General features: G+C 41.0%; 8 protein-coding genes across 12 annotated transcripts; 3 read left to right on the top strand and 5 right to left on the bottom strand.

Moving 5' to 3' along the window:
- Positions 1 to 5,005: 5,005 nt before the first annotated feature.
- LOC115053034 (olfactory receptor 10R2-like) lies at positions 5,006 to 7,366 on the bottom strand. The gene is made up of 2 exons (XM_029517592.1): positions 7,357 to 7,366; positions 5,006 to 5,940 (listed from the first exon to the last, which is right to left on the bottom strand). Exons 1-2 carry the CDS (start codon positions 7,364 to 7,366, stop codon positions 5,006 to 5,008), a joined length of 945 nt encoding a protein of 314 aa, XP_029373452.1.
- Positions 7,367 to 11,546: 4,180 nt separating this feature from the next.
- LOC115053315 (olfactory receptor 10J5-like) lies at positions 11,547 to 12,482 on the top strand. Its single transcript, XM_029517926.1, has one exon. The coding sequence runs from the start codon at positions 11,556 to 11,558 to the stop codon at positions 12,480 to 12,482; it is 927 nt and encodes a 308-aa protein (XP_029373786.1). The 5' UTR covers positions 11,547 to 11,555.
- Positions 12,483 to 20,892: 8,410 nt separating this feature from the next.
- On the bottom strand, positions 20,893 to 21,843 carry LOC115053032 (olfactory receptor 10A6-like). The gene has a single exon (XM_029517587.1). The coding sequence runs from the start codon at positions 21,841 to 21,843 to the stop codon at positions 20,893 to 20,895; it is 951 nt and encodes a 316-aa protein (XP_029373447.1).
- Positions 21,844 to 41,991: 20,148 nt separating this feature from the next.
- Positions 41,992 to 54,495, bottom strand: abcg1 (ATP-binding cassette, sub-family G (WHITE), member 1). The gene is made up of 14 exons (XM_029517908.1): positions 54,258 to 54,495; positions 48,625 to 48,742; positions 48,264 to 48,396; positions 47,767 to 47,817; positions 47,528 to 47,673; positions 46,443 to 46,566; positions 44,584 to 44,698; positions 44,365 to 44,510; positions 43,680 to 43,781; positions 43,429 to 43,597; positions 43,253 to 43,353; positions 42,581 to 42,739; positions 42,370 to 42,488; positions 41,992 to 42,220 (listed from the first exon to the last, which is right to left on the bottom strand). The coding sequence occupies exons 1-14, from the start codon at positions 54,478 to 54,480 to the stop codon at positions 41,992 to 41,994; spliced, it is 1,935 nt and encodes a 644-aa protein (XP_029373768.1). The 5' UTR covers positions 54,481 to 54,495.
- A 19,099-nt stretch (positions 54,496 to 73,594) lies between these two features.
- Positions 73,595 to 77,388, bottom strand: spcs2 (signal peptidase complex subunit 2). The gene is made up of 5 exons (XM_029517925.1): positions 77,288 to 77,388; positions 76,013 to 76,096; positions 75,594 to 75,754; positions 74,960 to 75,094; positions 73,595 to 74,386 (listed from the first exon to the last, which is right to left on the bottom strand). Exons 1-5 carry the CDS (start codon positions 77,327 to 77,329, stop codon positions 74,200 to 74,202), a joined length of 609 nt encoding a protein of 202 aa, XP_029373785.1. The 5' UTR covers positions 77,330 to 77,388; the 3' UTR covers positions 73,595 to 74,199.
- A 790-nt stretch (positions 77,389 to 78,178) lies between these two features.
- rnf169 (ring finger protein 169) lies at positions 78,179 to 84,457 on the bottom strand. 2 transcript variants are annotated; one of them, XM_029517909.1, is made up of 6 exons: positions 84,083 to 84,457; positions 83,184 to 83,254; positions 82,633 to 82,719; positions 82,423 to 82,523; positions 82,045 to 82,135; positions 78,179 to 81,735 (listed from the first exon to the last, which is right to left on the bottom strand). In XM_029517909.1, the coding sequence occupies exons 1-6, from the start codon at positions 84,399 to 84,401 to the stop codon at positions 80,608 to 80,610; spliced, it is 1,797 nt and encodes a 598-aa protein (XP_029373769.1). In that variant the 5' UTR covers positions 84,402 to 84,457; the 3' UTR covers positions 78,179 to 80,607. The 2 variants fall into 2 exon arrangements, with proteins under 2 accessions (XP_029373769.1, XP_029373770.1); XM_029517910.1 differs by lacking the exon at positions 82,633 to 82,719.
- A 513-nt stretch (positions 84,458 to 84,970) lies between these two features.
- lipt2 (lipoyl(octanoyl) transferase 2) lies at positions 84,971 to 88,165 on the top strand. Of its 2 annotated transcripts, none has more exons than XM_029517923.1 (4): positions 84,971 to 85,035; positions 85,868 to 86,206; positions 86,286 to 86,412; positions 87,685 to 88,165. In XM_029517923.1, the coding sequence occupies exons 2-4, from the start codon at positions 85,898 to 85,900 to the stop codon at positions 87,942 to 87,944; spliced, it is 696 nt and encodes a 231-aa protein (XP_029373783.1). In that variant the 5' UTR covers positions 84,971 to 85,035; positions 85,868 to 85,897; the 3' UTR covers positions 87,945 to 88,165. The 2 variants fall into 2 exon arrangements, with proteins under 2 accessions (XP_029373783.1, XP_029373784.1); XM_029517924.1 differs by having other exon boundaries at positions 84,985 to 85,035; positions 85,892 to 86,206.
- A 3,698-nt stretch (positions 88,166 to 91,863) lies between these two features.
- On the top strand, positions 91,864 to 120,433 carry pgm2l1 (phosphoglucomutase 2-like 1). Of its 3 annotated transcripts, none has more exons than XM_029517903.1 (14): positions 91,864 to 92,097; positions 100,611 to 100,778; positions 111,319 to 111,425; positions 111,540 to 111,621; positions 111,705 to 111,788; positions 112,291 to 112,487; positions 112,587 to 112,776; positions 114,235 to 114,332; positions 114,406 to 114,586; positions 114,670 to 114,763; positions 117,372 to 117,501; positions 117,908 to 118,097; positions 118,182 to 118,315; positions 119,137 to 120,433. In XM_029517903.1, exons 1-14 carry the CDS (start codon positions 91,987 to 91,989, stop codon positions 119,237 to 119,239), a joined length of 1,869 nt encoding a protein of 622 aa, XP_029373763.1. In that variant the 5' UTR covers positions 91,864 to 91,986; the 3' UTR covers positions 119,240 to 120,433. The 3 variants fall into 3 exon arrangements, with proteins under 3 accessions (XP_029373763.1, XP_029373762.1, XP_029373764.1); XM_029517902.1 differs by having other exon boundaries at positions 111,540 to 111,624; XM_029517904.1 differs by lacking the exon at positions 100,611 to 100,778 and having other exon boundaries at positions 111,540 to 111,624.
- The last annotated feature ends 23,746 nt before the right edge of the window (positions 120,434 to 144,179 follow it).

Genomic DNA, 144,179 nt, shown 5'->3' with positions numbered 1-144,179 from the left:
CATGTACAGCTGCATGTCATCATTTAACGGCTGGCTGTCGAGGTGTTGTCCCGAAAACAACATGGGCTCCATAGCTAATTGGAAGTCTTTCTGGGGGAGACCTGGTCTAATTAGGAGAGATGGTGTCCATCCCATCTCATTTCTAGGAATATGGCCGATTTTATTAGAAATCCAAAAACCTGACAATCCCGAGACCAAGAGGCAGAGCCGCAGTTTAACACGCTCCTCTGCGCCTCATTCAGAGCGGTCACCTGCTGAGAATAGAATAGAGTCTCTGTCTATGTTTAGGTCTATAGAAACTGTGTCTGTCCCCCGACCACCTAAATTTAGAAAAGTTAATAAGCCCAAATTCCACAAATTCGGTCTCAAATAACACTGCAATTAAATGTGAACTGTTGAATCTTCGATCACTATCATCAAAATCTCTACTAGTTAAAAATCTCATAGCTGATCATCGTATTGATTTATTTTGCATTGCAGAAACCTGGCTGCAGCAGGATGAGTATGTTAGTCTTAATGAAGCTACACCCCCCACTCATGTTAGCTTTCATATCCCTGCTGTATACCGTCCACCTGGTCCGTACTCAGAATTCTGGGTTAGTACTCATTACAGATAAAATCATTATACTGGGAGATTTCAAGATACATGTAGATGTAGAAAGCGACAGGCTTAGTTCTGGGTTTCTTTCCCAGCATGTGGATGAACCCACTCACTGCTTCAATCATATCCTTGATTTTGTTCTAACATATGGCATTAAAATTGACAAGTTAACAATCTTTTCATCAAAACTCTCTTCTGACCGACCATTACCTCATTACATTTGTTTACTTTAATTGACTGCACAGCATCAAGGAATAAATTCAGCTATAGAAGATGTTTATGTGAAGATGCTGTGACTAAAGAGAGCATTCGGACATCATCTCCAACAATGCCATATCTAAATTCAAATGAGGATTTCTCATACACAGGTTGATGTGACCTTGTGACTAGCACTATGGCCACACTGTGTTCAAATCTTGATGCCCCCTCTCAAAAAGTAAGCAATCAAACAGAGGAGGCTGACTCCCTGGTATACTTCCCAAATTTGTGCCTTAAAGCAGACGTCAAGGAAATTAGAAAGAAATTGGCGTTCCAGTAAGTCAGAAAAGTTCGTATAGAGCATGCTGCACAGGAGGTGTTCTTATTCTAAAGGAGAAGGAGTCTTCAGACCTGAGTCAGTTCTGTATGATCTCTCTCCTGAATGTAGAGGGGAAGATTTTCTTTAGTGTAGCTGCACAGAGATTAGCAAGTTATTTGGAAAGGAATGGCTTAATAGATACTTCAGTACAGAAGGCAGGGATACCAGGTTTCACACTCCTGGGTTTGGGAGGTGTTTGATTATTTTAGAGTGCCTGGAGTAGTTGTCAATTTAGTAAGAACATATTTCCAGGATATCAGACAATGCTTAAGTACAGCAGGCTTTACAGCAGGTTGGCAGAGGCTAGAAATAGATATTATGGCAGGGTGTACAATTTCTCCATTAGCATTCTCAATGGCAATGGAGGTAATTATTATAGCTTCTAGGTGGGTTGTAGGTGAAGAGAGGCGGCAGTAGGCTGGGATGCGCCTTACACCAATTAGGACCTACATGGATGATATGACATTGATAACTACAACAGTGCCATGTATGAAAGAGTACTTGAGAGACTTACTAAAAACTTAAAGTGGGCTAGTATGAAAATCAAGCCTAGTAAGTCTAGAAGTATCTCAATAAGTAGAGGAAGATTAAGTGATAGAAAGTCTGTAACAGATGAGGAGGAAATTCCAATAATTAGGGAAAAACCAGTAAAGAGCCAAGGTAGGTGGTACAAGGCAGATTTTCATAACGGAGAGAACAGGTAGTGCAGTTTTGGAAGGATGTTGCTGAGGGACTGGATAGAATAGATAAATCAGGACTTCCAGGAAAGTTGAAGCTGTGGTGTTTGCAGTTTGGATTATTTCCCAGGTTGATGTGGTCACTGTCTGTATATGAGATTCCAATATCTGCTGCAGAGAAACTGGAAAGACTAGTAAGGTTTTACATTAGGAAGTGGCTAGGTGTTTATCGATGTTTAAGCACTGTAGCACTGTATGGGAAAGGCATACTTCATACTTTGGAGGAGTTTAAATTTACTAAGGTTAGGACAGAGCTTCTGTTATCTGGGAGTAAAGATGTGGTAGTTAATAAGGTGGCTCCAAACCCAACCAAGGGGAGAAAGGCCGGGGAGGCTTGGGGCTTGGTCCAGGCAAACCGGTGTGGAGTAGAGCAGGTCCCAAAGAGAAGAGGAAGCTGGTTGTAGAGCAGGTTCGTAGACAGGAGGACATATTAAGGAGTGTGAGGGCAGTGGCTCAGGCTAAGCAGGGACAGTGGTTGAACTGGGAAGGTGTAGAGAAGAAAGAGTTTAGTCGGAAAGAGCTGTGGAGTATGGAGGAAAGTAGTATCAGATTTTTGATGATTTTTGATTTATGATGTATTGCCAACTCCCCAGAACCTAAAACTCTGGGTAAATGGAGACCCACTATGTTTGTTGTGTTCAAGTACTGCAACTCTAAAGCACATCTTGTCAGGTTGTAAGGTTAGTCTGTCACAAGGACGGTATACGTGGCAACATAACCAAGTTTTAAAAAGCTTAGCTGCAGGCATTGAAAATATACAGAGGCAGGCAAATTTAGGAGGTCTAAGACAAAGAGAGTGGCAATTCAGTTTTTTCAAGAAGGAGGGAAAGTTAATAACATAACAAGGAGGCAAGGCAGCTTAGAGGATGCTAATGACTGGGAGATGCAGGTGGATTGGGAGGAAACCTTGTTGTTCCCCAGGAAATAGCCTGTACAAAGCTAAGGCCTGATATCATTTTGTGGTCTAGGAGTATATTCCATATTTCATAGAGCTGATTTTTATTTTTTCAAACTGAGTTGTTGTTTTTTTTTTACTTTCAAATTCTTTTTTTTTTCAAACTCAGTTAATGGTCTCAGTCTCTAGTTTCACATCTTCTACAATATAACATTATGTTCATAATTTAAATGATATCCCCATTTATTGGAAAATATTACATGAAGCTGGATTCAGGTCCGTGACTGACTGTACCCACATCTCATATTTACATTCTTTTATATTTTGATCATTTTTATCGACTTTTGATATTACATTTTCAGTCATTTTTGTTGTAGCCTTGTGCCATGGTGATGTTTTCTATCTCTGGCAGTGTTTGTGGCTGGGAGCCTAACTGGCTGGGCTGGGACTCACCTGGCACTCATTTAATTGCTGCCTGGTTGAGAGACAAAACTCCTGTGTCAGATTATCCCATTGTTTGTTTTCTCTTGTTCAACCAGTTGTCTATGGGTGCATTGATATATTTTTGATGCTGAATTCTCCCTGTGTGTCCTACCTCTGTACTTCATTGCCTCCATAGCTCTCCAGTTCAGCTTGCTTCCTCCATCTGCCACACAAGTCAGTCCCTGCTAATTCCATCAACTTCCTTCTGACAATAAACTTCAAACTGTCTGTACCTCTCCCTCTTCTTTTGGGGTCCAAACACAAAAATCTCCATAAGAACTTGTTTATAAGAAACAGCACTCATAGATTTTTCTGCACAGGCTTCAGGTAACACAAGGAAATATAGTAATAGTTATCAATAAAAATAAATATATTCCATAGATAATATACACCAGTGTTCAATAAGGGTAGTTTTAGCAAATAGTTTCCTGGTCTTAATTTTTCTGTGTCTAGATATTGTTTTAGTTAAGTGCAGCTATTAACATAAAAATAAAATGTGCTTTTTGAGGGGAAATTCAAATCATGTCAAAAAATGCGAGGAAAATCGTGAGAAACAGTTGAAGTGGGAGGATCAGAAAATGTTCTCCAAAACTGAAATGAAAGATATGATTTATTTTATTTGCAGTATATACATGACAATATTTTCAGCCATGTACATGCTATGTACATGATGGGGACATTTTAAAATGATGTACTGTAGTAATGTAGAAAAACTGGGATATCATGAAATACAAGACCTAAAGTTTGCAGTGTCTTAATAAGCAGCAAGCATGAAATATGAAACCTGTGATAGTTGTGAGTTTATGTTGAACTACAAAAGAGCTTTTTGGTGACACATACGGTTTGGTCAAATCCAGCCACTTCTAAAGCAAGTGAATAACTCTAAGATACTGTGGTGTCACACAGTGACAATGCACATGTGTAGTATAGTTCCATAAACCTGAACTCTGAACCAGTTGTCTCAGTGAAGGGATAGCTCGATGTCATTTTCCCTTTAGTTTTTACAGACCTATTGACCAGTCTGATTTATTTAAATTGCTGCTAATGCTGCCAATAAAATATTTCATTCTCTTTTATTATTTGAGTGGAAATAATGATCATTATCTACGAATATATATTGATACATTGTTGATATTGATGACAGGACTGAGGGGTTTTCCAACAGTGAGGGTGAGATGGTGACTAAAAGGTCTATGGCTGGATAAGCTGTGATATGAGCCTCTGTCTGATGAAATCTCTCTAACCCTGACCATATGAAATGTTTAATTTTTGTCAAGGCAGCTGGTCTGTAATTATTGTTTAGGGTTGATACTCAAATTCAAATTCTGTAACTGACAGAAATTATATTCATATTCAATATGAACTATTTACTTTATAAAAGCCTCATCCAAACACATGATGTGTACTGTGAAGAAACTGATATATCGGCCTCCTTTTATAGTATGATTTGATGTTATATACATTGAGCAATTAAATAGGAATAAGTGCTTACATTCATATAAAATACATTCAGCCCATTTCTAGGTTTGATAGAAAATGCCCTAACCCTTATTTCCCAGTAGTTTCTCTAAAAATTAAAATCTTGATCATCAGTACTGATGACATTATGTCTCTAGATTTACTCAAACAGGTTGAATAGTTCTGTTAATTTCTTTAGAATACTTTAAGGTCTGCTCAAATGAAAGTCCATGAAGAAATCAATTAAATTAACATTAAGAACTTCTATTTGACATCATATTTTTACCTGTGAGGCGGATTTTGGACAGATTGAGTCCATACATCACAGGATTGAAGAGCGGCTGGCAGATGAGCCAGTACAAAGACAAGAAGATGCGTAGCATATTGGGGATACTCTTCATATTAAACCTGCTCTGTATTAATTCAAAGCTGGCACCCACAGAAAAGTTCAATAGAGAGGCCAAATGAGGTGTGCAGGTACTGATGGCTTTCTGTCTGGTCTGAGTAGAACCAGAAAAACACCCAAGAAGAATTTTCAGGTAAGTGAACAAGATAAAAATTAAAGCCCCAAAGATTGTACCAAAAGATGCAACAAGGCCATAAATATTTGTCACGTGAGCATTTGAGCATGCAAGCTTAACAACAGAGTGGCTATCACAGTAAACTTTGTATATGGTGTTTCCACAGAGCTGTAATTGGGAATTCAAATATATGATGACAGTGCATGCAAGCAAAGGGTATAACCATGTTACAGCAATTAGCGTGGCAATCTTATTAAATGTCATCTGTGTATGATATTGTAGAGGATGACAAATAGCCAGATATCTGTCATAAGACATGATGGCCAAGGTTAAATATTCTACAGCTCCATATGTGTGTACACAGAAACTCTGCAAGAAACAAAACGACAGAGAAACAGTGTGAATGTCAGAGAGGATCTGAAGCAGCAGGAATGGAAACAACCCTGTACTACCATACAGTTCATTTACAAACAGGCTGCACAGAAACAGGTACATGGGTTCATGTAAGCTCCTGTTCACACAGATAACCACAATCAGCAACACATTAGCACAGATAATGAATATATATAAAAAAAAGATAATCATTAAATTCATGTATTTCAAAGTCCCAGTGTCAAAATAAGCAACAAGTGCAAAATATGAAACCTGTGAAAAGTTCATCATGATCACTGTTCGATGAGTTTGCACTGGATTCTTTGTAGATTAGAAGAAATAAAACTTCATTAAATTTTAAATGTACACTTTTTGGACCACCCTGCACTGACCCAACAGAATCAGTGGACTAAGAAAACAGTAATGGGTCCTCAGACTAACAGATGCGAAATTCACCAAACTCACCATCCCCTTACTGAGGCTGTGTCATGTTTAGATGAAACATATGGTTTGAACTCTTAACATGAATATGATATCCTGAAAATAGTGTTATGTTGAACAATTCATCATCAAATAGCTATTAAAAATATTCTTGATTGAAATGTCACTGTAGTGTTTTGGTCGCAAGTGTATGCTGTTTCAATTTGAGCCTCACCTAATATCCTGCTGTAATTGGACCTCAGTTCCTCCTAAATGAACTGAAACTCTGCCTTTAACTTTTAAAGACACAGGACGCCCACGACACAAGTATGACGTCATCATATTTATTATGCTGCAAGATAGAAAAACTTTGGTGCCTTTTGTTTCCAAAGACTAGCCCTAGCCCCAAACACACTAGAAATAAATTGGTTTCCATCGATCTGCATTCTTTCCATTAATCAATTTATCAAAATCTATTTATTCTTACACATTTATTTTAGACTACTCTTTCACAAGAGTAACATGCAGTGTGCTGACAAAGGACATGTGGAAATCAGGTATAGGTAGTTTAAAGTTATCATTTACCAATAATACAGTGCTGTGAAAAAAATATTTGCCCCCTCACTGATTTCGTACTTTTTTTGTACCTTTGTCACTCTTAGCCATTTCAGATCAAGCAAACTTAAATATAAGTTTAAGATAACTCACAAGTAAACACAAAAGTCCACTCCAAGAGCCTTTATGTTATTTTTAGTCAGCAGTGGCTTTCGCCTTGGAACTCTGCCATGCATGCCATTTTTGCCTAGTGTCTTTCTTATGGTTGAGTATTGAACACTGACTTTTACTGAGGCAAGTGAGGCCTGCAGGTGTTTAGATGTTGTTGTGGGCTCCTTTGTGACCTCTTGGATCAGTCATTGCTGTGCTCTTGGGGTAATTTTTGTAGGCCAGCCACTCCTGGGAAGGTTCACCACTGTACCATGCTTTCTCCATTTGTGGATAATGGCTCTCACCGTGGGTCACTGGTGTCCCAAAGATTTAGAAATGGCTTTGTAACCTTTTCCAGACTGAGACATGTCAATTACTTTTCTTTTTATCTGCTCCTGAATTTCTTTGGATCGCGGTATGATGTCTTGGGTTCAATATGGCAGACAGGTTCTATTTAAGTGATCTCTTGATTTGAAAGGTCTGGCAGCAATCAGGCCTGGGTGCGGAAATTGAACCTGGCTTTCCACAGTAATATGATTAATCACAGTTACCTCATCATTTAATAAGGGGGGCAATTACTTTTTCACACATGATCATGTAGGTTTGGATAGTATTTTTCTGTTAACAAATAATTTCATCACAGAAAAACTGCATTTTAATGTTACTTGGGTTATCTTTGTTTAATATTTAAATTCGTTTGATGATCTGAAACAGTTGAGTGTGACACACATGCAAAAAAGTAAGAAATCAGGAAGTGGGCAAATACTTTTTCACAGCACTGTATATGTCCTAATCAGTAGATGTGGGGAACACTCATGGTTGAATAACTGTGGAGATACTGGTACACTTAGTCCTGAAAAATTTTGTTACCACTGATCTTGTGCAGCATTTGGGGCCCAAAAATGTATTCAGCTCAATGTTTAACCAGGGTGTCACAAATCCATACACTTAGTGAGGAAGGTAAAGAAGCTGGAGCTGATGTTCAACCAACACATCAAAATCCTCTTCTTATATAAGCACAAGGTGTAATAGTGAAAAGTATCAAATCACACACAAACAAAGCGAGAAGCCATTCAGTGTCCAGAAGCAGCGAAGCATGAAGGGGCATGAGACTCCACTTATTATGGATGGGAAGGAAAAGGTCAAAGGGGCTCAAGGGCAAAGTCCTCAATAACTTAGAAGATAGGGATAAACAATTTTTGAAGGTGGAGAATAGGAACCACTGGTTTGGTTCCTGTGGTGACTAAATTGTCCATAGGTCTGATTGTGGGTGTGAGTGGTTGTTTGTCTCTGTCTGTCTCTGTGTGTTGGCCCTGTGATGGACTGGCAACCTGTCCAGGGTGTACCCTTCCCTCGCCCAGAGTGAGCTGGGATTAGCTTCATCACCACCCACAACCCGGAAACAGAGATAAGCGGGAGAAGATGGATGGATGAATAAGAATAGGAACCTCAAGGTTTGTACAAGCCAGATGAAGTTCTAGGTGAAGGATACGTATTCATAATGAGAACTGCCTGTTAAGGAACGTTTCCTCAACTACTCCAGACAGAAAGCTCAGGAGATCGGATGCTTACAATAAGGAGGAGCAGCCTGTCACTTGCGTAACACCAGTTTCCTTTGGTTTATCAAGCACCAAAAATTTCAAGAAACTTCTTCTGAAATTAACTCTAACTTGCAAGACTGTCACCATCCTTGTGTAAGACTTTGTGACGCTGTCACATCAGCATCACATGACAAAAAACACTATCAATAAGTTTAGGGCAGTTTTTTTTAGACTTCAAATTTAGATTTTCAGATGTCATTTTACTCTACATTTGCATATAATTGAGAATAAAATAAATCAAATCAGATTTATGTGTATAGCGTCAAATCATTACAAAATGACATCAAGGCACTTTACATATAGAGCAGGTCTAGACCAAACTCTTTATAAAGTGATTTAAAGAGACCCAACAGATCCCCTGATGAGCAAGCACTTGGTGACAGTGGCAAGGAAAAACTTCCTTTAAGAGGCAGAAACCTCGAGCAGAACCAGGCTCGAGGGGGGGGGGGGGCATCTGCCACGACCGGTTGGGTTGAGAGTGGGAGAGAGAGAGAGAAAGAGTGAGATAGGCATTGGGGGGGTGTAATGTTCCTCCCTTACTGACAATGTACATAAACTAAGGAAAACAATAAACACAACATATAGAATAAAGACACATCATATATCTATACACATTAGACACTGTATTGGCAAGGAAAGCACTGTAAATACAATCTTGTAGAAGTTAAATATGTTCACTGTATATTTTGAAAAATAAGAATAGCAGCATGTACTGTTTATACAACATATATATATGTTATATATATATATATCAACTGTATAGTATAGGAAAAGCGCCAGGTGCAGCATGAAAAGGATTGCACTGGTGGAGAGAGATAATGATTCATTAGTGAGTGAGTGTTCATGATCCTAAAAACCTGGGGGATAAAGCAGTTAACAAGCCAGATAGTTCTGTTGCAGATGTTTCTATACCTCCTCCCTGATGTCTGGAGGGAAAATCAGGTCTACTTTGGATTCTTGGTGATGCTGGAAATCCTGCTGAACCAGCAGTGATGGAAGATGAAAGCTATGTTAAAGTCGGTGCAGTATCTTCAAAGGATTACTCCAGACGCACATTGTCTCATCATAGGTGATTTCAATCACTGCAGGCCCGGGAAGGCTCTTGGTAACTTGGTAACCACCGATATGTGACTTGTGCTACTCATCAGGATAAATGTTTGGATTTGTGTTACGGTACTATTAAGGAGGCTTATAAATATCTTATCAGAGCTCCTCTGAGCACGTCTGACCATAACACTGTTTATTTGGTTCCTCACTATAAACCAGTCCTGATTGATTGAGATCTTTACTGTCCACTGCTTGTGGAAACTCATCTTTGGCCCCACAAAAACATATACAAGAAACACAAAGTAGAACGTTGCTTAGTTCTGGACTGGTCAGATGGAAATTTGCAGGGTCTTCAGGACTGTCTCCAATGCACTAATTGGGACATTTTTAAAGATACTTGTGATGGAAATATTGATGAATTGACAGAGACTGTTTATGCTTTTATCACATTTTGTATAGATTCAGCAAGTCCCAAGAAAGTCACTAATTTCTATCCTAACAACAAACTATGGGTAAATGAATGTATGAAAGAAGTCATTACCCAGCAGAACATTGTTTTTAATCAAGGTGACATGCTCCATTGCTGGGAACTACAGAAGCAAGTGAACTGTGAAACCAAACTTGCCAAATTGTCATGCCCTCTGCTTCCTTGTCCTACCCTTACCTCCTCTCTCTGTGTGTACTGTAGGTTCTGATTACAGATGGGAAACTGCTTTGCTGGAGTTGGGGCCTGACCCATCCACCTTCCATTCATCACTCTCTGCCTACATAAGCTCCTGTCTCCAGTCAGTTAGCGCTGGATTGCAGACTCTACTTAGGATCAGCTTGTTCTTTGCTGCGACTCCAGCTAGCCAAGCTCTTGCAACCCAACTGTCAGCCTTGCTCTGGCCACCTCACCCCCTATTCGGATCTGCTCACCTGTCTGCCACAGGCTCTAGCCTTCACCTGCACATCCTTTCAAATCTTTCAATAAAACCCTGTAACTTGCCATCTGCCTTCCATCTCTGCCTTCTGAGTCCACCTACCTGGTTGTAACACAAATACAGATATAAGGATAAGGTGGAGAACCTCATGAGTGTTGGGAATTCACATCATTCTTGGGATGGGGTTAAGTATATGATGGGAATGCAGTCTAGGAGCTGCCCAATTTCCTTCCTTGGCAAACCTGACCTTGTCCTGGCCAGTGAACTAAATTCCTTCATTAACTGGTTTGATACATTTGATTTTAAGGAGGAATTGTCAGTTTTTAGAGCTGAGGTTTTCACAGATTCACACACCCATAAATTTGTAGCTGCTTACTCTTTCCGCCTCCTCACCATTAATGCTCAGTCCTGGGTGGATTGTCCTCCTTTTCCTGAAATCGAAGATCATTTCCTTTGTCTTCTTTGTGTTTAGGATCACATCATTCTCTTTGCATCTGTACACACTTCTTGTCTGTAGGCCCCTTCATCCCTGTTGTTGGTGTCGTGAGTGACATTGCAGTAAAGAGGGAGTAGAGAGGAGGGATGAGCACACAACCTTAAGGGGTGCCTGTGCTGAGTGTCATAGTGGAGGAAGTGAGAGATTCAATGCTAACATGCTGGTCTGTTTGCTATTGGGTCCCTGATCCACAGCCACAGGGGCGCTTCCAGTCCCTGTATCACTAGTTTCTCCACAAGCTTGTTAGTTTTGATGGAGTTAAAAGCCATGCTGCAATCCAAAAACAGCATCCTCATGTAGAGTGAGATAAACCGTTCAATAGATAATTTGAGTCTGATGTAATGGAAAGAAAATGAAAGAGAGAGTAGGTGTTGTCTTCTGATATATACATTTCCATTAGGATGAGCTCAGACTGACAACACCCCCTTACTGAAGGCGCTAAAAAGAGGCAGAGTCAAGAGATAATGATGGTCTGACTATATGTTAGACTTCACACAGCATCAAAATCTGTGTTCTGACTAGATTCTTTAGGTTCTGACCTTTACACTGACTAGGTGAGAGAATGGTGATTTTGGAGAGTTTCTCAAATCAGTTTTATCAGCTTTTCTTTTCAGTATTGTTCTGTGTTAATACAGTGGATTTAAAAATCTTTTAACATTTGTAATACATTATAAAAGTGATATTTGTTGTTGTTTTTTGTTTTTCTTTTACCAAACACCATGATGAACTCCTCGCAATTTTCATATTTCACTTTTGCTGCCTACATTGACACTGGACTTTTTAAATACTTGTTTTTCATGATTGTTATGTGTTATTATCTCTTCATTATCTGTACTAATGTGTTGCTGATTGTGGTTATCTGTGTGAACAGGAGCTTACATGAACCCATGTACCTGTTTCTGTGCAGCCTGTTTGTAAATGAACTGTATGGTAGTACAGGGTTGTTTCCATTCCTGCTGCTTCAGATCCTCTCTGACATTCACACTGTTTCTCTGTCGTTTTGTTTCCTGCAGATCTTCTGTTTGTACACATATGCTAATGTACAATTTTATAATTTAGCAGTTATGGCTTATGACAGATACCTGGCCATATGTCATCCTCTGCAGTATAACACACACATGACCTCTAACAAGGTTGCTCTGCTGATCACTCTGACATGGTTATTGCCTCTTGGAGCAATAATTGTCATGATTTCATTGAATGCTTCTCTCAAGCTTTGTGGGGATATCATTGATAGAATATATTGTGACAACTACTCTGTTGTGAAATTGTCCTGCTCCAGCACAACAGCCAGTAATGTCTATGGACTTGTTTACAGTTTTACTGTATTGACTGGGTTGACGGTACTGATCCTCTTCACCTACATGAGGATCCTGAAAGTGTGCTTTTCTGGCTCTAAGGAGACCAGACAGAAAGCTGTCAGTACCTGCACACCTCACCTGGCTTCACTCATAAACTTCTCATGTGGATGTTTCTTTGAGGTGCTGCAGAGCAGGTTTGATATGAGCTATATTCCTATTGGGCTGCGTGTTTTTTTGTCTTTATATTTTATCACCTGTCAGCCGCTCTTCAACCCATTGCTGTACGGACTCAATCTGACCAAAATCCGTGTCATACATAAAAGCTTTTTGTTTGCTAAAATGTAACATACAGAGATTGGAACTCATGTTGTTTGTGCCCTCCGTTTCAGATACATGTTTTAGTAATACATAAAAAATGTGAAACAAATTCTGTTTTAAATCTCAGAAATTTTGAGTGAACACATTGCATCTTGCTGTGGATGGTTCCAGTTACTGTAACATAATAAATATAACATAACATAACATAACACAAGATTATCATTTGAGCGGCAGCACAGCATATTGGTTAACGCTTTTAAGAAGGTTGGGGGTTTGGCTCCCAGCCTGGGTCCTTTCTGTGTTTGCAGGGAGTTTGCATGTTCTCCCCATGTCTGTGTGGGTTTCCTCCAGGTACTCCAGTTTCCTCCCACCATCCAAAAACATGAATGTTTAGGTTAATTGGTGACTCTAAATTGCCTGCAGGTCTGAGTTTTAGTGTGATGTGTTGTTTGTCTGTGTATGTTGGCCTCGCACAGGACTGGCAACCTGACCAGGGTGGCCCTGCCCTCACCCAATGTTAGCTGGGCTTGGCTCCAGTATCCACCACAACCCAGAAACGATGATTTAGAAGATGAATGAATGAATGTATTATCATTTAAGCAGTCATGTTATAGAATCTGGGTCAGAATTTTTGGCCAATTTATTGCCACTTGATTTCATTTCATTTTTATTTATTCCGCATCATGGAAACAATATTTCAGTACTGGAACACAATTGTATTACATTTCTTCCATTCCATGATCGAAAAAGGGAAGGAAGAAGAAAATCTTATCTTGCCAGCCCCTTTCTTAAACAAATAAAGCAATAAAATAACTAGATGGTCTATCCATCAGTCATTTAGCAGTCACGACTTAAAGAAAATACAAAAAAAAAAAAGTCAAATAAAAACCATACACAACAACTTACCATCAACAACAAGTCAAACAATAACAGATCTTTTATCTAGCAATTTCATATTTTCAGATTTTTTTTCTTTATACATTTTCTTGAACTGATAAATATTGGCGCAAGCTTTAAAATCCTTTTTTAAAGAATTCCATAGTATGACACCACATACTGAAATCCAAATTTTTTCATGGTAGTACGTGCATGGGGATGTTTAAAATCAAATTTCCTTCTATGATCATAATTCTCTGATATAAAAACAAAATATTTTTATATATTTGCTGGTAATGTTCTACGTTTTGCCTTAAACATAACTAATAAAGTCTGTAACTCAACATCAATAAATTAAATTAATCCTGACTTGATAAATAATCCATTTGTGTCGTCTTTTCCTTCCACATTATGGATAATTCGCGTAGCTCTTTTCTGTAAAATAACCAGCAGCTTGATATTAGTTGTGTACGCCCCTGTTGTTTATTTAAATTTTGATCAGTCTGATGAGTCCATTAAATCAGCATAAAATGTATGACAGTAAAAGAGTCACACTAAATTGTGAGAAAGGCTCCTCGTGGCACATTATATTTATTTCTTGGCCACAATTTTGTATTTGTGGGAATTAATTAGTATTTCAAGGGAACGAATTAGTATTTTGTGCTCACGTTATCTTTTTTAACCCCATGTTATGTCTCAAGCTCCGTACTTCGTTCTCTAAATAACTGTTCAACCATTGTAAAACTACATCTCTCATCCCATACATTTGTAATCTTGAAATTAATATGTTATGATCTATTGTATCAAATGCTTTTTTTAAATCAATGAATATCCCTATTGTGTATTTCTTTACATTAAATTGCTGTTGTGATTTCTTCCACTATTTTCATTAATGCCAAAGATGTTGAACAATTTGTTCGAAAATAATACTCTATTCTCACTCAGCAGTTTTGTTTTGTTTTTTTTGTTCTTTTTTCACAAACATTTTTTTCAAGGGCCTTTGAAAGCAGAGACACTGGCCTTGAGTGGGAATGAGGACCCAAATAGGTTGAGGTGAGCAAATGAATGTTTAGTGACCAAACCAAAAAAAAAAACAAACAAACAAAAAACTACTACAAAACAATTGAGGCTGAGGACAGGTTGAGACGACAGACTACAAACGACAACAGAGAGACACAGAGCAGACGACCAGGATCTGACAAGGAAAAAACTGAAACCAGGACTTAAATACACAGTCAACTTAAGAACACACAGGTGAAGCACATGAGGTCAGGGAACACAATAAAGAGGCGATCACAATCAGGAAGTAACACAACAGAACCAAGACTTCAAAATAAAACAGGAAGTGGACGTCAAAACATAGCAAACTCAAACCATGCTAAAACTCAAACCACGACAACAGAACTCAAATCATGACAGGCCTATAGTTAAGATGTGTTTATCCCCAGTTTTAAAGAGTGGAATAACCTTTGCTGTTTTCATTCTGTCAGGAAAAATATCTGTACGAAAAGAAAGATTGAAAATATAACTTAGAGGTTTGAGTATACAGTTAATAGTTTGTTTGTTTGTTTGTTTTTTTCACAATAATCATGTCTAATCTATCACTATCAATTGATATCTTATTTTTGAGTTTACTTTTTCCCAAGAACATGGACTGTACCACTTTACTTTACTAATGAGCAGTCAGGTAGAAATCCTGCAGGTAGAGAAGGAGAGGTGAAATGATTTAAGCCAGGTAAGCAGGTGGCCTCTTTCTTTGTGAGCTGCATGAGACTGTTGCTGCAAGGAGGAGTGCATGAGAGCTCAATGCCCAGTTGACTACAGAGATGCTGCTGGTTGGTTACTTTTGTTTAATCAACATTATTTGGGTAATTTACGTAGTGTTAGTGGTTGTAGTGTTGTGGCACCTGGGTTTGATGTGTAAATTTAGGAGTTTCTTAGTCTAATCTCAGTTTATTTATTGCATGTGGTTGGTTTAGTTTAAACTTGTGCAATTATTGATTTGAAATCACCATAAGACGAATTAATTAGATTAATTAAATATAGTATTTAAATACATATAGTAAATAGTATATATATATATATATATATATATATATATATATATAGTATTTTATGATCGAGTTTGTTAAAAAATTGAAAGTAAGAAATAAAAGATCTGAAATAAAAGTTAAATATCAGACATTTGAGAATGAAATCTTATTATAAAAGTAGATGATTGGTATTTCTTAAGTTAAGTTAAAACCTGAGTAAATTCATTTTATTGTATTAAATTCAGAATAAATATATTTAAGAACATTAAAATCTGAGTAAAAATTAAAGGTAGTAAATAGTATTACATTTGAAGGCTTGAAATTATAATTGAGTTAAAATGGTTTTGTTGACTGAATTTTGTTTATTCTATTTTTTAAAGGTTTTCAACCTTTAATGGCCCATAATGTTTGAAAGCAATAAAGACATTGATCTACGTCCTCTTTTATCTGTGTCTACCCAAGTTTAGGCAAGCATTGAAACTAAAACAAACATAACTTGGCAATAATAATCTTTCTTGACTGGTCTCATTATCCTTGCCAGTTTATTTTTATACACCTTGTATTGTCTCTCGGCAGTTTTTGTTTTATATCTAATGAAATCTTTGTAAAATTTATTCTTTTTCCATGCATTTTATAAGCCCTTTGTTATCCAAAGCTTTTCATCGTTCCATCATTTTCATTAGTGTTTATATTTGCATTGTGTTATTGGACAAGATGAATCATAGCATGGCAAATAGATGTTTAAAAAAGCTTCATAAGCATCATTCATCTCTTCCACATGAACCCCTCTCCATTTATGACTCCATCAGCTCTTATTCTTACATATCTACACACACTTGAACCTGCCGGGTTGAAAGTAACCCAAAGTGGGTGATATTGCTAACCCAGTGCTGAGTGCAAAAGGGACCGAGCCAGCGCTGGGTTATTTATACCCAGCATGCTGGGTTAATGTTTTTACTCAGCAATGGGTAGAAACTACCCATGTTGGTGAGAAAGAAACCCAAGAAATTTGGGTAGAGAAGGGAGAGAATGAGAGCAGGCGGAGGGGATATAAAACAGGTGTAGGCAGGAACATATGATGCTGCATAAAGTTCACAGAAATTATGCTGTATGGAGTTCATGAAGAGCAGCAGGCGTTGCAGGAACATGGGGTGGCAGTGATTTGCCACCTGAAGAATGAGGACAGGGAGATAGAGGGGAGGAACTGGGAGAGACAGAGACTTCAAGGAAATATGGTTAGTAAATGCAGTACACATGCTTAAAGGGTTTTTTCAGAGGAGCATGGTTATTGGTATGTCGGTAAATGCAAGGGGGAGGACAGGGAGGGAGAGGAAGAGGGGGAGAGAGAGAGAGGTGCTCAGTCCTTCCCCCAGCAGCCTCGGCCTATAGCAGAAAAGCTAAAGAGTAGATGGACTTTTAACTATAAGCTCTGTCATACAGAAAAGTTTTAATCCTGGTCTTGAAAATTGCTAAGGAGTCTGGCCCCCGAGATCGATACTGGAATTGGTTCCATAGAAGAGGAGCCTTATAACTGAAAGATCTGCCTCCAGATTTACTCTTGGAGACTCTAGGAACCACAAGTAAACCTCCATCTAGAGAGCGGAGTTGCCTGCTAGGACTGTAAGGAACCATGAGCTCTCTGAGATATGATGGAGCTTGACCATTAAGAGCTTTATATAGCAGAAAGATTTTAAATTCTACTCCGGATTTTACCGGCAGCCAATGAAGAGCAGCTAACACAAGACAGATGTGATCTTGTTTACTCGTTCCTGCTAATATTCATGCAACAGAATTCTGAATCATCCGAAGGCCCTTCAGAGATTTGTTTGGACATCTGTTTCTCCCAGTTCTAAGCATATGTACTGCATTTACAAACCATGTTTTCTTGAAGTCTCTGTCTCTCCCAGTTCCTCTTCTGTCTGCCCTTGTCCTCAGTATGCAGGTGGTGACTCAGTGCCATCCTATGTTTCTGCAACACCTGCTGCTCCCTTATCCTCATGAATTCTATGAATTCTACAGCATCATCTCCATGAACTTCATGCAGCGTCAAATTCCTGCCTACACCTGTTTTGAATATCCCCTTCTTTTGTTCTCATTCTCACCTTACATTACAACCCCTCTCCGCGTGCCTATCTCCCTCTCTCCCATTCTCAACCCAACCGGTCGAGGCAGATGGCCGCCCCCCGAGCCTGGTTCTGCTTGAGGTTTCTGCCTCTTAAAGGAAGAAAGCTGCCCTACTGACTTGTTTTATGTGAGGGACAAAGGACATGTCCTGGTCAAATGTTACTTCAAAGTTTCCTACAGGGGAGATGGAAGCCAGAGTAATGTCATCCAGACTGATTAAATGATTAGACAGTGTTAGGCTGTGTGCAATAACTTCAGTTTTGTCAGAGTTAAGGAGTAAAAAAAAAGGGTCATCCAGACTGCAGTCTGCAGTCTGAATGACTTAATTTGGCTTCATTGATAAATATAGCTGAGTGTCATCTCTCAGTGTATGTTATATGTCCCTCTCAAAAAGAAAGCATTCAAACTGAGGAGGATGGCTCCCTGGTATAGTTACCAAATCCGTGCCTTGAAGCAGACATCAAGGAAATTAGAAAGAAACTGCCGTTCCAGTAAGTCAGAAGAGTCTCACAGAGCCTGGAAAGACAGCCTAAAAACATATAAAAAAGTTCATATTACTCAGCACTCATAGAAGAAAACAAGAACAACCCCAGGTTTCTCTTCAGCACTGTAGCCAGGCTGACAGAGAGCTATAGCTCAGTTGAACCAGTGATCCCCTTAACTCTAAGCTGTGACGATTTTATTAACTTTTTTACAGATAAAATTCTCATAATCACGCCTACGTTAGATAAGAATCTCCTAATGAATACAACAACTCCTGAATCAGCTGCAATGCAACTTTTACATCATTCTGCGGGACTCCATAACTGACTACAGCACATGAGGAGGAGCTGTTGTCAACATGAACAAACTGATGTCTATCTGATAAATAGGATTTGAACCACCTTAGTGCAGTTCCTTTAATTCCAATTTCATGTTCCAGTCTCTGTAGTAAAATATTATGATCTATGGTGTTGAATGCAGCACTGAGATCTAAGAGAAGTATGGAGGCTGATCCATTGTCTGAAGCCATTGGAATATCATTGGAGACTTTAACCAGCGCTGTTTCTGTGCTATGATGGGCTCTAAATCCTGACTGAAACTCTTCAAACAAACCGTTTCCATCCAGATTTGATGGAAACGGGTCATCCAGATGGTCAATGATTTTAGAAATAAAGGTTCGATATGGGTCTATAGTTGCCCAAAACATCTGGATCAAGATTCGACTTTTTAAGCTGGGGTTTGATGACTGTGGTCTGAGGTGCATAACCCAAAGATAAGGTCAAATTAATCAGATCCAGAATGAACGGCTCAATTAAGTAAAAAATCTCTTTAAAGAGGCTAGTTGGTACTGGGTCTAATAGACAGGTTGATGATCTGGATGATGAGACTATAGAAGCTAGCTCTGAGAGATTCAGAGATTAGAATGATTCCAGATGTATAATAGGCGTTGCAATTGATTCAGGAGTTGCTGTATTCATTAGGAGATTATTGTCTAATGTAGGTAAGAGCTGATTCTTTCTCTGATTGTGAGAATTTTATCTGTAAAAACTGTACTTGTCTTCTTCTATGAGTGCTGAGTAATATGAACTTCGAGAACTGCAGAGAGCTTTTTTATATGTTTTTAAGCTATCTTTCCAGGCTCTGTGAGACTCTTTCAAGTAACTAGAATGCCAACTTCGTTCTAATTTCCTTGAAGTCTGCTTTAAGGCACAAATTTGAGAATCATACCATGGATTCATCCTCCTTTGTTTAATTACTTTCTTTTTGAGAGGGGCAGCATCATCAAGATTTGAACACAGTGTGGCCAACAAGGCTATCAATTTAGATGAATTTAGATGAATTTAGATATGGTATTTTTGGAGATAATGTCCAAATGTTCTCTTTAAATTTAGCCACAGTATCTTCAGATAAATATCTTCTATAGCTAAATTTATTTCTCAATGCTGTGCAATCGATTAAAGTAAACTCAAATGTAATAAGATAATGGTTGGTCAAGAGAGAGTTTTGAGGAAAGATTGCTAACTTGTCAATTTTAATGCCATATGTTAGAATTAGATCAAGGTATAATTGAAGCAGTGAGTGGGCTCATCCACATGCTGGGAAAAGCCAGTTGATATATATATATATATATATATCAAAACTAATGTCCTTGCTAACTTTGACCCAAAGTAGTACTAAATACTAATGACTTACTAATGACTAATTCTTATGGTCAAGAAAATCTGGAATTTCTGTTTTTTTAGAATTAAAAACAAATAGTAAATAACAAATACAAATACAACTATGAAGAGAAGAATGTACTGGTCATTTTTGACTGCAAAAACGATGTTTAACATGTAATGGACACAGCATTAATGTTCAGTAAATTGTTAATAATTTTTGGAGTACTGTAAAAATAAGCACTAAGTGAACAGTTTTTGTCAATTTGCCCTCAAGTAATTAGGCTGTTTCATCTTCATAATAAAATGAACTAAAAAATTATCTTCTTAACATAAAAAATGTCATCCTAAGAAGGGATTAGTGTGTCAGGCAAATGTTTTTATGTCATTTTGATATTTGTGAAAATTTGTGTGGATTTAATGATGCACAAAACCTAAATATTGAATACTGCAATAAAAAATTGGTAATGGAAACACCAAAATTTAAAAAAATCCTCTCAAATATTGCAAAAAAATGCATTCTGAACCGTGGGGGGTGATCCGTTGCATCAATTGTAGAGGGTCGCATGAGCAGTTCACTGCAAACAAGTGCTCCAAAACCACGGATACACAAAACACTTTCATTGATTTTCCTCAGAGTGGAGTCTTTTAGGGACAAGATGTCATGAAAACTGCAATGAATTGAATTGCACATATGAAAAATGTTGCATGGGAGCCCAGGGACTTAGCTTAGTGGTTGAGCCCATGCTTTGGATACAGAGGCCATGGGTTCAAATCCCAGCAACAACACAAACAAATGACAGGCTTATGCCAGTCCCAATCCCAAATAAATGGGGAGGGCTATGACAGGAAGAGCATCCAGTGCTGACTTGCTGCAATCTCAAATAGGACAAAGCTGAAAGAGAAAGAATGACAAAAAAAAAACAGATACTGCAAGGCTAGACTTTATGAAAATTGCGGTTCATCTGCAATTCACAATTGTACTTAGTGAAAACATCACTTGCTCAATAACTAATACAGGTTCTTTAAAAACAAATGCAGCATTTAATGAGCTATCATCAAAATCCCTCAGGACATGTGAGATGTTGTTTGGGAGATGAGGTGAAATCTGGACCAAATACAAGAGAGAGAATGAAGCAGTTGAGCCCAGACTTTCTGCAGTCTTCATTTTATTCAGTTAAACATGAATGAATATAAAAAAAATATCTGCATTTTAGAGCAAGATATTCATGAAGAAATAGCAAATAAAGGTTGTTGTCAAACTTACACAGTCTCACTGCTAGTCAACATTTTATTACAGAAAAGATGTTTGTATGTTTGTCTTATTTTGGACATTTGGAGTCCATACATTATTGGAGTCAGAAGAGGCTGTATGATGAGAAAGTACAGGGACAGGATGATGCGCAGCAACCTGGGAACACTGGTCATATCAAATCTACTCTGAAGGATCTCAAAGCAGCAGCCAAAAAAAAAGTTGAGCAGAGACACCAGATGAGGTGTGCAGGTACTGATAGCTTTCTGTCTTGTTCGTTTGCAGCAAGAAAAACACACTTTCAGGATCTTCAGGTAAGAGAAGAGGATTGGAAGCATAGGGACTAAGGTGGTGAAAACAACACCAAACAATCCATAGATGTTGTTGAGCTCAGTGTCAGAACAGGCCAACTTCACTACAAGGTAATTATGACAGTACAAACTGTTGATGATAGCTCCACACAGTGTCAAACGAATGGTTAAGGATAAAGTGATTAAGAAGTTAACAAACGAATAAAACCATATGACAACAATAAAGACAACTGCGTGGTTAGACGTCATACGTGTGTTATACTGCAGAGGATAACAGATGGCCAGGTATCTGTCATAGGACATGATGGCCAAGTTGCAAAACTCTACCTTTGCATATGTGTACAAAGTGAAGATCTGCAGGAAACAAAACGACAGAGAAACAGTGTGAATGTCAGAGAGGATCTGAAGCAGCAGGAATGGAAACAACCCTGTACTACCATACAGTTCATTTACAAACAGGCTGCACAGAAACAGGTACATGGGTTCATGTAAGCTCCTGTTCACACAGATAACCACAATCAGAGAGGAGTTGGCAACAATGATAACCAAGTAAAGCAGAGCAAGTAACACAAAGTACAAGTATCTTAAGTTTCCAACAGGCAAATAGGCTCCAAGGATGAAATACCATAGGGTTGTCGAATTCTGCATCATTGTGAGTCATGTCAGAGTAGAATTATTTGTTTATTCTCACAAAAGATTGTGAGGTTTCCTGAAAGACACAATTTTGCAATGTTGACAGCTTTGTGCAAATTTCAACTGGAAAAAATACTCACGCAACATGAACTCACCCACTGGAAAGCCCCAACCTGTCTGGCTGTTAATGGACTTGTAACCTGAGCTGTTGGCTCCTCTAACCTTCACTGCTGCTGCTGCTCCTTTATACCCAGTCAGAGCAGAAAGAGCTTGACAACATCGCTGTCTTCACCATGACAACCCTGATATCACTTCACTCTCTGCTTTAACGTATTACTTCATACTAAAACACCATGTGAATATGACTCTGCATATTCTCATTCATCCAGGTCATAGTCATATCCGGCTAACAATTTAATCGAACGCAACTGGACTTAGGTTTGTCAAAGACATTTCACCTCTTATCCAAAGGGCTTCATTAGTTCGTCACGCATCGGTCTGACTTGTCTTCATTAGTCTGACAAAACAGTGAAGTGCCAAACACACACATATAAATACATATATATAAATATACAGAGGCTTAGAACTGCTAAGCCCCTCCACCTACCTAGACTTACAAAATACTGATTGAATAAATAATCTTCCATTTTACACAATTTGATTGATAGTTTACCCTGTGGGCCCGCCACCTGCGGGGATAACCAATGGGGTCAGGTGCACTGCCAGTTGGGTGGCAGTGAAGGCGGGCGGCCTCGATGACCCAGACCTGGGCAACAGAGGCTGGCTCTGGGGACATGGAATGTCACCTCACTGGGGTGTAAGGAGCCGGAGCGCCTGGATCTGGTGGGGCTTAATTCGATGCACAGCCTTGGTTCTGGATCCCTACTCCTGGAGAGGGGTTGTACTCTATTCTTCTCTGGAGTTGCTCATGGGGTGAGGCGCCAGGTGGGTGTGGGGATACTGACAAGCCCCCGGCTTCGCGCCACTATGTTGGAGTTTTCCTTGGTGGATTAGAGGGTCGCCTCCCTATGTCTCAGGGTTGTGGGGAGGGGGCCTTTGACTGTTGTTTGTGTGTATGCACTAAACAGCAGTTCGGAGTATTCTGCCTTTTTGGAGACCCTGAATATGGTCCTGTATGGGGCTCTGGTAGGGGGACTCCATAGTCCTATTGGGAGGAACAGCCTTCCTAATCTGAACCCAAGTGGTGGTTTGGTGTTGGACTTCTGTGCTAGCCATGGACTGTCCATAAGGAACACCATGTTCAAGCATAACGATGCTCATGAGTGTACTTGGTACCGGAGCATCCTAGGCCGAAGGTCAATGTTCGATTTTGTGATTGTGTCATCTGAGCTGAGGCCGTATGTGTTGTACACTCAGGTGACGAGGGGGGCGGAAATGTCAACTGATCACCACCTGGTGGTGAGTTGGGTTAGGTGGCAGGGGAAGACTCAGGACAGCCCTGGCAGGCCCAAAAGTGTAGTGCAGGTGAACTGGGAACGTCTCGAGGAGGCCTCTGTCCAACAGACCTTCAACTCCCACCTCTGGCGGAGCTTTGCTAGCATCCCTGTGGAGGTTGGGGACATTGAACCTGAGTGGTCGATGTTTAAAACTTCTATTGCCGAAGCTGCTGCAGGGAGCTGTGGCCTCAAGGTTTTAGGTGCCTCAAGGGGCGGACACCGGTGGTCAGTTAAGCCGTCCAACTGAAGAAGGAGGCCTTCCGTGATATGTTAGCCTGGGGGACTCCTAAGGCTGCAAGATACCAACAGGCCCAAAGTGCTGCAGCCTCAGCAGTGAGGGAGGAAAAGCAGCGGGTGTGGGAGGAGTTTGGAGAATGCATGGAGAAGGATTTTCGGGAGGCACCAAGGTGTTTCAGGAGGGGAAAGAGGGGTAACATCCAAGCCATCTATGGCAAGGATGGTTCACTGTTGACCGCAACTGAGGAGGTAGTTGAAAGGTCGAAAGAGCACTTTGAGGAACTCCTGAATCCATCTTGCTTGTCCTCTGGGGTGGAGGCAGAGCTGGAGGATGATGGAGGATCAGTGTCAATCTCCCAGGAGGAGGTCACTGAGGTAGTTGAACAACTCCACAGTGGCAAAGCTCCGGGGATTGATGAGATCCGTCCGGAAATGTTGAAGGCTCTGGGTGTTGAGGGGCTGTCGTGGTTGACACGCCTTTTCAATATTGCATGGAAGTCTGGAACAGTACCAAAGGAGTGGCTGACCAGGGTGGTTGTTTCCTTGTTTAAAAAGGGGTACCAGCGGATGTGTGCCAATTACTGGAGCATCACACTCCTGAGCCTCCCTGGGAAACTCTACTCCAAGGTGTTGGAAAGGAGAGTCTGGCTGATTGTCGAACCTCAGATTGAAGAGGAACAATGCGAACCCTATGACCGGGTTCCCCTGGATATGTTGTGGGAGGTGCTGCGAGAATATAGGGTGAGGGGGTCTCTGCTGAGGGCCATCCATTCTCTGTATTCCCAAAGAGGGAGCTTGTCCGTGCGTGTCCGCGTTCTCAGCAATAAGTCAGACTTGTTTCAGGTGGGGGTTGGCCTCTGACAGGATTGTGCTTTGTCACCAATCCTGTTTGTGATTTTCATGGACAGGATAATCGAGGCATAGTCGTGGGGGAGGAGGGCTGCAGTTCCGGGAGCTGAGGGTTACATCCCTGCTTTTTGCGGATGATGTGGTCCTATTGGCTCCATCGGTCTGTGACCTCCAGTGCTCACTGGATACGTTCGCATCCGAGTGTGAAGCGGCTGAGATGAGGATCAGCACCTCTAAATCAGAGGCCATGGTTCTTAGCAGGAAACAGGTGGCATGCGTACTCTGGGTAGGAAGTGAGCCTTTACCCCAAAAAGGAGTTTAAGTATCTCGGGGTCTTGTTCACGAGTCAGGGTAAGATGGAGCATGAGATTGGCCAGAGAATCGGAGTAGCAGGGGCGGTGTTGCGCTTGCTCTACAGCACTGTTATAATGAAGAGGGAGCTGAACCAGAAGGCAAAGCTCTCTATTTACTGGTCAGTCTTTGTTCCTACCCTCACCTATGGTCATGAGCAATGGGTCATGACTGAAAGAATGAGATCGTACAAGTGGCCAAAATGTATTTCCTCAAAAGGGTGGCTGGAGTCTTCCTTAGATAGGTTGAGAAGTTCAGCCATCCAGGAAGGACTCGGAGTAGAGCCGCTGCTCCTTCACATGGAAAGGAGCCAGTTGAGGTGGTTTGGGCATCTGATAAGGATGCCACCACGACACCTCCCAAGGGAGGTGTTCCTGGCATGTCCAGCTGGGAGGAGGCCAGGTTGGGAGATTATATCTCCACACTGGCGTGGGAGCACCTTGGGATCCACCAGTCAGAGCTGGCCAATGTGGCCAGGGAAAAGGAAGTTTGGAGTCATCTGCTGGAGCTGCTACCCCCGTGCCCCGGATAAGTAGATGAAGATGATGATGATGATGAATGATAGTTTATACATTCAATAAAAATATAACACCTCTCAGTCAAATACCTTGATCGGCTGTGGTTCTCCTGGTGGAAAGCGTGTTACATTTCCAACCACAAGTGCAGCTAGCTGCCCCCCTGTAGCCAGTGCAGACACAACCTGGTTCAAAGGCCGTATCAAAAAGGAGGAAGCACATGGGTTTAAAAGGTTTACAAATGAAATATTCAATTTATTTAAATAATCCTCAAATGAAAAGAGTGTGCAACAAGAGAATAAATGTGAGGTTTGGCAGTCAGTTGTCAGTTGAGTGGAAAATGTGCTGCAGGGGTATTGTATGATGCGAAGCATAAGCACAAAGGAGTAACGCCAACAACCAAAATATGCTGCTGTCCTCAGGGAGCCAGAGACTTAATGAGAGAGAGACTGGGATTTAATCACCACCCCACAGGACACTGGCCAGGTGTACTGAGTTACACTAATCAAGAGCCCCATGCTCCAATCAGCTCAGGATCTGAGGAGAAAGAGGCGGTTCAGTGACCATCTGAGACAAGAGGCATAGTCGTAGGCAGCAGCCCCCAGTTCACATTTCCAACAGGTTTTCCTTAGCGATACACCTGCTGAAAAGCCATCTCTAGTGAAGTTGATTCTATTCTGGAACAAGAAGTTAGCGACACTGGCAGCCATAGTTAAGTGTATCCCGGGGGCCAAAAGAGGTGACATCTATTTAAAGATTTTTTTTCATTACAATAAAAGTTTATCTTCAGGTTATGCACCACAGAGTCTACAATGATATTCTAATGGCTTCATACAATGGATCAGCCTCCATACTTCTCCTCTTAGATCTCAGTGCTGCATTTGACACCATTGATCATAATGTTTTATTACAAAGACTGAAACATGAAATTGGCATTAAAGGAACTGCACTAAGGTGGTTCAAATCCTATTTATCAGACAGATACTTTCACTTTATTCATGTTCACTTCAGTAAATCATGGAGTAAATCGTGGATTCTGTCCTTGGACATGCTTCCCTCAGGCAATATTATACAGAAGCACAAATTTTATGCAGATGATACTCAGTTATACTTGTCAACAAAGCCAACTGAAACTAATCAGCTAGTCAGACATCAGGCATATAGTCCTGGATGACCTGAAACTTTTTACATCTGAACCCATACAAAACTAAAGTTATCGTACTAGGCACCAAGCACCTAGGAGAAGTATTATTTGATCATGTAAACACTCTGGATGACATTACGTTGGCCTCCAGTTCCATTGATATTTGATCAGGACATGTTCTTTGCCCCTCAATTCAAGTCTCTGGGACAGCCTTCTCTCACCTGCAAAATGTTGCAAAGATCAGAAACATCCTAAAAACTAAAAACTAGTCCATGGATTCGTTACTTCTAGGCTGGAATACTGTAATTCATTATCAGGATGTCCTAACGGTTCTCTGAAGGGCCTTCAGATGATTCAGAATGCTGCTTCATGAATTTTAACAGGAACTAGAAAAAGGAATCACATTTAAACCTGTGCTAGCTGCTCTTCATTGGCTCTCAGTAATATTCAGAAAAGAATTTTAAATCCTACTCCTTACTTACACCATCATATCTCTGAGAGATCATAGTTCCTTATTGTCTGAGTAGGCCACTTCGCTCACTGGATGTAGGTTTACTTGTGGTTCCTAACGTCTCCAAGAATAAATCCAATCTTCACCCCTTTAGCTTTTAGGCTCCTCTTCTATGGAACTCAGGTTGGTTCCATAGAAGAGGAACCAACTAAGTTTGGTTCCATAGAAGGGGGCGGTCTCTGTCACAGTTTTCAAGATCAGGCCTAAAACCTGCCTTTATGGCATATTCTACAGTTTAAAAATTCAAGGTTTAATTACTTTTTTTGTGCAGTTTCATATATCTAACTTTGTTTCTTCCCATAGAATGTGTTTTGTCCCTCCTGTCCTCTCTCTTCCTGTCCCCTGAATCATCTCTTCTCTCTGTTCCCACTCAGTACCTGCTGCTGCAAGAGCTACCTTTATTTACACTACAACTCACTTCTTCTTCTTCTCCCCTACTGCTAATATTTACTAGTGCTCATTTAGAACTACCAGGCTGCAATCACTGTATGTTTTCTGTATGTTCTGTTTGTATTTTCCAGGGCAGCTTCTCTTCTCTGGTTCTTGTTCTCTCTCCATCCCTTGACCGAGTCCCCCCGCTCTCTTTTATGCTCGCTTCCATTGTGTCTCCTTCGCTACTTCTCTCTCAATCCAGCCATTCGAGGCAGATGGCTGCCCTCCCTGAGGCCAGTTCTGCTTCTTTAAGTAAGTCTTTCCTTGCCACTGTTTTTGCTCTTGGAGAGATATGTTGGGTCTCTTGAAATCATTTTCTAAAGAGTTTGGTCTAGACTTGCTCTGTGTAAAGTGCTTTGATGTAACTTTGTTATGATTTGGTGCTATATAAATAAATTTGATTTGATTTGATACCTTAAGCAAAACTTTAAATTTGACAAAGTCTGGCAAGTCTTTGTCACCACATGTCCAATTGTGCACATTAGAACTGCCTATAGTAAAATATCTTACCTTCTGGAATGAATATAGTCGAAACTATTGTGAATAACCAAGCAAAGGCTGGTTTCTACCTGACAGAAACAATGTCATAACAAACAGCAGAAAAATCTGTCTGAACATCACAGCACAAAAGCTGAATAGCAAACTTTGGGCTAGTCTCCCTTTGCTTTCTGGCAATCAACAGGAGGGAACTAGACAGGACGAGGAAAGAGACAAGAACTTCAAAATAAAACAGGAAGTGAGGAACAAAGTAAAAACTGAGTCACAATGGAAACTCATAACTCATGGAAACCAAAACAAAGAACATGACTGACCCTGACAAACACTTTGTGAGGCTAGAGAAAACCCACATGTTGATCATTGTGAGGTTCTGACGGGACATCATTTCTAGCCCCTGGGGGCCAGTGGAACAAATGCTCAGGCCTGTTAGGCTAACTGCTCTCACTGTTGAAAAGCCCAGTAATTAGCTTCAGAGGGAATTCGTGGAAACTCTGTGTGATGCAAAGAGGCCTGAGAGATAAACATGTTGATGCATTGAGATGCCATTTGATCTGAAGGACTTTGTTAATGATCTCATTTCCCCAGTGTCAAAGAAGTCCGCTGAGGGTCACAGCATTTTCAAAAAATTCTGTGACCATTGTTCAGCCTCTTGTGGCTTTCACAGCAGAGTGTATCCTCCTCATGCTTCAAGATTAGTAGAAGGTATGATATGTATGTGTTGCACCTTCAAAATGAACCATCAAAAACACATCCATCTTCATTTGGTAACTTTTATTAATGAAAAATGCCTCAGTTCAGGACAAGCACATGTCCTTTTCAGCAGGCATATCACATGTCTCTGTGACTCTCCTTCTTAAGGTGACAGTGCTCCTTTCTAAAGGATAAGTACCACAATTTTTATGCCTTCACAACAGGTACAAGTAACAAGTAATGTTTTTAACCACTGTAAGCATGAAAATATGAATTACACATATTCATAACAAATTACTTACTTTAAAGAAAATGTTTTTAACATGACACACTGATATAAAACCAGCAAGAGAAGCAAATTAAATAACTGAAATATGTTTCAGGGCACTACAGCCTCCCCCACTAAAAGAATAAAATGTTGGCAAAATACACAGCAATCAACATTAGTTTAACACCTCTGAACATCATTAGAAGAGTGCAGACTCATATGCAGTTACTTTATCATACATATATCTCTCAATGTTCCTCCCTGACGCTGATACAGGACCAAATCAAATCAAATCAAATCAGATTTATTTGTATAGCGCCAAATCATAACAAAGTTACATCAAGGCACTTTACATATAGAGCAGGTCTAGACCAAACTCTTTATAAATTTATTTAAAGAGACCCAACAGATCCCCCGATGAGCAAGCACTTGGCAACAGTGGCAAGGAAAAACTTCCTTTAAGAGGCAGAAACCTCGAGCAGAACCAGGCTCAGGGGGGGCGGCCATCTGCCTCGACCGGTTGGGTTGAGAGTGGGAGAGAGAGAGAGAGAGAGAGGGGCATTGGGGGGGGGGGTGTAGGCAGGAACATGTTGTTGCATGAAGTTCATGGAGTTGAGCTGTAATACAGAATTCATGCTATATGGGACCAGCAGGTGTTGCAGGAACATGGGATGGAGATGAGTCACCACCTGCAGGATGAGGACAGGGAGAGAGAGGAGAGGAACTGGGAGAGACAGAGACTTTGGCAGAACATGGTTAGTAAATGCAGTATAAATGCTTAGAACTGGGTGAAACTGTTTTGTTTTTTTGTTTTTTTTTTTTTGTTTTTTTTTTTAAGAAGGATGGTTTTTATCAGCGCATGCAAGGAGGGAGTTAGAGAGAAAGAGGGAGAGAGGGTGACAGGGAGAGACAGAGAGCGAGAGAGAGAGAGAGAGCGAGAGAGAGAGAGAGAGAAGCTCAGTCCTTCCCCCAGCAGCCTAGGCCTATAGCAGCATACCTAAAGAGTAGAGGACTTTTTAACTGTACGCTCTGTCATACAGGAAAGTTTTAAGCCTGGTCTTGAAAGTTACTAAAGAGTCCGCCCCCCGGACCGATGCTGGGAGTTGGTTCCATAGAAGAGGAGCCTGATAACTGAACGATCTGCCTCCAGATTTACTCTTGGAGACTCTAGGGACCACAAGTAAACCTCCATCTAGAGAGCGGAGTGGCCTGCTAGGACAGTAAGGAACTATGAGCTCTCTGAGATATGATGGAGCTTGGCCATTAAGAGCTTTATACGTTAAAAGAAGGATTTTGAATTCTACTCTATATTTTACTGGCAGCCAATGAAGAGCAGCTAACACGGGAGAGATGTGATCTCTTTTCCTAGTTCCTGTTAATATTCGTGCAGCAGCGTTCTGAATTAACTGAAGGCCTTTTAGAGATTTGTTTGGACATGCAGATAGTAATGAGTTACAGTAGTCCAGCCTAGAAGTTACAAATGCATGGATTAGTTTTTCTGCATCATCCTGAGAAAGGATGTTTCTGATTTTCCTAATGTTTCTCAGGTGGAAGAAAGCTGCCCGACTAACTTGTTTTATGTGAGGGACAAAGGACATGTCCTGGTCAAAAATTACTCCAAGGTTTCTTACAGTGGAGCTGGAGGCCAAAGTAATGCCGTCCAAACTGATGAGATGATTAGATAGTATTTTTCTGAGGTGCTTAGGACCGAGTACAATAACTTCTGTTTTGTCAGAGTTGAGAAGTAAAAAATTTCCAGTCATCCAGACTTTAATGTCTTCAAGACATGCCTGCAGTCTGACTATCTGACTGACTTCATTTGGCTTCAATGATAGGTACAGCTGAGTATCGTCTGCGTAGCAGTGGAAATTGATGCTGTGTTTCCTGATAATGTTGCCTAGAGGAAGCAGATAAAGCGTAAAGAGGATTGGTCCAAGTACCGAACCCTGCGGGACTCCATGACTGACTACAGTACATGAGGAGGAGCTGTTGTTAACATGAACAAACTGATGTCTATCTGATAAGTAGGATTTGAACCACCTTAGTGCAGTTCCTTTAATTCCAATTTCATGTTCCAGTCTCTGTAGTAAAATATTATGATCTATGGTGTCGAATGCAGCACTAAGATCTAGAAGGAGAAGTATGGAGGCTGATCCATTGTCTGAGGCCATTAGAATGTCATTGGAGACTTTAACCAGCGCTGTTTCTATGCTATGATGGGCTCTAAATCCTGACTGAAACTCTTCAAACAAACTGTTCCCATCCAGATGCTCATGTAGTTGTTTTGCTACAGCTTTCTCAATGATTTTAGAAATAAATGGAAGGTTCGATATGGGTCTATAGTTTGCCAAAACATCTGGATCAAGATTAGGCTTTTTAAGCTGGGGTTTGATGACTGCAGTCTTAAGTGCCTGAGGTACTTAACCCAGAAATAAAGTCAGATTAACCAAATCTAGAATAAACGGCTCAATTACATAAAAGATCTCTTTAAAGAGGCTAGTTGGTACTGGGTCTAATAGACAGGTTGACGGTCTGGATGATGAAACTATAGAAGCTAGCTCTGAGAGATTTAGAGGTGAGAATGATTCCAGATGTAAAAGAGGCGCCGCAGCTGATTCAGCAGTTGCCGTCTTCAGAAGGGGATTTTTATCTAACGTAGGCAAGAGCTGATAAATTCTTTCTCTGATCGTGAGAATTTTGTCTGAAAAAAAAAAAACTAATAAAATCATTACTGCTTAGAGCTAAGGGGATCACTGGTTCAACTGAGCTATGGCTCTCTGTCAGCCTGGCTACAGTGCTGAAGAGAAACCTGGGGTTGTTCTTGTTTTCTTCTATGAGTGCTGAGTAATATGAACTTCTAGCACTGCGGAGAGCTTTTTTATACGTTTTTAGGCTGTCTTTCCAGGCTCTGTGAGACTCTTCTGACTTACTGGAACGCCAGTTTCTTTCTAATTTCCTTGATGTCTGCTTCAAGGTACGGATTTGGTAACTATACCAGGGAGCCATCCTCCTCAGATTGAATACTTTCTGTTTGAGAGGGGCAGCATTATCAAGATTCGAACGCAGTGTGGCCATAGTGCTAGTCACAAGGTCATCAACCTGCGTATGGGAGAAATCCTCATTTAAATTTAGATTTAGATATGGCATTGTTGGGAATGATGACCAAATGTTGTCTTTAAATTTAGCCACAGCAGCTTCAGATAAACATCTTCTATAGCTGAATTTATTCCTCAATGCTGTGGAGCCCATTAAAGTAAACTCAAATGTAATAAGGTAATGGTCAGACAGGAGAGAATTTTGGGGAAGAATTGTTAGCTTGTCAATTTCAATGCCATAAGTTAGAACAAGATCAAGGATATGATTGTAAAAGTGAGTGGGTTCATTCACATGCTGGGAAAAGCCAATTGAGTCTAGTAGGGAAAGAAACCCAGAACTAAGGCTGTCGCTTTCTACATCAACATGTATATTGAAATCTCCCAGAATAATGATTTTATCTGTACTAAGTACTAACTCTGATATAAACTCAGAAAACTCTGATAGGAATTCTGAGTACGGACCAGGTGGACGGTATACTGTAACTAACAGAACTGGTTTTTCACCTTTCCAGTCCGAGTGGGAGAGACTAAGAGTGAGGCTTTCAAAAGACCTGCAGCCAGATTTTGGTCTGGGGTTGATTAATAGGCTTGACTGAAATATTGCAGCCACCCCACCTCCTCGACCTGTGGTACGAGGGATATGAAAGTTAACGTGAGTTGGGGGTGTAGCTTCATTAATGCTAACATACTCATCCTGCTGCAGCCACGTTTCAGTTATACAAAATAAATCAATATGATGATCAGCTATGAGATCGTTAACTAGTAGAGATTTTGATGATAATGATCGGATGTTCAACAGTCCACATTTGATCGCAGTGTTATTTGAGACTAAGTTTGTGGCTGTTTTAATTACAGTTAGGTTTTTGTTTTTAGCTCCTCTTTTGTTTAATTTGAGTTTATTAACTTTTCTAAATTTAGGTCGTCGGGGGACAGACACAGTTTCTATAGACCTAAACATAGACAGAGACTCTATTCTATTCTCGGCAGATGACCGCTCTGACTGAGGCGCAGAGGAGCGTGTTAAACTGCGGCTCTGCCTCCTGGTCTTGACCTGGGATTGTCAGGGTTTTGGATTTCTAATAAAATCGGCCATATTTCTAGAAATGAGAGCGGCCCCGTCCACGGTGGGATGGACACCATCTCTCCTAATTAGACCAGGTCTCCCCCAGAAAGACTTCCAGTTATCTATGTAGCCCACGTTGTTTTCGGGACACCACCTCGACAGCCAGCGGTTAAATGACGACATGCGGCTGTACATGTCATCACTGGTCCGATTGGGGCCCAAGACCTTCCTCAGATGCATCAACATGTAGTACTTCTCAAGATCAGGGTATGCCATTACTGGTGGAGCTAACATTGTGTCAACCAGTCTATCCAACACTTGCTAATATAGTGCTGTCCAATCCACTGGCTGTGATGGAGGCAGATGAGCAGAATGACAAACTCAACCCTTTCTTGTCTGTGTTTTCTCTTCCTTTGGGTGGGGCAGCAGCTCATAAAGGGGCTTAGCAATCCTGGAAAAATCTGTGATGAAAGAGATATAGTAGCCTAAGAAGCTAACCAGGGATCTCACATCTCTGACAGTTTTTGGTTTTCTTTTTTTCAGAGCTTGAACAGCCTCTGCCTCTGTTGGGTTCATCTGATATCCCTCCTTCGAAATGACACGTCCCATGTAGCAAACCTCTCTCTTAAAGAAGTCAAATTTTTTTGGTCTGAGTTTGATTCCACAGTTCTTTTGCCTTTGCAGTACCTTCCTCACATTCTCGACATGGAGGTCAAAGTGTTTGCTTAAACACCAAGACGTCTTCAAGGTGAGGCACATATACCTCATCTCTCAGGTCTCCAAAGCATCCCTCCATGTGCCGCTGGAAAGCAGCCAGAGCATTTGTAAGTCCAAAGTGGATCCTGAGCCATTCATATAGTCCCCAGGGCGTGATGAAGGCGGTGCATGAACAGCTCTCTTCACTGACAAAGCCCTGATGGTAGGCTTTACCTTGATCGAGCACTGTGAACCATGAGTTTCCGCCAAGATTCTCCAAGATTTCCTGGATTCTTGGGATGGGGTGTCAATCAGGGTGTGTCTTCTCATTTAGCTGCCGATAGTCTACACAGAGTCTAATAGAAGAGTCCTTTTTCCTCACAATCACGATAGGTGATGAATAGGAAGAGGTTGACTCCTGGATCCATCCTCTACTGAGTAGGTCTTGTATGTGTCTTTTCACTTCCTCATACAGGTGACAATCACATTGCATGTGATTGTCATCCTTCAGACATATTTTCATCTGCAGATCAGGAATGCATCCAGTGTCCCAATCGTCCTTAGCCAAGACCTCACTCTCTTCCCTCAGCAGTTAAGTGGGAGAGATCAACAAGTGGGTCCCAGAGTTGTTTTTCAGGTTTACTTTCATTGCAATCATCCAATTGTTGTCTCCTGTCATAGTGTCACTTACATTTTCACTCAAATCTCCATTTTCATTTTGTGGCTTAGATGTGTTTTTTTCTTCAACATCCTTTACAGCATCTACAGCATATAACCAGTCAAGTACAGTTCCGTTCTGCAGTCTGATGTCTTCATCTGTGTTGTTTTCAACCACAACTAAAACGTTGGCTTTATCTTTACTAACTGCTGCTTTCATCCAGTCCAGTGGGCCATGATGTGTCTTCATTTGGTTCCAGTATTCCATACTGCTCCTTTAATATGCTTTTGTTGAGTTTCGCACAGACCACTTTTACAATCTTTTGTTTTGGGATAATAACGCCTTCCCAGTCTTGCAATCTGACTCTCTGAGATACTTTTGCACTTTTTCAGGATCCTTTATCCCATAACATTGTAGTTGGAACCCTTCCCATGTTACACTGGACATCTTTTCTTTTCCTGCAGCCTATAGCCCAAGGCTACAGTGCTGCCGCACTTGTAACAGCGTGTACATATTCCCTCTGCAGGTTTATCTTCCTCTCATTTTGTATTTGCTTGGCTGAGACTAGCAACATGTGTAGTGAGGTTCTGGAGGGAAGATTACTTTAATACCAGCATCCAGCTCGTCAAGTGCAGGGTTGGGCTTAGGTGTGTGGCTTTTATAGTTCCTTGCACTATTAAGCTGTTCAACGTCACTGCTCTCCTCTTCTTGAACCTTGGCTACTTTCACTCCTTTTGGTTTGGTAACAGAAGAAAGTTTACTTTTCATTTCCAGTTACACTCTGGGCAACACTCATTTTATCGAGTAAGAGTTCATCCTGTACAGAGGGATCCTGGAGGTAAGGCTTGATATCTGCACGTATAGCATCATCTTGTAGTCCTGTCAACAGTGTTTGCAAGAACTGGGTCTGTATGAGTTCAGGGTTATACTTTAGCCCTACCTTGGCTCTCTCTGATGCAAACAGAACTTTCTGTCCATGGTGCGGATTAGAAACTGCACAGGGGTTTCTTTTGGCTCTTGGACAGCACGTGTCAGTGAGTGATGAAGCTCTGTGGCATCTTTCTCTATGAAGTGAGTCCTTAAGGCTTGTCTTAAAGAGCTCAGTGATAGTTTTTTCTGCTCTCCAAGTAGCTCTTTCATTTAAATTCGGGTGCAATGCCCTGGATTACTGCTTCTAAAATCTCACCCTCATCGTAACCTTTTTTCAGTCCACGTTCAATCTGTCTTTCAAGGCTGGAGAAATTCATTTTGTCTTTTTGTCCCACTTCACCAATTTGGTCAATAATCCTGAAATCTTTCCTGTATATGGGATGCAGATTCACCTGGCCTCTGGTTTGTGCTGAATCTTTTTCTGAGTCTGTTGTGCAGCTTGGCCTCTGTGGTGACAAAGGTGGTCGAGGTGTGATGCCATATTCCGTCGACAGGGGTCGCTCCACAACAGTCTCTGGCTACTCACTGGTCTGCCCTTTGCGTACTGACACGCTATCTACTCCAGCATCATCCGTCTCCTTTCTAAAATTGTCAATAAAGTCATTTGTGGCTAAAAGCACTGACAATCCTGTATCCTCTAAACCAGCCAGTATATATTCCATTGACTCCCTTCTCTACTCAACTTTGCCCCCCCGTGTGTGTGTGGGTGTCTCTCTCTACCTCTCCCAGCCCAACCGATCGAGGCAGATGACCCTACCCCACCGAGCCTGGTTCTGCCCAAGCTTTCTGCCTGTTAGAGGAAGTTTTTTTCTTGCCACTGTTGCCAAGTGCTTGCTCATCAGGGGATCTGTTGGGTCTCTTCAAATAATTTTATAAAGAGTTTGGTCTAGACCTGCTCTGTATGCAAGGATGTAACTTTGGGTCTACCATTGGGGTGTTAAACTCATTGCCTGTTTATTTATTTATTGAATCATGGTCGAATGGTAACAGTCCGGTTTAAATGACAAGTGAAGTCAAAGCAGAATTTAAGAGAAAACATTAAGATATTTCCTAAAGCTTGCCAAGATTCATGAGATGAAGTTGCGCTACACTTCTCTCCCCCTCCTCTGTTAATGTAAGCCGCTGCATGCTCCCCAGCCGCCCTGCTGCAGCAGGACTGGTACGTAACGTCACATGGAGCAGCGTTGTCATGGTTACCGCTTCAGACCATAGTAGAAACTCTGCTGCATTTAAATATGCCTGAGGAAATGTAGCTTCTGTGTAGGCTATCTCGTTATTTGGTCAATAAAATAGCGTCACTACTGAAAAGATATTTGATGTGGAAAAGAGCAATGTTACGACCACGCTGAGAAATGTAGGTAAACCAGTAACATCACTACGCAACACTATGCATTGGAGCAAAGTCAGCAAAACTGACATTCGGTCCTACACAGTACATCTCTGACAGCCTCTGGCTTTACCTCACAGGACACTGCAATCTAACAACTAGCCTGCCAACTCCAGTGACAAATCTGGACAAAACTTAAAGATACAAATACGTTACCTCCTTTTGGTCAGAATTTTTCTTTTTTTATTAGGGGTTGGTGTCGACCAACAATGAAAAATTGTTGTCTGTCTGCTTTTTCATGGTCTTTTCATGCTTCCGCTGTCTCTATCCAAGCCAAACATTAAGCGAATAGTGATTATTCGGCAGAAAAAGTGGGTTGGGTAATACCAAGTATTCAGCGAAGGGAAGGGGGGTACATTACCGAATGATTAAACGTGCTACTGTTTTGCTGGCAAATTGTATTGTAAATTGTAAAATCAACAGGATATTCATGCAAGATAATGCATATTTTTATCAAATCAGAATGATGTGATTATATGGGGGTGGTTATATTGGCTGGATCTAAGCTTTGGGGGCGTCATGACCTCCATATCCCCCGTGCAAATTATGCCCATGTCTGTATGTGAAGTGCCTTGATGTAACTTTGTTATGATTTGGCACTATATAAATAAATCTAATTTGATCCCTGGACTGTCTGTTGAAGCTTTTGCTCATATTATTTTCATTACTAACATGCAATGAGGGGTCCCCAGTCCATTGCAAGGCCAACACACAGAGACAGACAGAGACCAACAACCACTCACACTCAGACCAATGGATAATTTAGAGTCACCAATTAACCCAAACATGATGTCTTTGGACGGTGTAAGGAAACCACAGTACCTGGAAGTAACCCACGCGAGCTCGGGGAGAACATGTAAATTCTGCACAGAAAGGCATCAGGCCAAGAACTGAACCCACAACTGTTTTATTGTGGGGCATCAGAGCTAACCACTATGCCACCGTGCTGCCCATGTAGCGCAGATTTCTTTTAATAAAAAACCTTTTGTGAAAATAGACATTTATTTATTTCATAACTCAGTCTCACCTCAGTGGGGGGGGTGGGATTGTCTCCAGCACACCCCACAACTCTTATGAATAAGTGGTAGAAAATTAGTAAAAGAGTGAGTGTTAAATCTATAGGAATCCAATACAGTGCTCAGCATAAATGAGTACATCCCCTTCGAAAAGTAACATTTTAAACAATATCTCAATGAACACAAAAACTATTTCTAAAATGTTGACAAGAATAAGTTTAATATAACATCTGTTTACCTTATAACATGAAAGTAAGGTCAGGCTGATGGCCTCCATGATTTTTAATGACAGCACCAAGCCTTCTGGGCATGGAATGAACAAGTTGGCGACATTTTGCAACATCAGTCTTTTTCCATTCTGCATGGAGAGTGATACTCAACTTGTCTCTTGAGAATTCCCCTTAGGTGTTGGATATGGTTCAGATCAGGAGATCTTAGCCAACAAATCACTTTCACTCTGTTCTTCTTCAGAAATCCAGTGGTCAGTGACCACTAAGTGGTCTTAGATGTGTGTTTAGGATCATTGTCATGTTGGAAAAGTGCAACACAACCAAGGGCATGGTTGCATCTTCTCTTTCAGAACAGAGCAATAAATCTGTAAATTCATGATGCCATCAATGAAATGCAGCTCCCCAACACCAGCAGCACTCATGCAACCGATGTCACTGTGGGGAAATGTGGTGTTGACATGAATGTTTTTACTCTCAGGCCTTTAGAAATGAATAATGTATTTTGTTCAAATTGAATTTGCAATAAAAATGAATAAATAAAAATTAAATGCTATTGACTATGACTTTTAATTATCATTAAAAAACGAAAATTCAAATGACAGATAAAAATAGATTAGATTTTTTTACTTGTCAGTCAGAATGACGGACAATGAAAAAGTCTAGCCCAACCTGTGGTGTGTACGTCTTTGTATGTCTGTATGCATGTTTCTGTATGTATGTATGTGGTTATGTATAGGGCTGTCTGTCTGTATACATGTTTGTCTTTGTATGAGTCTGGCTGTGTTTTTGTGTGCTCGTCTGTCTATATGTGTCCCTGTGTAAACTATGTGCCCGTGAGAGTGATTTACAAATAATTTTTTTGATAATCATCAGCTCACCGACACACCATGGAGAAGATTAAGTAGTGCTGAAGCCTGTGGCACTAAATAATAAACGCGCAGGATAACGATAGTTACTCTTATAGCTTTGGGCTATAGATACAATAGTCTTAGGATAACAATAGTGACTCTGGGCAGAGCCTGAATCACTAATAAATGTGCAGGATAACAATACTCAAAGGGTATAAGAGGCAATAGTGACTCTGTGTGGAGCCCGAGTCACTAATAAAAATAAGTAAGAATAATAAATTGCTCTTGATGCCAGCTTCTGGAACCAATTCTGCCAAAACATTTACCTCATGACAAAAAATGCAAATCTACAACTAATACATTACAAAATATTCCATAAAATGCACTTCACTGGACAATTTTTTTTTTAAATGGGATTCACACCTGAAATTTGTACTACCTGCACTCAAAACAATCCAGACAATTACATACATGCCATCTTGCACTGCACACCTATTCAACAATTCTGGTCTAAAGTCATTATTATTATTACTGCTATTATCAATGCTTTGCTCCGGGTTTTTATTTTTTTTATTTTATTTTTTTTTGTGGTTCTACCAATATATAACATACAAATGTTATGGTTAGTACTATTGTTACTATTACTGCTACTGTCATTATTAAGGTCAGAGAGTAATATGAACACCTTCTCGTCAAACTTGACAGTTCCTTTGATCTTAGTTGACCTTTTGACCCGCACCAGTCGACCAATGAGAGCGTTCCCCTGCCCCTTAACCATTCCTCTATCGTGTCCACACCCCTAGTGATGAGGTCACAACCAATCATATCGTTCGAGGGCGGGTATTTGAAGAATTTACAGGTTGACTGGAGAAGAGGTAGGACGTAATCCTCTGCTGTCGTGAAAGGAGAGGAAAGTCTTCTTTTTAAAATGATATTCACAATACGAGGTAGCGTTAAATAATGTGAAAGTTGTGTTTCTCTCTATTAAGCTTACAAAGAACTAGTCAGAATGAAATGACCCGTGAGTCTGTCTTCTCATTGCAAGAAAGGACAAGACCCTGACTCTGGCGTGTTTATTACACTTGGTGAAAAGTTTTGTTTATCTATGAAGGGTAAAAAAACTGTCAGGGTGAGTCTGGAGAGATAAGATCTCTGACTCTAATGTGTTTACCAGAAACACATTGGCACATTGACTGTGACAAGATGGGGTTTAAAACCAGCACAACCCTGTGTATTGACAAACGATCGTCAAGTTGTGATCAGCTAACCGCACTCAGACCCTGAAGTAAGTAAGTAATTCTAAGAACGCACTGAATTGAATATTTCTGAAAATGTTTTTGCGATGCATATATATTTTTAAAAGACTTATTTTTACAGACGGTCTTGTAGAGGGTGACTTTGAGTTTCTCAAGTTTGATGATTTTCCTGAAGGTGAGTGTTGCGTCTTTATCTCCAGATCTATATTCACCACCACAATATTTTTTCACGTTATTTCTTATCGTTTTTTTTTTGCTCGCAGGAGCTGGACGAAATTGAGAGAGTTAGGGTTCTCACACAGCTGAGGCCGTACCGGAGACAGAAGTCTTCCAGAAACCCGTGGCAAAAGAAACGGGTAAACAATTATTTCAGGACCTCGAGGTTTCAAGACCGGAGGAGCGTCAATAAGAAACTAGAAAAGAAGTCAGGAGAAGATCCCACAAATCTTCAAGCAGCTCTTCAGTCAATTCTTCCTCTTCCACCAAGAGAAGCACCAGCAACAGAATTTGTTTTCCTAGTCACAAATATTTTGTGAACTTTGGCTGTTTTCAACTCTAAAACACATCAGCCATTACTTCAAACTGTGTACCCGCATTAACCGCCCAGGTGAAACAGAGTGAAGCTGACGTCATATCTGTCGTTGCTTCAGCCGTGTATAGCTCCGAGGGAAATAAAATAAAAATTAAATAAAATTAATTTTTTTCAGACTATAGGAAGGAGAAGAGGAGGAATTTGCGCTACAGAAGAGGCAGATCAGTGTCCAAAAGACCCAGCTCGCCCTACAGACCCATATCACGGTCCAGAAGAAGCAGATCGCCCTACAGAACCTGGGCACCCTACAGAGGAGCCAGATTGTGCTATAGAAGGAAGGAACGAATAGCTAGATTGCACTCCCACTGGAGGATTCCGTGCAGAAAGTGAACAGACCTTGATAGATTCTTTGACAGGTTGTACACACTGGCGTGTGAGGGTTCTTTTCTTTCTTTAAAAAAAAAAAAGGTGTGACATGGACAACGTCTGGTTGAATTACATGAATGTAGAAGAAATACTATTTCAGAGGACCCCTTTAAAACTTTATAAAAGTTTTGGTCGTTTCCTTGTTCTTACCATCTGACCACCACTGGCGACTGTGAGCTCAGGTTCCGGTCACATGAATTTCTCTCATTCTGACTTCATCACATGGACTTGTCTACTACATTTACTGATCACAACCAGGGCTGGATTTATGCTTATATTACCATATTTCAATAAAAACAACAAAAAACCATAATGAAATAAAAGTGTTGTCTCAGACAATAGATCATCAGAAGCCAACACCTACAAGTTACCACAGACAGTGAGTCCGGTGCAGCAAACTAAGGTTTGCTTCTGGTTTTCTGGGTCACACACCAATTTTTCATGTATAATCAGCTGATTTTGTGTCAAACCTCATGGTAATTTCTGATAATTATAATTAAACACAAAGGTGTGAACAAACTGAATAGTCTTGATATGGGTGACAGATATCTGACGTCTTTATTCATAAATGGTATGCGATACAGATGGTCTTGGTCTGACCCAGACCCAAACCAGTTTTAAATGTGGTCATCCAGAGCCTGAGCATTATCTGTCCAGGTCTTGTCAATTTGACTGAAGCATGCATATTACTCTACTGGAGCTTAGGTCTTGTTCAGTCCTGTGAAGCAATATGTCGTTGTCCTTCAGGTTGTGGCACTGTGAAACCGTCAGGTATTAGGAGACCAGCTCCTATTCATGCAGGACCTGAGTCTCCTCACTGTGTCCTGAGTGACTGAGACCTTGGACAAAATTTATTCTATCTGCAGACCCATGATGTCCCCTCAGGCTAGACTGTGCTGGACTGAACTCTTCAGCTCCTTTGTGCCACCTCACATTGTCTCGTGTTCATTTGTTTACAGCAAGCCAAAGTAGATTCAGTGTTTACATGCAGACAAACCACAGCTACACACTAACATTGGCCTAAACGCAGGACATTCAGATCTTCATCATTGTCCTCCTCCTAGTCCCTTTCCCAGTCTACCTTTCAGCACTGATCTTGTATCGCAGGATGAAGTAAGCAATGAGCCTCAGAGACAAGAAAAAGATGGCAAGCACAATGAAGTCCAGGTAGAGTTTGGCATCCAGCATGTCCAGCTCCTTCAGGATGGCCTCAGACTTCTGGAAGTGACAGGTGTCGTCTTGGTCACAGTAGAGATCATCTCGATCCAGAGCATAGATGGACAAGATCACACCCTCAAAACCATATCTGAAACAAAACCAGGAAGCAACAAGTCGGAATGAAAAACAGGGAACCAGTTAAGGATGTGTCCATTCATCAGCTAATCCATGATGATGACATCATCACCAATGGTTAAATTAATTTTGTCTGAGAGTGAGCAAGACCAGCACAACCACCTGACATAAGAGATGTAGGACATCCACTGCAAGTACCAGGGGATAGTATCGAAACTAACGAAGAACCCGGAAAACAGCAGTACTGGGATTGCAGTTACTGGACCGACAAATGTTGCCACCTGCAGGAAACAAATACACCTGACTGAAGTCAACATCTAAACGTTGCCATCTGTGATGTTCCACAGGTGAATTAACACAAAGGTAAGGTGACCTGCAGTGAGGTGGAGGCAGCTCCGATCAGTAGACCCAGACTCTGAGCAACTAGAGATGTCAGGACCCCCAGAGACAAAAAGAGGAAGAAGCGCCCGGCATCAGGAGGCTGAGCTGTCATCCAGTACACAATACTGCAGTAGACCACAGGGAAGACCACCTGCAATCAAGAGGACACAGAACACTTCTGAACCTGAAGAAAGAGCTGCCTTTAAACCAAAACCCTCAGGTCACAGTTCTCAGATTCACTTTTCACTTTTCTTTCAAAGCCTTAAAGGTTTGAGGTGATTCAGGATTATTACTGGTAGTTGTGCTTCCATGTCCATTTTTGTTTGTCGCTTCATCAGCCATTTTAAAAAAAGTTCTAATAAACCTGTTTTCTATGTAACACGAGTTCAATGGCGAGCACGGTGGACAGTCCTTGTGTCTGACGTAAAACCTGTGCAGATTCAGTGATAAGTGACTCATGCTTGTTCACTGTGATGTTTCCTCTTCCTCCTCTGCTGAGAACAAAAAGGAGGCCAGATTTACTGTAAGCATAAGAGTCAGTTTCATAAAAATAAGACATTTTCAGCCTGAAATCTGAATCCACGGTCAGAACCTGCTCTAAGACTGAGCCTTGCCTGCCAGGAAGAGGAAGTACACCATGGAGCAGCTGATTTCTAAGAATCACCTGAAAAGGAATGTCGGCCATGGTTTTGGCCAGATAATAGGCCTTCAAGCTGTACCAGTAGTTAAGGTGTTCTCTCAGGAAAACGCCCATTTCCAGAGGAACTGAAACACAGATGGCATGAGGGTGAGTGTCAACAGCTGCACCAGTTTGTGAATCAGAGAATTTTCATGACTCACATGTGAGCACTGTGGGCATCAGAGCTGCAAACATGAGGAACAACATGGAGAAGAAGAGAAACCCTGAGTTGCTCAGAACCTTCTTGGCCTCATTCCCAATTCCCAGGTACAACAGACCAATCAGGATGCCAATCCCGATGTGAGACAAGATCCTCAGGTGGGTCAGCACCTGCTTGGTCAATGACAGCTTTTCTCAATGCTGGTGTTTTTGCTGTGGGTGTAAATGACCAGGTGTTAGTGCGTTTTCTCACCGAGTCTCTGAGGATACTGAGGAAGGTTCTCCTGAACAAAATGGAGAACTGAGTCATGCAGCTCGCTGAGAAACTGTGACAACCTTCAGACGACAAAGACTCCTGAGAGAGAGAAAGACGCATCTTCAAATGAAGACGAGATGGAAAAGATGCAGTCACATGATTGAGCAGACTCATCAATGGAAAAGTGCAAAAAGGCCTTTGAACTGAAATTTTTATGGACCCACCTGTCACTCAAATAGACTACCACCTCATTTCTACAGATCTTCTAAATAAATACTAAATCAGGTGAGTATTTATAAGAAATCCTCCCTCATACAATCATTACTTCCATGTTCATGTCTGAGCTCTAGACAGTCACCCATTACATGGCGTAGCACCCCCACACAAACCATCCTCACCTCAGTTTCAGCCTCACCCTCATCCTCACCCTCACCTCATCCTCATCCCCATCCTTATCCTCATTCTCATCCTCAGCCTCATGTCCCCCCCCATCCTCAACCTCGCCCTCATCCTCTCCTCAGCTTCAACTTCACCCTCACCTCACCCTCATTCTCACCTTCTTCCTTATTATCACCCTCAACCATCATTTACAGCTGATTTCATCACATTAAAAATTACAAAGTCACAATTTGGTTGTGACAACTGTAAATAGCCATTGTGACTGCTGTGGTGTGTTTTTTACCTCCTGTGTGCGCTGCCATAGGAACGGGTGGTGGTTTTTGTCTCCATTCAGCTCAGTCTGATAGTCCATCTCCAACTTTCTCTCTTGAACGGCCTTCACCAGTCGGACTGTCTGATCCCCATACTCTCCAGATGCCACCTCCATCACTGTGTAGCAGAGGAACCACAGTGAGTCAGAGAGTTGGGGAGAACCAGTGTTGGTGAATCAAGCAGCTCTTACCAAAGTCAGCAGGGTTGTGGTAGGTGGGGCAGTTGAGTCGCAGGGCTCTCAGGTAGGGAACCAGACCGGAGACCTTCCCCCTGTAGATACACTGACCCTGACTCAGGACATACAGCTGAAACAGAAACACATCCAGCTCATGTTTTACATGTTTTACTAGCAGGATAATGCACCGTGCCACATAAGGCAAATCGTTCTGGAATGGTTTGAGGAACACATAACAAATTTGAGGGGTTGACTTGGCCTCCCAATTACCCAGATCACAATCCAATCAAGCTTCTGGGGAATGTGCTGATCCCTGGAGGCCCAACCTCACACCTGACAGAATTTAAATGATCTGCATCCATCTGCAGATACCACAGTACACCTTAGGGGCCTGGTGGAGTCCATAGCTCCCTGGGTCAGGGCTGTTCTGGTAGCAAAAGGTGGATGAACACAACAGGCAGGCGGCCGTACCGTTGTGCCAGATCAGTATACAGTGCTGTGAAAAAGTATTTGCCCCCTTCCTGATTTCTTACTTTGTTGCATGTGTGTCACACTCAACTGTTTCAGATCATCAAACAAATTTAAATATTAAACAAAGATAACCCAAGTAACATTAAAATGCAGTTTTTCTGTGATGATTTTATTTGTTAACAAAAAAATAGTATCCAAACCTACCTAATCCAAAGAAATTCAGGAACAGATAAGAAAAAAAGTAATTGACATGTCTCGCTCTGGAAAAGGTTACAAAGCCATTTCTAAATCTTTGGGACTCCAGTGACCCACGGTAAGAGCCATTATACACAAATGGAGAAAGCATGGTACAGTGGTGAATTTTCCCTGGAGAGGCCGGCCTACAAAAATTACCCCAAGAGCACAACAACGACTGATCCAAGAGGTCACAAAGGAACCCAGAACAACATCTAAACACCTGCAGGCCTCACTTGCCTCAGTAAAGGTCAGTGTTCATGATTCAACCATAAGAAAGAGACTAAGCAAAAATGGCATGCATGGCAGAGTTCCAAGGCGAAAGCCACTACTGACAAGAAGAACATAAAGGCTTGTCTCACTTTTGCCAAAAACATCTCGATGATCCCCAAAACGTTTGGGAAAATATTCTGTGGACTGATGAAACAAAAGTTAAACTTTTTGGAAGGAGTGCATCCCGTTACATCTGGTGTAAAATGAACACAGCATTTGATAAAATTAACATCACACCAACAGTGAAACATGGGGGTGGTAGTGTCATGGTTTGGGGCTGCTTTGCTGCTTCAGGACCTGGATGACTTGTTGTGATTGAAGGAACCATGAACTCTGCTCTCTACCAACAAATCCTTAAGGAGAATGTCCAGCCATCAGTTTGTGACCTCAAGCTAAAGTGCACTTGGGTTCTGCAGCAGGACAATACTAGTGGCCTAGTAAATGTTCAGACCTGAACCCAATTGAGATGCTGTGGCATGACCTTAAAAAGACGGTTCATGCTTGCAAACCCTCCAATGTGGCTGATTTAAACAATTCTGCAAAGAAGAGTGGGCCAAAATTCCTCCACAGCGATGTGAAAGACTCATTGCCAGTTATCGTAAATGCTTGTAAATGGTTGCTGCTAAGGGTGGTTCAACCAGTCATTAGGTTTAGGGGGCAGTTTCTTTTGTACATGGGCCATGTAGGTTCAGATGGCTTTTTTTTCCCTTAATAAATAAAATCGGCACTGAAAACTGCATTTTGTGTTTACTTGTGAGTTTTCTTATAAACTTGTATTTAAGTTTGCATGAACTGAAATGGCTAAGAGTGATAAAGGTGCAAAAAAGTAATAAATCTGTAAGGGTGCAAATATTTTTTCACAGCACTGTATGCGTGTTGTGTTTGTAACTTATCACCTTGTCGAACAATTCGAAAAGTTTGGCACTTGGCTGGTGGATGGTGCAGATGACAGTTCTTCCTCCCTGCGCCAGAGCCTTCAACAGAGACACCACCTGGAAACAGGATGAACTGTCCAAACCGCTGAGACACAGGAGAGGGAGAGAATGAAGATACAAAGAAACAGAGATACATGAACCAGAGAGATGGAGAGGCAGAGAAACCAGGCGACACAGAGACAATGCTCCTTGAGTAGTCAACATGGTCAATAATAACGTTCTTGGTCTCATATTAACTGATGTTTAGCACATAATGCAGCACTACAGACAGAGCCAGATTGGGGGTCAGGATCAACATAGACCTGGATTATTCATTAATTCATTCGTCTTCTACCAATGTTTCCAGGTCACATTGGGTGTGGGCAGGGTACTCAGGTGGCCAGTCCATCACAGAGACAGAGAGCAACAACCACTTACTCTCAGGCCTAAGGACACTTTAGAGTCACCAAAGAACTCAAATGTGATGTCTTTGGACAGTGTGACGCTACAGCAGTGCTTCTCAATTATTTTCTGTTACCCCCTCCTCTTGGAAGAAGAAAATATTTCACACACACCACCCTCCCCCTCTCTCTGCCACGACTATACATAGTATCATTTGTCTATAAAATTGTGTGTGCACATGCTCGGTGCATAAAAACCCGACTAATACTCCCTGTGCACAATCTGACAGTCAGGGCTTTACTGCCATCTACTGTAGTGGAGGTGCAATTACACTTTATTCCAGTACGGCAAAAAAAGCATGTTCCACGGGGTCACACACGCCCACCATGGCATCGCACCATGCCTCCCACTATTTGAAAAGCACTGCACCACAGCAAGGAATAATTTCAAACCCGAAAATTACAAAATGGAAAAAAGATGAGACATAAAAACTTAATTTACCAGAACAAGGCCTCAAGGTGAAATCACCAAAATTTGACCAAAATGTCTTTTTTTTTTTTGTTTGTTTGTTTTCTTTTATCTGAAGCTTTAACCCCCACCCATCCTGGTGAACTAGTTCTTGACGCTCCACAGTCCCTGAAACAAGCTGTGGTTCTGGTCCACACCTGGTAGGCTCATCAAAGAACATAACTGGTGGATTGTTGACCAGCTCCAGAGCGATGGCCAGTCTCTTCCTCTGACCCCCTGACAGGTGAGATGTCCTGGTTTTAGCACAGTCCAGTAAACCCAGAGCCATCAGAATCTCCTGGACCTGAACATACACAGACCAGAACCCATAAACCAGAGCTTATGTTTTAACCTGTGCGATAAAACAGCCAGGAGTCAGACAAGGGTGAAGACTCACCATCTCTTTACGAGTCTCCACCTTTTCCTGCAGCTTCAGGTTGGCTGAAACCTGCAGAAACAAGAGCCTGTCAAATCCACTACACTGATACAGGACCTGACCACAGAGACCAGACTTCAGTTTTCTGTCCTCTGTGGTCACACAGCACTTAACACTATTACAGAACAACTGCTGAGTGACATGACCAAGGTTATCCAGTATCTAGAGCTTTAACAGCCTTGGCTACTCAATCTCAACTCTGATTAGTTGAATATGGACCTGCAACACTAGTAAGACCTGAGGTCAGACTCTGTAGCTCAAAACGAATTAGTCCATGTTACACAGGAAGTGAATGAAGTAGCAGTGAGTGAAGATTTCCTGCATAACCTTCAAATATGAACCCGGTCACCATGAGAACCAGGTGAGTTTTGATATGATCTTTTTCTACTCAGGTCACACCCGGGTCTTAAAGATCTCCGTCAGACTCAGGAAAGAAAGACCAGACCACATATGGGTACCATCATGGCTTCCAGCACAGTGAGGTGGGGCAGCAACATATCGTCCTGCATGATGTAACAGGAAACCTTCCTGAAGGAACGCAGGTCTCTGGGCTGACTGTTGATCAGGATCTCTCCCTTCATGCCCGTCTCCCTGTTCAGACACAAATTCAAAGATTAAGGCCTGGACCACAGAGACAAGCCTGGACTACAAATACAGGACTGGACTGCTGATATAGGACTGGTCCACAAATAGAAGCACTGGACCACAAATACAGGACTGGACTGTAGATATAGGACTGGATCTACATATCACACAGATTAAGGCCTGGACCAAAGACATCAACAGGGATTTAGATACAGATACTAAGAGAGACCTTACCTGTACCCAGCCAGGATATTCATGAGGGTGGACTTTCCAGCTCCTGATGGTCCCATGATGGCCACCAAGTCCCCGCTGGTGAATTTCCCAGAGATCCCTTTGAGCAGAGTCTTGTAACCTGAGACAGAAGAGAAACAATCAGCATGAAGTTTCCCAGCTAGTGTGAAAGCAGCTCTTTGTCCATGGTAAATGAATCAGGTTTCACATAAGTTTGGAGATTTTTTTTTTTTGTCCATCTGGTTTCACTTTAATCAGGTCACATTCACACCAACTCTCACTTATGTGCTGAGGAGAACACATTAACCCATCAAAGGGAAAGGCTGCAGATTTACATCAGTGTGGTAAATAACAAGCAGAACATGTTGTCTATGCTCATCACTCTGTATTGTTTCAAGGCCATTTGTTTGTGCAGTAACATTTTCCTTGTGTTGCTGTTGTCACAGTGATATACTAACAGTGTTGCTATAATTGTAGCAGGTGATTACTCAATTAGTTGATCAATAGAAATTCATTAGCAGCAACTCTGCTGTTCTTAATTGTTGTCACTTTACTATCCAACATCAATTCCAGAAAAGAAATGACAGCCAACTAAAAGATGTATTAGATGTAATGATTGGTTAATGACTGTTTTTTTGTATTTTAACTATTTATGTTGTGCATTTCAAAACATTTCCTTTGTTAAAACAATACAATCTAAATATTCTTAACTTCAAACCAACACACACTTGACAAACCAAGTTAATTTCCTACAGGAAGAATCTGAAAAAACTTGAAAATATCAGAACGTTCTTAATTATATTAATTATATACAGGGGTTACCATGGAAACCAAGTGAGTGGTGAATGATGATATGGATAACCTGCCGTGTTTCTTTGCTGGTGGAAGTTGAACTATCTTTAATGAGATTATCAGACCTAATCTGATTGAGCTGCACCTAATCCTTTCTGACCAACAGTAACCTCTACTTCTGTAATACACAGTAAACTGTTGTAATACATAATGTACTTCAGCAAGAATTACTTTAAATATATATTTATTTTGAAAAGCAGTTTTACATTTTTTAAACACCTCGGTTTTATTGAACATTCAAAAAAATCTAATATTCTAATATTAAAATCTAATATTTTTAACAATTTACAGATCTCCCAAGCAAAAGTGTGCTGTTATCCAAGAGTTTGCCCTTGCCTTGTTCCTATTTTTCTCAAAGAATGACCAAATTCTCATTTTAGGGGATTCAAACATCCATGCCCGCTTCCTGGATTAGACATTTGGGAGTAAACTCACTCAGGCACGTGAATAATCTATAATCTATAATTTGAGATGTCATTTTGCAGACTTGGTTTTACATTGTGGTCTCAGCCCCAAAGACTTTGAGTTGATATTTGTGTGTGTGTTTAATCACAAAGCGGTTTTAAACCAGTGAATTTACCTATCCCTCATCACATTTTTAACAATAAATATTGGTACAGAGGAGCTGGTCTCCTTTTAATCACATTTGTAAATTTGCCCTGGAGAGTGCAGTTATTTCATTATTTCATCTAAAACCTCAAAGAGCTAGATCTCATTATTTACTGAGGATAAACTAGAGCTATAAAATGAATTTTGACAGTTTTTGTCTTTTTGTGTAACAACGCCAAACAAACAGGAGGTTCCCATCACATTACATGTGGATGTGGTCTGAGCCACCTATTTCTGTGTTTCCTGATAAGTGTGACCTGGTCTCACATTGAAGACTCTGACTGTCAGTGGCATCATGTGTTGAGCTTCCTGTGGTAGCATCTTGTCCCTCAACATTGACTGTTAAGCAAACATTCAGTTTGATAACGGTTCCTCTTTTTTTATAATAAAGAGTAGAATAAAGAAAAGAGTCAGATTAGAGGCGACGAACTTGAGTGATCTTGTTAACACGCTCAACCAGCCCTCAATCACTCAGCCTGAGCAACACTTCAGAAAGCAAGATCTTCCTCACTGACAACAAAATTATCTTCCTCACTGACAGCAGCATGATCTTCCTCACTGACATCAAAATTATCTACTTCACTCATACATGACAAAGACTCTTGCTGAACTGGTCTCAGTGAAAGTCTGGCGCACTAATTCACAAAACAAACAAGTTAAACTGGAACTTGATCTGAGTCTGATAGGGTTTCATTATACAACAAAAGAGCAGGCTCGACAACAGACACACACAACAAAAACAGATACACATACACATACCAACAACGAACATACACATCAATCAATGACAGAGAAACACCAACAACAGACACACTCCAACAACACACATACACAACAGACCAACATCAGGGCAACAACAGGCCAACATTAGACCAACATCAAATCAACAGCCAGCCACTAGCCAGCCAACAATGCACCAGGACCAGCACCAGGCCAACAGCAGGCTAACAGCAGGCTAACATTGTAAACTCCACAGATATACACTGTCTGATGAAGCTCATTCATTTACACAAGGGATACACAGCACAGTCCTGCAGAAAGTATGTAAGCGAGCGACCAGAAGGTTCTGATGAAACTGGATAGAATCAGTTCCCATGTTTTATCATGTATTGAGTGATACCCCTGCTGATCCGCTGGTTATTCCCTCAGGTTTAACAGACACAAGGTTTTGATCAGCTGTATTTTGATGGTTTTCCATCCATCCAGTGACCGAGCTGCTCAGAGTGTCATCCTTCTTCTTTAACTGGTGTTATAAAACTCAGCTCAGGTTTCACGTTGAACTTTTTGTTCATGTAGCTTTCAGCCTTTTCTGTTTTGTACAAGGTTCTCTGTCCATATGCACCAAACATTACACTTCTTCTAACACACAAAACTAATTACAATTTGAGCCTGAATTCCAATTTCTTTTTATTTTCTACATTTTCGTGCTATTTTATAGCAACAATCTCTGAATATCACAGAAACTGCAAATACAGTGGCTGTCATTCAACAGGTGAAAGAAAGAGTTCATATCCAATGGCTCCAATCAGGTGTATGCTCCCCCACTTGAAAGAAATATTATATGTAAGATGTAACTACAGTAATAATCAAACGAAAAATATTACTGCAGTAATTGTACTTTTAGCAGATCTTTGACTGATCAGATGATTATTCAGCCTCTCAAACTGCACCTCAAACATCACCTGATCTGACTCTGGGCATGGACCTGGCCGATGTCTTCCAGGTAGATAGCATATCCTGTCATAATCACTCACAGCTGCTGGTGTTTATGTTGTCATCTCAATGTTTTTGGTTTGTGCTTTATTTTGTGTCAGTGGTGAGACAGAGCTACTTCTAATCTGGGCTGCAGCTATTCACAGCAAGACACCCTGACTGAGATTAACAGATTACAGCCTGATAATCCACACGTGCACACACACACCATCCCAAATAAGACTGATATGAGACGTTGAGAATGGCAAACTGACAGGCAAAAATGTTTTCACTGTGAATTAATCATATGACCTGTTTCCTACATGAAAGATCTGGGTTAAGATGTGATCACCAGGTGAGAAGCGTGACTAAACCAACCTAACCACTACAACACAGGAAAACCTGTCTGGGTCATGCACATGGCACAGTCTAAGACATGGAGACTACTGTATAACACCTATGATTGGTCAAATGGTTCTGCCATGTTTCTGATGTTGGGACTCAGTCCGATATCAGCAGGTCAAAGGCCACAAGCCAATTTAGGTGCAGTATCTGCAGAGAGACTCTGACAAACAAAATCGAGCAAATGAAAATAAAGTCCATAAATAGTAGTAATATAAATATATATAAAGTAATATAGTGGAATAAAATATCCTAAATAGCATGAAAACCAAGGCAAAGAGTGGCAAGGAGCCATCCGAAGTCCATATATAGTTATTCTACCTTCTATCTTTCAAAAGAATATCAGCTGGGTTAGTAAATTTTGATAATAAAAAGGTTTTTTGTCACTGAGGCATCACACAAGAAACATCTCCTAATGGGTACAAGCACAGAGCTCCTGATTGCTGCAGAACATATCAATGGAAATGGTTACAGGAGTATTTGAAGATTTCTGAATCTTCCAGTAAGCAGCCATTATCCAGATGATAAAGGACCATTAGTCCACCATCAACTGGCCATACACAGGAGCTCCTTGAAACATTTCTGACCAAAAAAGAAAAAGAGCTACAAAAGAGTAGCTCAAGAGCCAAGGACCTCCAGAAAGGTAGCAAGAACAGCTATCAGTGAAAAAACTATGGACAACGGCATTACTAAAGAAAATGCATGTTGAAACATGTTTAAAGTTTGGCATGTTTCATTTAACTTTATTATGCAACTTATAATTATACATAATTATGGATCTAAATGGTTCAGTTCTTGTGGTAATAACAAAATCATACGAAAAACCTCATTGGAAATATATTTATTGTAGATATTGTTGAAGCATTCAATAATTATTTCTCCACTGTAGATGCTGAGATTGTTGATTGTTGAGGTGTCCAGCCAATTTCAGAACAATTAACAATTTACTATGGCCAACACAGAAAAATGAATCTTGCCCATACTTGTTTGTTTTCCTTCAACAAGAAGGTAAGATACTACTTTGGCTCAGTTCATTATGTTGTCGGGCATCTCGTCTTTTTTGAAATTATAATGAAGAGCCATATTTGAGGGAGAAGGTGACTCTGACCTGCTCTATACTCTAACCTTGTGTGGTACAGGCGTTCAATCACAGAGTAGCCACACCCCCTAATCATCCCATCCATAATTTATGGGCTATCCATCCATCCATCTTCTACTGCTTTTCAGTTTTCAGGTCACAGGGGTGCTGGAGCCAGTCCCAGCTTTCATTGGTTGAAGGCGAGGTACACCCTGGACAGGTCGTCAGTCAGAGACAGACAGAGACCAACAACCACTCACCCTCACACTCAGACCTACAGACAGTTTAGTGTCACCAGCTAACCCAAGCATGATGTCTTTGGAGGAAATTGGAGTACTCAGAGGAAAACCCACACAGGCACAGAGAGAACATGCAAACTCTGCACAAAAAGGCCCCAGTGATTTATGGTCTGTCTCCCCCTAAATGGGACCATTTATTGTCATTGTGCAGAGTACAGGTACAAAGTCAGGGAAAGACAGTTATCATCTAACCAGAAGTGCAAAACACTGACACTCAGCCTCACAATGTGCACACATCATATTTTATTGAAGAATTGAAACTAGAGACTGAGACCATAATCTCATTGGGAAAATGTTTGCTGAGCTGACAAATCAAGGAGAAAGAAGACATTTCCCCCCAGACTTCAATACAATCTCACTACTTTTTCCAAACCAGTGCCATCACCCACTAATGACCATTAGATAGAATGATAGTCTAAGGCTTCACTTCCACTTTTCTCACAGCATTGGCTTCACTTTACATACCCAGAGTCCTGGTCCAAGTTTAGAGACAGTCACGTCACCTGATCAAGACAGGTTCAAACGTCTTAATAGTAGTTTATAGCATTTCAATGACGTCTGAAGACAACATTGATGTTTATATTATTTTGATCTTTTCCTCTTGACTGAGTCAGATAATAGCAATAATCTTACAGGTCCGGACAGATATGTCAACATGCTTGTGACACTGCATTCAAATTAAAATGTAAAATGTGGTTCAGTACCTTTCTTTCTCCACCAGGGGCCCTCTTTGACGGAGTAGGAGACATCTTTGAACTCAATGTTGACTGCTGGTCTCCGCAGCAAGGAGGAGAACTTCTGAGCCTCTGTCAGCCTGTTGTCCACTTTCTTCAGGTATCCCTGCAGCAGTGGTTTCTGCTGTCTGCCCACTGGCCGGTTGCTGACTGCCTCATCCATACAAACACATACTGTCCGGGGGTCCAACATCAGGTCTGGGGGCCCATTTGTGTTCTGAGGGTCAGAATCTGAACTTTAATGTTCACCTGACACCAGGAAACTAAATGGAGAATGTCTCAGGGACCACAACTAGACTCACGTGGCTTGATCAGACCCAACATTGTCACAGAGTCACTGTACAAATATAGACCTGACAGACCAGGGTATCACACTGTTTTGTTCTTGATGTTTTTCACCAATGCTCATCAAACATAAGTCAGTCTGAGACATGACAATCCTGGAGTTGTGATGTTTCAGTCTCAGCAGCAGGGGTGTTCAACATGTACTCAGTGTGATGGCTGACTAAGGGTGGTGGAAGGCATGCCTTCTGCTAAAATGAACGTTGTAGCAAACACAGAGTTAAACTTCAGGGGAGGTATAATATACCATAAATGACATATTTATGGATGTACAGGTTACACACATTTAACAGGTTGCAGAGGTTTGACAGGTAACAGGGTTGGTATAGGTTGCAGAGGCTCTACAGTTTCAGAGGTTGCACAGATTGTACAGGTAATAGAGTTTGTACAGATGATAGACGTTGCAAAGGTTCTACCAGTTTCAGACCTTGCAAAGATTGCATGGATTGCATGGATTACCTATGTTACATTTGTTTTTTGGGTGGTGTTTATGTGTGGTGTCCATAGCCTGCTCCTAGGTTCAGGTGTCAGAGCTGCTGGCCCAGACCATCAGAAGATGCAGAACAGTGGATGCTGTCAGATTAGCCGTCAGCTGTCTCACTGTTGTTGTGTATGCGGGACAGTGTTTGAACAGCCAGCTCTATATGGGACACTAATCTGCAGGACGGAGCAGAGCTTAACCATCAGGCTGAAAAACAGTCAGACTGATGGACCGTCATCATCACTGATTCACACAACGACTCAAGCTTCACTGAACCTGAAACATTTTTGCTTTGGTCACTACATGTCCTTTCTGCTGTCTCTGGTATAAATCCAGTATGTGTCCAATCTGAGTTCCATTTGTCTCCGTTCTAATTCCATTTTGAGTCCAGTATGTTTCCAGTCTAAATCCAGTCTGTCTCCAATTTCTCCTCAGTACTCACCATGATGATGGAGTTGGTGACGGTGGGATTGTGCACTGACCAGGCAGCCATCAGACAGGCCATGGCCGAGAGACAGCAGTACTCTCACACTCAGCCTCTCTCACACACATCTGAACCCGTCTCAGTCAAACACACACTCCAACGTTGACCACTGAACACGCCCCCTATCAATGCTAACCCCATCCCCCATTGGACTCCGCCCATTGTGGAGAAAAAAGAAAACTGCAGTTGAACTTGAATATCTAATACAGTTACAGTTTATTCGTGTTAAACCAACAATAGTTAACAATTTGTAATTCTTGATTAAGTTTTATAAAGAAAACACTTTGTCATATCTTGGTCTCTAGTTCTATATCTTATATTTCCTTTTAAACCAAGAACAAAAATGTAGATATTCTTCATTTCAGGTCAAGTTTCTCCGTGACTTGATTCTGGTCAAACATAAGAGTTTTGAAGGTGCAAATAAGTTTTACTTAATAAATCTTCTTATATACATATACATATATCAGACATAAAATTATGACCACTAACAGGTGATGTTAATAACACAGATTATGTCTTCATCATGGCACCTGTTAAGGTTTGAAATATATTTAGCAACAGGATTAAAATATTGAGAATAGAAAACATGATGCAAAAATAACACAAGTGGAGAAAAAGCAAATCAAATAATAATAAAATGAAAATATGGAACTGGACAAGAGACCAGAGAGAAACATAGTCAGACCTTCATTCATCTATTAGGTCAAATTGATTAACATGGATTTAAGGAAAAGGCCTTAACACTATGACTACTGACCGGTGAAATGACTAACACTGATTATCTCTTCATCATCTACAAACTCTGGTAGTAGGAACTTATTCAGTATATAATTAAATTAATTAATTAATTCAGCTTTATTTATATACCACTTTTTAAACAAACAACTATGTTGCATAAAATGCGTAATCAAAATCAAATCAGAATCAAATCAAGTCAAATCTGATTTATTTGTATATCACCAAATCATAACAAAGTTAGATCAAGGCACTTTACATACAGTGGGGCAAAAAAGTATTTTGTCAGCCACCGATTGTGCATGTTCTCTGACTTAGAAAGATGAGAGGTCTGTAATTTTCATCACAGGTACACTTCAACTATGACAGACAAAATGAGAAAAAAAAATCCAGGAAATCACATTGTGGGATGTTTAAATTTATTTGTAAATTATGGTGGAAAATAAGTATTTGGTCATCCACAAAAAAGCAAGATTTCTGGCTCTCACAGACCTGTGACTTCTTTAAGAAGCTCTTCTGTCCTCCACTTGTTACCTGTATTAATGGCACCTGTTTGAACTCGTTATCTGTATAAAGGACACCTGTACACAGTCTCAAACAGTCAGACTCCAAACTCAAACATGGCCAAGACCAAAGAGCTGTCGAAGAACATCAAGAAGAAAATTGTAGACCTGCACCAGGCTGGGAAGAGTGAATCTATAACAGGCAAGCAGGTTGGTGTGAATAAATCAACTGTGGGAGCAATTGTAAGAAAATGGAAAACATACAAGACCATTGATAATCTCCCTCTATCTGGGGCCCCACCAAGATCTCGTCCAGTGGGGTCAAAATGACCATGAGAACAGTGAGCAAACATCCCAGAACTACACAGATGGACCTGATGAATGACCTGCATAGAGCTGGGACCAAAGTCACAAGGCACACTACGCAGAGAGGGACTCAAATCCTGCAATGCCAGGCGTGCTTAAGCCAGTACATGTCCAGGCCTGTCTGAAGTTTTCCAGAGAGCATATGGATGATCCAGAAGAGGAGTGGAAGAATATCATGTGGTCAGATGAAACCAAAATAGAACTTTTTGGTAAAAACTCAACTCGTCACGTTTGGAGGAAGAAGAAAGCTGAGTTGCATCCCTAGAACACCATACCTACTGTGAAGCATGGGGGGTGGAAACATCATGCTTTGGGGCTGTTTTTCTGCAAAGGGGACAGGACAACTGATCTGTGTTAAAGAATGAACGGGGCCATGTATCGTGACATTTTAAGCCAAAACTGTCACGGTGTTGTTGGTGGTGGTGTGGCAATGAGGACCCAAATGCAGGAGCTACAGACTGGGTGTAGAGGTGAAGGTAGAACTTTAATTACCTTTAAAACTTTAAAAACCAAAAACTACAAAATAGCAGAGGTAAAGGGACGACAGGGAGACAGGCAGAGATCCCAGCAGGGACATGGGCAGAGAGAAACTGGCCAAGGGCCAGGCAGAGACACGGGCAGTGAGACAACATCACCAGTGACGAGAGACAAGGATCTGACCAGGATTAACCAGAAAACAGGACTTAAATACAGGGACTAGACAAGACACAGGTGATCCAAATTAGGACAGGGAAGGCAATCACAGAAGAGAACAATCAGGAAGTAAATCAACAGGGAACAGGAAAGAACCAGGACTTCAAAATAAAACAGGAAGTGACAACACAAACCGAACACACGAGACAGAACTCGAAACATAACAGAACTCAAACAAGACGAGACCAGAGGAGGCAGGAACAGGAGGCGATGGCGGCGGGCTAGACGAGGCAGGTACAGAAGGTGGCGGTAGCAATGCCGCAAACTCGGGAACAGAAGGCAGGCAACAGGAATGCTGCGTAGTCCAGGTAGAGCGGCAGCAACCCAGCTCAGGAACACAGGATGATTGCAGCAGCAGCGGCCCAGTTGGAACACAGGATGGCTGCGGTGGCGGCAGCCCAGTCGAAACAGGAACATGGCATGGCTACGGCCCAGCCAGAACAGGAGATGGCTGCGGCCCAGCTGGAACACGGGATGGCTGCTGCCCAACCGGAACAGGAGCATGGGATGACTGCGGCCCAGCCAGAACAGGAACACGGGATGGCTGTGGCCCGGCCAGCTTAAATGGTCGCTGCATAGCCTTGAGGGCTCACTGTATAGAGCGAGGACCCCCCCTGGCCAGACGGATTCCCAAAAAAGGGTTGTGGGCTGGGGCAGGCTCCGGGCAGGGGGGCTGGAGACCAATGAACCCGGGTCTCAGTGGTTGGGGAGGAGAGGGTTTCTTTCCCGGACAGATTTGGCAGGCTCGAAAACAGGTTACTGGATAGTGTACTGCAGAAAATTTAGTCTTTTGCGTATGGTGTCCAAGTGTGGGACAAAAAGGCTAGCCCGCGGCTTTTCCTTTGAGTAACTCTGTTGGTTGGTGATCTGGTCCATATATAGTGGTTGCAGAGAACACAACACCTCCTTCCATCAGGGAGAGCATTGAAGATGGGACGTGGCTGGGTCTTCCAGCCTGACAATGATCCCAAACACACCGCTCGGGCAACGAAGTGTGTGCAGACTTACAGGAAACGTTTGACCTCTGTCATTGCCAACAAAGGTTATGTTACAAAGTATTGTAAGTTGAACTTTTATTGGTCAAATTATTATTTTCTACCACAACTTAGAAATAAATTATTTAAAAATCCTATGTGATTTCCTTTAACTCAGGTGGCTCAGGACAAGATTCAGCTCCCTGAGCAGCTCTCACAATTACTGCAGAGGCTTCTGTGCGGGGGAGGCGCTCCCTTCTTGCGATGCATGGGGTGACAAGAGCCTTTCCCAACTGCTCCAGGAAGAGCCTCCTCCTGTTCTTGTTCTCAGCCATCCAGGTTGGGTGGATCATCTGCCATATCACAAAGGCATTGTATGATGAGACATCAAGGATGTTGTGGAAGATGACCAGAGGCCAGCGTGCAGTCATCCTTCTGCAGCTGTATGTTCCAATAACCTTGTCCAGGTTGTCCACGCCCCCTTCAGTGCGGTTCTATTCCAGGATGATGGCTGGCTTCCTGTCTTCACGATCAGTAATTTCAGCTGCCTTGTGCAGTGTACTCAGCAGGACCACGTTCTTGTTCTACTTTGGGAAGTAAGAAACAAGAGTGGTGGTGGGGGTGAAGGCAAACATTTTTGAGAAGCCCATTCTCCCTCTTGTTGCGAGGAGTGCAGGGGGGCGTTCAGGTCATTTTTCTTTTCAGGAAAAGGTGCTCCATTGGGCAGCTTCCCGGTGTAGACTTGCATATTCCATGCATAGCTGGATTTTGCATCACAGGCCACTACAATCAGTACTGAGTGTGAGTGTCACAGAAAAAAAATCACATTAATCAACAAAGTAAAAATATAAATATCAGGTAAGTAACATTACCAAAATAAAAATTGACCTTTGAATGGAACCAACTGCTCATTTACTGTGACTTCCGGTCCAGCGTTGTAAAGGTATGGCAGGCGCTCAACCCACTTGTCCCAGATGTCAGTAGTGGCTGCCAGTTTGTCCGTTACACACCTTGCTGGTCTTGACTCAAGGTTGCAATCTTAGCATTCTTGAAAAAGTGTGGAAGACTTTCAGCGGCATTGTGGCATGAAAAATTGCCCTTCCACTCTCTGCATCCCAGAGACTAGATGTAACCTCACCACGAGACCAATAGACACCTGCTAAGATCAAAAGCCCTACGTAGCCACACAGGTCAGTCTGATCCATACTTTTCCAGTTGTCTCCAAATTTATCATTTCCAGTATGATCTTTTCAATGGCTGGTGTGATGAACAGGAGGAAAGTGGAGGAGATGTCCTTGGCATGGGCAGTTGAATACCTTATTGGCCCTGAGGTCATCCTAATGATGTTTTGTGCTGCAGCTCTTCCTGGGGTGCCGTCCGTGTTTGATGAGGGCCATGTTATTTTACTGTTCTTGGATAAAAATGTCTCTCTATCAGCTTGGGTCATTTCTTCTTCATCTGAAGAGGCTTCAGATGGTCTGCATTGTATTCCTCCTCATTTTCTTCTTCAGATACCTCTTCTTCCACATCATAGTGTTCTTGCTCATCCTGAACCTCCTGAAAAAATCTGGTCCATGACTTGCTGGACAGTGAAATGTCCACTCATGGCTTCAGCATGGAACCAAATGGGGGTTCTTTGGTCATGGGTATCTTTAAATTCTCTCCACTGAATTTGTTGCCTTTGAACTTTGTTGGAAATGTCAACAAAACCAGAGTTTCACTTTTTTTAATATTGGGGTCCCTTTAGGAAAAGTCATACAATTTCAAGGTGAAAAAATATATAAAAATATATATTATTTATTTATTTTTCATTTTATTTTATTTATTTATTTTTTTGCAGCTAAACATGGTGGTGGGTCATAGGACAACACAAGGGTTAATTAAAAAAAAAAAAAAAAAAAAAAAAAAAAAACGTCACTGTGGCTGTGGACATGGAACAGAATCTGTCCAAGACTTAAATACACCCTGAACTAAACAAAACATAGGTGAACCACATTAGGGCAGGGAATATAATCAGCAATGGAACGGCGGTTCTGGAGGCAGCAGGGCCACCGTGGACTCACCAGCCAGGACAGGAACAGGAGGCAGCCCACCAGGGACAGGGACAGGAGCAGGTGGCAGGTGGGATTTGAAAATGGCAGGAAAAGAAGCAAAATTTTGATAGATTTCAGTTTTATTGATCAAGCAAAGGCAGAATAGGTGACCAAGGCTTCAGTCTACCCATAACTTTCACATGTGATGGCACGGAGACTGTGTATTGTGGCCACATCTGTCCCTCTGAGCGAATCTGAGCTAACCCTAACCCTAACCCTTTACAGAAGGAAGGAACAGAAGCAGCCCCTCAAAGCTGAGGCCTTTGTCAATGCCAATCTTCTCTAAAGACTGAAACTGTTACCTGTTTTTCTTTTGTTTTACACATTTTTTATTTGTTATTGTTTTTATTTTGTTTGAATTATTGTTTATTTTGTATGAATTGGTTTTTCACACAAAATAGTTAAAAGTTGAATAAATAAGTAAACAATCAGACATTTGACCTTTTCTCTAATTGAGAAGCTTCTTTGTTTTTGTACTGATTTATACATATTTATTTTTTGGAGCACTCTGCTCCATGTTGAGTATAATAAGATATATGAATAATGAACATTTGATGTAATGTACTTTTTTTTTTTTTACATTTAGTAATTAATTTTTTAATTAATTATTTTTTTCAGCTCTTTTTAGTGAGCCGTGCCAAAAGAACGGCTCTCTAAACAGAGCTGGAATTCCCATCACTAGAAGGTAATCAACTACAGGGAAACAGAACAAGAACAGGAAGTGACATGTTACACAAAGGGGAGACAAGACTTTCAAAATAAAACAGGACATAACCAACAAACAAAACTCAATCTCTGACACATGAGTAACATCCTCTCTGACCCCTCTCTGAAAAAGATTCAAGGCTTCAAGACTTCAGAGACGGTGACATCTTGTGTACAGCTGAAGCCATAACAACCTCTAAATAGCACAACTGAAGCACTGGCACTGTTTCAATCCCATGACAGCAATAAAAGTTCAGAAAAGTCTGTGTGGTCATTCAAGTGTTTTGTTCCATCATATCAAATAATGTTTATATCATCATTACAACAAAATATGCAGATGCTCTTCCCCATACTCTAAAACACATTCCAGATTAACCCAAAGAATAAATGCTAATTATATTAAAGGTTAAATGTTGGATAAGGGTTTATTTAAAGCTTTGAGCTTTATTTAAAAGCTGTACTAAATGTCCCTAACAGGATTAGAGATCCTTCCTACTTTGCAAATGATCATGGTGTTTGAATTCAGAAACATTGTTTCTTTTTTGTGTGAAGTGTTTTTAAGGAAAACCTTTAAAGATAATGGTTTGTCATTTGGGGACTTGTATGGTTGGTTTAGAATGATTATTCACAGAAGCTGACAAGTTATTTTTCTTCACAGGTTTTTATTGAGAAATATAATTTTTTCTTCTGTCGCAGGCTTCAGTCGGCTCCTCTTCTGGCTGACCAGCTCCCCAGCTTGGGAAAATATCCTTTCACAGGGAACAGTTGATGCTGGGATGCACAGATACTTGCATGCAAGTTTCCACATTGTAGGATATAAAGTCTTTCATGTCACCCAGTACTTCAGGGAATCCTCTGGTCTTGTCAGAATTTGTTCTTTCAAATATCTGACACAGACAATAAGACAATGAATGACTGAATATAACAACTGATGTTTTGACAGTAATCAACATGCATACCTCTGGATCTCCACTGCTGGTGCGGTGCTGAGACTCTACATAGTTGTCCAGTAAAGCCCACAAGTTGTAATTTTCTTCACCAGCGCTGGCAGATGTTGCAGTCTCCAGTGGCACATCTTCTGCTGACCCATCAAAAAGACAGGCACACTCTCATGTCAGCCTTTCTACAGCAGCCTGAGCATTGCTTTGATTAGTAAAGCCAGCCTGTTTAAACCATGGATCAAAGATGGTGGCCACAGACAGGGAGTTCACCTTTTCCAAGCCACTGAATTTTTCATTCAAATTAGTTTTCAAATGGGTGGCAAGCGCGGAACCAATACAAGGAATCATTTGAACACATTCGGCAGAAATGACATGTCTCAGCATTTTGGCTATAGGAATTGCCTTTGACCCCTTTGACTCTCCCTTCCTCAGAGAGCTCAACAGTTGCCTGATAGAATGGTCTTAAAACTATCAGGCACTGCTTGATTGCTGCATAGTCATCAGCAGTGAAAGGCACTATGTCAGTGCTAAGTGATGGCAGGGCTGCCCCTAAAGGTTTCTCTCTGCTCATAAAGCCTATGGAGCATGGCATAAATGCTTTTCCATCTGGTTTCGACCTCTTGAACAAGCTCTTTTTGGGGCATGCCCATATTAGCTTGAATAGAGCACAACTTCTCCTTTGCTTTTGAACTGGACTTGAAGTATGCCACTATTTTGCAGGCCCTACTGTGCATTGCATTTTCATGCAACTCTTGGGCTTGTTTAATTGTGTTTGGTCTCCTGGGTATGGGCCAGTTTAGGTGATCGTAACACCCTTCACAAATAAACTTCCTGAAGAAGTTTGTTTTTTACTAATTTTGCTAGCTTGTGGTTTTCAGTTTAGTGGTCAAGCCTGGTCTTGAAAATTGCAAAAGAGTGTGCCCCCATGGACTGATACTGGAAGTTGGTTCCGTAGAAGAGGGGCCTGGTAACTGAAAGATCTGCCTGCCTGGCTTTTAAATTCTATTCTGATTTTACCGGCAGCCAATGAAGAGCAAGTGAAACAGAAGAGATGGGTTAGTACTCATGTTCCTGCAACAGCTGCTGCTCCCTTATCTTCATGAATTCCATACTACAGCTCATCTCCATAAACTTCATGCAGCATCATGTTCCTGCCTACACCTGTTTTGAATATCCCCCTCTCCTGCTCTCACCCCCCCCACCCGTGCCTCTCTTTCTCTTTCTCCCATTCTCAACCCAATCGGTCAAGGCAGATGGCCGCCCCCGAGCCTGGTTCTGCTCAAGGTTTCTGCCTCTTAAAGAAAGTTTTTCCTTACCACTGTTGCCAAGTGCTTGCTCATCGGGGGATCTGTTGGGTCTCTTTGAATAAATTTATAAAGAGTTTGGTCTAGACCTGCTTTATATGTAAAGTGCCTTGATGTAACTTTGTTATGATTTGGCGCTATACAAATAAATCTGATTTGATTTGATGAGAGATTTGAGAGATTGGAATGATTCCAGATGTACAATAGGTGTTGCAGTTGATTCAGGAGTTGCTGTATTCAGTAGAATATTAGTGTCTAATGTAGGTAAGAGCTGATAAATTCTTTCTCTGATCATGAGAATTTTATCTGTAAAAAAGTCCATAAAATCATCAGTGCTTAGAGCTAAGGGGATCACTGGTTAAACTGAGCTATGGCTCTCTGTCAGCCTGGCTACAGTGCTGAAGAGAAACCTGGGGTTGTTCGTGTTTTCTTCTAAGAGTGCTAAGTAGTATGAACTTCTAGCACTGCGGAGAGCTTTTTTATATGTTTTTAGGCTGCCTTCCAGGCTCTGTGAGACTCTTCTGACTTACTGGAACGCCAATTTCTTTCTAATTTCCTTGATGTCTGCTGTAAGGCACAAACTTGGAAATTATACCATGGAGCCAGCCTCCTCTGTTTGATTACTTTCTTTTTGAGAGGGGCGGCATCATCAAGATTTGAACCCAGTGTGGCCATAGTGCTAATCACAAGGTCATCAACCTGCGTATGGGAGAAATCCTCATTTGAATTTAGATATGGGATTGTTGGACATGACCGAATACTCTCTTTAAATTTAACCACAGCATCTTCAAATAAACGTCTTTATTCCTTCATGCTGTGGAGGCAATTAAAGTAAACTCAAATGTAATGAGGTAATGGTCAGGCAAGAGAGAGTTTTGAGGAAAGATTGTTAGCTTGTCAATTTCAATGCCATATGTTAGAACAAGATCAAGGATATGATTGAAGCAGTGAGTGGGTTCATTCACATGCTGGGAAAAGCCAATTGAGTCCAGTAGGGAAAGAAACCCAGAACTAAGGCTGTTACTTTCTACATCAACATGTATATTGAAATCTCCCAGTATAATGATTTTATCTGTACTGAGTACTAACTCTGATATAAACTCAGAAAACTCTGATAGGAATTCTGAGTACGGCCCAGGTGGACGGTACACTGTAACTAACAGAACTGATTTTTCACCTTTCCAGTCTGCGTGGGAAAGACTAAGAGTGAGGCTTTCAAAAGACCTGCAGCCAGATTTTGGTCTAGGGTTGATTAATAATTGAAATATCGAAGCCACCCCCCCCCCTCCTAGATCTGTGGTCGGAGGGATATGGAAATTAACATGAGTGGGGGGCGTAACTTTATTCAGACTAACATACTGATCCTGCTGCAGCCACGTTTCAGTTATACAAAATAAATCAATATGATGATCAGCAATGAGATCATTGACTAGAAGGGATTTTGGTGATGTTTTGGGGGGGCCCCACAAGGGGACAGTGTTAATAGTATTTTCTCCCTGTTTCCTTCACCTTTTGCTTCTGTTACAGGCACACCTGATGGCAATCCCAATTAACCGATCTTCTTAAGGAGAGGGAAGGATTTTCTCTCTCTCTTACCTTTTTGAGCCACTGCCCAAGAGCACACTTTTTGTTTTGGTGCTGGGTATTCGTTTGTTACCTTGTTTGTTATTTTAGTTTAGGTTGGTTGGTAGGAGTTTCACTAGTTCAGTTTTCGGTTTTCTTTTGTCATTTGGGTTCAGTTTCCTTTTTCTCTATTTTTGATAGGTTAGAGGGGATAGCGGGGTGCAATGGCCCAGCGATTCTCCTCCTTATGTTTATTTCCGCTGAGTTCCCCATCCTGTTTTTTTTTTTTTTTTTTTTGGTTACTTTGCTTTTCTTTAACTTATTTGCAATAAATGATTTTGACAATTGATAATTGTTGTGTGGAGTGTCTCTTTTCATATGTTGCACCCTCATTTGAGCCAGTCTGTCAGAGAGGTCGTAACAGATGGTAGTGATCGAATATTCAAAAGTCCACATTTGACTGCAGTGTTATTTGAGACCGAATTTGTAGCTGTTTTGATTTCAGTTAAGTTTTTGTTTTTAGCTCCTCTTCTGTTTAATTTGGGTTTAGTAACTTTTCTAAATTTAGGTGGTCCGGGGACAGACACAGTTTCTATAGACCGAGACATAGACAAAGACTCTATTCTATTCTCGGCAGGGAACTGCTCTGACTGAGGCGCAGAGGAGTGTGTTAAACTGCGGTTCTGCCTCCTGGTCTCAACTCGGAATTTTCAGGGTTTTTTGTTTCCTAACAAACTTGGTCATATTCCTAGATATGAAATTACTACCACCCACGGTGGGATGGACGCCATCACTCCTAATCAGATCAGGTCTCCCCCAAAAAGTATAGTATAGTAAAAGTATAAGTTGTCTATATAGCCCACATAGTTTCTGGGACATTACCTCGAAAGCCAGTTAAATGATGACATGCAATGTCTGTGTCACAGCCGACAGTAGAGTTGCAGCAGGCCGTGGGTTCAGCACAGGGAGCATTGGCATCCCAGCGCTCTCTACAGTAAGCCCTGGTTTAGCTACAGGAGACCCCAGCCTCCCCTCCTAGCGCATACAGTGCTGTGAAAAAGTATTTGTCCCCTTCCTTATTTCTTACTTTTTTGCATGTGTGTCACACTCAGTTTCAACTAATTTAAATATTAGACAAAGATAACACAAGTAACATAAAATGCAGTTTTTCTGTGATGATTTTATTTGTTAAGAGTAAAATAGTATCCAAACCAACGTGATCATGTGTGAAAAAGCAATTGCCCCCCCCTTATTAAATGATGAGGTAACTGTGATTAATTATATTTTTGTGGAAAGCTGAGTTCAATTTCATAGCCACACCCAGACCTGATTGCTGCCAGACCTTTCAAATCAAGAGATCACTTAAATAGAACCTGTCTGACAAGGTGAAGTGGGCCATATTGAACCCAAGACATCATACCATGATCCAAAGAAATTCAGGAGCAGATATAAAGAAAAGTAATTGACATGTCTCACTCTGGAAAAGGTTACAAAGCCATTTCTAAATCTTTGGGACACCAGTGACCCACGGTGAGAGCCATTATCCACAAATGGAGAAAGCATGGTACAGTGGTGAATCTTCCCAGGAGTGGCCGGCCTACAAAAATTACCCCAAGAGCACAGCAATGACTGATCCAAGAGGTCACAAAGGAACCCAGAACATCTAAACAACTGCAGGCCTCACTTGCCTCAGAAAGCCACTGCTAACTAAAAATAACATAAAGGCTCGTCTCACATTTGCCAAAATACATCTTGATGATCCCCAAAACTTTTGGGAAAATATTCGGTGGACTGATAAAACAAAAGTTTAACTTTTTGGAAGGAGTGCATCCTGTTACATCTGGCATAAAATGAAACAGCATTTGAAAGAACATCATGCCAACAGTGAAACATGGGGGTGGTAGTGTCATGGTTTGGGGCTGCTTTGCTGCTTCAGGACCTGGACGACTTGTTGTGATTGAAGGAACCATGAACTCTGCTCTCTACCAACAAATCCTGAAGGAGAATGTCCGGCCATCAGTTCGTGACCTCAAGCTGAAGAGCACTTGAGTCCTGTAGCAGGACAATGATCCAAAGCACACTAGCAAGTCCACTTCTGAAAGGCTTAAAAAAAACTAAATGAGGGCCTTGGAGTTGGGTTGGAGTGGCCTAGTCAAAGTCCAGACCTGAACCCAATTGAGATGCTGTGGCATAACTTTAAAAAGGTGGTTCATGCTCGGAAACGCTCCAATGTGCCTGATTTAAAACAATTCTGCAAAGAAGAGTGGGCCAAAATTCCTCCACAGCGATGTGAAATTCTCATTGCCAGTTATCACAAACGCTTGACTGCAGTTGTTGCTGCTAAGGGTGGTTCAACCAGTTATTAGATTTAATGGGCAATTACTTTTTCACATGGACCATGTAGGTTCAGATGGCTTTTTTTTTCCCTTAATAAATAAAATCAGCACTTAAAACTGCATTTTGTGTTTACGTGTGAGTTATCTTATAAACTTATATTTACATTTGCTTGATCTGAAATGGCTAAGAGTGACAAAGGTGTAAAAAAGTAAGAAATTGGTAAGGAGGCAAATACTTTTTCACAGCACCGTATGCTCAACCCCCCTGGCTACTTGCCTTCGTCACCAGCAGCTCTTGATCACCGCAAACTACATCCTACCGGCCTACCGGCTGTCTGTGTTGCTCCCCACCCTCCTCTCTGCCCTTCCCATCTGCCACACCTGCATAGGATCAGTCATTAGGGAGTCCTTGCTCCTGATGTCTCACCAAGTTTCACCACAATGTAATTTTGGGGAGGGGGCCGGAGAAAACTACAGTGTCTGACATCATTCTAGCATACTTATACACGTTAATCTTTGTGAACTCCGACTGGAGAAGTCGGGTGTTGTTACTGCTGACTTACTTCCTTAGTCTTTTCGATATAGAAAAAGAATATGATATGATGCGGAAAGAACTGTTAATTAAATTGGACAAATTGGGGGTTACTGGCCTGATGTCTAGGTGGATCAAGGACTTTTTATTTTCCAGGACAATCCCAGTAGGCATAGGAAAGAGTTTTTCTAAATAATTTTATTGTAGAAAATGGAATGCCTCAAGGCAGTATTGTAAGTCTGTTGTTATTTTCTACCTTGATAAATTATGTTTTCTTGAGTTTGAAGAAGGGGATGGGATTTTCTGTTTTTGCAGATGATGGGGCAATTTGGAAGAGAGGGGGGAATAAACTCATAAAAAACAGTTAAAAAGACTATGAGTCTCAAAACTCATAGCTTTTCTTTAAACAGCTTTTAAAAAGGGCCCACGACTTAAAAGTGCTCTGATAAAATTGAGGAAGTCCATTTAACTTTAAACATTTTGAATCAGTTAAAAACAAAGCAGTGTCCAGTCCCATGTTACTCACACATCTGAATAAGCAGTTGGCCACTCATCTCCACACCAGGTCTGACGGTCCTGTTAAAAACCTTTAAACAAACTGCAACCTCAAGGTGGCAGTCCTGCTGGCCAATTGGATGAGGCCCTGTCCCCCCTCCTCTCTGGGTAAAAACAGCACTCCCTTTGGCACCCAATGCAGCCCGTCCCAAAAATATTCACCATTTTCTCTTGGATCCGGACAAATAACCCAGGTGGTGGGTCTGTAAGACATTTGAGGGAGCAGTCAATGAAGTCAGCGCTGAACCCAAACCTCTCCATGGTTTTCCAGAGGAAACTGTGTTCAACGCGGTCAAACGCCATTTCCTGGTATAGCGAAATGAGGCCAATATCAATGCCCCTTGAGCTAGAGACCTCATCAAAACATTGCGAATTAGGTAGACATTGCAAGGATGCTCCAGGAAGCTTTGTAAAACTCTACAGTCAGCCCATCAACGCCAGGGGCCCTCCGTCCCTGCGTGTTCTGTAGAGCGGTATGCAGCTCCGTTAGCTGTTGGTCCAGCTGTGAGTTGGTAGCTCCCCATAGAACCTCTCAAACAGTTCCCCATCTTCCTCATACTCACAGGGATGAGTAAAACCCCACAACACGCCTTCTTATCTGGCCAGGTTCAGTAAGTTCCTGCCCTGTGTCCGAGAGCAAGGACCGGATTGCCTTAGTCTGTCCAAACTTTTTTTCCAGACAAAAAAGAAGCTAGAGGGAGCATCCATCTCTCAGATGTTATGCACCCGGGATTGGAACAATGCACTCTGTGCTCTAGTGTCTAACATGTTGTCTAAGGTAATTTTTTTGGACTTGAGGATTTCATTACATCCTCAATTTCCTGTGGAACTGCTCATTTTTTCAAGTTTCAATATCACAGTCTCTAGGTCTTCGATAGATCATTGAGAGACATTGAGGGTGTTGACAAAAGAGTTTTATCTCAGTTTTACTGTGGTCTCACTGCGGCCTTAGGAATGTCAAATTTTATTTTTCCTGTCTAAAACCAGTCCAAAAGTAGCTTAGGGCTTCCCTAAAACCTTCATCAAATACTAAAACTTAGTTAAAATGCCAGTAGGCACTCCTTGGCAAAATATTTTTAATACTAACACAACATAAAACCAAAGCGTGATCAGTAAAAAAAGCTGTTGTAATTTCACAACTCTTAAAAACATTAAAATGATGCTTAAAACTGTAAAACCTGTCAAGCCTAGCTAAAGAGACTGGAACCACGTGTGTTGTCTACAGTCTGTGTGCATCCTTCTCCACACATCCACCAGGCCATGAGAATAGACCAGCTGTCTCAGAATGTGTCGGGAGGCTGGCTCTGTGTGGTTGTGACCTAAAATCTCATCCTGAGTGCAGTTAAAATCCCCACCCAAGATCAAATAATCTTCCAGCCCACAGTGGTTCAACCTAGAGTTGGTTTTTCTAGGAAGCTCTTTCTTCCTGTGCCATTGTTTGGAAAATTGATGTTGATAAACACAAGATTGTGTTTCTCAAAACAGGCTTTGGCCAGGACACACCTCCCCTTCACTACATGCGCCACCTCCAGTTATGATGGAGTGAAGGTTCTGAGGAACAGGAAGCCAACTCTGCCACTGAGGGAGGTGTGGTAGAGGTCTCTTTCAGTCTGCCTCGTTGTTCTCATCACTGTGAATTTATTGTAAAAATAGTGCATCAATGCATTTCATCCGTGCTGTGCTGAACACTAGCATCCTCTTCCCTGCTACTCTGGCCCCATTCACGTTTAATGTCCCCACTCGGAGAGAGTCTGTCATTAGGATGATATTAAATTCAAACCTCCGTCTCCTCCGGCTGGGCCCAGCAGAGTAACAAAGTGTAGTCAAACCCATCCACCCACACAATAAACTTATAATTAAATTCTTCTGACTTGTTCAGAAGGAGCTGCCTGCGGTGAGACATGACGTGTCTCAACAATGGTGTTTGATCGGTGAGACCACCTTGCCATGCCAGGACAGTTTTTCATCAGGAATTCATAGCCGATGAACAGCGGCATGTTTGACAGCATTATTTTAATCACTGGCTGTGTCAGCGGCAGCACTTGTTCAAACAGCCCGTTCACAGTGATCCCACTCTCTATCAACCAGTTTGCCTGCTCAACTTTTTCCACAAATAACACCACAGCTTTATTAATGCGAGCAGCAGATTTCACCGAATTCTAGCTACACTAGCATAAGCTGTGCTAGCTAAGGTGCAGAGCCGTGACTGTAACTCACTTATTCTCATCTCCATTTCTACCATCATCCTGCATCTATAACAAGAAGTGCTATCATAAAAGTTGGCAGAGAGTAACTAGACATGAAGTACACATGACAGAAGAGGAGAGGAGAGGGACCATAGGAAGAGATTAATTAGGTGAATAGCAGAGACAGCACACAAGGTAACACAGAGCACGACCACCAGTGGCACATTTAAAAATAAACAATATCCCCTAGCCAGGCCACGTCAACATCCTTTCACACACAGAAACACTCAAATTAAATCACTTATGTTTGTCTTGCAAAGGTAATTAGCAAGTGAAATAAAAAAATTCCTTTCTGAGTTCTGCCATTTCAGCTTCCTGTTAATTGAATACATTTTTTGCCACATATGCATACGAATCTGGATTATTGCAGATAAGAAAAGGTTAATGTATGGAATGAATTGTGTGAGTCTGGGACAGGGTGGCGCTTGTTTGCGCACTGACTCAAAAGATCAATTCACTTTGGTAAGTAACTCATAAACCCGAGTTAGTGAAGCATAAGCTGTTTCCAATCACTAGTGTTTGGTCATGTAATCAGCCCAACCTGCTAGGTGACTGATGGCACTGCATGCGGTGACGCCATATACAGGTCAGCTGGAAGCGGTGGAATCTCATGCAAAATATTGAAAATAAAAGTCTGACTGCCAGACATCAACAGCATTTCCTTCTATGATGAACATGAAGACTCACCCAGTCTCTTCTGAACTTCCACATGTAGCAACATCACAGACCTGTACATGCTAACGATACTAGCTGTGATTTCAGACGGTACAAATATTATATTTTATTCAGACAAACTGAAGAGTTTCTTTTTTACTTTTTCCATTTGCTGTGTCATTAACTTGTGATGGTTTGTGGAGCAACTAATTTAATTTATATTATTCTATTCTTTCTCTGGGGTGCCAGTCAGGGGTAACCTGTAAAATCTGCAGTTAGTCAACTCCAGGAAAACCCAACACAAAGGATGCACAAATATACAAACACTTACACAACCTTAAATAAAATTGAATCAACCAATACCATTTTTTTTACTTTTTGTCCACATTTATATTTCACAATAACAAAAAATAATGAAAAGTCCATACAAAACTGTCCATTCTCCAGTCAAAAGTCCAAAACCAAGGGAGAGTGATATTAAATGAAATCAGTTATTCTTTCAGTCTTTTCTCAGGAAAAAAAACAAACAAAAACAACAAAAAAACAAAGAGTCACTCTTGAAATTCAAAAAAGAAGATATATAAATGTTTGTGAATGGTAGGAGGGATTTCCTGGGTTTACTGCTCACCAGCCTGAAGCCCAGTGACACGTCATCCTTGAGAGGGCGTGAATGAATGAATGATTCAAACGATGTTACCGTTACTGCTCACGTACTATACGTCATTTACGTTGGCCTGGATATTAACCAATATATCCACCAGGGGGCAGCTCAGAGTTCAAGGTTTATGACAACAATTACAAACATGGCGACTGTGGAAGAGGTATTGTTTATCCCGGTTTCCGGGCAAAGTTATATCATATATGTGCTTAAAGTTCCTCACCAAATCATACAACCTCTCTTCGAAAAGTTCCGCCATTGTTATTTCTTCTTCGTGACTGGAGCTCGGTGACATATCAGGTAGTGACAGCAACAATGCCCCCACGGTTTCCGGTGGTACTGCTCCGTATCCATAAGCCATATGGAAATGTGCAGAAATACGGAAAAAAAGGCTCCAAGCGTATCCGTATGTGTATTTAATGTTGAGTATAAATGGGCCTTAAGGAGTGGATGACGGCCAGTGGTAAGGATCAGCTGACGATCGATCGCCATTTTTCTCTTTCGTCCGGGTTGTTCGTAGCAGCAGTGAAAACCCGATGGACTAACTACCGTTTAACTTTTGGTTTATAAACTGCTGCTATACGGACTAAGCGCCAGGTACCTCTCTGGAGTCGGAGTAAACTGTGCGGAGCACTTTTTGAGACGCCATGTGAGGTCATCTTTTAAAGACGAGTCGCCATGGATCTCAAGGCAACCAACTACGCTACTTGGACTTCGACGGCAACCAGTGACGCTCTTTGTGCTTCACCTTTGATTTTAAGTGGTGAGGTGGTGTGGTCACCTGCAGTGACTTACAGCATTGTGATTGAAAAATGTACTTTATTTGGAAGGAGCTGGGCTCGTTTTTTTGAATTTTGATTTGAAATATAATTGAACCTGCTGAGTAATAAAACTAATAAAATGTTTTCAGCTTTTCAGGTGGTTGTCAGTATTTCTTGTGCAGTTAACTATTGAGACACGAACCAACCAAGCTGCTGGATGTACCTGACGTGTCACTGCCCAGCTCAAACACAAACCTTACTGAGACTGTTGATGATGTGAGGGACAAACCATTAGAGACCAGTACATAGCTGGAGAAATAGCACATGCCATCCAGCAGATCCAACAAGGTTTCTAGACGGACAAACAGAGGTTAATATTCATAACGTCCTGGTTTGGTTAAGTTGTCTTTTTAATTTAATAATGATTATTGAACTTAAGAGAAAACGCTGGCGAGGGAAAGGCAGTGGAGACAAAGCTCTGACGACCACTGAGCTGTTCAGATTTCACTTCTGCAACAGTACACAGTACAGACACTTTCAGCTCTGAGGAGTGAATCAGCATTAATGTGGACATGGTGAATGAGCCGAGTCAGAATTAAAAACACTGAGATTACATTTATTTTTCAAAAAACACACTGGCATTATAGGTCCTGATCACTTGGTGAACTGTATTAGTTTTCTGACTTGTTCCAAAGGAATTCCACAACTGAGCACCTTGAACACATGCAGTCACATTGTGATGTGATGTGATGAATACATGGTCACATCGTGGTCTCATATCAATATCACCCTGATCTGAAATAAAAGAGGTGGTGGATTAAACTGAGCTTGAGAGAGCTGCTGTGTAACTGGGTGTGATTAGCACCTCTCTGCAGGATATTTGCAAAAACTGAACCAGTAAAGTAAGTTAAGGAGGAAAACACTCTGACCTTCCCCTCAGTATCAAAAACAAACTACAGCTGTGGTTGGACGGGCTGCTTCCTGGCTTATTTGGTCTTCTTGTCAGTGGCCAGTGTGTCATGGAGTTTGGACACACACTTCTCAAATTGGTCCATCACCAGCGTCCCATTGTCATCAAAGAAAGTTGACACAGACATGGTGAACTCTGTTTCCCTCCAGTTCTTCAACTTCCCATCAGTGAAGGAAATTCTCAGGGTGTACTGATCATCAAACCTGAAAACAGACACCGGATTATCACCCACAGGTCACTGCTCTCCATGGACTCACAAGTCATCAAATGTCTAAAACAATAAACACGATTCTGACTGAATACAAAAAAGAATGTACATAGAAAGATTGCTTAGGCTCACATGTTTATATACCATATACAAGGGACGACAGTAGCTAATCTGCTACAACACTGGCTGCAGGTAACAGGACTTGTCACTTGGTTTTTCTGTTCATGAAATGTGGTCCATTCATTCAACATGCAAACCAACGGTCGTGATTTCCAGCCGCTGCTACGCTCATTTTATAGTCACAATATTTGTTTGGCAACATGTCCAAACACAAAGCCTAAACTAGTTTCAGCTGTACATGTGAACAGAAGAGAAGTGTCTATGGAGGAAAGAATCGCCACACCCACTGCGTGGGTTAGTACAGAAGACTCAGTTTCTAAAGTGTCTAAAAAAATATCTGTTAATGTGTCAACACTGCCTGTCTGTGCCAATTAATTTTCAAAGTGTGGCAGGACCAGTGGATAATCAACAGTGACAGAAGGCAAAAGTCACATGGCTAGAGACCAACCGTTTGAGAGAGGAGGAGAGCTGCCAGATGTGGTCTGGATCCATGCCAGCTGGATCTTTCTGTAGGGCTACCAGGAAAATGTTCTTCTCCTTGTAGGAGGTGTACAGAGTCAGGATGCCCATCATGATGAAGTATGTGATGGAGGCTTAGTTAAAGAAGATGGAGGGCACATCAAACTGCATGCAACAAACAGAGATCACACCATTGATCAGTCTTGAGCTGTTGGAAGTAATTTTAGCGGGACTTACACATGGACTATTAAATAGAAAGTAGCTTCAAAGACTGACTGATAAAGATTTGAACTCTGGTAGCCCCAGTCGTTATATCTTCATCCACAGTTTCTGAGGTCTTTGTTGTAGGGCCTGGTTCACATCAGATGATGTTTATCTAAGTGTGCGAGTGTTGTCAAAGTTGATGTGTCTATGAAAAAACAAGCATCAGTCTGGTTTCAATGACTGAGTCCAATGAGCTTCTGTTTTTATTTTTGTCATTTTAACTTACATAAAGATCTGATCTTAGTTAAGGAAAGTGATCCACATCCTGTAACAGTCCCCTACAGTCTGAGTCTGACCTGGTTCAGGATCAGAGTGAACACAGGTGAACGCCCATTTTTTTTGGTGCTTTTGAAGGATATGAGATCACACAGCAGGCGAGAACCGGTCTGGATTCAGGGAATGGGTGCAGGTAGTCCCAGACCAGAGCCAACATGGCGAACAGACAAGAAACAGTACAGATCAACAGACGACCATCTACCAGCCGGAAGTTCTCCACATACCCATACTTCTCCAGCAGCACCTGGGGAGGGGGAGGTAAATTAAAATGCAAGTTGGTTCAGAACAACATCTCTAGTCATCACTGTCTGCAGATCATCGACAACCTAAACAACCTGCTCTTGACAGGAGAGAGCAGAGCTCAGGAGGTCGGTGTAGGAGTAAACTGTCTTTAAAGTTTAAAGACATAAATACACAGATGATCAGAGGAGACCTACAACCTTACCACTAGATGGCTCTAAGTCCCTGAACGTTCAGCACCTGCAGTGGCTGAAGATCAAACCTTTTTAGCTGCATCATCCAGGGAGTTTTTCACTGCAGCTCCATCCCATTTATCGATCTTCACTGGTTTCTCATCAATCCTCCACTAAAGACATAAAATCAAGACATAATTACCACCAATATCAGCCTGATTGTTTTTGTTGTGACTTTAGGTATCAAAGAAATTTGAATGACTAAATTAATTAATTTCTGTTCTTAGTAATACTTAAGATAGATTCATCAAGTTATTGTTGCTCTTCAAACAAAGTGCCTCATTCCTCAATTTAATGATCAGCTCTGACTTTGATCAGCCTGATGAAGTAAATCCAGATTTCTCTGCTGAAAATGGCACCCAGCTACTGTCACATTACACAATACGAATGTTTGACCTATTAGGTCATGTAGCTTTTGAAAGTCAGAAAACAGGTGGTGAAAACTGAGGACAGAAGTGGATAGTAATGATGAATTATCCTTGTGTTGCAAAAAAAGTCTGATCCACCCAGATCAAATCAGTGTAGTCTGATGTAAAGCTAAATTTTACACCGCATAGAAGGAGGTCAAACAACTTCCTCCACAAAGACCTTTCAGCTGAATAAACACCTCTGTCAAATTGTCCATACAATCGAAACATTAGCACTGAGGTATAACATCAGAGAGAGGACGGCCCGACTGTCACTGAATGTGATCAACACAACGTCTGCAGGTTCAGATAGGGATGATGGGCGAAGGGGACAAAATGCATCAGTTTGAGTCGGACTTATCAGCGGAGGGATTCTGCCTAATTTATGAAGAGGAAGTAAAAACATACTGCATTTGTTCGCAAATCTTTTAGTTACGATCCCAAACTGTGGCCGGTGAGTTAATCCAAGACTCTTTGAAATACCAACCATGTTCTGTGGTCTCAAAATGAGTCTGTTTTGGTTTTGATAGCTAAATAAAATTCAATCAATAATTTTCTTTAGGAAGTTTGGTTTAGCACGTCGAGCAGTCTAACCGTATGGAAACAGGAAACCGAAGAACCGTTACAGTTTAAACTCAAACGGACTCTTTTATCCATTCCAAACTGTATATCAGATTTTCCTCATTATCATCTATTGGCAATTTCTGTGCAAAATCATTTTTATTCAAAGTGATTTTAATTTTACCCTGTTAGCGTTAGCCTAGCTCGCTAACAGCAGCTCCCATTCTGACTGAACGCTACGTGCCCAGAGCCAACACTCCATGAAAATCATGAAAAATGCATAAAATACGAACCAGAGTTTATATAGAACGCTGACAGCGAAACATGTAAGCTTACTTTCTCCAGCAGTCCACTCTTGCCGTTCCTCACAGCAGCCATCTTCCCCTCCGCTACAAACACGCACCTGTGACCTGGACGAATCTGATTGGCTTTCGGCACAATTTGAATGACCAACGACGTCTAACGCGTTCGCGAGGCTACGGGAGCAGCAAGCGAAGTCTTAGAAGTCTTAGAAGAATTAAAGACGCATGATGCTGTACCGTGACCTTGGTAGTCTTTAATTACAACCAACGACATGACAGTAAGATGTCAGCGTAAAGTCAGATGTAACTTTAGTCTCTCCCGCTTCTCTTCCACCAGTTGATCTCTGACAGCAGCTCCGACTGCAACAATGACTACTCTGTCTTGTCCTCGTAACACTTGTGATTTTATTCCAAAAAGATTAAGGTGCTGAAGATGAATTGAAAATGTATCCATTGAGAACTTGTTTGCGAATGAACCGCAATTATTGTAAACTATAGTCTCGCGATATCACACAAATCTCGTAAAGTCTCCTCCTGTGAGACTCCTTCGAGAAAGATTCGTGGAAAAATGTTGCATTTTCAAGGTTTTGGAGCACTGATGTGTCATGAATTTGTCTCGTGATCCCATACGTCATGCCCAAGGAGATGTAAATGTGAAAATGTGTTTCCAATACACTTTTGCGATATGCGTCTGTATTGACACGTCTGCAACACCAGCTCATGAAAGCGTGGAACCTTTTTTTGCGATATTTCAGAAGTTTTTCGAAATGTAGGTGCTTTCCATTATAAGTGCTTTATTGCGATGTTTAGGTTTTGCACATTTTTCAGGGTAACTGAAATACTTAATACCGAGTATCACTCTCACACACGCAGGCTCACACACACACGCACGTTAAAGAGAACAGGACAAAGTTGTCTGAGGTCTTTTACTTTTCTCAACATCTCTCTCATCTCAAAACTGTTACCATGGTCGAAGAGACACTCTTCTGGTCATTTGGCACTCAGCATTAACTGGCTCACCAACGCTGCTGTCGGACTGTATCAACTCAAGAATGAAAGCTTTCATAAAACTTTATAAAATGTGCATATCAGTGTTGTACACAGTAAAGCTTGTGTGGCATCAGTATAAAAAAAAGCCCTTCAGCTCCATCAGAAATACAACAAATACTCCGCAACTTTCAGAGATTCATAATTAACATTCACTCACTCAGAAAAATGTGGCTGCTTAGAGGACATTAACTCCAGTGGTTTCTGCACATTTCAGAAAGCAACAACTCAAACCGATAGTTACATCATAGTGACAAAATCAATCAGCTCATAGCTGCTCCAATAGGGTAATGACTGCAAAAACAAAACAAAAATGTATCTGGAATGTCAAGAAATCATTATCAACAGGTGACAGGTTCAATCCCTATTGATTTTACTTTGGAACAATGTAGGAACATTTCAACAGGGTTAACCCTGACCCATTAGTTGCACACAACCCTATTGTTTTACGCATTTAATTCCCTAGTAAAATAAATTCACAAGTCATATCTTAGTCATTTTTCCTGTGTGCATGTTGTTTAATGAATTAAGTCAAAGTCACCAACATTTTCCTGCCGACTTTTATACTTTAATTTCACCAATGCTTGTGGTTTTAACAGATAAAAAAAAAAATTGGCCATTTTTTGGAGAAGCCAAAAAGCCTTAAACACCTGGAAATAGCACGCTAAACAAATGTGACACACAAAAAACAAATGACTTTCCATTTTGCCTTTTGAGCGTTTTTTAGTATGAGTTAGATATAGTCTGTTAGCATTTGCAGAACTCACTAAAAACACTATTTTCAGTGCCTTTTCCTCCATTTTGCAGTACAAAACTTTATGATGCTTAAATCTTGATTAAATACTTCCAATATTAGACCTACCTAGTTAAGTCAATTATTGATCAACAATAAACATCATTATACTCTGACACTACTGTTTAGCCTTTTTGATCTGTCTGCTGTACATTTAATATTTTGGGTTTTTGATACTGCTTGGAAAAAAGATGAATAAGAGACATCAGTCAGAAAATTAACTGATCATGGAAATTGTTAGTTTCGGTCTGACTCAGTTTTTCTTGCTAAATCTCTGTAGCAGTTGAAGTATTAATCATAAACCAAGTTCAGTTTGGTCTGAATGGCTTACACACCTGATTTGAACTGACATTAGCTTCACGGCTCTGGATTGGTAACTTTTATTGCCTAACTGAGGCCTTGACTCTCTACCAAGCAAATGATGTGAATAGGGCTACTGTCTTTAAGGTCTGACGCCTGCATTCTGTGGTCTTTCAGCTGTGTTCTTAATTCCTGACCCCCAAAACAACAGAGCTTGTCCAATGACATGATCTCTCTCCTGGAGAGAACCATCCCTCTACATTTGCCCCCCCTTACAGTTAAAAAAAAACAAAAAAACAGCAATGCCAACGAGCATCAGATGTCTTGGAGAAAACGTCACCCACTTTAAGTTGTTGAAACCTAAAAAACACACACACAAAAAAGAAGAAGGAAAAAAAAACAAAACAAAACTGAAAATACTCAAGACTGGAAGACAGGCAGCAGCAGATTTGGACCAGTAACCGTCCTAGGAGGAGCTTACATATTTGATGGTTATAATAAAAGTCCCATCATCCTCAGTTAATCAGGTTTATGGTAAAAAAAGGTCTGCATGCAATCAGTAAAAGGCCTCATAATTTATCAAACATTTATAGTCACCACATTGTTAGAACCAGACCAGGTTTAGAGCCCAACTGATTCTGCTTCCTCCACTGGTACCAGTACATGAAGGTTTGCTGACCATTCAACTCCTCACAGAACTTACCGCAAATAAATATTTGTTTGCTGTGTCCATAGGCTGCAATGAACTCGTTAGTTTCTGGTCATATTAGCAGGATAAAACTGATTGCTTACCTGAAATCCTTTCTTTATTTCTAATCTATACAACAATCATTTTATTTGAATGAATATTAATTTTTAGTCAGTCAGGCATCAATTAGGTTTTCAGATGTTTTACTGAGTTTGTTTCTTCTGTCTGGTCTCTGGGTAGACCTATGGGTGGATGTGGTTTAGTTGAACTGTGGAGATGTTTGACTTTACTCTGGTCCTTCAGATTCTGTTGCTCTTGAAATAAAAACATTGCCTCTGTCCTGGCTAGTTCAGGGTTTGTGATTTGCTGGTGAATAGACAACGTCTGGAAGAAATTACTGAAAGTCCAGGTGCTATTGAGACAACAGTCGTGCAGAAACATTCATACTTCAAGAAAACTTCACCTTTTGGCGCTTTGCATATATGAATTTCTCCTCCTTTGTACTGATTCAGCAGATGGCTCCTCTCTAGTGCTTCTTGTTGATTCGTCGGGATCTCCTAAGGCCACACCTCCTGCGGTTCTGGTTGGACATCCAAGACCTCAAAAAGTACTTGTCAGGGCTCCTCTTGCAGTTGACAGTCTGGTTCTCCAGGTCGAACTGTCTCTGCAATTTCAAGGCAAACACCCGGTCCTGACGCTCCTGCTGAATCCGACAGATATAATGCTCGTCAAAGGCCTCCTGGCTGATTGGCCGGCCCCTTTTCAAGTCAGAGTCCCAGTCTGAGTCCAGGTGTTTGGTCTTCTGCTTCCTCTTTTTGCCCCGCCTTGAGGTAGACTGGTTGGTGATGCTACTGTCGGATTCCTTCTTGGAACTCTGTGAGTCCGTTGGCACAATTTTACATGATTGGAAACCAGAGTTCTTGGTGTACGGCGAGAAAGATTGCTTTCGACTAAACAATGCCCCCCCGCTGCAGGATTCAGGAGTGCCAAGTGAAGACTCAAAGCCCGTACCTCTGAAAGTTGCCTCACCACTGTAGCGGATCGCAGGAACTCGGATCGTTACAGACTGTTTCTGGAAGTTTTCCATGTCTCCAGATGGAGGATCAAACTTCAGCCTCCTCCTGTTGATTGACTTAACTCCATCTCCTGAAGCAGACTGGTAGGTCTTTGTGGTCTCATCCCCCGCAGCAGTCTTGTTGTGGAGCTCTGTGATGGGGCTTGTCAGTGTCGCCTTGGAGTTAACTTTCAGGCTTTGGCGATCTAGCTCAATCTGCTTCCACTTCTGCAGGACAGCAGGACTGGCCTCGTAGGTGGTGGCCTTATGTAGGCCACGGGTCAGATTCCTGGGGGTGGACTTGACGATGGTGGGCTCCATCAGACGGCCATCCGGGAGCCGTTTGGGTGGCGTACATGGCGAGCACACAATGGGTTTGAAGTGGTTGAGCTCCTCCGAGATACTGTCATTGCTCTCAGGGCTGACTGAGCGTTCGGGCCGGGCTGGAGGGAGGACCAGAGGAGTAAGCAATGAGGACGTTGATGTGACTACAGCTCGCCAGGTAAGCCGCCGGTCAGGAGCAATGATGGGAGCTGAGATGGAGCGACTGTTTTCGGAGGAGAGAAGAATTCCTTCTGTGTAGCTGTGACTCATACCAACCTGATACAACACAAGGGCAGTGAAAAGATCTTCAGTACATGAAATTCACCAGCTTTTATCATATATTGAGCTATTGGGCCTGATGATGAAGCCTTTCAAATGTCTTTCACATAATATAAAGCATAGGGCATCACCAACATGCTGACCTATCATTGCATCACCAAATAAACTGTCGTGTGGGAGTGAGATGGGTGGGGTCTATCTGAACACCTTTGGATAGGTTGGAGCAGCAGAGATGCAAATACAGAATAAACAACACTGGAGCTAGGAACATGGGTCCTATACATGTGTAACCATCTGAGGTTGTACCCAGTCCATTGCGGCCTGTTGGGTGGTGCCCTTCAGTTTCCCTCCACTATCCTCCACCGGGTCAGTGCAGCTTTGACTTCTCTGAGAACCACTGGACAAGATAAACACAGGTGGAGCAATCAGACTGTTTCAACAGCATTTTGTTACTAAACACTAAAAACTAGAAAACAAGGATTTTGGCGTCCAGAAGTGGTGATCTTAAGGACTCCTCCTGGAGTTTATATATATATATATATATATATATATATATATATATATTGAGCTATTGGGCCTGATGATGAAGCCTATATATATATAGAGAGAGAGAGAGAGAGAGAGAGAGAGAGATATATAGATATATATAAACCTCTTCTTGATGAAGCAACTTTTTAAGCTCACCCATTAACAGCTGATGAGTTTTTGGTTTTCCTGATGAAGGCGGAGATGTTTCGGACTCTCCTACTGATTGGCTCCTCATTCTCTGAGTCTGACAGAACCCCCTGAGGAGAAAAGAAAAAAAATCTCTAACTTCAGGTAAAAAAAAAAAAAAAAAAAAAAAAAAAAAAAAAGAGAGATCAAAATTTTGCTGGATATTGTATAATAAGCCACAATCTTCTCATCATGTCGTACTGTATCATCTATACAGATCAGAGAGTTTCTTCTCCTTAGCTCTTCTCTGTTCTCAGACAACAACAGCTGCAAGAGAACCATTACAGACAAAATATAAACAGACCAGATCATCTGATAAACACATCAATCTTTTTCAAATTCATTCAACCACTGTTTTTGTGTTTTAATAAAAAACAACACTGAGTTGTGGAAATATACACTTAGCATGTATCTTAAATATATGTTAGCTTATATTGAAGGCTGTGATGATTTAATATGACTTTTTCAAACTGAACTTAGTATTTGTCTCAGGTGGATGTAGAATAAAAATATGACAGAGATAGAATTATTTAAGATCATTTATTTAATCATTTTTAGGACAGATGACGGTTGACAGATAGATTGATGATAGATAGCTGAATTAATGATATGTGGATTATAGAAGAACAGATAGGCATTACGTGGGTAGATGAATGCATGGATGGATTGAAGAGTGGTCAGGTTATGAATGGATGATGCTCCTCTAACTAACCTGACATTCACTTACTCACCTTGTGTTTCCCTGTGGGTCCACATAAAACCTCAGCAGCCTTTGGGATGAGAGCAGGAAAGATGAATAATTCTGAAAAGACACAGCCATGTCATGTGTATAAGCTCATAAGGGGGAAAAAAACTAACACTAAAACTATATATATATATATATATATATATATATATATATATATATATATATATATATATATATATACATACATACACATATATATATACATACATATATACATATATACATATACACATATATATATGCACTTTGTATAAAGTGCATCTGTAGTGAAAATAGGGTGAACTGGACACAAAACCAAGAAGAGATGAAGGCGACAGAGATCACCTGATATTGTAGGCAACCAGCTCCTCCTACAGTTGTACAAGTCTGGACAAGTACAAGACCAACATCAGGTCTACTTACAGATCCAACCAAAACTTATAAAGTAACCAATTTTCTGACTGTAGTGAGCAGGTTTCATACCTGTAAATTAAAACGACTAAAATCAATAGCGTCAGTGTTCAGTGTTCACGTGACCCTAGTTACCTCATTGACCTGTGACAAAGTTTACTGTAGGTAAATGTTTCCTACAGCAAATTCATACAAAACTCCATTAGGATAAATCACCTTTTAATTCCGCTTTTAGACTGAGTACAGTAAAAGTCATTTCGACACAGCAGACGCGGTAACGTTATGCTGTGAGAACTAAACCAGGGTCGGTTTTACCTGTTAGACATTACTGCAGTATGCGGGCCTCCAGTGCTGCTCAATTTCAACTTGCAACTTTCACTGACTGCTGTCAAATTCATGTTTTTTTCAGGCCTTTACTGATAAAAACACAACCACAGCGGTCGCACTGCCACCGCGAACGTGAGCTGTAGTTTGCCCGGTAAACACACCGACCTCTCCGGTTGTCGCAGTCCTTCTTTCCCCCCTTGCTGCTGAAGCTCTCGGGGTCAGTTCTCCTCCGGAGCCTCTCCTCACTGCCGGAGTGTCTCCGGACATAACAGAGTGGACAGGCCGGGTGTCCGCAGGGTGGACTGCCGCCCGGCTGAGCCTCTACGCACGCTGCGCACTTCGTCACCTCGTCTTCTGGCGGGCTGGACTTAGACCCTAGCCCACAACCAGCGTCGAGTCCGGTACCGGACCGGGACCTGCCGACAACAGCGCTGGCCGGTCTACCAGGCTGTTCGGCAGACCCTGCGGTCGCCATCTTCCTCATTAAATCTTCTTTCGCTGGTCCGCTCTCAAAACAAACCCCGCCCTGTCTCAGCCGGAACAGCACGGGCTCAGAGTGGACGCGCGAGCATCCCGCCAACCGCGGAGCTGGAACACGGCGCGAGCCTGCTCTGGTTTAATCTTCAAAATAAAACCACACATGCGTACATATATATATATATATATATATATATATATATATACACGAATTTAATCTCATTGTATTTATCGTTGACGACGACATTTTTATTAAAAAAAAAAAAAAAAAAAAAAAACATGATGAAACGACGAATGTAGTGAAATTCAAAGGAATTTCTTAGGAATCATTTTTGCTGCATGTACAATGTAACCAAGGGGAGAATAATGAAAGTCACATAAAGAAATACAAACATTTGTGAAAATGCATTTCAATACCTGAACTTTAAAAAATCACATCGAAACAAATACAATATATATGTATAATATTCACATAGAATGTATATTAATTAACAATTACAGCAATAAGATAAATATAGTTTTATTGTGAAAGGGTTCATTTTTTAAAGCGGCATAACCTGGAAATAGACACCGATTTGACCGTGGAAGAAGAAAAAGCAACTATGGCGGCGCAGGCTTTCTGAAAGGTGAACAGTGGAGAGGTAAATAAACTGAAATTAAACGGATTTGCTATCAAAACTGCGGTAATACTAAAGCAGCTTCACTTTGGATATCCACTCAGTTTTACTCTGAAATTGTGCCCATTTTTACGTATCATAATCCATAAATTCACCGCAGATTTGTGCTTAATCCAACTAAAGAAATTAAATTATGTTTTAAACATAACCAAAAGATGTTTAGGTTTTAAAAACCCTCTCGAACCTCTCTTTGCACTCTCACCTAACAGCCAATATATTTTATAGTACAAATAAATGTTTTCTGTCATATAATTTTGTAAAATAAAAAGCTGTTAGAAATCCTGTTATAAATTCCACTCGATAATTGTTTCTGTTAATTTGACCTGTATCCAACCAATTTATTAAATATCTGATGGATCGTTTAAACTCTCTCGTTTTTTCTTTTTCCCTGCATGGGGTTCACCACACCAAGTCAGCTCACTGACTTGCGTAATTTAGCCACATTTTGTACGCCCAATGCTCTTCCTGTCACAACCCTCCCCGTTTATCTGGGCTTGGGACTGGCACAAGTCTATCAATGGTTTGCGTGAGCTACGTCCCCGGGATCATGTAAAATCACGTTAATCATCGAAAATATTTCGGAACTTTGACATCAAATTACAAATGACTAAGAAAAACTGTAAAATCAGGTCATTGTTGAGACTTTATTATGTTGAAGGGATCATCAGCCTAAGCCTTAGAGTCCTACTTCAAGATATTTCCTAATAGATTAACACAGCAACTTACCCGGTAACAATAAGAAACTAAACCATCTTCACACATCTGATCTACCATGTTGGTTTTGTGTTAATGTCAGGCACTGCATCTGGTGTGATTCCAGTCCCGGATGCAAAGGGTTAAGCCTGTGGTGGAGGTGGTCCACCTCGGGGTCGTTACGTACCAGGAGGCTCTGCGGCTGCAGCAGCTCTATGTCAATAGGCACCAGTCTGGTCCATCTCACGCTCTGCTGCTATGTGAGCACCCACCAGTCTACACTACAGGTATCCGCCACAAACCCTACCCCACCACCATGCTGGACAAACTCTGTCTTCTTGGGGCCAACGTCTATCGAACTAACCGTGGAGGACTCATTACCTTCCATGGACCGGGACAGCTGGTCTGCTACCCAGTTATGAACCTTGGCAGCTTCAAGAAGGTTGGAGCTGATTTATTCTGGATCTCAGCATTGTTCAATGTAATGAGAAATGTTTTTAATTTCAGCTGTGCTCTCTTAGAGTGTTCGTTGGTATGTTTGTGAGCTGGAGAAAACCATCATCTCAGTCTGCAGAAGGTTTGGTATTGAAGCATCAACATCCCCTCACACTGGCGTTTGGGTCGGAGACAACAAAATCTGTGCCATTGGTACAAAAACACAACTTTACAGCCATCTATGTAACTTTATTCCTCAGACCTGTCGACTACAAACATTTCCATCCATATCTGCTCTAACTTCAAACATATAATTTCCCTTTGGGAAATATTTGATGTTATTCTGAATCTGACTAAAGCCAAATTAACAGAGAGACTCCAGCACCATAAATTTCTGCACGGTTCAGATGTGGGTCTTGATCTTACACTTAACATCTCTTGCTTCTCTATGCTCTATGCTTAATAATTTTTAGAGAGCCAGAGAATAAAGCAGTCTTCCTTTTAAAATAATGTTTTAATTCCCCACTGTGCCTTCAAAGAATTTCATGTCTGAACATCACACTCATTCAATAACTTATTGAAAGCAATGTGATCATGAAAAAGAGTGACATAATTGACAAGCTGCAGTTAGGTTTCTGATTGTTTCCTGTAAGAATTGTGGTTATGAATGATGATTTTCTCAACCAAAATATATTGCCATAATTAGACTTCTAAACATCATGTGCAGTTTCCAAAGCACAAATGTTACTGACATTCATTCATTCATTCATTCATCTTCTACCACTTGTCTGTTTCTGGGTCACGGGGGGTGCTGGGGCTATTCCCAGCATACATTGGGCAAGGGGGGATACACCCTTGACAGCTTGCCAGTGCATCACACGGCCAACACATAGAGACGGACAAAGACAAACAACCACTCACACTCAGACCTACGTGCAATTTAGAGTCACCAATCGACCTAAAAATGTGTGGTTTTGGACTATGGGAGGAAACCAACACAAGTACAGGGGAGAACATGCAAGTTCCACACAGAAAGGACCCTGGCCCAGGAATAGCACCTGGTACCTTCTTGCTGTATGGAAACAGCTTTGAGTGTAAGTGTGAATGGTTTGGTTGTCCCTGTCCATCTCTGTGTGTTTCCCCTGCTAGCGACCTGTTCAGGGTGTACCCCACCCTCACCCATTGGCAGCTGGGATTGGTGCAATTACCCCCACAATTCTGCAATGGATAAGCGTTGGAAGATGAATGTCTGAGTGTGTTGTTATCCCGATGAGAATTATAACTTGGTGTGAGGTAGAGCATAAAGAGCTGAAAGAAACAGGGGATAAACATGTTCTCATTAGCAAAAAGCACATTTGTTTGTGAACAACAATTAATTAATTCAAAAATAGGAACAATGAATTCAAGATTTGAAAAAGAAATAAAAACAAAGTAAAACATTTGCACATTCAGTCTGTAGTCACTTAGTCTCCTTATGATTTTCAGGAATCCATTGTGGTCGATACATCACGTCTCATGGTCTGGCACTGAACTGTAACACCGATATGTCATGGTTCCGTCACATTATACCATGTGGCATTGAAGGCAAAGGAGTGACATCGCTCAGCATTGAGCTGCAGAGAGATGTTAGTGTTGCGGAAACAATCCCTCAGCTGCTGGATGCCTTCAAAGACCAGTTCGACTGTCAGCTGATTGATGGACAAATACTCAAAACTGAAGAAGATAGTGGAGGATCATCATTGTAGAAATTCACCTGATGGACCTCATATGATTAAATATGACAAACAGGCTGATGGAATAATGTAATCATTTTCATCTCTGTGTCTTAGGCACTGAAATATGCAGGTTGTGTTTTGCGGGGTCTATTAGGTTTATATGTTTCATTTAAGTGGAGTCCATAAATCCCTTTAACTTCACAAATTTCTTTGAAAATTTGAGAATCTAATAAATGTTTTTTATTGTTTGGTTTTGGAGAAGTAAAACACTTGATTACACAGAATTTCCAAAGTGAGGTTCAAATTTCCAATTTTACAACACAGCCATTTAACTTAACGTAAAACAAAAATTAAGGTGCTGTCTCATAATTCAAATGAGATTGTTTAAATATCTAATGCAGCCGCAACACCAATCCGTCTGTCTATCTCACGCACCATTCTTCTAGCCTTCCTCCTTGAACTGCCACTTTAATGTGGTGGAGAGGTCTGACCACTTGAATGATTCTGGGATTCATATAAACTTTAGTGAGAGAAAGGAATTGAGTTTTCCATCCAAGATGCATGTGTTAGCCCTGCGATGGACTGGCAATGGTAAAAATGTTTGATACTGAATGAGGGAGTAGTCAGTATGGTCCTGAGATCAACCAACCATTGTCAGAACTTAGAACCTACCAAAGTGATATTACTGCACATTAAAAATTGGATTTTAGTCATTAGAACGAATGGGTGAGGTCGATTGGTTATCTGTGTATAGCCGACGTCTTATTTTCAATACCGGAAGTTATCTCGCTCGGTATTGAACGAGCGCTGACTTTCTGAGTGGACGCCGAGCATTTACCGTAATCTCCATGACACGGGCGCAATGGAAGTGTTAGTGATGCTGGCTTGACTCCGCAGAGACGAATGTCGGCTCACTTGACCGCAGTCGACGAAGACTATCAGGAGGCGCATGCAATAAGGCGGTCTGAGGTATTTACCATAAATTCATGAGTTTTCAGTTTATGAATTGCTGGTCTCGTCCGGATATTACGCCTAGTCTGGCATTACTCTTTAATGTGTGGTTTGTTTTTTTGTGCAGAAAGACAGACCTGTATTCAGTGTGTGATTAGGAGCTGAACTGTGTTGTAAGTGATATCCACAGAAGAGGTGGCAAAAATACTCTATATTCTGTACTTAAGAAGTACAGATACATATGTAAAAAAAATACTATGGGAAAAGTATAAGTACTGATTCAACTCCTTTACTCAAGCAAAAGTAAAAGTAAAGCTCTGAAATGTTTTTCAAAGTAAATAATTAAAGTAAATAATTTTTTGTCGTTAATGAAACACGATACATCCTTTGATCAGTGTATTGTAGCTGTTATCAGAATATCAGCTACAATACAAGTTCTCGGTTCTCTCTGTACCGTCCCCTCACTCGACTTCTTCCCGCATATACCCCCTACCACCACCACCACCTTCCCTCTCGTTCGTCACTTCTTTTACTTCGTGTCGTCATCTGTGGAGGTTTAAAAAAAAAAAAAGTAACGAGCCTGTTTTTACAATGTAATGAGTAATGAAAAAGTCGTCAGAAAAATAAATACTCAAGTAAAGTACAGATACCTGGAAAATCTACTTCACTACAGTGGACCTCAGTGACTTGTCACCTCTGGTCCACAGAAGACATCCAAACACTGGCTACAAGCTAATGCGTGGTCATCTGAAATGCAAGAGGTGTGCGTGTTCCAGATAATAATGTGGCCACGATGTATAATTTATATTCACTTCCACACACTCTGCAAGGTGTAAAATGTCTTTCACCAACTCCAGAGAAACTTGAAGCACATAGTCCATAGCCACAATGTGTCCAGACCAAGGACACAAGGAGGACTTAAATGCAGTACTGAAAGTTTATTAACAAAAAACGCTCCCAAGGAGGAAAGAAAAAATCCATCAATGCTGTAAAGTAAAAAACAAACTCAGAGACATGACCATGTGGCAGGAATCAGACAAGACAAACTGACAACATGACAAGGAGACAAGGGCTATTTAAACCTGAGGTAGGGGAACACAGGTGACACCAATCAGGGGCAGGGTCGGTAATAACATAGGAAGGAAAACACACAAAGGGAGGAAGTCAGGTTCTGAAACAAGAGGGAAAAAGGTGAATGCAAAATAAAATAGGAAGTGAATTACAGGACTTGGACATGAGACTTGACAAAACATACACCACTAACAAATTTGACGAGACATACAATATTTTAAAAGATTTCCAGGCTTCTGAACAAGGCGATCGATTCAGCTCGATTCGCGTTAGCGTCACCCCTGCCCAAAATGTATACCACTCAAGTCAATAGCTTCTTGTTTAACAACTTTATCTATTTGGTCCAAAAAATAACAATCCTGGGCACTGTGATAAACATTTTTTTTACATTTTAACAGTATATTTTCTTGGTGATTCTTGTGTTTTTTTAATTCCTAGCTTGTTCTCGTACCCAACGCGTTTTCATTTTGTTCCTGTCCTTTGTTACCTCTTCAAGTTTATTTCTCATAGCTTTCATCTCTCTAGAATATCTTGCTCTTGTTTTCTTTCTTTCCCTTTCTCCTGCTGTATCCTGCCTACTCCAAGCTGGCTCATGTATAGCCTAATCCACTGGACTGTCTGGGGGAGTTTCTGGGTGATCTGAGCCCTTTCGCTTCTCTTTTCCCTTTAATTCAAATCATTGATATCTTTTTATCTTCCCTTCTTCCACCCTCTTCTTCCATCTTTGCCTTTCCATTCTGAGGTATTCCTCCTTTAACTCTGCCTCACTGTCTATTTTCTCTCTCCTCTTCTTCTGATATTCCCTGTTTCTTCTCCTATCCTCCACAGAGAGCTACTGCCTAGCCATAACTTCCTAAAATACATAAAATCAAACTTGAGTGTAATGACTATGAAACTGGGGGGAATTACAGTGAATGTTAGATTTGGCTACACGTTGTCATGCCATTTTCATTTGGCTTTAGTCATTGGAGATGCATAGCCTACAAGGGATATTGTATACTATGAGCAATGTAGGTAGGTAATAGGTGCACTATGTGCATCCCAAATGACGTAAGCCAAATGAACATGGCATACTGGTAAACTGAGAGAACTAATCCCCTAGGGTTGGACAATATGGAAGAAATAAAGCGGGAAATACATAAATAAAAATATAAAAGAGAGAAACATTACAGGTCATATTTATTGTGATCAACAATTATATTCTAGCCTCCAAAAGGACCATTTGGAGGTCTTTTGTCACCACCGTCAGGTTTTCTGACAGTGGTGACAAAAGCGTACCCTTTCAAAACAAAACAGATGGTGTTGACATGTTATGGTTGTGACAGTAGCAGTATCCAAAAATATGAGCAAGTTTAAGACAAAATAGAAAACTTACAGGAGCTTGAGTGATCTTGAAGCATGCAGTAGAGCTGAAGGTTTCAAAATGGGGTCCTATCTGAGGACAACTATTTTTGTAGGCAATGGGCCAGCATATAATCATTAAAATAATAAAAAATAAAAATAAACCTATAAAAGAACCTTACATATGTGCAAAGGACCCCCTGATTATAACCTTGATTGTTTTTATTAATGAAAATGTTATTGATTTCCAACATAATTAGCACATTTCTTAGTGGGACATGTTTTTGCCAAAGTTTCAAGAATCCGTGTTATATATGTCATTCTGTCAATTTTGGTCGTCCATAAAATAATGAGCAGATTCTTTTATTGTTTAAAATAAGGCCGGAAGTTGGGTTTCCTCTTGAACTAAATAAAGGTTTGATGGTGTGAATGATGTGTAACCGTCTGACAAAATTTAGAAAGCGCCGCTCTAACTGTAGTGACTTGCTAACATTAGCCTCGGACGCAGTTACGGAGTTACGCTGCGGTAGCCATAACAAAAAGGAGGCGTGTGTCTGTGTCAACTCCAGAACCGGGACACGCGAGCGGCTCTGCTCGAGCACCGTATCACGGTTCGTTCGGTCGGTCAGCTGGCTGCCCGCTGCCCTTACACTCAAATGGCCCACCGACAGCTCACTGAGTGTTAGCTAGTCTGGCTCAGTCTGTCACTATGGAAGATGACAACGGACTTAACGGGGACCTGAACGCCAATATGAGGTGTCAGATGACCGGCGACCGACAGCTGTACAAGGCGGTGCACCAGTGGCGAACGTGGGACAAGGTGAGTCCATGTGTGCACGTCTGTCTCTGTCTGACAGCTAGGAACCGGCTGGGAAACCACCGCCGTGAAAAATCGGAAATTTTACGTAGACGATTTATGTTAGCAATCATGGTCGTAAAATTGGTTTAAGATGGTTAATTTAGCACACAACCATTCATAAATAAATAGATCAATTTCATTAAGCACTAAGTTGCTTCATTTAAAGCGGCATCGCTTTGTAAGTAGTTTTCGACGCCAGCTAAAGCCGTGTGCACCATGTACAAAACATAATATTGAATTAAATTACGACCCCCTTGCTGTAAAGTGTATTTACTGAGAGACAAGACACCTCTCAGAACATACATTGAGTCACATTTTATGTTGCAAGTAATTGTATGACTAAGTTAGAAAATCTTAACATTTTGTGGGAGTTGCGTCTGTGGCTTGGCTTCCACCAAAATGTGTTGCCAGCTGGCAGACGAGGACAGCGGGTCTTGGTTATAGAAATTAGCTTTCTGGGTTATGCAGCAGAAATGACTCAGCTCATATTCTCTAGCTGGTGCATGAGGTCAGACAAGCTGCACAGGTGGTGAAAATGATCTGTTAATGGTGAGCTCACTTTGGTTTTCATACATTAGCCAACCATTCGTCAACCAGTCGTTAAGTAGCACAGTCTCAACCTTCAAGATGGACGAACATCCATCTCCCACTAAATCCATGTTCTCTCTTATGTAGATTCATTTAGAATCTGAACCTCATAAAAACTCCCAAAAAAAGCTAGAACAAGTAGTAGCTGCTCAGCTTTTCAACCCCAAATGTAACTAATGAGACATTGTAGAAGAAAATATGGATAAAATACATTTATACTTATAAACAAGTGGACAGACATGAAAATAGCAGCAGTATTTCCATCCTGTAGCGATACATTAAAGCCAGTGCCAGGTAAACCAGTAACCAGGTCATGAAGATATGTTTATGTTGTCCCATGGAAGTGTGGGATTAAGAAACCTAAGATACACGAGTGTAAAATTTTTGATTTTCAGTTGGTTTTCTTTCTTGGTTAGGCAGATGGCACACAAATTATATATGAGATCACCAGATGACGGTAGTTCCACCCAGGAGCACCGAACAAAGCGACTACAAGGGAGAAAGATTCAGCCATAAATGAAATTGTAATACGTGTTTGTTTTTCTTTGTTATTAGAAAAAAATAGGTCATACATGGTGCTCCTTATTTTGTATACATGACATCAAATCAGATAAGGAGAAAAAAGTCCTCATATTAGGGAAATCTTTTGCCAACCATTTCCTTGTGTAATAGTAGAATATTATACATGTTTGTTTTCAGACACCTTCACAGTGTCTGGTCTTAATCCCAGACATAAGAATCAGAATCAGAAATTATTTCATTGCCAAGGGACAAGGGAAAGACAGAAAGAAAAAATAAATAAAGGAAAAAAAAAAGGAAAAGGTATGTGTATACACTCACCGGCCACTTTATTAGGTACACCATGCTAGTAACGGATTGGACCCCTTTTTGCCTTCAGAACTGCCTCAATTCTTCGTGGCATAGATTCAACAAGGTGCTGGAAGCATTCCTCAGAGAGTTTGGTCCATATTGAAATGATGGCATCACACAGTTGCTGCAGATTTGTCGGCTGCACATCCATGATGCGAATCTCCCGTTCCACCACATCCCAAAGATGCTCTATTGGATTGAGATCTGGTGACTGTGGAGGCCATTTGAGTACAGTGAACTCATTGTCATGTTCAAGAAACCAGTCTGAGATGATTCCAGCTTTATGACATGGCACATTATCCTGCTGAAAGTAGCCATCAGAAGTTGGGTACATTGTGGTCATAAAGGGATGGACATGGTCAGCAACAATACTCAGGTAGGCTGTGGCGTTGCAACGATGCTCAATTGGTGCCAAGAAAATATTCCCCACACCATTACACCACCACCACCAGCCTGAACCGTTGATACAAGGCAGGATGGATCCATGCTTTCATGTTGTTGACGCCAAATTCTGACCCTACCATCCGAATGTCGCAGAAGAAATCGAGACTCATCAGACCAGGCAACGTTTTTCCAATCTTCTATTGTCCAATTTCCATGAGCTTTTGCAAATTGTAGCCTCAGTTTCCTGTTCTTAGCTGAAAGGAGTGGCACCCGGTGTGGTCTTCTGCTGCTGTAGCCCATCTGCCTCAAAGTTCGACGTACTGTGCGTTCAGAGATGCTCTTCTGCCTACCTTGGTTGTAACGGGTGGTTATTTGAGTCACTGTTGCCTTTCTATCAGCTCGAACCAGTCTGGCCATTCTCCTCTGACCTCTGGCATCAACAAGGCATTTCCGCCCACAGAACTGCCGCTCACTGGATATTTTTTCTTTTTCGGACCATTCTCTGTAAACCCTAGAGATGGTTGTGCGTGAAAATCCCAGTAGATCAGCAGTTTCTGAAATACTCAGACCAGCCCTTCTGGCACCAACAACCATGCCACGTTCAAAGTCACTCAAATCACCCTTCTTCCCCATACTGATGCTCGGTTTGAACTGCAGGAGATTGTCTTGACCATATCTACATGCCTAAATGCACTGAGTTGCCGCCATGTGATTGGCTGATTAGAAATTAAGTGTTAACAAGCAGTTGGACAGGTGTACCTAATAAAGTGGCCAGTGAGTGTATATATATATATATATATATATATATATATATGCACATTACTGCACTATTGCACTTCATATATTTGTAATTTCAATGTACATATATATATGTATGTACATTGAAATTAATGAGGTTGTCAGTAGAGGTGACAAGAAATGGAGTACAAATACTTTGTTACTGCACTTAAGTAGATTTTTCAGATATCTGTACTTGAGTATTTATTTTTCTGAAGACTTTTTACTTTTACTCCGTACATTAATACACAAAAATATGTACTTTCTACTCATTACATTGTAAAAACAGGCTCATTACTTTAAAAAAGAAAAAAAATCCCACAGACGACACAAAGTAAAACCATACGTAAATCACGTGAGGAACTAGAGAGGGAAAGAGTTAGAAGAAATTGGGGGGGGACAGGTAACCGCAGGAAGAAGTTGAGTGAGTGAGGGGACGGTACAGAGAGAACTGAGAACTTGTGCCGTAGCAGAAATTATCAGGGGAATGTATTGTGCTTCAATTACGACAAAAAATAATTTTTGCTTTGAAAGTACATTTCAGAGCCTGTACTTTCTTACTTTTCCTTGAGTAAAGGAGTTGAATCAGTACTTCTACTTTTTCCAGAGTATTTTTTTACACATGTATCTGTACTTCTACTTAAGTACAGAATATGAGTACTTCTGCCATCTCTGGTTGTCAGGTGGCTTATGGGGAGATCTGGGAGACAGCCTTGGGGAAGAAACTGTATTGTGGTTTTGGCAAACAGAGCTCTGCAGCGCCTACCAGAGGGAAGCAGTCTGAACAGTTTGTGTCCGGGGTGTGAGGGGTCTGCACTGATGGTACCTGCCCAAGGTCTCAAAGCCTGATGGAATCACTATTTTCATTATATTCTCCATGGTCAATTTAACTTCATCCCATTATTTTGAAATGACCAGACAGTCCCAAAATACATGAAAATGTGTTGCCTAACTCTTGCCACTGGATTTCAAGTTGTTCTATAGCTATACTTTTCCACCCAAATTCTCTCCAAGACAGATGTACTTTTTCATTGTTGTAAAATAATTTTTTCCCACATTTCCATCTGCATTTTGATGTTACTCTCCTTCTTCTATTTTTCTTTTATGTATACAGTATCCTCCCCTTCTATCTCTTGTAACCTTTGATATATTTCCACGGCCAGGATCTGACCTGTAACCAAGCAGAAATATTTTCGCTATGCCCAAATTAGTTAGTTGCGGTTTTTCCATTATCATTATTTTGTCTAGGCAATGTCTAAGTTGCAAAAATGTATAAACGTCCTGATTGGTTACGCCAGATTGATTTTTAAGATCATGGCATGATCGCAGTTAGCCTCATTCATAGAGGTCACTGTGATTTCTTTATCAGTCCACTGTTCAAATCTTGCATCCATCTTGTTTGGTAAGAAATCTGAGTCATATTCTTTCCATCTTATGATCCAGTATGGTTCTTTGGCCTGGTTTTCATTGATAATGCCGAATTCTAAGTGAAAGTTTTATCCATGGATTTATGTTTTCTAGATGACTAACCAACTCACTATCTTCAATAATTGCTTGTAACAGAATATCACTAGATATCTGACGCTCCATGTCTTCCCGCTTTTCTTGAAAGGAAGGGTTGCAAATGTTAGCCAACATTTTTATCTGCGCCGCTTGATAGTAATTTTTAATATTCGGGAGGGAAAGGCCTCCTTTGGGTTTTAGAGTTGTAAAGTTTTTTTTTTTTTTGGTAAGTCCGTGTTCATTACAATAACAGAATAAAATTAATACAAGCTTAATAAGCTTAATAAAATGCACAGAGATAACATTTCATTGAGGAATAAGAAATAGGGGGAATAAATATATTTTAATATTCTAGCAGGGTTAGGTGGCACTTCCTAAAAAAGTCGATGTGCCAACATGGACTGGCAAAGTTGGCCCAAGCATTTGAACCTTATTGCATCTGTTAAAAATATTCTTCCACTACTTCACTTCATGCAAATCAGAAAATTGCTTGACATGCTACCTTAAAAAAAAAAAAAAAAATCTAGAAAATTTAGCCCCTTGCTCCAGATTGGCATACATGAACCAAAATTATGGTTCATATGGTTATGAGATGCACAAAAAAGTCTCATACATTATCCATTGGTCTGAATGGGACCATTGCCTACTGGACTGTGTTCTGGTTGAACGTTGCATTGACGCCACACACACGTACACTCTCTAACTCTCTATCTCTGATTTCAGGGTTATGTATTTTTAAAGGTCATAGCTGCCAAGAATGTTGCTGACCTCTACTATAAATGTCACCTGCCTGCAAAAGATTCACACATATGAACACACACACACACACACACAGCAGGATGAGGTCTCTCCATGTATGAAATATGAAATATATCCACTGTATGTCCAGCTACAGTGTTTTTAACAGTTCTTTGAATAAAATTAAACCAAATTTTTAATTCTAACATGGTAATAAGTAGCTGCTCTCTAGGCAAAGATATGGAGGACTGGTGGCATCCTGACCAGACAAGTCCATATCCTCTCCATATGTGTTCTTTTTTTTTCTAGCTGCCAGTTTGGAAACACACCCACAGGGGAAATGACCCTATGCAGTGAAAGGTGAACCTTTTAAAACCATGCTCAAACAAAGGGATTCACAGATGGACTCAATTGAGGACTACAAGCTTAAATTCTAGTGGACCTGCTCCAGGCAGCCTATCAAGAACTAAAACTAAAGGAAGATTTGCAACCATTTGCTATTTTTGATGGGAACTTATGTGGAGAGAAGAATTTGCACAGGAGAGGAGCATCTTTTTCTAAAACAGAGTAAATCTGGCATATATCACTCCATGACATCTGAGATAAAGAACCAATTTGATGTTGCCATTCTGGCGCAAAAGTGAAGCCTAGGAAATTGAGTCACAAGCCCTTTCTTCCTGTAGACTTTTTAAGACTTTCTGGCCTGTCTTTGGAGAAGACCTACTGGAGGTGGTCTCCGACAGCCTGCAGAAAGGACGGCTGCCTCTAAGCTGCAGGAGGGCCGTCATCATGTCCTTGAGGATCATGTACACCTGTCTCCGTTGACACCAGACATGATTCAGCTGCGGGTACTTGCAGCCCAAAGACACCATTTTTATTGGGGACACTATTTGACCTTACCAAGACAGTTCTTTATCCAAAGCCTCATTTCTGATGAAAGGAGGAGTGTTGGATATTGTCACCCTGGTGGCCGGGCTAATGAGCGGCAGGATGGGAGTGAAGGTGTTGTGGATCGCTACAACTTTCTCCACCACCTCGCTAACCTTAGCTGTGCTATCCAGGAACATGGTGACAGCTCAGTTCATCCTGGAGGCCGACTTGACATTGCTATATTCCACCACCTTACTCACCGCTATACTCACCGGCCTCCTCCACGGAGCAGGGGGCCGCCGGCACCAGCTTCACAGCATGACGCCATGTCAGCTTCTGCAGCTTCGCCAACACTTCTACCATGGGCATTGTGCCGAAGCACTTACCCACAAAAACACACACTACAGCACTCACGCACCAGATACGCACCTCGCACACACTCAAAAGACAAAAGATGAAAACAAAAAAACAGTCGTCACTGGAAAAAAGATATGAAAAGTTTGAAATAAACCACTTTCAAACTGCAAACTTTTGCTCAGCCACGCTCACTCCGCCATTCACTCAGAGAGAGAGAGAGAGAGGGGCATGGGGGGTGTAGTGTAGGGTGAGAATGAGAGCAAGCGAGGGGGATATTCAAAACAGGTGTAGGCAGGAACATGATGCTGCATGAAGTTCATGGAGATGAGCTGTAGTATAGAATTCATGAAGATATGGGAGCAGCAGGAACATGGGATAGCCACCACCTGCAGGATGAGGACAGGGAGAGAGGAGAGGAGCTGGGAGAGACAGAGACTTCAGGAGAACATGGTTAGTGAATGTAGTACACATGCCTAATACTGGGAGAAACAGTGATTTGGTTATTGTCAAGGGGGAGTGAAAGAGAGATGCTCAGTCCTTCCCCCAGTAGCCGAGGCCTATAGCAGCATAGCTAAAGATTAGATGTTCTTTAACTTTTTAACTTTTAGCTCTGTCATCCAAAAACATTTTAAGCCTGATCTTGAAAATTGCTGAAGAGTCCGCCTCCCGGACCAATACTGGAAGTTGGTTCCAGAGAAGAGGAGCCTTATAACTGAAAGATCTGCCTCCAGATTTACTCTTGGAGACTCTAGGAACCACAAGTAAACCTACATCTAGGGAGTGGAGTGGCCTACTGGGAGAGTGAAGGACTATGAGCTCTCTGAGATATAATGGAGCTTAGCCATTAAGAGCTTTATATGTTAACAGAAGGATTTTAAATTCTACTCAGTATTTTACCGCTGCCAATGAAGAGCACCTAACAAAGGAGAGATTAATCTCTTTTCCTAGTTCTGTTAATATTCATGCAGCAGCGTTCTGAATCTACTGAAGGCCTTTCAGAGATTTGGTTGGACATCCAGATAGTAATGAATTACAGTAGTCCAGTCTAGAAGTTACGAATGCATGGACTAGTTTTTCTGCATTATTGCATTATCCTGAGAGAGGATGTTTCTGATTTTCCTAATGTTTCACAGGTGGAAGAAAGCTGCCCGACTAACTTGTTTTATGTGAGGGACAAAGGACATGTCCTGGTCAAAGGTTGCGCCAAGGTTTCTTACAGAGGAGCTGGAAGCCAAAGTAGTGCCGTCCAGAGTGATGAGATGATTAGATAGCATTTCTCTGAGGTGCTTAGGTCCGAGTACAAAAACTTCAGTTTTGTCAGAGTTGAGAAGTAAAAAATGTTGGGTCATCCAGACTTTTATGTCTTCAGAATATGTCTGCAGTTTGACTAGCTGGCTGACTTCATTTGGCTTCATTGATAAGTACAGCTGAGTGTCGTCTGCATAACAGTGAAGGTTGATGCTGTGTTTTCTGATAATGTTGCCTAGAGGAAGTAGAAAAAAGCGTAAAGAGGATTGGTCCAAGTACCGAACCCTGTGGGACTCCATAACTGACTAAAATGCATGAGGAGGAGCTGTTGTTAGCATGAACAAACTGATGTGTCTGATAAATAGGATTTGAACCACTTTAGTGCAGTTCCTTTAATGCCATTTTCATGTTCCTGTTTCTGTAGTAAAATATTATGATCATGGTGTCAAATGCAGCACTGAGATCTAAGAGGAGAAGTATGGAGGCTGATCCATTGTCTGAATCCATTAGAATATCATAAGAGGCTTTAACCAGCGCTGTTTCTGTGCTATGATGGGCTCTAAATCCTGACTGAAACTCTTCAAGCAAACAGTTCCCATCCAGGTGGTCGTGTAAATGGTTTTGTTCTGGCTCTTGCAGTGTTTCAGAGCATTTTAATTTGTCTTAACTGCTCCTTCAGTTTCTTCACCTTCTCCTTCATTTTCTTTCCCTGTCTGCTATTGGTTTATCTGTCTGCTATTGGTTTCAGTATTTTCATCTGTTTAATTTAGTCTCTTGAATTCAAAACATTTTCCTTGTAGTTTTGTTGCTGTTGATACTAATTTAATTTTGTGTGAAGCTTACTTGCTTCAATTTTCAAGTGATTTACTTATGGAGCTATCACAAAATAAATACCTGGACATAATACAGCTATAGTACAGCTGTATTAACAACTGCTGTATCCTTTTTTTTTTTACTCACATCTGAACACTATAAAGTGATGGTGTAATGATGAAAGTTGTGTGATCTTTATAAGACTAATGTTGCAGGTTAATCAGTTTGAAATATGTGTGTGTGTGTGTGTGTGTGTGTGTGTGTATGTAATTATCAGAGGAACCATGTGGATCGGTTTCTCATGGATTTCCTCTCCTGTGGTCTAGAACCAGCGGACTCTTGCTCAGGTGGAGACCCTGGTGGCAGCTGGTCAGTGGGATGAGCTGAGGTCCAGACTCTGCAGCAGGATGACTTTTGGTACGGCTGGACTCAGAGCTCCGATGGGAGCTGGTTTCAACCGCATCAACGATCTCACCATCATCCAGTCCACACAGGTCAGAAGAGTTCATAAACTAGTTAGACCAGTTAGCTGTTGAGTGTAAAAGTCCTTCTCTGACGCTCCACTTCATAACATCTGAGTGGACCAGAGTGGTCCATCTACGTTGCAGGACAGAAAAATTGGGAAAATCATTCATTCTTACTACCATCAGACCTTAAAATTGGAAGTTAAGCTACCAAACCACAGAATTTCACTACAGGGATTAGTAAGGGATTTCTCTTTCGGATTCTGATTAATGCAGGTGCTAGGGTTATGGTTGTTGATTGTAATGTTTTTCTGAAAACAAGCTTGCCTAGAACTTCTTCCAAAATACACACCAAATAATTGTGTAATTGGTCATTTTGTCCTCAAGTTGGAATGGCGTGATACTTTCTCAAGATTAATTTCTACAAAAATAAATTATTTGATATGATGCACAAAGGTGCTCTTAAAAAGTCAAAAACTGTTTGATGAGCAACACCCCATTAACTTGATCTCCAGATCCCTTCCATAGCATAGTATTGCAAATTGCACATATTCAACAGTTTTATTGCCTGATATTTTGCATATTGACAGAGATTATGACCAAACAATATCCAGCCTTTAATATTTAGAAAAAAAAAAGATAGCCAAAATGGCAATATCAATTAGAACACATACTCAAAGCTTTAACAACAAAGGCTATGGACTGTATATAATATACCCTGCAGCTTGATGGATTAGCAGTATAAAAGAGTGTATGTGTGTATATATCCTTAATGATCAAGAAATATATGTATATTTTTTCAAGTCAACAAAAACAAAAATTATCACTACAACAAAAATCTCTGAAAAAGAAGAATTTATATTCCTTCCCCTGGCAATAATATAACAGCCTCTGTCTGCCTTACTTCTAAGAGGAAAATGTGAAGCTTTACCTCCTTTTGTTGAAGTATTCTCAGTTTGACATGCTCCTCAGCTAGAGCAATCTGTGGCTCTGTTCTCTGCTGTGAAAGTAGTTGTCCCAACAAGGAACCATATGAAAAAAAGCAGGTGTCGGTTCCTTTGGCATGCCATATTTTTAAGATACCTCAGAAAATAAAGTGTCTCTTGTGCCTTTTTAACGACACAGCTGATGTGAAGCGGCCAGGAGAGGGAGTCAGAAATACGAAAGAAGAAAACAGTTTGGACTCGAGTGCTATTTATGGAAACGTGTATGTGATGATTTACATTTGCTTAAGTTGATAACAAACTCCTTGGTTTTCTACACATTGAGGGACAGATTGTTTTTGTGACACTGCATGGCCATGTTCCTCACTTTAGCCCTACTGGCCGTCTCATTGTTGTCTGTAAGCAATAGGTTGAAAACAACAGTTCGAAGGATATCAACAACACACCCACAGAGGTAGAGGAGGAGGTTATAAGAAGGGGTGCAGCTGATACTGAGGTGAATAGGCCAGTCAAAGAGAGAAACGTGGAGCAAAAAGCTAGAGTTAAATGGCCTAGGGCAAATATTAGCAAAGCATGGGAGACAGTCAACAGGAACTTGTCAATAATTCTGAACAGACTAGGAGGAAACACAAGCGATAGATTAGAGAAGATGGGAGACATGATTTACTCCTATGGTGTAGAAAGATTTGGGTGGAAAATAGAAAGAGGGTTGAAAGAGTACAGGTAGCTAAGTCTAGACAACAAAGAGAAATTGAGAAATTAGTTAAAGAAAGAAGACCATTTAGAATGCAGTGGAAAAGAGCTACAGAGGAAGAGAGGAATTAATGTGTTGCAAGAGGAACAGAGAAGTAGGCTAGCAATACTCAGAAGGGCTGAATATCTTAGAAAAAAGAGGAAAAAGAAAGAAAGACAGCAATTTACAGGGACCCATTCAACTTTGGTGAAGGATTGTTTAACCAGGAAAAGGGAGGACAGCTTGAAGCAACAAAGATAGAAGTAGATAGAAGAGTACCTGAGGAATACATATTCAGACTCTTAGCAGAATAGAGTAGTAGGGCTTCCACCTGACATGCCACAATTAAGGGAGATAGATCAGGAAATGGATGTTAGACCACCTAGGTGGAAGGAGGTTGAGGAGGTAGTCAGGCATGCGAAGGCTTCTTCGGCCCCAGGGCCAAATGGAGTCCCCTACCGGGTCTATAAAAGCGCACCTGATATGCTAAAATTTTTGTGGAGGCATTTAAGAATAGTTTTTGAAGAAACAGTCAGTTTCAAAAGATCTTTCTCCTGAATGTAGAGGGGAAGATTTTCTTTAGTGTAGTTGCACGGAGACTAGCTAGTTATTTAGAAAGGAATGGCTTAATAGGTACTAGTACTAGTACTAGTACAGAAGGCAGGGATACCAGGTTTCACAGGGTGTTTAGAGCACACTAGCATGGCTTCAGATTCAGGCAGCCAAGAGTTAGAAAAGAGACTTGCATGTGATATTGTTGGAATTAGAAAATGCATTTGGGTCAGTGTCATATAGACTTATTTGGGAGGCGTTTGATTATTTTAGAGTGCCTGGATTAGTTGTTAATTTAGTAAGAGCATATTTCCAGGATATCAGACTATGCTTAAGTACAGCAGGCTTTACAGCAGGTTGGGAGAGGCTAGAAATAGGTATTAAGGCAGGGTGTACAGTTTCTCCATTAGCATGCGCAATGGCAATGGAGGTAATTATTAGAGCTTCTCGGTGGGTTGTAGGTGGAGAGAGGCGGCAGTAGGATGGGATGCGCCTTACACCAATTAGGGCATACATAGATGATATGACGTTGATAACTACAACGGTGCCATGTATGAAAAGAGTACTTGAGAGACTTACTAAAAACTTAAAGTGGGCTAGTATGAAAATCAAGCCTAGTAAGTCTAGAAGTATCTCAATAAATAGAGGGAGATTAAGTGATCGAAAGTTTCTAATAGATGAAGGGGAAATTCCAATAATTAGGGAAAAACCAGTAAAGAGTCTAGGTAGGTGGTACAAGGCAGATTTGCATGACGGAGAACAGGCAGTGCAGTTTAGAAAGGATGTTACTGAGGGACTGGATAGAACGGATAAATCAGGAATTCCAGGAAAGTTGAAGCTGTGGTGTTTGCAGTTTGGATTATTTCCCAGGTTGATGTGGTCACTGTCGGTATATGAGATTCCAATATCTGCTGTAGAGAAAATGGAAAGACTAGTAAGCTTTTACAGTAGGACTAGGTGTTCCGAGATGTTAAAGCACTGTGGCACTGTATGGGAAAGGCATATTACAGCTCCCTGTATCTAGTCTAGTTGAGGAGTTTAAGTGTACTAAGGTTAGGACAGAGCTCCTGTTATCTGAATGCCCACCCCACTTTTACTGGTGCAGTTGGTGAGAGGTCAGAATAGTTGACAGTAGTGCTGTGTGAGATAGTTGTGTTTGTGTGAGGAGCAGTGAAGGCTGGTATTTGGGGGATGACACTGGGATGCAAGTGATCACTGTCTAACCTCCTGGAGGCGTTGTGGACCTAACTAGACGAAAAACCCGGTGAAAGGAGGTTCCCACCTGATAAAAAGTAATAAGTGCAGTCATTCTTTTGTTGTCCACTTTACAATGCTGTTAGTGGAATGTCAGAGAGAGATGCTCAGTCCTTACCCCAGCACTCCAGGCCTATAGCAGCATAGCTAAAGAGTAAATTAACTTTTTTACTATAAGCTCTGTCATACAGAAAAGTTTTAAGCCTGGTCTTGAAAATTGTGAAAGAGTCCGCCCTCTGGGCAGATACTGGAAGTTGGTTCCATAGAAGAGGAGCCTGATAACTGAAAGCTCCATCTATGGAGCAGAGTGGCCTACTAGGACAGTAAAGAACTATGAGCTCTCTCAGATATGATGGAGCTTAGCCATTAACCTCTTCGCTCAGTCCCCCTAGTGGTTGGGACGCCGGCATCACAGAAATCTTGCAGTGTGCATTTTAGCCAAATTGGACCATTTTGGATAGGTTTGGCACACTGGAGATTGCCAAAGGACAATGTTTGGTAAAAACTCTATAGTGCCTCAGTAGTTTTACTTACGGTACATGGTACACATGTGGACAGGGAGTGTGTGAACCATATATGTAAAATTCAACCTGTTTCGTAATGAAGATTCTGAGATATCACTATTTTAACACAAAATTTCAAACTCGTTTTTTATTTTTACCCAAAATATAGTTTTTTTCAATGGCCCTATTTTTTAGGGAATGACTCCATTCAATATTTTAATAATTGAATCTATAATTGTAAAGGTACAGATGTCTTCTTTCATTTAAGCAATCAGTCATAGTTCTGGGATTAGTACTTCTGTAGTTATAAAGCTTTATTTGCAGTGATACAACAGGCGGAAATGGCCAAAAACGGCCTCTACATGAAGAGGTTAAGGGCTTTGTACATTAACAGAAGGATTTTAAATTCTATTCTGGATTTTACTAGCAGCCAATGAAGAGCAGCTAACACAGGAGAGATGTGATCTTTTTTCCTAGTTCCTGTTAATATTGGTGCAGCAGCATTCTGAATCATCTGAAGGCCTTTCAGAGATTTGTTTGGACATCCAAATAGTAATGAGTTACAGTAGTCCAGCCTATAAATTATGAATGCTAGATTAGTAGATAGCATTTCTCTGAGGTGCTTAAGGCCAAGCACAATAACTTCAGTTTTGATTGAATTTAGAAGTAAACAACTGTGGGTCATCCAGACATTTATGTCCTCAAGACATGGCTGCAGTCTGACTTTCTGACTAACTTCATTTGGCCTCATTGATAAATATACCTGAGTGTCGTTTGCGTAGCAGTGAAATAAATAGGATTTGAACTACCGTAGTGGGAGTTCTTTTGATGCCAATTTCATGGTCCAGTCTCTGTAGTAAAATGTTATGATATATGGTGTCGAATGCAGCACTGAGATCTAAGAGGAGAAGTATGGAGGCTGATCCACTGTCTGAAGCCAGTAGAATATCATTGGAGACTTTAACCAGTGCTGTTTCTGTGCTGTGGTGAACTCTAAATCCTGACTGAAACTCTTCAAACAAACCGTTCCCATCCAGGTGGTCGTGTAATTGGTTTGTTACTGCTTTCTCAATGATTTTAGAAATGAATGGAAGGTTCGATATGGGTCGATATTTGGCCAAAACATCTGGATCAAGATTCGGCTTTTTAAGCTGGGGTTTGATGACTGCGGTCTTAAGAGTCATCCTGCTGCAGCCAGGTTTCTGCTATGCAAAACAAATCAATGCAATGATCAGCGATAAGATCATTAACTAGAAGGGATTTTGATGATGGTGATCGAATATTCAACAGTCCACATTTAATTGCAGTGTTATTTGAAACCAAATTTGTGGCTGTTTTGATTTCAGTTAAGTTTTTGTTTTTAGCTCCTCTTCTGATTAATTTGGGTTTAGTAACTTTTCTAAATTTAGGACAGGGGACAGACACAGTTTCTAAAGACCTAAACATAGACAGAGACTCTATTCTATTCTCCACAGAGAACCGCTCTGACTGAGGCACAGAGGAGCCTGTTAAACTGTGGCTCTGCCTCTTGGTCTTGACTCGGGACTGTCAGGGTTTTGGTTTTCTAATAAAATCGGCCATATTCGTAGTTTTGAGAGCAGCCCCATACATGGTGGGATGGACACCATCTCTCCTAATCAGACCAGATTTATCAAATCAAATCAAATCAGATTTATTTGTATAGCGCCAAATCATAACAAAGTTACATCAAGGCTTTTTACATATAGAGCAGGTCTAGACCAAACTCTTTATAAATTTATTTAAAGAGACCCAACAGATCCCCCGATGAGCAAGCACTTGGCAACAGTGGCAAGGAAAAACTTCCTTTAAGAGGCAGAAACCTCGAGCAGAACCAGGCTCAGGGGGGGCGGCCATCTGCCTCGACCGGTTGGGTTGAGAGTGGGAGAGAGAGAGAGAGAGAGAGAGAGAGAGAGGGGCATTGGGGGGGGGGGGGGGGGGGGGGGTGTAGGCAGGAACATGTTGTTGCATGAAGTTCATGGAGTTGAGCTGTAATACAGAATTCATGCTATATGGGACCAGCAGGTGTTGCAGGAACATGGGATGGAGATGAGTCACCACCTGCAGAATGAGGACAGGCAGAGAGAGGAGAGGGACTGGGAGAGACAGAGACTTTGGCAGAGCATGGTTAGTAAATGCAGTATAAATGGTTAGAACTGGGTGAAACTGTTTTTTTTTTTTTTTAAGAAGGATGGTTTTTATCAGCGCATGCAAGGAGGGAGTTAGAGAGAAAGAGGGAGAGGGGGAGAGAGGGTGACAGGGAGAGACAGAGAGAGAGAGAGAGAGAGAGAAGCTCAGTCCTTCCCCCAGCAGCCTAGGCCTATAGCAGCATACCTAAAGAGTAGAGGACTTTAACTTTTTAACTATAAGCTCTGTCATACAGGAAAATTTTAAGCCTGGTCTTGAAAGTTACGAAAGAGTCCGTCCCCCGGACCGATGCTGGGAGTTGGTTCCATAGAAGAGGAGCCTGATAACTGAACGATCTGCCTCCAGATTTACTCTTGGAGACTCTAGGAACCACAAGTAAACCTCCATCTAGAGAGCGGAGTGGCCTGCTAGGACAGTAAGGAACTATGAGCTCTGAGATATGATGGAGCTTGGCCATGAAGAGCTTTATACGTTAAAAGAAGGATTTTGAATTCTACTCTATATTTTACTGGCAGCCAATGAAGAGCAGCTAACACGGGAGAGAGGTGATCTCTTTTCCTAGTTCCTGTTAATATTCGTGCAGCAGCGTTCTGAATTAACTGAAAGCCTTTTAGAGATTTGTTTGGACATCCAGATAGTAATGAGTTACAGTAGTCCAGCCTAGAAGTTACAAATGCATGGACTAGTTTTTCTGCATCATCCTGAGAAAGGATGTTTCTGATTTTCCTAATGTTTCTCAGGTGGAAGAAAGCTGCCCGACTAACTTGTTTTATGTGAGGGACAAAGGACATGTCCTGGTCAAAAATTACTCCAAGGTTTCTTACAGTGGAGCTGGAAGCCAAAGTAATGCCGTCCAAACTGATGAGATGATTAGATAGTATTTTTCTGGGGTGCTTAGGACCGAGTACAATAACTTCTGTTTTGTCATTGATAGGTACAGCTGAGTATCGTCTGCGTAGCAGTGGAAATTGATGCTGTGTTTCCTGATAATGTTGCCTAGAGGAAGCAGATAAAGCGTAAAGAGGATTGGTCCAAGTACTGAACCCTGCGGGACTCCATGACTGACTACAGTACATGAGGAGGAGCTGTTGTTTACATGAACAAACAGTTCCTTTAATTCCAATTTCATGTTCCAGTCTCTGTAGTAAAATATTATGATCTATGTTGTTGAATGCAGCACTAATATCTAGAAGGAGAAGTATGGAGGCTGATCCATTGTCTGAGGCCATTAGAATGTCATTGGAGACTTTAACCAGCGCTGTTTCTGTGCTATGATGGGCTCTAAATCCTGACTGAAACCAGATGGTCGTGTAGTTGTTTTGCTACAGCTTTCTCAATGATTTTAGAAATAAATGGAAGGTTCGATATGGGTCTATAGTTTGCCAAAACATCTGGATCAAGATTAGGCTTTTTAAGCTGGGGTTTGATGACCGCAGTCTTAAGTGCCTGGGGTACATAACCCAGAAATAAAGTCAGATTAACCAAATCTAGAATGAACGGCTCAATTACATAAAAGATCTCTTTAAAGAGGCTAGTTGGTACTGGGTCTAATAGACAGGTTGACGGTCTGGATGATGAAACTATAGAAGCTAGCTCTGAGAGATTCAGAGGTGACAATGATTCCAGATGTAGAAGAGGCGCCGCAGCTGATTCAGCAGTTGCCGTCTTCAGAAGGGGATTTTTATCTAACGTAGGCAAGAGCTGATAAATTCTTTCTCTGATCATGAGAATTTTGTCTGAAAAAAAGCATTACTGCTTAGAGCTAAGGGGATCACTGGTTCAACTGAGCTATGGCTCTCTGTCAGCCTGGCTACAGTGCTGAAGAGAAACCTGGGGTTGTTCTTGTTTTCTTCTATGAGTGCTGAGTAATATGAACTTCTAGCACTGCGGAGAGCTTTTTTATACGTTTTTAGGCTGTCTTTCCAGGCTCTGTGAGACTCTTCTGACTTACTGGAACGGCAGTTTCTTTCTAATTTCCTTGATGTCTGCTTCAAGGCACGGATTTGGTAACTATACCAGGGAGCCATCCTCCTCAGATTGAATACTTTCTTTTTGAGAGGGGCGGCATTATCAAGAATCGAACGCAGTGTGGCCATAGTGCTAGTCACAAGGTCATCAACCTGCGTATGGGAGAAATCCTCATTTGAATTTAGATATGGCATTGTTGGGAATGATGACCAAATGTTCTCTTTAAATTTAGCCACAGCAGCTTCAGATAAACATCTCCTATAGCTGAATGTATTCCTCAATGCTGTGGAGCCCGTTAAAGTAAACTCAAATGTAATAAGGTAATGGTCAGACAGGAGAGAATTTTGGGGAAGAATTGTTAGCTTGTCAATTTCAATGCCATAAGTTAGAACAAGATCAAGGATATGATTGTAAAAGTGAGTGGGTTCATTCACATGCTGGGAAAAGCCAATTGAGTCTAGTAGGGAAAGAAACCCAGAACTAAGGCTGTCGCTTTCTACATCAACATGTATATTGAAATCTCCCAGAATAATGATTTTATCTGTACTGAGTACTAACTCTGATATAAACTCAGAAAACTCTGATAGGAATTCTGAGTACGGACCAGGTGGACGGTATACTGTGACTAACAGAACTGGTTTTTCACCTTTCCAGTCCGAGTGGGAAAGACTAAGAGTGAGGCTTTCAAAAGACCTGCAGCCAGATTTTGGTCTGGGGTTGATTAATAGGCTTGACTGAAATATTGCAGCCACCCCCCCTCCTCGACCTGTGGTACGAGGGATATGAAAGTTAACGTGAGTTGGGGGTGTAGCTTCATTAATGCTAACATACTCATCCTGCTGCAGCCACGTTTCAGTTATACAAAATAAATCAATATGGTGATCAGCTATGAGATTGTTAACTAGTAGAGATTTTGATGATAATGATCGAATGTTCAACAGTCCACATTTGATCGCAGTGTTATTTGAGACTGACTTTGTGGCTGTTTTAATTACAGTTTTTGTTATTAGCTCCTGTTCTGTTTAATTTGGGTTTTTTTACTTTTCTAAATTTAGGTGGTCGGGGGACAGACACAGTTTTATATAAGGCTAAACATAGACAGAGACTCTATTCTATTCTCAGCAGGTGACCGCTGTGACTGAGGCGCAGAGGAGCGTGTTAAACTGCGGCTCTGCCTCCTGGTCTCGACCCGGGATTGTCAGGGTTTTGGATTTCTAATAAAATCTGCCATATTTCTAGAAATGAGAGCAGCCCCATCCACGGTGGGATGGACACCATCTCTCCTAATCAGACCAGGTCTCCCCCAGAAAGACTTCCAGTTATCTATGTAGCCCACGTTGTTTTCGGGACACCACCTCGACAGCCAGCGGTTAAATGACGAGGTCTCCCCAGGTCTCCCCCAGAAAGTATTTCAGATATCTATGTAGCCCACATTGTTTTCGGGTCACCACCTCGACAGCCAGTGGTTAAATGACGACATGCGGCTATGCATGTCATCACTGGTCCGATTGGGGAGGGGCCGGAGAAAACTACAGTACACACCGATTCCACATTAATTTTTGTGACTTCCAACTGCCAAAGTCGGGTGTGGTTATTGCCGACGTGAATAACAATTTTACCATATTTACGTTTACCCTTAGCCAGCAGTTTCAGATAAGACTGGATGTCGCCCGCTCTGGCCCCCGGGATACACTTCACTATGTATGCCGGTTTCACTAACTTCACGTTCCTCAGAATAGAATCACCAATCACTAAAGTCGGCTTTTCAGCGGGTGTGTCGCTGAGTGGGGAGAACCTGTTGGAAACGTGAACTGGTTGGTGGTGAACCAGGGGCTGCTACCTACAACTATGCTTCTTGTCTCGGACAGTCACCCAGCCACCTCGATTAGATCCCCACTGCTTGGGAGCTGCTGGGGGGGAGGAAACTCTCTCGGCTGCCGTAGGAGCTGGTGTAGGTTAACCTGCACCAGCTACAGGGGGGCAGCTAGCTCCACTAGCATAGGCTGGGTTAGCTAATGTGCGGAGCCGTGACTCATAATCATGAACTGTCAAAAACTGTAGGTTTCTTTTTTCCCCAACAAACACTTGTCCCCTCAAACTTCAAACTTTTAAAGTCTTTGCATCGTTTCCATATCTCCAACAGATTATAAAACAAATACGTGGCTTCTTCACACCAGCCCTTAATTGTTTATTGCAGAAGACAGAGCAATTCTCAAAAATGCAAGAAACAAATCCATCACTGATCACAATACTGACCATCAGTGTGTACAACTCAGGCCTTTTTTTTCATTAGAAAGTTTCATTATTGAGCTTAACAACTCAACTCTTTGCTCTGGTTCACATTAAAAGTGAATCTTTATGTATCTGATATAAGTATGATCTGATAAATCAGCTATGTGTTTAAAGACTGACATGGTACCTGTGTTTTTCTCTCTCCCTCTCCTCCTTAGGGTCTCTTTTCCTACCTGACCAGGTACTTTGCAGACTTCAACAGCCGAGGAGTGGTTGTTGGTTTTGACACCAGAGGGCAGGAGGAAAGCGGCTGCAGCAGTCAGCGGTCAGTATTTCTGATACAGGATCCAAATTCTGACTTATTTAGTTCTAGGAAGAGTGAAGTCTTTGGAGAAATTGTGAGGGAGGACATGAGGACAAAAGCATGTTTTTGTTCCAGGTTAGCTAAACTGACAGCTGCTGTGATGCTCAGCAGAGATGTTCCGGTCCACCTGTTCTCCGCATTTGTCCCCACGCCATATGTAGTAAGGAAACAAGCACCGTCATGCATCATCATCTCCATTAGTTATGTGTCAGTATAACACTTTTTTTTTTTTTTTTTCAGCCATTTGCTGTGAAAAAGCTTGGGGCAGCGGCTGGAGTGATGATCACTGCTTCACATAATCCCAAAGAGGACAATGGATACAAGGTCACAAACAGAGAGAATGATGGGAGATGACAGGTTACTGTTTCAGAGCTGCAGCTGATCACAGTTACATTGAGCTAGAACCTCTGCCATGACGTCTTTGTTACAAGAGGATCAGTGTTTTCAGTTATACACCATTGTGCTTCTCTTTGTTCTAAAGGAGTCAGAGTCAAGAAGACCTCAACTCTGATTCAACAATAATCAAATCCACTCCCTACGACTGGGCTCATTTAAAAAACACAACCCACACGATTAACTGAGTGTGACAAATATTCAGGATGAACTGTTTTGGATTTTGTGGTCATAGGTCGCTGGGATCTTTTAAAACACACAAGACTTTAGAGTTTTTGCAATATGAATTTACACACATAATGATCATTTTATATGATTGGCGATAAACGGGGATCTAATATGAGAATAGTTTGAGTGGTGGAGGGCTACAACTATGACACAGTGACTTGACCTCAAGTTTACCTCTGTTCTCTTGTGGCATGTGTAAATGCAGGTTTACTGGTGTAATGGTGCTCAGATCTGCTCACCTCACGACAAGGAGATTCTGCGCAGCATCGAGGAGCAGCTAGAGCCCTGGAGCACCTCCTGCTGGAAGGAGGAGCTGGTGGAGAGCTGTTCCTACAGGACTGACCCCCTGCCCCAGATCAACAGCTGCTATATGAATGAACTCACCACCCTTTGCTTTCACAGGTAATAGGAGGAAGGTTTCAACCCTGCAGCCGGTACCCAAACCTAGTGGAACTATGGAAGTAAAAAAATATATATATATTTTCTGTGGTATCTGTCTAGGGACCTAAACAGCAGGTGTCCATTGAAATTTGTCCACTCGTCATTCCATGGTGTTGGACACATCTTTGTCCAGCAGGCTTTCCAGACATTTGGCTTTGTTCCACCAATCCCCGTCCCTGAGCAGAAAGATCCTGACCCCAACTTTTCTTCAGTCCGCTGCCCAAACCCAGAGGAGGGAGAGTCGGTTCTGGTCAGAAACAAATTCCAGATTTTTTTATTGATTTATTTTTTTTTTCGATCTGCATTTTTCCTCATAGTTTAACACCACAGGGTGTCAACATTGTATGAGATTGATGCAGTTATAGTCTTGCAGCTAAATATTTTATGACTTCAGTGCGTGTCTAGGACCATCACTAGCCCTCCCTGGAAGCTAGTTTGTTGATCTTTATTGAGTGGATTGACCTTTGTGTGGCAGGGAGGGCGGTACTACACCTCAGTGAATATAGGGGGGAATAAAGGACAGAGAAGATGCAGAAGGATGGACAGGAGAAGGCAAGCAGGTGGTGCCGGTAGGAACTGGTAGAGTGAAGGATGCTATTCGTTTCCTGACACCTCGCTCAGGATTATGAGAGTCCAGGGAATTTCTGTGGAGATCTCTGGAGAGATGGGTGTCTAGATAGGTGAAGGTGTCCCAATAGAGGAGCCGAGTCAAAGATAGGGTACATAGTGATGGAATGAAAGAACAGTTCAGCCCATTTTAGGCAGGATTCATCAATTCTTCAAGATGACCCAAAACAAGCTGGTGACACAACACATGCATGTGGGCATTCCCTAAGTATGAGTGAGACCATCACCAGAGCCCAGAGTCAGGTCAGGGCCCACTCCTCAGGCCCACCATCCTGCACAAAAGGCAAAACATAGAGAGCCACCACAGCCAGCAGCACGCCGCAGTCCCCAGTGTTCCAGGCGGGCGAGGGCGAGCGCACCACTGGACTGGCCAAGCAAGCACATTTAGAAGCAGGACAGGATCTGCCATAGCGATCCTGGATGTGGAGGGTAATAAAAACATTGCCATAAACAGGAGTTATTACCTTAGCAGAGAGAGTAATATTATAGTGCAGGGATGGCATATGCTAGCAGGCAAGGTCGAGATGGAGGTTGAGGGAGTTGCTAAATGCTGCTCTTTTTTTATATATATAAATAAAGTCAGTTGTTTTTTTTTTTTGTTGTTGTTTTTTTTCAGGTAGCAGATATTTTCTCCAATGATATATATTCAGGAAGAAGGTTCAGCCACTGCAAGATGTTTAGAGACCGTTTCTATCCAATATAGATATATAGATTGGTATAATCGGTATATAGATTGGTATATAATATAGATTGGTTGGATAGATCCAACCAATTGTATTGTATTGACTTGTGTGATCTGTGAAGAACCTTGAACTGGATAAGCTGTAAATTTGAGTTTTTCAGAAGTTTTCCAGAAGTCGAAGTCAGCGGACAGAGGTAGATCTGTTTCCCATTTTGATATCGGTAGATGCAAAGAATGGGCAATACAGAGTAACTTTTTTCATTCTGTCATCACATCAGCTTTGTGATGTTAATGGAAAACTCTGCAGGCTATATGGTATTCTGTGCATTTCTTCTTAGTTTTTTCAAATTTAATTTCTATATTTTGACCAATTTTTGTTGCTTTTCCTCCATGCTACAGGAGCTTGCTCTTCGTCTGGCAGAGAAGGAGAACGTTCACATTGTCCTGGCCACTGATCCAGATGCTGACCGTTTGGCTGTAGCAGAGAAGTCTAATGGGTAAGTGTAAATCCAAGGTACTCCAGGAAGAGTTAGAAGTATAAAGGTTACAGGTCTAGTTTTTTTGTTTAAGGTGTGGCTGGAAGGTGTTCACAGGTAATGAACTGGCTGCTCTGCTGGGCTGGTGGATGTTCCTTAACTGGAAGGAGAGTCATCCAGATCCAGCAGACACTCAAAATGTTCACATGTTGGCCACCACAGTGTCATCCAAAATCCTGCAGGCTTTTGCTCGAATCGAGGGATTCCACTTTGAGGTGAGACATTTCAACCTGAAAAATGACACACAAGGCTGATGATAACGAGGATGATGATGATCCCTTCTCTCTTTGCTGAACAGGAAACCCTCCCAGGGTTTAAGTGGATCGGGAACAGGATGCATGAACTCTCCAAAACAGGAAAGACGGTGATATTTGCCTTCGAGGAGTCAATTGGTAACTGAGCTGATTGGCTCACATCGTTTTTGTCTGGCAGAGACTGAGGCACACCAGGCAGTTGGAGGGTTGACTCAGGAACATGTGACTGAAAGACAAGAACTACAACAGCAGTGTCACTAACACTTTTAGCAACACTACACTCTTAAGAAATGGCAGAGAACAGTTGGGAATTTAAGTGTTTTATTTGACGGCCAAACTAGACTAAGCTAATTAAAGATAGTGTATTAGACAAAAGTTAAAACCATCACAATTTAATAGGCACACAATAGAATGTCCTCCATTTTGACAGTCCGCCCTCGGGTGGCTAAGCCTCAGAGCAAAAATGGAACTACTTAAATGTCCTAAGGCCAGGTAAAGATCAGGGGAGGGGGAACCCTTGTGAACGGCACTCCCTCTAGCTCCAGCCGTGCTGCTCCGCCTCCGCTGGCTTCTTTCTACGGCTCGCTGCTTCTGTACTCCCATCTGCATACTGTCTCAGTCAGCCTCATCAGCCCATACCGTGATACAGCGCTGTGACAAAGTATTTGCCCCCTTCCTGATTTCTTACTTGTTTGCATGTGTGTCACACTCAACTGTTTCAGATCATCAAACAAATTTACATATTAAGCAAAGATTTTTTCTGTGATGATTTTATTTGTTAACAGAAAAACACTATCCAAACCTATATGATCATGTGTGAAAAAGTAATTGCCCCCCTTATTAAATGATAAGGCGATTAATCATATTATTGTGGAAGGCTGAGTTCAATTTCATAGCCACACCCAGACCTGATTGCTGCCAGACCTTTCAAATCAAGAGATCACTTAAATAGAACCTGTCTGACAAGGTGAAGTAAGCCATATTGAACCCAAGCTGTGATCCAAAGAAATTCAGGAGCAGATAATAAGAAAAGTAATTGACATGTCTCAGTCTGGAAAAGATTACAAAGCCATTTCAAAATCTTTGGGACTCCAGTAAACCACAGTGAGAGCCATTCTCCACAAATGGAGAATGGCTACATGAGCATGGAGCATGGTAAAGTGGTGAAATTTCCCAGGAGTGGCCGGCCTACAAAAATTAACCCAAGAGCGCAGCAATTACTGATCCAAGAGGTCGAAAAGGAATCCAGAACAATATCTAAACAACTGCAGGCCTCACTTGCCTCAGTAAAAGTCAGTGTTCAATACTCAACCATAAGAAAGAGACTAGGCAAAAATGGCATGCATGGCAGAGTTCCAAGGCAAAAGCCACTGCTGACAAGAACATAAAGGCTCGTCTCACTTTTGCTGAAAAACATCTTGATGATCCCCAAAGCTTTTGGGAAAATATTCTGTGGACTGATGAAACCAAAGTTTAACTTTTTGGAAGGAGTGCATCGTTACACCGTTACATCTGGCGTAAAATGAACACAGCATTTGATGAAAAGAACATCACGCCAACAGTGAAACATGATGGTGGTAGTGTCATGGTTTGGGGCTGCTTCAGGACCTGGATGACTTGTTGTGATTGAAGGAACCATGAACTATGCTCTCTACCAACAAATCCTGAAGGAGAATGTCCGGCCATCAGTTTTTAATGGCTTAAAAAAACAAAATTAGGGTTTTGGAGTGGCCTAATCAAAGTTCAGACCTGAACCCAATTGAGATGCTGTGGCATGACCTTAAAAAGGCAGTTCATGCTTGGAAACCCTCCAACATGGCTGATATAAAACAATTCTGCAAAGAAGAGTGGTCCAAAATTCCTCCACAGTGCTTGACTGCAGTTGTTGCTGCTAAAGGTAGTTCAACCAGTTATTAGGTTTAGGGGGCAATTACTTTTTCACATGGGCCGTGTAGGTTCAGATGGCTTGTTTTTCCCTTAATAAAAAAAATTGGCTTTTAAAACTGCATTTTGTGTTTACTGGTGAATTAGCTTATACACTTGTAATTAAATTTGCTTGATCGGAAATGGCGAAGAGTGACAAGGGTGGAATAAAGTAAGAAATCGGTGAGGGGGCAAATACTGTAGATGTCGCCGGTCCTGCAGTTTCTCCTTCCTCTTGATCCAGTTTCTACAAGGAGATTCATTTTATGCATTTTATTGTCTCTGCAAGGAATTAATTGCAGCAGTTTTGGACCAACAGGATCTGGGATAGTTATTTACTACCACTGAGTATTAATTACATCGTTTTTAGCAAGGCAAAACTTCCATCTTTGACATTTGTACAGCAAAGTAGTTTACAGATCAACAGCAGTATTGGGAGAAAAAAAAGTCAAAGGACTTTTTTTTTTTTTTTTTTCAGATGAACAGTTTAGATTGGTTTCAAGACGACAGTCAAGAAATAAGAACGAAAATTCAGTCATGGCAGTGTAGGTGGTGTAGGTGGTAGGGGTCAGCACACATTCCACATTATCGCAGCATCCCGGGACTTCTGCTGCATGTCATTGCCTCCTACTTCCTGTGGGCCTCTTTGCCACCTGCTGTCCTCAGAATAAAGACTTAAAAGCCCAGAAAATTCAATGAAATCAACCAGTGTAATATTAGTTAACTGAAATATTCACTGTTATTTACATCATTAAATAGATCTGAGCAACAGACGTAAACAAACAACAAAAAAAAAAGTGACACTGTTCTTTTGTGTGGTCAGGTTTCCTGTGCGGTAGTATGGTTCCAGACAAAGATGGCGTGAGCTCAGCGGTTGTTGTGGCTGAAATGGCCTCTTACCTCCACAACAAGAACCTGAGCATGAACCAGCAGCTCCACAACATCTACCAGAAGTATGCTGCAAGATTTCAGTTAAAATTCCCCTGAAAATGCACTGGTGCATAAAGCAAATGGAAATAATGGGTCATCTGCATCATCAGGCATTAAAGAGATTATAAATTATGGACCTACTTGTAATGAGTGGAAAGGAAACATGAATGATTCTGTCATACTGTGATTTAAATATAGTGCACCTGGAATTCATTAGTTGTAATAATGAATTGTTATTGTGTTTTCGTGGTAAAATCATGACAGATTTAAATGCCAGGTCAGGTCATTAACCAGCTTTCACCACAGGGGAGGAAGCAGATAGTCAGACTAATAAACACAAAGTTGAACTCAACATTGTTCAGCTGTCCACATACTTAAGTTTTTTTTCTCTTATTGATAGTCACATCTGTTGTGGCTTCCTGTCTCCAGGTATGGTTATCATCTGTCTAAGACATCGTACGTCATCTGTAATGACCCGGCCACCATTAAGAAGATTTTCAGCCGGCTCAGGAACTTTAGTGGTGAGCTATCATACCCAGAGACATGCGGGGGCATCCGGATTATCCACGTCAGAGATGTAACCACAGGATATGACAGTAGCCAGGCCGACCTCAGATCTGTGAGTCCTGAACATAGACCACTCACGTCGAAGTGTCTGCTCTGATCTGTTTTCAGTGTTATCATGAGTCTGTTTCCTGTGCAGGTCCTCCCAGTGTCAGGGAACAGTGAGATGATAACCTTTACGCTACAAAATGGCATTGTAGCCACACTGAGAACAAGTGGCACCGAACCAAAAATCAAATTCTACACAGAGTTCTGTGCTGCGCCAGGTAAAAGGTCAGTAGATCCCACAACAGTGTTTACAGTTAAAAATTACTACCTTGAAATGTGTGGTCAGCAGATATGTGCTGCTAAAATAATTGTCACAGGGACCAGTTGGATCAGGATCTTTTAGCCACCAAGCCAAATACCATCTCACTTTACCACCCCACCTGTTGCTTTAGATGCTGAACCAACACTAGCTAGGGTTCTTTTTGAACCTACTTTACTTTAACGTGGAAATAAATCCAGGAACAGGAATAAAAGGCTGAAAGAAGAGCTTATGAAGGCAAAATATTTGTAGGAAGAGTTCAGACATACAGTATGTGAAACTATAATTGTCTGTCGCTTTAAATTCTGCAGCAGCAAGGAATTGTAGGAAACATTTTCTCTTTTCCTGTGGCAAAGTAAGGTCCAGTATTTCCTATGTTGAAAAAGTAATGATGGTAAACACTGACCTTTCCTCAGCTGACATCATAGTCTCTGCTCAGGTACTTAATTACAACAATACGGAATCTATTCAAACCTTCAGAAGAAAAACAAGAAGAAAATCATAACTTATGTATCTGAAATGTTTTTGCTGTGTGTACTGGTCCCTGGTCTACAACCAGGCAACTATTTTCAATGACTGAAACAAATTTAGATAGGTGGATGGATGGATGTACTTTATTCATCCCAAACTGGGATATTCTCATGTCACAGCAGCAAGACATACTTTAACCTAACTTCATTATGATGTTATGATCAAACATTTGGCTGGCAGCTCTCTGTTCCTGTGACATCATTGTGTTGTTGAAGCATCATGGCTTTAGGGTGACATCATCACTCTTGTGTTGCAGTGATGTGTCCATTCTGAGGGGGGAGCTCAGGAAGGTGACAGCAGCTCTGCTTGACGAGTTCCTGGAGCCTGGGAAAAACAATTTGATTCGCCGCTTTGTCTAGCGCCGTCTACTTATACCTGGTCCCACTGGTCATGTCTCTCTTTGTAGAGAAAATCACAGCAACAGCTGCTTCATTCTGTTTCAAATTCATGTCAGACTGGAAGAAGGTTGATGTTAGAGAATGAAAAGGAACTAATTCATAAAAGCTGCAGTTAATGCCATACATTTTTAATCACACAAAGCATGAGCATGATGGGTAGGCAACAATTTCTTTTTCAGTGTTCTTCATACAAAGCTAAGCTGGAGGAACAAATATTTAAGATGATTTTCAAAGAGTACAGGAAAATTTAAAATTGAAAACTGACCTTTAGCGCTGTGAGACTGATGTGATTCTTTCTCTGTAGGATGAGGGTTTTCAGAGGTTTATTCATGAAAAAAACGAATGGCTGTTCCCCATCTACAGCCTGTCACTCTCGCATTGTCTATTACGTAACAAGAAATTTTTGTTACTTCACCACAGCATTCATTTGTAATGTCAGGAAATATTCTTATTTCTATAAAAAAATAAACATTGGTATAAAATGATAAATTTAGTTGCAGTAAAGATATTTATGAACATTCTTCATTCTTTTTGTGATCTGATTTTGTGAAACAACAAGAATAGTTTTGATTGAACAGAATGAGGTGATTCCATAACAATCAATACTTTGGTTTGTAGGAAAAGATTTCATTACAGAATAATTGGCACATGTTTAACCCTACCCAAAAATTGTTCTGTGTTTTGTTTTTGTTTGTTTGTTTGTTTGTTTTTTTACGTTTGATGAATGTATTTGTTGCTTGTTAAAGTGAACTTGACAAAAATGTAGAAAATCTATTTCACTCTGAAATAATGTTTATAGACAAAACTATGAACTGATGAATTGAAACAATAATAGACAAATTAATCAATAAATAAAACAATAGTTTGCTGTCGCTAAAATACAATTTAAGTTGTTTTGTCATTAAAAATCTTCCATAGTGAAGTAACAGGGTGAATATCCCTATAGCTAAAGACTTTGTCGCCATTCCAAATGTGTAACTCAATCTGTCATTTATTTTTCTACTTGGGAGATTGAAAGTTATTTATGTTGTACAGACCGGGTGAGACATGCTGTTGAAGCTTCATTCACCCCATGTTAAATTATTAAAGAACCTGGTCTGTGTTCAGTTTGCATAACAGAGTGGCACCTCGAAGCTCAGAGATGCTCTGTGTTTTTAATTTCTCAGCTTCAGTCATCTACCAATAAACCAGAGAAAAAGCTATGAAAAGTTATGTCTTTATTTGATTTTAGTGAAACATTTAGAAACTGAGGTTCAGATCATCTTGACAGTGAAGATACTAAAACACACCACCTATTTCTCGATCACTGGCAGTTACACCTTTGACCTCCTTCAGTTAACTGGGATGCCAGTCAGAGTTCAGTCTGACAAATAATAATTAAAAAAATAATCCTAAATGGTCAAATCATACAAACAGTAGCGAACAATTAATAACCCAAAATAATCATCAAAAGCATAACAGGCCAGCAGACATTTCAGCTTAGTTTCACTCAGTGTATTCACAACAACAACCCCAATTCACAGTGCAATGTGATGTATATGTGTGTCCCTATAGGTAATATGTATAAAGTTCAGTCCACAATAGTCCATTTCAGTTCCTCACCAATCAATCCCATCCAGTGTCCATTCAAAGAACCAAACCCAACTCAAAAGTCCGTCCCGGATTTTCCGGTGAATCCTCCCCAAACTGTTAATTCACAGAGATAAAACAAAAAGTTCAATATACAGTTAAATGTGAGGTAGTCTCGGTACTGTGAACCGTCAGTCAGTTATATCACTTTACAGCTTGACTCTGCCGAGGTCAACAGCTTAATGGAAAAGCTCCGTCCCGACATATCCATTCCACGGCTCTGGCCGTCACAGACTCCTGAGGCTCCTGCTTAACGCTAGCGGCTACACCGACGCGGACCTTAACACGGCGGGATGTGTCTATGGCACGCTTGCGCACACAGACTGGCTTCTCCCTGCGTCCCTATCTCCAATCTATCAAGTTCCGGGTGTGGGGTTTCGAGGTTGGCGGGGTTAGTTGTGATTGGATGATTCATTGATTCCGGATGTGGACTGTGGAAAGCATGAATGAACTTCCCGGAAAGGGGCGGTGACACAAAACTGACACCGGTCGCTACACTTGGTACTTTATTTTGTAAAATAAATTATTTTTTGTTTTAAAACCACAACTTTTAAAAATTGACTTGAAGTTAACAGATTTTTCGCCTCTATGATATTATTAATTAGTCAAATAATAATAATGTTCATGATCATGTACTTAAACTTTTTATTGTGTTTGGGTTTATGAAACCCATTTTAATTTTTTCAAACTCAGACTCATTGGTTCATTTTCTGTGATGTACACATGTGCATGTAGTGTACATGCCCCATAGATATTTATATTATATATTATTATATTACATGCTATCTGGGTCCACTGAAGCCAGCCTAAGAAACTTTTTAACTATAAGCTCTGTCATACAGAAAGGTTTTAAGCCTGGTCTTGAAAATTTCTAAAGAGTCTGCCTCCCAGACCGATACTGGAAGTTGGTTCCATAGAAAAGGAGCCTGATAACAGAAATATCTGCCTCCAGATTTACTCTTGGAGACTCTAGGAACCACAAGTAAACCTCCATCGAGAGAGCAGAGTGGCCTGCTAGGACAGTAAGGAACTATGAGCTCTCTGAGATATGATGGAGCTTGGCCATTAAGAGCTTTATATGTTAAAAGAAGAATGTGATCTCTTTTCCTAGTTCCTGTTGATATTCGTACAGCAGCATTCTGAATCAACTGAAGGCCTTTCCGAGATTTGTTTGGTCATCCAGACCGTAATGAGTTACATTAGTCCAGCCTAGAAGTAACGAATGCATGGACTACTTTTTCATCATCATCCTGAGAGAGGATGTTTCTGATTTTCCTAATGTTTGAAAAATTAATGACTTGTTTTATGTGAGGGACAAAGGACATGTCCTGGTCAAAGGTTACTCCAAGGTTTCTTACAGTGGAGCTGGAAGACAAACTAATGCCATCCAGACTGATTAGATGATTAAATGGCTTATCCTTAAGGTACTTAGGGCCAAGTATAATAACTACAGTTTTGTCAAAGTTGAGAAGTAAAAAATGTTGTCCAGACTTTTATCTTTTCAAGACATGTCTGCAGTTTGACTATCTGGCTGACTTTATTTAGCTCCAATGATAAGTACAACTTAGTGTCATCTGCATAGCAGTGAAAGTTGATGCTGTGTTTCCTCATAATGTTGCCAAGAGGAAGCAGATAAAAAGTGAAGAGGATTGGTCCGAGTACCAAACCCTGTGGGACTTCATAACTGTCTACAGTGTGTGAGGAGGAGCTGTTGTTAACATGAACAAACTGATGTCTATCTGATAAATAGGATTTGAACCACCTTAGTGCAGTTCCTTTAATGCCAATTTCATGTAGTAAAATGTTATGATCTATGGTGTCGAATGCAGCACTGAGATCTAAGAGGAGAAGTATGGAGGCTAATCCATTGTCTGATGCCATTAGATTATCATTGGAGACTTTAACCGGCGCGGTTTCTGTGCTATGATGGGCTTTAAAGCCTGACTGAAACTCTTCAAGCAAACCGTTCCCATCCAAGTGGTCATGAAATTGGTTTGCTACTGCTTTCTCGATGATTTAAGAAATGAATGGAGGGACTGATATGGGTCTATAGTTTTCCAAAACATCTGGATCAAGATTCGGCTTTTTAAGCTGGGGTTTGATGACTGCAGTCTTAAGAGTCTGAGGTACATAACCCAAAGATAAGGCCAAATTATTCAGATCTAGAATGAATGGCTCAAGTAAGTAAAAAAATCTCTTTAAAGAGGCCAGTTGGTACTGGGTCTAATAGACAGGTTGATGGTCTGGATGATGAGACTATAGAAGCTAGCTCTGAGAGATTCAGAGATTAGAATGATTCCAGATGTACAATAGGCATTGCAGTTGATTCAGGAGTTGCTGTATTCAGGAGGAGATTATTGTCTAATGTAGGCAAGAGCTGATGAATTCTATCTCTGATTGTGAGAATTTTATCTTCAAAAAAGTCCATAAAATCATCACTGCTTAGAGCTAAGGTGATCACTGGTTCAACTGAGCTATGGCTCTCTGTCAGCCTGGCTACAATACTGATGAGAAACCTGGGGTTGTTCTTGTTTTCTTTTATTAGCGCTGAGTAATATGAACTTCTAGCACTGCAGAGAGGTTTTTTATATGCTTTTAAACTATCTTTCCAGGCTCGGTGAGACTCTTCTGAGTTTCTGAAACGCCAATGTTTTTCTAATTTCCTTGACATCTGCTTTAAGGCACAAATTTGGGACTTATACCTCAGAGCTAGCTTCCTCTGTCTGATTACTTTTATTTTTGAGAGGGGCGGCATCGTCAAGATTTGATTACAGTGTGGCCATAGTGCTAGTAACAAGGTCATCAACCTGTGCATGGGAGAAATCCTCATTTGAATTTAGATATGGCATTGTTGGGAATGATGACCAAATGTTCTCTTTAAATTTAGCCACAGCATCTTCAAATAAACATCTTCTGTAGCTGAATTTATTCCTCAAACTCCATCCACTATCCATTAACTACCTCACAGCACAGCAGAGTGACTGATCAGGGGGGTATTCCAGGTTGGAGGTTCAATAAACTCTGAGTCTATCCCTGAACTCTGAGTTGACTTACTCTGAGATGGGGAAACTGTGAGTACCCAGTTCCAGAACAGCTGATCTGAGTTGGTTCAATCAACTCTGAGTATGTTCACACTGAGTTGCGTGCGTGCACAACGTCAATAAAAAGCCATCATCAATGGAGCCATGATACCACGAGTCAGCATGGCAACTGAGAAAAAAAAAAAAGATCCAGTTATTTCAACCCAATGGAGTTGGAGGTCTTAATTCAGGTGGAGAGTATGAGCACATGTTTCACCATTAATGTAACACCGCTGCAGCAGCAAAGGAGAAACAGCAGGAGAAAAAATTACTACCCGAATCAAAGCGTAAGTTTGGATGTGCTCTTCGATTGATTTTACATTTAACCATAAGAGATCGTAGCTTACAGTTATAAATATAAATGGGAATAAAAACAGATTTTCATTTAGGTGCAGTCCATCAGCAGAGAAGTGTACTTGGAAGCAGTAAAAAATGAAATATCAAAACATCATTCAAAAAGGTAAGGGATATTTTGCTGTGCTATGGGCTGATTTAAACCCCTAACATCATCTCTCATCTCATTTTATAGCCCACTGAGTAGATGAACACATCATACGTTTACCCATTTTTATTGAAGTAATTCAAAAAGTGATGATGTGTACACAAACAAAATAAAATCTACTAATTTAAAAAAAGAGATTAACATTTGAATTCTGCTTAGTCAACAGAAAGAAGGAAGAGGCCTGAAAAGCGAGTGGAGCTGCCACAACCACCTCTGACAGAGGCTGAGGAGCTGAGGGCATCCCAGTGTCACCCCCCAGAACACAAGTGCCTCCATGTAAGTATAAACTTGTCTTAAAAAAAAAAAAATAATAATAATAATTAAAAAAAGGTATATATATATATATATATATATATATAATATTCACCACCACCCCTAACAATTGTGGATGGTGTCATCTGCCTTGTTCAACCTCCGATTTAAACAATTGAACACCCAGCAGCTGTAAGTATTTCAGACTCAGATCTTGCCTCAGATTGCTGTTCAAAATATTCTGAAACAGAATTTTTTCCTGCATCACAGGAGGAGGATGATAAGGAAGAAACACTGTCTGCTGCCACAGGTAGAGCAGTACAATGTATTTCATTTAAAATAATAGAATATATGATTTCTAAATCAGTCACCTGCAATCCTGTTGAATTCCTCTTCCCATCATTGGGAACAGCCATTTCAGTGCAAGAGTTACTTTTCTCACAGCTCTACACACTGTTGCCTTTCCAAAGTGCTCTGCATCACTGATGTTGTAAAGAAAAAAAAACTTAGCGCCACACACATCCACAGTGTGTGAGGTTGGTGATGTATGGCCGGAGAATGTTGTTGAGATAAATGACAGATACTCCTCTGGAAACACCAGGAAATCTAATCTCTCGCCACGTAAAGCATTTCGAATTACTTGGCCCTCATCTCATGGCTAACATACTCAGAGTTGTCACATAACCCGCTTTCTGGAGGACCCCTCTGGAGGAGAGTGGTCCACCTCAACAGTAAATAAACAAGTTTGTGAAATAAACAATAAGTCAACAAGTTTCAATTCAACCCACTTCACAATGTTACCCGCTGTATTGGTCTCGGTCACACTGACTTAACGTTTAAGCAATATGTAATATGCAAGCTAAAGTTCAAATTAGCTATCTGCTATTAGCCTTGCTACACATATCAGCCCTGCCAGTCACGGTAGAATAAACATAATGACGAGAAGCGCAGATCCCTCAAGGGGAAAAAATGCAGAAAAGCTGTACTTCCTACATTACAACCTTCCATTGCTGAATTGGGAATATTAAGAGCAACTCACAGTTGTAGGGGCTTGTGAATATAATATTAATATTGTTCTTATGTTCCTAAATACCGCATTCTTTTGCAGTTGCTTTTTTATTGTTTGTTTTCAAAAATGTGAGAGATGAAGATTATGAGCAAAAGCGTTGTATGTTAACTTAACTGTTTGCACTTTATTAAGAAAAAAAATGGTGTCTTGACTCACAGTCGTATGGGGCTTGTGAATATTATAATTCTTGCCCCACACAAAATACCTCATTCTTTTGCAGTTGTTTTTTTATTGTTTGTTTTCAAAGATGTGAGAGAAAATAGTTGTATGTTAGAATTACTGTTTTGCACTTTATTATTATTTTTTTTTTTTTTAAAGCTAATGATAGATGGTTGTCATGTTAATATGCTGCTTGACTCAGTACTAAAAAGGATTTGAAATTAGTTTTCTAATTGGTATCGGGATCAGCCCCAAAAAATCCATATTGGTCGGGCCCTAATGTAAAGTCAGAAAACTCTGATAGGAATTCTGAGTACGGACCAAGTGGACGGTAAACTGTATCCAACAGAACTGGTTTTTCATCTTTCCAGTTGGAGTGGGAAATACTAAGAGTGAGACTTTCAAAAGACTTAAAGCCAGATTCTGGTCTGGGGTTGATTAATAAGCTTGATTAAAATATTGCAGCCACCCCCCTCCTTGACCTGTGGTACGAGGGATATGAAAATTAGGGGGGCGTAGCTTCATTAAGACTAATATACTCATCCTGCTGCAGCCAGGTTTCTGCTATACAAAATAAATCAATTTGATGATCAGTGATGAGATCATTAACTAGTAAAGATTTTGATGGTAATGATCGAATATTTAACACTCCACATTTTATTACCGTGTTGTTTGACACCGAATTTGTGGCTGTTTTGATATCAGTTAAGTTTTTGTTTTTAGCTCCTCTTCTGTTTAATTTGTATTTAGTTACTTTTCTACATTTAGGTGGTCTGGGGACAGACACAGTTTCTATAGACCTAAACATAGACAGACTCTATTCTCTTCTCAGCAGGTGACCGCTCTAACTGAGGTGCAGAGGAGTGTGTTAAACTACGGCTCTGCCTCCTGATCTTGACTCGGGATTGTTCATAAAATTGGCCATATTCCTAGAGATGAGAGCAGCCCCGTTGTTACGCCTCAGTCTAAGGGTTTGAAGGCACACAAAAAAAAAGACCAAAATTAACAGTTATCAAACAAAGTGAAGAGTTTATTTTTAACACTGGCCAGCAGTCGGCTATGTATTGAAGCTTCTCTTCGGGGGAAACCAGGCCAAAATAATAAACAAACACAAGACTATCTTTTCCCGGCACCTACTAACTAATCCCTATGTAAAACAAAAATAAACAACAAGGCATTAATAAACCTACCTTCCTAAACTAAACAAAAACAGTAGAAAAACAGTCAAAAGCAAATGGCAGCTCACCCCTACTGCTTCGTGCTGGTATATACAAGTAAAATAATGAATAGTGCAGACTATATACAACGCAGAAAACACACAGGCAATAAGGCACAGGCAGGTTAGGCGCTAGCTAGGAGGACGGTGACAGCTGTCAAACAACCCTCTTCGAGTTGACAGTTTCCGACGTCCTTATAGGTCCCACCCCTCCATGGCTCCCAATCAGCACTGGCCAACACCTGGAGGAACCCGCCAATCAGAGAGAGAGTGAGGAACCAACATAAATCCTCAAAAAAGACACCAAAGCAGAAACATGTGCAAAGAATACAGTAAGACAGACATTCCAAATACAGCTGGAGCCGTGACACCGTCCACGGTAGAATGGACACCATCTCTCCTAATCAGACCAGGTCTCCCCCAGAAAGTGTTCCAGATATCTATGTAGCCCACATTTTTTTCGGGACACCACCTCGGCAGCCAGTGCATGTCATCACTGGTCTGATTGGGCAGGGGGCCGGAGAAAACTACAGTACACACCGATTCCACATTAATTTTTGTGACTTCCAACTGGCAAAGTCGGGTGTCGTTCTTGCCAACGTGAATAACAATTTTACCATATTTACATTTACCCTTAGCCAGCAGTTTCAGATAAGACTGGATGTCGCCTGCTCTGACCCCCGGGATACACTTAACTATGGCCCCCAGTGTCGCTAACATCACGTTCCTCAGAATAGAATCGCCAGTCACTAGAGTCGGCTTTTCAGCGGGTGTGTGTCGCTGAGTGGGGAGAACCTGTTGGAAACATGAACTGGTTGGTGGTGAACCGGGGACTGCTGCCTATGACTATGCTTCTTGGCTCGGACAGTCACCCAGCCGACCTGACTAGATTCTATACCAGTGTTAGTGTGACAACAGTTTGCTATCAGATTAACCGGGTGAATAGGAAAGAATAGCAGAAGAATAGTAGAGACAACACACGAGGTGACAGAGCACAACCACCAGTGACCGGAAATTACGTAACACACTTACTGCAACCAGCTGCAATACAGATGGAAGCAGGAACATATGATGCTGCATGAAGTTCATAGAAATTATACTGTATGAGGTTCATAGGAATATGGGAGCGGCAGGCATTGCAGGAACATGGGGGAGTGATTATTCACCACCTGCAGGATAAGGACAGGGAGAGAGAGGAGAGGAACTGGGAGAGACAGAGAAAAAAAAAAAATCAAAGAATGTGAATTGTCCTGGTCATGATTCAGGAACTCACTGGACAAGAGATTACATGTGAAAATGTTTTTAACACAGGCTGGGGCAGGGGCTCCTAAAGAGGATGCTGACCATGGTGAGAGCAATACAGAAAAACAAGTCTGAATTCCCATTACAACAGCTGACGACAAAGAACAGGTTGGCCATATCAAGGGTGTAAACAGCTCTATTGTCAACTTCATCAATACCAGATATGGACAGGTCAAAGGTTAAATGGGAGAAAGACCTGGGAATAATTATTGAGGAGTAGTTATCAAATCAAAACAAATCAGAACAAAGTTTCATCAAGGCACTTTACAAATAGAGCAGATCTAGACCCAACAGACCCCCTCCCCATGAGCAAGGAAAAACTTCCTTTAAGAGGCAGAAACCTTGGGCAGAACTAGGCTGTGGCTTCAATTGATGACCTTGTAAATAGTTTCAGTTCCAAAGTTGTGACTATTTATTGCCTCCAGGAAGTCAGGAAGGAAAAATGCAACTTGAAGGAACACCACACTGGTCAAAGACCAGAAAAGAGTCTGCAGACAGGCAGAACGCAGGTGGCAAAAATACAAACTCATTATGAGATTATAGCATAAGCATTCACCACTCATTTCACCACGAACTGAAGAAGGCAAGGCAAGCATTCTTTTCAGAGAATATTAACAGAAACGGCAATAATGCCTGTACATTGTTTTCTGTTGTGGATGGACTGACAAACAGCCTTTGCAGCCTTTTTTACAGATAAAATTTCAAGGATAAGACAACAGTGTGCCGCTCCAGCTCAGGCAAAATGATAACTCCACTTGTGCCTTCTTGTTCTCCATCTAACACATTTTAACCTACTTGATCATGTTGTGCACCAGTAGGAGCAATTTGGAGATTGGTGATTAATCTCAATGATTATGGAAAATGATCATTGATATCTAAGACTGTTTACTATAAGTAGTAAATTTCGGGGCACCACCAATCATAGTCACAATAATCACAAACAACGACGGTTGTCAGAATTTATTCACAGTAATAATTATTAAAAATAACATCACTCTGGATAAATGGCTGTTATAGCTTGATTATCCAGTGACACACATCAGCTACTAATCTACAACAGGTAACACACATGTAATAAGAATGGATAAGCAATAGCGATAGCCTTAGCGATGGTGATAGCTATAGCAGTAACAGTAGTAATATCATATGCAGCAACGCTAATAAATAGTGATAGCAATGACAATCACAGTGGCACAGCAACCGCAATCGCACCAGTCTATCTATGGGTTTTGAGTGCGTGTTTGTGTGTATGTGTGTATGGGGAGGAGAGAGAAGGAGTGTGTGAGAGTGTGGGAGTCTGGGTGCGTGTGTGTGTGTGAGTAGCAAAGATGGCCGGAGAGTCACGTAATTGATGTCTTCAATGGCCAGGATGGTGACAGAGTCAGCTACACACTCGTCGGAGCCAAGATGGCGCCTGATCGCCGCGTGTGAATGTGTGTGAGTCACACATTTGATTGAGTCTATTTAAAAAGTTTATTTTTGCTTTACATCCATTTAGATTATTTACAATCATCTTATGTGGTATATCTTAGTTATTTAAATTTACACAAAGATATTCCTACTTTTGGTGGAAATGTAACATAACAATAAGGTAAATGAAACTGAACAGGATATTTACATAGATATTTACAAGATAATTTTTGGTCTCATAAAACTATGGTCCTGTGTGTGGTGCGGATTGGAGGTCTTATTTACTCTCTTACAGAGCCTGCTACTGTCAATCTCCTTTCCCAAACCCAGAAGATTAGTGAGTGTAATCTGAGTAAACCTGTGATATTTCTGAACTGTAAGGTCCAAGGTCCAAAGATTTTTATACAAACACTAGATTTAGATACTGTGGATACTTGTTATACTTGGGATCAGCAGTATAGATCTCTTATATAAGAGAGAGGGACACGCGTCCAGGTTTCATTTGACAAATTGTCATCTTCCTGTCTATGACCCCCATTTTGGTCCAGACCTTTTCCACATTTTGACGATATGAAAAACTAAGTTGTGGTAATGTTTTTTTATGACTTCAAATGTCTCTTCCCAAGGGGGGAATACAGACAGAAATGATGGTACAATGTGCAAAACATGGCCAAAAAGGGCTTTTCAATGGGGCAGTTCCCAATCCAGGAAGAGCACAAGGTATTTAAAAGTTGTGTTCAAAAATAGCATTTTTGCGTGTGGGTATGTTATGTTTTCAAATCATATCTAAGTGTGGACTCTAAGCCTGTGACAAACGCAAACCTACAAATGAAAAAATAACAATAAACCCAGGAGACACTATTCAATGACAAACTGAGTCCATTTGCTCCCAGAGTGGCAAGCCTTCTTATGGGTGCAAGCCGAGTGGATCATGTCCCCTCTTAAGGAAGGAACAGCAAAGTGCTTATCAGCAGGACAACCAGGAGAGGGTTCAACATTTTGGCAAGAAGCCTGAACCTTATCTTTGATATAGAGGCTAGTTCACGCAACGGCAAAGCTAGGGAGCTACAATTTCTAATGAATTTCCTGTAGAAATTGGCTGATTTAAGGAACCTCTGGATGTCTTTGTGAGATACACCGGTAGGCGAATTGGCAGCAGCAGAGACCTTTTCAGGATCCATCTCAACCTCCCCCATCGCTAGCACAAACCCCAGGAAAGATACAGAGAATCTGAAACTCACATTTCTCTGCCTTGATTGCCCCTGATTTTGGAGCAACTGCAGCAGAACAGTGGAGACATGGGTTTGTTCATCAGGTGAGAAAATCAGAATATCATCAGGATTAACGAAAACAAATATATTAAGCATGTCTCAAAGAACATCCTTGACAAGATTAAGGAATACAGCTGCAGCATTGGTGAGCCAAAAGGCATATGTAATTATTCATAATGTCCCATGGGTTTAATAAAAGCAGTCTTCAGGGCCATGCCCCTCCCAATCAACAAGATACTGACAGCTCCTGCCCCGCCGGCGAACGGCCAACAGTCTCCTCAATGTGTAGACGGGGCCACCAGCAACGAACCAGGGTGGAGGAGGAGGGTCAGAGGGAGGGACCAGTCTGCTGGTCCTGACAGGTTTCACCCTGGACAAGTGAATCCTGGGATGGATCTTCATAGTGCGAGGGAGGCTTAGATGAACAGCAGCTGGGCTGATGATCCTGCAGATCGGGATTGGGCCCACAAATCTGGGACCCAGCTTATGGCACTGCCCCCAAATAGGTAAGCCATGGATGGAGAGCCACACCTTTTGTCCAACACGATAGGGAGGAGCTGGGGTACAATGACGGTCACTAGCTCTTTGATATCCCACAGTGTTACGCAGCAGAGCTGCCCGGGTCTCTTCCAGGTGAGGCGACAACGGCGAACAAGAGCTTGGGCTGATGGGACAGAGACCTCCCCCTCAACATCAGGAAACAGCAGAGGTTGGTAGCCGTAGACACACTGGAAGTGAAATGCCCATGGATGCCACTGGGAGAGAGTTGTGGGCATACTCCACCCAGAGGAGCTGCCGGGACCAACTGGAAGGATTCTGGGAGGTGATACACCGCAGAGTTGTCTCCATCTCCTGGTTGTACCTCTCTGTCTTGCCGTTGATCTGTGGGTGAAAGCCAGAAGAGTGACTAACAGATGCACCGATTAGCCTGCAGAATTCTCTCCAGAAACGTGAGGTGAACTGGGGACCCCTGTCCGACACAGCATCCTGGGGAAGACCATGGAGCCAACAAACGTGAAACAGAACTGCCCTACTGTTTCCCGAGCAGAGGGCAGCTTAGGCAGGGCAATAAAAAGGACCATTATAGAAAAATGGTCAATGACTGATCATGACCACTGTCATACTCTCTGAGGGAGGCAACCCTGTGACAAAGTCCATCGATATATGAGACAATGGCCGATGCGGAACAGGCAGGGATCTCAGAAGTCCAGCTGGTGGGCTACAGGTGACCTTACTGCGGGCAAAGACAAATTTTCGGGTATCCTCCCATAGTGAAGGCCACCAGAACCGTTGGAATCGTGTGATCAAGCTCAGAGGTCTACTCATCCCAGGATGACAGCTCAGTAGGGAAGAGTGCAGGACTTGGGAATGGAGCAGGCCTGGGACGAAGAGATGGGGGGGACAGCCATCAGGAATCTGGGGGGTAAGATGTTGGCTGCATCCCAGGGGTGGTCCTCTGCCTCAAATTGCCGAGAGAGGATGTCAGGCTTGATGTTGCGGGAACCTGGGCGATAAGACGGGGTAAAAGTTAAAGCGGGTGAAGAATAGAGCCCATCTGGCTTGTCTTGAATTCAGTCGTTTGGCCCCCCGAATATATTCCAAATTTTTGTGGTCTCGTCCAGACCAGAAATGGATGGTCTGTACCCTCCAACCAATGTCTCTACTCTTCTAATGCCAACTTCACAGCCAGTAGTTTTCAATTCCCCACATCGTCTGAGGCATCCACCTCAATGATGAATAAAAATAACAAGGTTCAAAACTCGTCAACTGAGCAACTTTTAGTAGAAGTGACGTGAAGCAAACGACAAGTACAACATGGCGGCAGCGAGTGACCAACATGAGGGAAGCTCGCTCATACTACAGGAAATAAAACGTGATAATGAAGCTTTTCTAAAAAGCTTGATTTTAAAACTGCTGAAATAAATCAGTCTATTTCGGGGCTGAAACGGTGAGAGATGGGATGTGCTCTCGTATCACGGAGGCAGAGGAGCGAATTAGTACAGCGGAGGATAAGCTAATTGAGCTGCCTTCCCACCTCCTTCGGCTAAGTAAAGAAAATGACTTTCTGATGGATAAAGTTGACCAGCTGGAGAATTATAGCCAGCGCAACAATATTCGTATTGTCAATCTCAGAAGGCAGTGAGGGGTCGGACCCGGTGCGCTTTTTTACCAACTGGATTCCCTCCATTATGGGACAAGAACATTTTGCTAAGCCTCCGATTATTGAGCGAGCTCACCGGTCCCCAGCATTCCGCCGGCCGGCAGACCAGCGCCTGTTGAAGTACCAGGACTGGTATAAAATCCTACGCGTCTCCGCTAAGCTGTCCAGAGAGAAAGGGGGACACATTATGTACAATGCTGTTTTTTCCGGACCTGAGCGCGACTTTGGTGAAGCACAGGAAGGAATACGGCAACGATAAGAAAATGAAAATGAGTGATTTCAAGTGTTTAAAACAAATGAACAAAAATGGCTTCAGGCTTTGCAGGGAATTAGCCTAGTATGTTAGTTTTAAAAAGTGCCAAAGGTGTGACCCGTTTTGTAATTGTTGATGGTGTTGTATGTTTAGTGAATCGGCACTTAAGGGAACAGGGAGGTTTTTGTTTTTGGGGGATTTATTTTGTGTTTTGTTATATTGAAAGAGAGGCATTATATTTTTCAAGTCTATTTAAAGGAAATTATATGGTGAGTTGGCTCCAGACTTGTTTATTTTTTACATGGACAAAGTAGTGAAATTCGTCAGTTTTAATGTTAATGGTCTATATGGACCAATTAAAAAGGAAAAAGGTGCTGACATACCTAAAAAAGGTCAAAACAGACATAGCTTTCATCCAAGAAAATCACCTTACTACACAAGAGCATAAAAAATTAAGAAGAGAATGGATAGGACAAGTGTTTTCTTCATCCTTTAACTCTAAGGCAAGAGGAGTTGCTATTTTAATAAATAAAAATATTCCCATTACTATTCAGGAAACAATTAGTGTTCCACTAGGCCGTTATGTGTTAATACATTGTCAAATTTACTCAAAAAACTGGACGCTTCTGAATTTATATATTCCAAATTATGATGAGGTTTTTATTATTCAAGATATTTTTCTTAAGGCATCGGGAGGCCATCAACATTTGCTCATAGGGAGTGACTTCAACTTCTGTTTGGATCCTATTTTGGATAAGTCAGCAACTACTTCTGTTAAAACTAAGGCAGCTAAAACCACCCTGATGTTTATGAAGGTCTTAAATTTAACAGATATTTGGAGGCAAATACATCCCTAATCCAGGGATAATTCCTTTTAGCCTAGCCGTCATGATTCTCATACTAGAATAAACCTCTTTTTATTGTCCACACAAGTAATTTATAGAGCATTAGAGTCTGAATATCTGTCAAGAATACTTTCTAACCATTCTAATGCCAGAGAAATCAAAGAATTTTTACAGGTGGCGTTTGAACCCAACCCTTCTCAAAAAACATGATTTCTATAAATTTATTAGAGATCATATAATGCTATTTTGTGAAATGAATTGTGCTTCCTCTCCTGATAGTTTTGTATTATGGGATACATTAAAAGCTTATTTAAGAGGGCAAATATTCTCCACAAAAGGAATAAAAAAATATATTGCAGAAATATAAGGGCTAGAAAAAGAAATTATTCAGTTGGAAAAGGAGTTTCAACAATCTAGAGATAAAAAAGATATACCGTTTGTTGGTTCAGAAAAAATTGGAATATAATACACTATGTACTTACAGGGCTGAGAAAAACATTTTGAGAACAAAACGAAGGTATTATGAACTAGGGGAGAAAGCTCATAAAGTCCTGTCCTGGCAACTAAAGGCAGAGGAAAATTCAAGAATAATTAACCAGATCCAAAACAAAGTTGGTAATATTATACACAACCCAAAAGAAATAAGTGAAACCTTTAAACAATTTTATGTAAATTTGTATAAATCAGACTTGAGTATAATAGATGCATATTTATCCAACAATTAATTGCCCAAATTGAACCAGGAGGAACAAAAGAATCTTGATCTTCCATTTGATTCAAAAGAAATTGAAATGGCCTAAAGTTCTTTACAATCTAATAAATCACCAGGGGAGGATGGCTTCCCCCCTGAATTTTATAAAGAATTTAAGGATTTACTTATTCCTCTTCTTATGGATGTAATTTATCTAGCATCCAAACTGCAAGTCTTCCTGATTCATTCTCCATGTTATTCTCCATGTTACTGTTATTCACAAAAAAAACCCAAAACATTAGAGTGCTCTTCCTATCGACCTATCTCATTGTTGAATTCAGATTATAAATTGATTTCCAATGCTCTCGCCAATAGGTTAAGTAATTATTTATCAAAATTGATCAACTCAGATCAGTTTTATTTTGAGGAGATCCTCTGCTAGTAACTTATGTAGGTTATTTAACATTATCCATTTAGCCAATTCTATAACTGAACCTAGCGTAGCCATTACTTTGGATGCTAAAAAAACTTTTGACAGGCTTGAGTGGCCTTACTTGTTCAGAGTATTGGCTAAATTTGGATTTGGTTCTTATTTCATGAATTGGGTTAGTTCTCTTTATATAAAACCTCAAGCCAGAATTATCACCAATGGACAAATGTCCACTCCCTTCATTTTGAGTCGATCTAGTAGACAGGGTTGCCCCCTGTGTCCTGGCCTCTTTGTCCTAGCCATTGAGCCTCTGGCTGACGTAATCAGGCAAGATGTAGACTTAGATGTAGATTACAGGCTTTAAAGTAGGTTTAACAACCCACAAAATTAACCTACCTAGCGGATGATATAATTCTTTATTTGACAAATCCATTAAATTCTCTTGCTAAGCTACAAACACTCCTAGATACATTCTGTGTCAGGATATAAAGTCAATTATGAAAAACATGAAATTATCCCAATGACGAATTTTGATTATGTGGAATACCAACAAAGAAGCCCATTTAAATGGTCCCCAAATGGAGTGCGATACCTTGGAATTATAGTAGATAATAATCTAAAGAATTTTTATAAGCTTTATTACCCTACATTTTTAGGAAACACAGTGGAGACAGAATGAACTCATACACTTGACTTTGGATAACAGGATCCTCGAAGTGTGGAATCAAAAAAAGGGATTCATTATTTGGAGGACTGCTATACTTTGGTAAAATCACGACAAAACCCGTAGGATTTGCCTTTCTGGTGGATCCACAATTTTGTCTACTGGGGAATTTTACAATCATCATTACACATTTAACAAACTTCCAAAAGAAGTTCTTAGAAATAGCTTTGTGCATCGCCAGGAAGTGTATAGCGGTAACATGGAAATCTGATTCACATCTTCCAATAGCTAGATGGTTTTTGGAAATGAACAGTTGCATTCAAATCAAATCAGATTTATTTGCATAGTGCCAAATCATCACAAAGTTACATCAAGGCACTTTACATATAGAGCAGACCAAACTCTTAATCAATTTATTTAAAGAGACCCAACAGATCCCCCGATGAGCAAGCACTTGGCAACAGTGGCAAGGAAAAACTTCCACTTGAAAAGATTGCATATTCTCTAAGAAATTAATAAAACACCTTCCTGAAGATTTGGCAGCCCTATTTGACCTATATTGATACTTTACCAACACCTTTATCAGATTTGCTATAAAAAAAAAAAAAAGGGGGATACTAGATTGTCCTCTGATTAAGCCAGGGTTACTTATGTTACTTATATTGACTCTTATGTCTATTTATGTACTACATATATATATATATATATATATTTCTCTCTCTCTCTCTCTCTCTCTCTATATATATATAATTTTTTTTTATTATTATTATTATTTTTTTTTCTTGTTTACTTTCTTATAACCTACTCCTTTGAGTTAGGTCCTCCTTTGGTTTGTGTGGGTTGTGTATGTTTTGTTAAATTGAAAATCTGGAAATAAAATATTACAAAAAAAAAGGATTTAAAGACTCAAGAGCAGCATTTTACTTGAACTTGTATTTAGCAAACGGTTCAAACCCCCTAATTTTATTCAAGGTTTTAAACTCTCTTGCCAGTCCTCTTCCTCTTATTTCACACATTTCTAACAAGAGCTGCATGGAAACTTTTTCTCCTCTTTTACAAACAAAATCAAGAGCATAAGGCAAACAAACTGTCCCACCAGACAAGACCTTACATATCAGCAGAGAAACTTGTTGCTATTTCACCAGCTTTGAGCTGGTGTCCCTGCCTCTTTTATGGGACACTATATCCCACATGAAGTCAATTACATGTAGTCTCGATATTATTCCCACTAAGTTTCTCAAAGAGGTTTTCAACACAGTTGGACCTAGCATTTTATCAATCATAAATAGCCAACTGGTCCAACCATATTTAAACAAAAACAACCTCGACCTCACCGATCTTAATAATTTTAGACCAATCTCAAAACTCCCATTTTTATGAAAAGTTTTAGAAAAGGTGGTCTCAACACAACTTTTAGCTTTTATGTCTCATAATAACCTCTAAGGAATTTCAGTCCAGTTTTACAGCTTGCCACAGCACAGAAATGGCCCTCCTCAAGGTAACAAATGGCCCACTTCTTGCGATAGATAGAGTGGGGAGTGCCATTTTAATTCTTTTAGATCTAAGTGCAGCATTTTTTCACAGTAGATCACATCATTTTAATTGATTGTTTAATTAACTGGGTCGGAATGAAGGACACTGCACTCAATTGGTTTTACTCTTATCTTTTAGAAAAAACTTTTGCGGCCTCCATAAGCAGTCACTCATCGCCCACCGGTAATATTGCTTGTGGTGTACTGCAAGGTTAATTTCTAGGCCCAATTTTATTTTCTATTTATATGCTGCCACTTGGCCACGTAATTCATAGCCACAATGTCACCCATTGAGACAAGAGGACCCCAGAAACCTAGCTGCTATCACAAACTGTCTCAATGATATTAACTGTTGAATGGCGGAAAACTTTCTACAGTTAAATCATTATAAGTCTGAATGAAGTATTACTATTTAATGTGCAAGACCTCACCCATCTCATCCAGAGCAGCTTCAGTTCTTTATCCTCCAACATCCAACCCACTGCCAGAGACCTCAGAGTGATATTCAACAGCAAATTGACCTTTGACAGTCACAGACACACATTAAAAAAGCTGTTCAGTCATGCTTCCATCAACTACGGACCATCTCCAAAATCAAACATATTCTTTCAAAAGTAGAATTAGAAATCAAATCAGATCAGATTTATTTGTATAGTACCAAATCATAGCAAAGTTACATCAAGGCACTTTACATATAGAGCAGGTCTAGACCAAACTTTTTATAAAATGATTTAAACCCCACAGATCCCTCAATGAACAAGCACTTGCTTGTGGCAAGGAAAAACTTCCTTTAAGAGGCAGAAACCTCGGGCAGAACCAGGCTCAAGAGGGGTGGCCATCTGCCTCGATACTGGAAGTTTGTTCCATAGAAGAGGATCCTGATAACTGAACGATCTGCCTCCAGATTTACTCTTGGAGACTCTAGGAACCACAAGTAAGCCTCCATCTAGAGAGCAGAGTGGCCTACTAGTACAGTAAGGAACTATGAGCTCTCTGAGATATGATGGAGCTTTGATGGCCATTAAGAGCTTTATATGTTATCAGAAGGATTTTAAATTCTACTCTGTATTTTACCGTCAGCCAATGAAGAGTAGCTAACACAGGAGAGATATGATCTCTTTTCCTAGTTCCTGTTATTATTCGTACAGCAGCGTTCTGAATCAACTGAAGGCCTTTCAGAGATTTGTTTGGACATCCAGATGGTAATGAGTTACAGTAGTCCAGCCTAGAAGTTTTGAATGCATGGACTAGTTTTTCTGCATCATCCTGAGAGAGGATGTTTCTGATTTTCCTAATGTTTAATGTGGAAGAAAGCTGCACTACTGACTTGTTTTATGTGGGGGACAAAGGACATGTCCTGGTCAAAGGTTACTCCAAGGTTTAAAATAAAAAGTGTAATAAAAATGTTACCATACTGTTAACATAATAATAATGATGATATTATTAAGACTGGGTTATGGTAGTGCAATACCTGGGACAGGTGACATCTCTCCCTCAGATTGATGGCAAATGCAGCTGCACGTCTAATATTTACACTTCATGCGCCAACTCCTTCTTGTAGATGTGTTTCAGAGCCGTAACAAGAGAAAAACATAGACATTACTTTTAACAGCACCAAAGAAGTCCCATTCCCCCATTTCATTTCACTATCAATGACAGCGTCCAGATTAATATAAATTACATTGACTCGGAGATCAGCATCTATATTATTGATGCTGATTCATTGATGTTGATATCATTCTACCACTGTGGGCATTTTTTTCAGATTCAGATTCACATTTTAACAAATGTTTTGTCACAAATTCAAATTTTTTTTTTAAACTTTAGTAAGCTTTGTAATAAGCAGGATAATGTAGAGTGCTGGGGTGCATTTGTCTAGAACAATCTGCTCACTCACTTACTTAATGTACAATGTACATGCATTTATGCCCAGACCGGTTCACATGAAAGGTTTGCTAATATTATCATACAAAATTGACAATATTGTGCCATACTTGATTATCAGGGTGTGGAATTGGTACATCTGTAGGGTCTAGGCTCCTTATGTCATTTGAGATGACCGGTGTGTTGACATTGCTGTTGGTCCTCTGCATCCCTCGTGTTTGGGTGGCACAGTCAGAAAAAATTGGGATGTCAAAATGTTCACCTCCAATCCGAGACAGGTCAGATGAAGCTGTAGTCATCCATCCTCTGGGTGGGTGTCCAGTTGCAAGATACAGAGCATGTGTGCGCCTAATATGGTAGTAAAAGAAGTTAAAGACTCTGTCAACCATCAATCCCGCATACAACATGGAAATCAGGACTGTGACTGCGTGCTGTGTTAATATGGCTCAAGAGGGACTTCAATGTTAAAGCAATGAAAACAAAGCAAATCACACACCTCCAACAGGCCCTGTTATTCTGCCAAAAAAAAAAAAAAAAAAAAAAAAAAGTCATGCCGGGCAGATGAGTTATGGCAGTTTTGGCAAGGGGCTTCAGCTTCTTTGCAAGCCCCCAGATTTCCTTGTTTAGGGCACTCCCCACACTCTTCCCTTCACAATCTGCACCACTGAAGATTGCTCATCGGGGGATCTGTTGGGTCTCTTTAAATAAATTTATAAAGACTTTGGTCTAGACCTGCTCTATATGTAAAGTGCCTTGATGTAACTTTGTTATGATTTGGCGCTATACAAATAAATCTGATTTGATTTGATTTGATGAAGCTGGGACATGCCTGTGAGGCATTGCTTCATGTCCTTCAGGTGAGAGTTTTTTCATATTTTTAACAAATAATCCTTTCTAACATTTCTCAAAGTGTTTAGTGGCACATAGTCTTTAAATAGTGAATGAGGCAGAGAGGAGATCTCTCTTCAGTCCTGTTTTGCTGTTTGATGGGTCCTGCTGTCTTGTGGCAATTGGAACCACTCCCATCACAACATTTAACAAAGAAGGCCTTGGTCAAGGCTTGCTCTATCTGATGGCTTACTACTACTGCCTGCATCTGACCTATCCTAAGTGTGTGGCAACACTTCTCTCTGTCATTCAGAGAATAATGTGTCTGTCATGAATAATGTAAGCAAGTCAGCTATTTAGAGAAACTAAATTCAAATACATTTTCTGTGTATGATTTAATTAAGTGTAAATGCTGTGTCTTGTTTTAAGACAGGAAAACAAATGACATGAATTCAGAAAAAGAATCTTGTTTAGTTAATCTAATTTTTCACTCAATTTGAGTAAAATAGAAAACTGGAAATACAATTGTCAAGATGGTTTTGAGATTATTTGACTTGATACAGTACTTGAAATAAGTGATATTTGGTTACTTTCGCTGTTGGGCTTTCTTGTATGTCTAAGTTTTCTTGTATGTGTACGTTTTTGGTTAGCCACACCAGGAGTTGGTACTGATTATAGTATGTTCATACATGTTTAGCAACTCATTCGCCCTGCATATAACTAACCTTCTCCCATTTTTGTCCTGGCACCCGTCACAGCTGGTAAACCAGGAGAGAATGGACTCAAACACACAACTCAAGAGGCAGTTCCGGTAAGTAAAAAGTCTTTACTGGACAAAATAGCTTCAGTACACACAGGGTGTCCAGTAGAGGAAAAAGTATCCAACAGGGACAAGGCACATGCAGCGTCCAAAAACAGGCAAAATCCAAGAAACTGTCAAAGAGATACAGGGAAACAAAAAGGCTGGAATTTTGAGACACGGGGAGCTAAGACTAACTGGCACAGAGAGAAAACAAGACACAGAGGGGAAGGATAATAAGGCACAGGTGAGGCTAGTCAGAGTGGGACAGACAGTCAGACACAGGTGATGCCATCAAAAGGGAGGGAAAATACACAAGGGCAGGAAGTGAAGTGATCTGAAATGAACGGAGATATGAGTTTCAAAGTAAAACAGGAAATAACATGAATGAATAAAACAACCTAAGAAACCTGGACTGTGACAATACTATCCCCACCCCAGGGACAGCACCTGACGTCCCAGGCAGGCCAGGATGGCGATGAAACAAGTCTTGAATGAGCTCAGGGTCCATAATGTTGCTGGTGGAAAACCACAATCTCTCTTCAGGGCCATAGCCCTCCCAGTCCACCAGGTACTGGTGCCCACAGCCCCGCTGTCTGCAAACTGGAGGCAGGGACCAAAGTGCTCTCCTTCGCAGGTTTAAGGTGGGCCACATGAAAGATAGGGTGAATTGTCATGGACTTGGGAAGCTGAAGATGCATCGTCATAGGACTGACCATCTTGGAAACAGGAAAGGGGCCCACAAACCAAGGAGCAAAGGCAGCTCCCAAGTAGACAGCCACACCCTTTGTCCAGGCCAGGTCCAGGAAGGAGCAGTCGCCTGCCGAGGATGTGCCATCCTCTTGCAATGTGCCAAACTCCTCAGAAGCATTTGGCAAGCCCCAGTCCACACTGCAAAAACTCCAAATCTTGCCAAGTATATTTTTCTAACTTCTAGTCAAAATATCTTGTCACACTTAATATAAGACAAAATCACCTGAAGAGTAAGATTCAAGTGAGATAAAGGAGTTTGTTTTTAGACAGTGCGCTCTTGAATATCTTGTGAAGTGAAACAGTCTTGTTTTGAGTCATGTCTCAGTTGAAACAAGCTTTTTTTGACATGTCATAAGGTTTTTAAGCTGCTGTGTTATTTGTGAGAGAGGAATTGTCTTGTTTCAAGAAATAGACTAACTTGAATTGAGACAACAAATCTGCTTTATTGAAATCTGCATGGTCAACATGCCCAACTCACAACAAGTCACAACGTAACGTGTAAAGTACAGCTGGAATTATGTTTCCTTCTCTGTTCTGTTGCACTCTGGATATATTGCACCACATTATTCCAAGTAAAAATAAATTCTAATGTCAGTGCTTAAAAAAAATTCACAAAAAATCCACACTCTACCACCACCACTCTACGGCGCAAGGCCACATGCAGCCCAACTTTATCTGAAGTGAGATGAACTAATAAGAGACAAAGGAAGGAAGGGAAGGAAAGGAAGGAGGGAGTAAAGAAAGAAGGAATAGAGGAGGGAAAGAAAAAAGGAATAGAGGTGGTGAGGTTGTCTTGTCTGGGCTTTATTGTGTCTCATCATTTCCTGTTTTATTTTGAAATGCCTAACTCTCCTCTCGTTTCAGAACACTTGCCCTTCCTCATGTCTCCTGTGTGCCCCCATGATTACCGATTGTCTCCATCTGTTCCCCATTTCCCCCACAACTCAAATAGTCTGTCTTCCCCTTGTCTTGTGCCAGTGTGTCGTCGTTTCTCGTCTTTCTGGGTCCCGGCCTGACAGAAGGAAAGAAAGAGGAAGGAAAGAAAGGATAGAAGGAAGAGGGGAAGGACAGAAAGAAGGAAGAACGGAAAGAAAGAAAGAAAAGATGGAAGGCAATGATGAAGAGAGGAAGAATGAAAGAGAAAAAGAGGGCCGGATTGGACCCCTTGGCGGGCCGGTTCTGGCCCACAGGGCACATAAAGTTGGTTGTGCTTCACAAGAGATTTGAGAAGGAAGATGTAGCAGGTAATCCTATTTAGGTATAATATTTGCACCTGGAAACAGTTGTTTGAAATGTTGCTTGAGCCTTGAAAGCGCTGAGAGAGCAATAACAGATGAAAACAGAATTTTCAGAACTATAACAATTTAAGTAGCATTTGTCTGTCATCATTTTCTCCAATTTTTGTCAATGAGAAATGGCAGTATCTTTAACAAAACCAGCATTTGCCCAGCTGACTGTTTCAATTTATTGTCATTTGATGACAGTGTATTGACAGATATGGGGCAAGGCATATCCTTTGCATCCACAGGAGACTGAGGGAAAGAAGTCATTGCAGTTGAATGTGTCTAAGTCCATATGTCCTGAAACCATACAATCAAGTGTATCAAGTCAAACACATTTGATTTCATATGGGGCAACACCTTCAAGAATGAAGTGCATGATGTCTTGTGGCGTTTAATCGATTATGTCAAAGTGAGGAAATTCTGTTAATTTGCTTCTCCTGTCTATGCCATATGTCATTTTTAGATTGTCTTTCAGAAAGTCAGTATTTGCCTTTTCAATGTGATTATATTGCCTGTTATGATTTTCCATTGTCCTTTTAACAAACACATCTTCATCAAATTGCTTTTACATTTCTTCAAAGTTGCATTCGCAGTGCCTGCACTTAGGGTAGGCAAACCCCACTCCTGTCTTAAATCCTGCCACTTCGTGCTGAGCTTAAGTGTCTCCACACACAGACGTAAGTGCAGCATAAATTGTCCTCTCACCATTTGCAGTGACAACCTGGACACCCTCATACAGTTAAGTCATGGTTAATCTTCTTAAATATCTCATCAATACTACAATGATCTTTTGATTTTACCATGGTAAGTAGACAAATGGCAGCAAGTCTTGATCTGTATTTAGGGTTGTTGTTGTTGTTGTTACCTAAGGTGTAATAAATCAATAAC

Source organism: Echeneis naucrates, chromosome 13, assembly GCF_900963305.1.
Source record: "Echeneis naucrates chromosome 13, fEcheNa1.1, whole genome shotgun sequence".
In the NCBI taxonomy this organism is placed as follows: Eukaryota; Metazoa; Chordata; class Actinopteri; order Carangiformes; family Echeneidae; genus Echeneis; species Echeneis naucrates.
The sequence above is the reverse complement of the archived record's forward strand: the minus strand, read 5'-3'. Positions and strand labels throughout refer to the sequence as shown.

Excerpts from the sequence above, each read along its gene's own strand:
- LOC115053315 (XM_029517926.1), top strand. The coding sequence starts at position 11,556 with ATGATGAACTCCTCGCAATTTTCATATTTCACTTTTGCTGCCTACATT.
- abcg1 (XM_029517908.1), bottom strand. The coding sequence starts at position 54,480 with ATGTTGGACCCCCGGACAGTATGTGTTTGTATGGATGAGGCAGTCAGC. Across the intron at positions 48,397-48,624 it reads AATATCCTGGCTGGGTACAG|GGAGACGGGCATGAAGGGAG; the intron begins GTAAGGTCTCTC and ends GTGTCTGAACAG. Across the intron at positions 47,818-48,263 it reads CTGTGCTGGAAGCCATGATG|GTTTCAGCCAACCTGAAGCT; the intron begins GTACCCATATGT and ends TTGTTTCTGCAG.
- LOC115053032 (XM_029517587.1), bottom strand. The coding sequence starts at position 21,843 with ATGATGCAGAATTCGACAACCCTATGGTATTTCATCCTTGGAGCCTAT.
- rnf169 (XM_029517909.1), bottom strand. The coding sequence starts at position 84,401 with ATGAGGAAGATGGCGACCGCAGGGTCTGCCGAACAGCCTGGTAGACCG. Across the intron at positions 82,720-83,183 it reads GACCCACAGGGAAACACAAG|CTGTTGTTGTCTGAGAACAG; the intron begins GTGAGTAAGTGA and ends GTTCTCTTGCAG. Across the intron at positions 82,136-82,422 it reads AACTCATCAGCTGTTAATGG|TGGTTCTCAGAGAAGTCAAA; the intron begins GTGAGCTTAAAA and ends TATCTTGTCCAG.
- pgm2l1 (XM_029517902.1), top strand. The coding sequence starts at position 91,987 with ATGGAAGATGACAACGGACTTAACGGGGACCTGAACGCCAATATGAGG. Across the intron at positions 100,779-111,318 it reads CCATCATCCAGTCCACACAG|GGTCTCTTTTCCTACCTGAC; the intron begins GTCAGAAGAGTT and ends TCTCCTCCTTAG. Across the intron at positions 117,502-117,907 it reads CTCCACAACATCTACCAGAA|GTATGGTTATCATCTGTCTA; the intron begins GTATGCTGCAAG and ends TCCTGTCTCCAG.
- spcs2 (XM_029517925.1), bottom strand. The coding sequence starts at position 77,329 with ATGGCTGCTGTGAGGAACGGCAAGAGTGGACTGCTGGAGAAA. Across the intron at positions 75,755-76,012 it reads TGGATGATGCAGCTAAAAAG|GTGCTGCTGGAGAAGTATGG; the intron begins GTTTGATCTTCA and ends CCCCCTCCCCAG. Across the intron at positions 74,387-74,959 it reads CTCTCCTCCTCTCTCAAACG|GTTTGATGATCAGTACACCC; the intron begins GTTGGTCTCTAG and ends GTCTGTTTTCAG.
- lipt2 (XM_029517923.1), top strand. The coding sequence starts at position 85,898 with ATGCAAAGGGTTAAGCCTGTGGTGGAGGTGGTCCACCTCGGGGTCGTT. Across the intron at positions 86,207-86,285 it reads ACCTTGGCAGCTTCAAGAAG|AGTGTTCGTTGGTATGTTTG; the intron begins GTTGGAGCTGAT and ends GTGCTCTCTTAG. Across the intron at positions 86,413-87,684 it reads CAACAAAATCTGTGCCATTG|GAATCCATTGTGGTCGATAC; the intron begins GTACAAAAACAC and ends TATGATTTTCAG.